The 139,342-nt window shown below is 34.0% G+C and overlaps 2 protein-coding genes across 3 annotated transcripts in view; one reads left to right on the plus strand and one right to left on the minus strand.

Annotated features, from left to right (window-relative positions):
• Positions 1-12,646: 12,646 nt before the first annotated feature.
• On the minus strand, positions 12,647-77,376 carry LOC145243452 (rabenosyn-5-like). 2 transcript variants are annotated; one of them, XM_080106341.1, is made up of 9 exons: positions 76,238-77,376; positions 43,287-43,434; positions 42,167-42,304; positions 37,141-37,284; positions 24,363-24,524; positions 21,342-21,547; positions 19,372-19,442; positions 16,913-16,999; positions 12,647-13,281 (listed from the first exon to the last, which is right to left on the minus strand). In XM_080106341.1, the coding sequence occupies exons 2-9, from the start codon at positions 43,420-43,422 to the stop codon at positions 12,732-12,734; spliced, it is 1,494 nt and encodes a 497-aa protein (XP_079962467.1). In that variant the 5' UTR covers positions 43,423-43,434; positions 76,238-77,376; the 3' UTR covers positions 12,647-12,731. The 2 variants fall into 2 exon arrangements, with proteins under 2 accessions (XP_079962467.1, XP_079962468.1); XM_080106342.1 differs by lacking the exon at positions 76,238-77,376 and adding an exon at positions 73,829-74,166.
• Positions 77,377-103,791: 26,415 nt separating this feature from the next.
• The window catches only part of LOC145243453 (uncharacterized), an 85,547-nt gene continuing 49,996 nt past the window's right edge, over positions 103,792-139,342 (plus strand). The window contains exons 1-3 of the mRNA XM_080106343.1: positions 103,792-103,995; positions 117,794-117,848; positions 127,177-127,676. Of these exons, the coding sequence (XP_079962469.1) occupies positions 103,924-103,995; positions 117,794-117,848; positions 127,177-127,676 (627 nt within the window). The 5' untranslated portion in view covers positions 103,792-103,923. The remainder of the gene's footprint in view (positions 103,996-117,793; positions 117,849-127,176; positions 127,677-139,342) is intronic.

Genomic DNA, 139,342 nt, shown 5'->3' on the forward strand with positions numbered 1-139,342 from the left:
AAACCATTGGTATCTACTTAGGTTTTTATATCAATTTCAACCAAATGCAATGTTATTTACTGAATTGTAATACTGCAATTAGTTAAATATTACTGCATTATTACATAAAACATATTTTGTAAAATAGATGATTGCTTGACAACCGTTATTAATTGTAACAAGACGAACTGAGTTACTTCCCCTGATTTCATGCTGTTTATGTATAAACTTGAAAGTTATTTCAAAAATTATTTTCATTGATAATTAATTTTCTATCTTACCGTTTTTCGTAATTTTTGGACATGTTAAATTCGACATGATAATTAAGTAGATATCATTGGTTTTATGTGAAATTCAATATTTCGAGTTTCGATATTATTACTAGGGCTATGACAACAGCATATTCTTTTCATTGTTTTGACTCTCGAGTATATATCCGACACAGACACAATTAATCAACCGAGAACCACATTACTCTACATAAAAACATAAGATATTAATGGATATATACCTGAGAATCAAAACAAGGAAAAGAATATGCTGTCATCATAGCCCAAATTATTATGAAGAAAGTGCCCAAAACTGTTCTTTTTGTGGAATTCATTTTATCCATCAGAGGACCGGTATTCTTCTAGTTTTAAATGTAATACTTTTTGACATATATTGCCTTGAAACCAAACTTGTATGTACAATATTTATGCTTTTTTTTTTTTTTTTTTTTAAACTATTTTTTAATGGGGGATAAAAAAAAAAAAACAAAGAAAATACAATTTTCGGAAATATGAATTTTACTGAACAAATAAAAAAAAAAAGCAATCTTCAAAAAAAAAAAAAAAAAAAGAAAAAAAAAAAAGAGACTTTATACATTAAGAACGGTGATCCTCATCATTGTTGTGTTCACAAATTACTTTGACTCAAATTCTATGATTTCACGATTTAAAAAGGAGAACCGAATAATACATTGTTACATGATGTTTTCAAAATAATAAATCGACTTGTTCGAAACAGAGGATAATAATAGAATCAGTTCACTGTTTCAAATTCCAAAGAAAAGCAAGAAGACTTCTCTTCCAAACAGTGAGTTTGATAGAAACAGAGTTTATCAAGGCAACAGACTTTATTTTATGTATTACTAACTATACCTACCCAGTGCTGCAGCATATTTTTTGTTGGGTTTAGTATCTAACCTCGAAAAGTTAATAAGGAACGTTTAGAAGAAGAGTTACTCTCCTTAGCTGATTTTTTTTTTTTCAAATCCCTTTTTTATCTCCCTTCCATGGCAGGAAGATGTGATACATGGTCTGGAAAGTGGGATTGAAGAGCCAACACCTTAGGAGAAGAGCAATCTAATCTGCAAAAAAATGGCTGAGCAACCCCATCGCTATTCCCCAACAGAGAAGCCTCACGCGATTAGCAATAAACTAACTCCTCTTCTCAAAAGCAGAAGGCAAAGCCTGGGAAAGTGGGCATCTTAAAACTGCATAGAACCAGCAATATACCGGAGTCAAAAGGAGGGAAAAGCCATTTCAATAATGGCCTAAATTCCGTTGATTTTAGTGCAGAGTAAAACCCCGAAATTTTAGGTGATTATTTAAAAATATATCCATATTAGGAAACTGCTCAAACAGATTAAGTATTTATTTTCTTAAATAAAATTAAAACCAGTCAATGCACCAACTGACACAAAAATAAATTGCAACATTTTTTTTTTTTTAATGGTTTTATGTCAGGTAAAAGTTGGACAAGATTTGAGTATGGAAAAGTTTCAAATTTCAAAGTTGAACATTTTCGACTTACATGTCAGTTTCCATTACATTTTAAAACCCTAACTCGGTCAGTTTTCACAATAAACCAATAAATCTTGCATTTTTACCTATGTTTTCAGGGTCAATCTTTCACATAGATGGGTGCTAATGTTACAATTTTTTTGTGGTTGGGGTACTTTGGCGTTATATTGTCTAGCATAAAATTTAACAAAATACATTAATTAACTGATAACATGGAACAACAATAACAAATGAAAATTGACTAATCAGAATCAAAGTTTTGATGTGTCAGCTAAACTGCTATTTTGGTCTAACTTTTAAAATCTGTCTGATATCTTGTAATATATTGAAAAGAATTATATTGCAAAAGGGAAATGATAACCATGATTTAATAAAAACAAAACTTAATGTTTTCTGCAATCAATTTCAGATATTCCATTGCTTTCCAATTCAACCGACTCCAAGTAATTCTGAAAGAATATCATCATCCATTTTATTGCCTTGCTTCCCTTGATCAGATGTCCGACATATTCTGACAACCTGCAATCTCGGTTTCCAAGCTTGGTAGTCTTGACCAATACTGCCTCTGCCGAATTCTGCGCATTTGCTGGCACCATTTTATCTCCAATATCCAAGTTGGGAAACACTGCAGGATCATCCCCAATCAGCTAACCTCATTTAAAGAGAAAACTTTGATGGTTCCATCACAACTCAGGAGAGTTCATCCACAAAGCAATAGCTCCAGAACCAGTTCAAGGTTGGCAAGGACACCTGGGATGTCAATTGAAGACGTGGTTGCATGCTATCAAAGCAGACATTGAACCTAAATCTGGTCCACAGGTCTACAGTGCTGGTCCCAGAACTGGCTGTCCATCACTAGATCAGACTGTTGTGCATAGTCTGAATTCAATCTGGGACATTGTGTGTTCTACAGGAGGAGCTGGTTCGGCTCATCCAGGGTGAATGTTGGCTCAAATGCAAGTAAAATAAATCTTGTGGATTAATTCTGTTCAAATTCCACTTCTAAAATCCTTGTTGATGGTTTGCATCAAAGTTTTCATCAATCCTCAACTTTTCTCCAACTCTTCCCAGTGAATGCTCTATCTGTGGAAGCCTCATTTAACCAGGCTTCAATCAAGACTATGTTCGTCTGATGACCTTCATCTGCAGATAGAGTTGGAGCACATCTCCCTCCAAATATAACCGTACAAGGTTTGCCACATCATCTATTTGCTGTAGTTTTGCAATGAATTGCATCTTTTTGAGCCAGGCCATCACATCTCTATAGAAGGGCTTTATTATATCACAGCTGAGCTTTACTTTTGCCATGTTAAGCAGCTCAAAAAACATTACCTCGGTGCAAGGTCAGCAGTTAAATGAGAATGCCACCTTCCACACAAAGAAATCAACATTATACCAGTTGTGATAGGAGCAACTGGCCTAATAAAAAAGAATCTTCAGAAATACTTAAAAGCAATACCTGGAACACCAAGCTGTAATGAAATACAAATAGGGTACAGCATCTATTCTTAAAAGAGCCCTCGGATATAAATTCGAATCATAATGAAATCAAGTGTTAGCTCCAGGAGTTAACTCCCTTGATCTTTTGAAACTAACAAAATAAAATAAGAAAGTAAGTTTGATAGAAATTGAGTTTGTCAAGAAAGTTTGACAGATGTTAAGTTGAAAAGCCAGCACACTAAGATTAGCACACTATGGCCCCAAAATATGCCTGAGTAACCCTGTTGGTTTCACGCAATTAGTAATACCCTAATCCCTTCTCAAAGAAAATCCTACTCCTTTCCTGCACACAGCACATGAATATTGACTGAAATCTTTGTAATTTTGTGACATTGATCATCACTTTTGTCTTTGATAAATTAACCTTTTATTGTTCAGGTTCAATACCTCTTTTCTACATTGGTCCATTATATTTACCATGATTATCAAGCTTTCGGCATACACCAACTCTCATTGGTGTTCTGTATAGAAAAATCTTCAAGAACAATGATAAATGAAGTACACTTTTTAACTTGTTAAAAATGAGCAAAAGTTATAGCCTGTTGACTTAGAGTGAATGCTTTATGCTAAATTGACGGTTGAATATTGTTAAATTTCTGTTTATTTTTGCATTAACTATGAATTCCTAACTGTACATCGAACATATAACATAATACTTAGTTTGCTGCACCTTATAAAAAAGGTCCATACAAAATTTCAGCCAGATTGGCTCAGTAGTTTCCAAGAAAAAGTGAAACAGAGAGGCAGACAAAGACACATATAATATAGATAATGCCTGAATACATTTCAATTTGTGAAGGTGAGAATTCATTTATTTAAAACATTAAGAATCCATAAAACACTAACCTGAAGATGATTCAATCAATTAGACAATTATTACTTTTCTTGAAAGTAAAGTAAATCTATATAATCTTCTCATATGTAAAGTTATCTTGTCAGGTTTTCCATGCTAGACCTAAATAGCAATACATCTGACAAATCGATATTTGATTCTAACTAGCCGTTTCTTTCTTTTTATAATTGTAGTATGTGTTTTTTGCAATATAAAGTAATTCATTTCAGTTTCTTTCCAAAAATAATTTTTTTCAGCAAAGAGAATTATTACAATAGAGACAATTTTAAAGTAAGGGAGACAATTCCTATTTTAATTTAAAGGTAAAAATTTGAGTAATTTTTTTTTTTTTTTTACTCCATCTCTTTGTGACTTACACATTTTTAAAAATTCAAACTAAAATGACGTTAATAAATCCTGGACAACACCGGGTAGGTACAGCTAGTATAAAATAGAATAGGTGTATATGACAACCACAATGAGAATAAAAGTACAAAATATACAAATATTTTTTTTTTTTTTATCATTGTAGAATTATGTTTTTATTTTGGATTTTGATATTTTCATTTACTGTGGAGAACCCAGATGGTATCCAGAGAAAAAAAAAAAAATGATACATGTGTTTTAAGAGGTCACAATACTTCTTTGTGTAGGAGAATATTAGCTCCTACTTTCTCTTAGTATCACTAATAAAAAATAGAATATCAATCCGGATTAAGTATGTTTTCAACAAAATTGATTTAAAATACATTTCATTTTTTTTTTTTTTTTTTTTAAAACAATGGTCCAATCCATGCCAGTTTTTCATAGTGAAACATAAATATAAACCTTGTAGAAAGTAGGCTATAATGTTTTCACAGACATACAAGAAAACAAGTCTGCATTACTATATATATATATATATATATATATATACTCGGGTTTTTTTATTCAAAAGTAATGGACTAATGAATTCAACGAGGTTATTAGATAGTGCTCAATAAAAAGAGCTGATAATATTTGTTTATTGTTATATAAACATGGTCACATCCTTTCGAATAGTCAAGTCGCTGCCTGATGATATCTGTTGTTTGATTGAAACAAGTGGCTATTTGTAGCAGCAGGATGTGACCATGTTTATATAACAATAAACAAATATATATATATATATATATATATATATATATATATATATATATTAGATGTAAATCACAGTTACCACCTGATGTCACAAAACTTGTATTAGAAAAATTATCAAATATCTAGTTGATGCATATGCTTTTGCTCATCTGTTGTAGGGATATTATTCAGATACAATTACCAATTCCAATTCTTAATAAATCTCTATGTATTTATTTAACTATAAAGTTGCTATTTTTCCATTCTAATTACTATAAAACATGTTAAATGTACATATATTTTCTCAAACATAAAAACATTACTGACCAAAGATTTTCTGAGGAGAATTTGATTGGGAAATCTTGTTCCATTCTGCATATTCTCCTGACCTAGTTCGCTCAGATTATCACTTATTTCGAAGATTACAAAACCATTTAGATGGCTTTAGGTTAACGTCACGAGAGGAGAATGGACACAAGTTAGATTTGGATTTCACATTAAAACCTAAAATATTTTACAAGCAAGGCATTTATAAGCTTGTTGACAGATGGAATCCAGTTGTAGAGAGAAAAGGTCGTTATTGTTATGAATAAAGATGTCCAAAAACGGATTTTTATTTCAAGATAAGATTTTAATTCAGCAAAAACTTTTGCACTAACCTAATTTTTTTACTGAAATAAATTTAAAAAATATGATGAATTAGATTAAAAAGTGAAATAACTTCCCATTTTTTTTTTTTAAGTTTAAAGTTCTTATTTAGAATTCGACTTAATTAAAAAAAAACAAAAAATACAGAAAAATCTTTAAGATGTACATAGCCATCACAGGACCAAGATGTCCTATTCCAAAAATCATGTGAATTGATCGAGTCTTTTGGGGTTTTTTTTACTAAGAAAATCAGATGAGCAAGACGAGACGTCTGCAATGTTGTTTTAGAATGTATTAAGATTCAAAGGTGACAACTCAATTCGACTACCAAGATTTTACAGGCATTCAAAATAACTTTTTGTATATAAATTTTGACTTTCTTAGTTAACAAAAAACTGCTTGATCAATTCATATGATTTTTGGAATACGATACCTTCATTTTGTGACAAACACATACATCATAAAGACTTTTCTGTATTTTTATTTTTTTTTAGATTAAGTTTAATTCTAAATAAAAACTAAATTTAATTCTACTTGTTAAAATATGCACTACAAACTAACTAGTACATAAAAAAATGGAAGGTAAAAAAGACAATGATAAAAAGATGGCTCTCATATATTCAAACAAAAATTATTACTTATTTAAACAATTTGATGTTTCTGAATTTTTAAGATGAGGTTTGATAATGTGTATTTTTTTTTTATTGTTCAGACTACTGTTCTCGTTTTGAATCAGCAAAAACTTTTGCACTAACCTAATATTTTTACTGCTGATCATATAAACACATCAGCGTAAAGTCTTCCATGAAGAACTTGCATTGCATACAAATGTTTCACCTTGTAAATCCATGCCATCTATGGTCAGTCATTCAAAATGCTCCAAAATGGGTTCCATGTTGATGCTGATTATCGAAAACCATACAGTGGGCTGCATTTAAACATATGGGTGGCCCAAGCGAAATAGCAATAGACAAGACAAGTCGGAAATGTCTAACCTCAGCAGGAGACAAGACGATGAAACATAAATAAAAATAAAACATTAATAGTATGTCCTCAAAGTAATGGTTATAATTAAAACCATTCATTACCTTCCTTCTTCCTAAATTATATTATTCAATTTTCTTTCAGATATTAACAGTTAAACCATTAAGAATTTGTATTGTCCAAGTTGAGCACCACAAAAAGAAACAATTACAAAATTTTATTTAAAAAAAAAAAAAAAAAAAAAAAAAAGTGTCTGCATTTGGAAAGCTTTAATGCTTTAGTATGTTGGTTTGAAGAATCCACCCCTTATGAAATCAGCAATTATCTATATAATACGTCATTTTCAAAAGTACAGGGATCCTTGGTCATTTTTATATATGAGTTGGGTGACCACATTCCATACAAACTCTAGAAGTTAGGGCCCATGTTGAGCAAAGCATTAACCAAGAAGCATTGGTTCATTTAACACCATTTTAGTTTTCAGAAAATCTTGGAAACTACTGTTCAAGCAGAACATTCCCTTAGCTTACACAAGGCGGGATTTATCCTAGGGATACAAGGAATAGATTACCACCCGAAATTGGATTTTAAGTACCAGTTTGGGCTACCCTGTGTGTGTGTATGTATATATATATATATATATATATATATTTATTTATTCAAAAAGGAGATCCAAATATATAGTCTGTCACTTACTTTGTCTTTCATTGATAATCACACAGGTTTCAACGGATTTATATCTAGAAAACACATCTATACAACCATCTATAATATAAATCTCACCTGTCTGTTTAAATGTATGTATATCTGTCTTGTAAAAACTTTCGACAGAGGCGACGGAGTTTCACAAGATTATCGTTTTGAAGCTCGACCCTTCGGATGACAAATATTGCAAAAATTAGCTATAAACATTAATTCCTTTTCCCTCAACTGGGCACTTTTTTTTTGCCATTATTTTCACAAGTCATCCCCTCTTTTCAATTGACTAGCCTTAATTTCGTCTCTTCTGTTTTGGTGATGGCCGCAACAAAGACGTCATGCGTTTTTTTTTACATTCTTTTCCTTCTTCATGGTACGGGTTCGAGCCAGCCTGCCTACTACCACTTATTTTTTTTGCTCGACACACACTTTCAAACACCCAGGCAACACCGGGCACCCAAGCTAGTTATATATAACAAAAATCTATAGTCCAAATTTCATGATGTTGACCATCTTACAATTTATTCCTTTAATCCTGTTGACACTTCCAATTCTTGACAGTCACTGTTTCGGGCTTTGTATTTATGCCCAAATGCCTTTTATGTTCTTTTGGTAGATTGATAGTTGCTACTTCTGACACGTTAAGGGCAAAATAGATTCATTGATTGATATAATAATTAAATTAATGATTTTGCATTACGAAACAGTTACTGTCAAGGATTGTAAGTGTCAACATAATTAAAGGAATAAATTGTAAGATGGTCAAGAGCAATGTTGAGCCTGGCCAGTACCAGATGAGTGACCATTTAGGAATAGCAGACTCTTTAAATAAAAGGACATCGACTCTTCCAGCAGCTCCTGCATCCCACCTTATCTTCAGCTGTTTAGACTACGGATCAGGTGGAATAGGACGAGAGAGTAAGGCTAGCTCTGCACAAACAAGCTCCTAAAGCAGGACATCCATCATCTCAGGGATGATAGGATGGTTTTCGTCATTCTGACAAACAAACTCTTTCATATATAAAATATTAAATCAAAGTTTTTAATTCAAAATTATACAACTCTAATTCAACACTTTATTAATAATAGCATTGTTGTAATTTTTAGAATTTTTTAACTTTCTTTGCTTTGGAAATTGATTTACATTTGAAGCGATCTGAATAATATATAAGTTGTTTTTGTAGTGTTACCTGTTATATATATATATATAGATATGAGGGTTTTTTTTTTTTTTTTATTTTATTTTAAAGAAAAATTTACCAGTGTGCTCGATTATCAGAGTATACAGTATATTTAAATAAAGTACAGACAAAAGTTTTAGAAATAAACCCAAAGTTTCATTGCCATACAACTATAAGGTAACCTTGTAATTTCGGTATCTACGATATTTTGGGAGTATATTACTGTAACCTTAGCTTTCTGTTTTCGGTTGAATTTGTCACTAAGTGTACAGCCTAGAGCTGAGATCGCTTGACCAATCATCATTAAACTTGATGAAAATATTTGCCATGGTCTAACTTAGAACTCGTTCAATTTTGAGATATCTAGGTAAAAGATCAAAGTCATGGAAACGGCAAAAGTCACTCTCTTGGTGATAACTTTGATTCTTTTCCTCAAAGATTCATTTCTTGATGCATATGGTAGCCAATAACGTCCTGCATTTTATATGATCTTGACAATGAAAAGTTTGGTCATGGTTGAAATTTTGATAGAATTTTAACTTCCAATTTTTCCAAATTTAAAGCATGAATCTGATCCGCTTTGATAATAGTCATTTTAGCTTCATCAGTTAAATAGTCTTTGAGTTATCAAAGTTTTGGTGGTATAACTTCATATAATATGGAGAAGTAATTCCCAAGTAAGACCTTTGCCCATAATTACACAGTCTCATGATGGACTCATGCTCTTATGTGCTGTATGAAATTGTTTCTGACACCAGCCCTATTACTTTTCATATATACAGAGTGACCCCTCCCCCCAAAAAAAACTGGCCCCAACTCTAATTAGGCCCCATTTCTTAGTGTTTTGTCCGAATGAAATGAAATTTTGGTCATAACTAGTTTATTATATTCAAAACATCACATCAAAACACTAGGGTCTTTGGCCTTTTTTTTCTCCGTTCTACAGCATATGTTCTAGATGGCCTCCATCTAGCTTTTGTTTATTTTGGGTCACCCTGTATATATATATATATATATATTATTTAAGGATTGCTTTAAAAAAAAAAAAAAAAAAAAAAAGCTTTCAGATAAGATTTCAAAGAAATCTAATGATCTAACTATTAAGAATAGAAGCTTAATGCCGATCATAATATAAATAGAGCCCTCTCTCTCACACACACACACATATATATATATATATATATATATAAATATAATATTTATTTAAAACTGTACATAAGGTCAGAAAAACATTGGTACTGTCGGTTTCAAGCCTAACATAAGGGGGACCAGTTAATGGTAAATAATGCTAGGCTCTCGTCAATGGCTGACGAGAGCCTAACATTATTTACCATTAATTGGTCTCTCTTATGTTAGGCTTGAAACCGACAGTACCAATGTTTTTCTGACCTTCTGTACAGTTTTAAATAAATATTAAGCTCTTATAATGAAATTTTTTTTTTTGTTATTAAGCACTTTGATGGAATTCTTTCCCAAAAACAATGAACAAATACATATATATATATATATACATACACACTTTTAAAGATATCTTTATTTTTTTAGAAAATTCAAAAGAAATTCATATCAAGTCTTTTGTATTAAAATAAAAACTGAATTAGAATTTTATTTGTTATAACATTAGTTTTAAAATAAATTGGGTCGGAAACAATTATAAAAAGGCTTTTGGTATGAATTTCTTTTAAATTAGCTAAAATAAAAATTTAAAAAAACATGAAATACATATGGAAAATTTAGTATATGGAATATTGAATAAGCATGGCAACAGACCAGTAAAAATAAGGACGCATCACTAAAGAACAACCAAAATATTTCAGTTGATTTGTACGATCAATCGTTTAAATGAATGCTTTATACATTGAAACCAGGAATATGTGATACAATGAGAGAGTAAGGGAAAGTTGTATGTGGGGAGGGGGAGTATTGAGTGAAAAATGTAAGGAGATGAAAAAGGAAGTGCCCCCTCCCCGATTTTACTGTATAAAATGCTATTTTCTATGTAATAAAGCTTATCTACACCAAATGATTAAGGTCATCTAAAACCACTGAAATATCTTTTAGATATTTGTTTGCATCCTTGTTTTTACTAGTCTGTTGACATGTTTATCAACTATTCTTATCTACTAAACATTCCATTTCATGTTTTGTACTCCTACCCTCTCTCTCGTATATGTCGTAATATTTTTGTAGATCCCTTAAGTCTTGAATAGTTTACTCCTATTACATATGCATGCGTTTCCTCCCTTACATATGCATCATCACACCATATAAGCAATAAATTAGCGCATAATGTCAAGCAGGTTCTTCTTAGCATAATGGTTAACACAACCAATTACAGTCTTGTCGTTGTGGGTTCGAATCACATCATAGTCACAAAACATGTGTCCATTGATAACTACTTTATCAATCATATATATATATTAGGTTGGTGCAAAGTCAAAAAACGTTATTTTTACACCAACCTTATATATATATATATATATATATATATATATATATATATACACAAGATCATATGAAAGTATATACTATTGACATATCTTTTCTAAAGAATTTCCAATTGTAAGAAGCATTTAAGCTCAATGAAATTTCCAACTTCAGAGAATATATAACATTAATTATCATGCAAAAAAAAAAAAAAGAAAAAAAAAAAAGATGAAATTAATTTACACTCATAAGTTTTTTAACCATTTATTTCTTACAAATGGCTCAATTGAATTCAAAATAAACATTGGTAATGTCTTACATCGTTATATTGGATTTCAAGAACATCCATTTGTTTCTAACGAGTTGTTTAGTGGCATTCTGTTATTCAATGAAACATGTGTAAGATGTACTGTAAGAAAATTCAGGCATTTGACAAAAAAAAAAAAAAAAAAAAAAAACTTATGAGTGTAAATTAATTTCATCTTTTTGGTTTTTGGAATGATAACTAGGACTATGACAACAGAATATTCTTTTCGTTATTTTGACTCTCGAGTATATATGATTTAATATCTTATATATGTTTTTAGATAGAGTAATGAGTCATAAACCTAATGGTAACTAATAATACACACAAACCTGATTCCATTTCAAAATTTCTTAGTCCATCTATGATGAGCAAGTTTCAACTAAATCTGAAGATTTGTGTTTCAAAATCCTAAATTTCTGGATAATTTCTCATGAAATTACTCACATATGTTTGACTGACTTCAGCTGGCTTGCTCATTTGAAAATGCTCTATTGCCTATAGGGTTGAAATAAATTTATAACGAAATATGACTAACTGAATATTTTGGTTGTTTTTCTTCTTTGACATAATCGTAAAACAACCTTCCGGGCGTCCTTCCTTGCCTGCTTACTTTACTTAAATCTTTAAAATAAGGACGACAGGTGAATTTATATTTATATATATGCATATTAGTGTGGCTCAGAGGCAAGGAATCAGGGTGGAGAGTTGTAGGTTTTGGTTTCGATTCTAGCTGGCACCCAAGTCATATATATATTTTTTTTGATCTCGCTACTATATATTAGGTTCAATATAATAATCAATACAGAATTGTCTCTAGCAATAAATATGTAATCTGCATGAATTAAAATATTATATTTAAACATATCTTATGACCAGGCAACGCCAGGCGACATGCTAGTGTCTGTGTGTGTATATATATATATATATATATATATATATATATATATATATATATACACACACACACACACACACATACATACATGCATGTTGTATTCCATTGGCAGAAATAATCATTTCCAGAAACAAAGATATTTGATTTAGTCAAGCAAAATTCTATTACTCTGTTTTCGACATTGCCTTCAGGAAGGAAGAAGGCACTATTTGCTTTCTTTCAAACATTACTGGCACAATCGATTTGAAAATTAACAAATCCAGAATATGAATTCAGGTGAAAAAAAATGTAAAGCATTTTTTTAAATAATTTTTTTTTTTTTTTTTTTTTTTAATTTATTTAAAATGAAATATTTCTTTTCTTGAAACTTATGAACCATTTTTTAAAAATTATTTTAAGACAGATCCTGCTGTCTGCGGTACTCCAGTTGCAGTTCTCTCAAATTCTGCTCCAACATCTCCACCTCGTCCATTTTCTGTGCCTGCTTTGCCTGCTTAATGTAGCCGCGGATAATCTCCATCTGCTGCAACATGGGGTCGCTCGTGTTTTTCACGTATGGTGAGGTCTCAGATGGGGTCCAACCCTTGCCTATGCTGCCGTTAGACTCAGTCCGAGTGTAACCCTCCCTCGATAGGGGCGAAAGCTGTTGTGGGTGTTGAGCTTGTTGCTGCCGATTGTAGCTGAGGGAGTCGACTGAAGCTCGACGTTGCTCTTGCTCTTGGGCCACCATGGCAGCTTGCCGTTCAAGAGCAAACTTTTGCTGCATTTCCAGCGAGTGACATTCCTGCATCTTGTTGTATTCTTCCTCAGATGGTAACTGCTGGATTCCACTCATGTTTTCTTTTAAAAAGTTGCTGGAGAACGTGCGGATTGCTCGTTGTAGATAGAGTTGTCTCGGTGGTGGCGGCACTTCACTATTTAAACCTAACACCATGATTTTTTTACTGAAATAAATTCAAAAAAATATGATGAATTAGATTAAAAAGTGAAATAACTTCCCATTTTTTTTTTTTTTTTAAGTTTAAAGTTCTTATTTAGAATTCGACTTAATTAAAAAAAAAAAAAAAAAAAAAAAAAAAATACAGAAAAATCTTTAAGATGTACATAGCCATCACAGGACCAAGATGTCCTATTCCAAAAATCATATGAATTGATCGAGTATTTTGGGTTTTTTTTTTACTAAGAAAATCAGATGAGCGAGACGAGACGTCTGCAATGTTATTTTAGAATGTATTAAGATTCAAAGGTGACAACTCAATTCGACTACCAAGATTTTACAGGTATTCAAAATAATTAAAACTTTTTGTATATAAATTTTGACTTTCTTAGTTAACAAAAAACTGCTTGATCAATTCATATGATTTTTGGAATATGACACCTTCGTTTTGCGACAAATACGTACATCATAAAGACTTTTCTGTATTTTTATTTTTTTTTAGATTAAGTTTAATTCTAAATAAAAACTAAATTTAATTCTACTTGTTAAAATATGCACTACAAACTAATTAGTACATAAAAAAATGGAAGGTAAAAAAGACAATGATAAAAAGATGGCTCTCATATATTCAAACAAAAATTATTACTTACTTAAACAATTTAATGTTTCTGAATTTTTAAGATGAGGTTTGATAATGTGTATTTTTTTTTATTGTTTAAACTACTGTTCTCGTTTTGATTATTTTCACAAATCTATCTTGCAGTGACTCTTAATGGTGAATATTGGCAAAAATCTTCTTTTTTTTTACAACCACAGTTGTTAGAATAAAAAAAATATGTGACATGTTTATGAAATGAAAAGAGCATAGAGTCATTCCCATTTTTGCATTTAATTTGGGTCCATACCAATTTGATATATTTCTGAAATTTTAAGATTTATAAATAATATGTATTATTTGGATGAAAGTTACATCAGTTGAAATGTATGAATAACAACCAACATAAAAATAGCATGTAAAATGGACGTTAACCCTTTATGACCTGAATTATGATGTAGATGATTAAAAAAAATATTTGTTAATTTTAGATGGCAGCATACTGAATGTAAAAAAAAAAATATACAGTAGCAACCTGGAGGTATCTGTCATCTACCCAGATACTGAACTAATACATACAAGGCATGTTTGAATCAATTCCCACTTTATGCCATTATATTCATTTATGTATGATTGAACGAATTAGTTCAACCAGGCCATAAAGGGTTAAACTGACCATGATGATACAGTAGAAAGAGGTATTAGGTGGATATATAAGCCACCTATAATGGTTTTAAATATTTTCTATTTAAAGGGAAATAATTTTGTACACAAAAGCTACCTCCCTTGTCAAAAGACATTTTGGAAGCATGATGAATCTATTCGGAGTTGTGTGAACCTGCAATTAACCAGACGCCAACAAATTGGAAACAGAAGGTAACAATAAAATCCTCATTTTCATAGTAATTCATTCATTGTAAAATCGTTAACTAAATCTTGGATATTGTTGATTTCCATAGAATCGTTTCCATCCATTTTATTTCTTTATATTTGTGTCTTAACATTCAAACTACTTCACAGCACTTTAATAATACAAAATGCATGTTAAAATATATCTTGGGATTGTAGAAGAGATTTAGAAGGCTATCACAATGCCGGGAATGGAATATAGTTGGTGTTGAGGAAGAAAGACGAAAGCAAGTGACAATTTGCAAATCAATAAGTATATACATATATTTATTTGGTACTTGTACAGTTTAATGAAGACATTAAAAAATGAAAATATTGAAAAAAATTATATCGTACATACTCATTATGGAATAAAGTTTTCAGGCAAAAAAAATCACTTAATTTAATCAAGCAGTTTTTTTTTTTTACAGAGGAAAATCAAATTTTAATGAGATCAATCGGGTAGCGGCCATCTTTTTTTCGCCAGGGGGAGATAAACTTTAAGCGAAGATTGGAGTTATGAAACTTTGACGAGATTATTTTGAAAGACGAGCAGAAAAAATACTTAGATAAATATTTTAGTTTTTTGTTTTTTTTCTCACTTATTTTACAGAGTTTCTGTGTCCTTTTTTAATCCTTTTTTCATTTTGTTAATCAAATTTTCATTTAAAGGCACCTCCCCCCCCCCTCGCGTCCGTAAACAGCCAAATGGCGATGATAGATCGATCTCATTAAAATTTGATTTTTCTCTGTAAAAGAAAACAAAAAAAAAAAAACTACTCGATCAAATTAAGTGAAATCTTTCTACAGAGGACTTCATTCCATAACGAGTACGTACAACGTTTCAATATTTTCATTTTTTAATGTCTTGATTAAACTGTACAAGTACCATTTATTTAAATATAGGTATATACTTATTGATTTGCAAATTGTCACCTGTTTTCATCTTTCTTCCTCAACACTGGCTACACTGATAGCCTTTTAAATCTCTTCTATCCCACACAATGCTTCAAGAAAACTACATCGCATTTTTATCTTGGGATTGAATTATATTTGAAAAAAAAAAAAAAAAAAAAAAAAAAAAGAAATTCTGTTTTAATTGTTCTAATTAGTTGTAATTTATAATTGACTGAACATGTTACCCATCTGGCTTAGTTATCTATGTACTTCTCTAACTCTCTTCTTACTCTGTTGATTCAACCATTCTAATATTTCTTAACATGTCTGAGTATATACATAAAGAACATCTGTTTTTCACCATGGGCATCTGATAAACACACCACAAAATGTAAACACATCACAAAATGTAAAATATATGAAAAACGAGCCGAGCATGCAAGGTCCCTCTCCACAAGTGAAAAATTTACTTTCACCATGACTAATGTTTGTGAAAAATTTTTTAAAAATCCAAGGTGTGGTTATTAAGAAAAGTGTGAACAAACAAACGGGAATGAATTACTAGGTCCAATCCCTCCATTGTTGGGACACAAAAAAAAAAAAAAAAAAAAAAAAAAAACAATGCTGAAAGTCTCTTCTCTTCACTTTTAGAATAAAGAAAAAATAATACTTCTATGCAATAATAAAACAATGATGTAGGATAAGATTATATAGAATATTAGATGTGTAATGTGATTTCGCCGAATGAGATATATCAAAACAACTAAGTTGTTCAGAAATCTACACAGTTTGCTTATAGAGGTGAAAGCTTTGTGCAGAACCAACCATACTTTTTAGTACAACTGCTAATCTCAGTTTGTACAATGGCTGCCACAAGACAGAGCAGACAGAAGACCTCAAGTTTTACGTCAAAATTTTCCTCCTAGATTCATATCTTAAAAACTGAGGATGCATCTCTCCCAGTGGATTAAACATGCCTCCAGATACCAACCTGGGAATTTCTATGTCCCAATGCAGTACATACAGAGTCTAGCATTCCCAAATGGTCACCCATCTGGTACTGGCCAGGCTAATCGTTGCTTAACTTTGGTGATCTGGAGAAGAAAAAGTGTGTCAATGCCATATATAGAACAGATAATATATAAGCAAAGATACTTATTCTCATCCCTATGCAAAGAGATGTGCAAAACAGACGAAAAATCCGATGTTCAAGTCTACTAACCAGCAAGAAGTCAGGGTTTATTTTTATTTGACTCACCTTAAAATATCAATGTATTCATACAGCTTCAAAAGTTGGTTTCGTAAATGACTAGCTTCATTCAGGCTGTAAGTTGACTCACCAATACTATTAAAAAAAAAAAAAAAAAAAAAAAGGAGAAAAACATGTTTTATACATATTATATAAAGGGTACTTGTATTATATAAGGGTCTGTGTGCATGCATCTTTGACTAAAACTTCAAAAAAATTAAAAAAAAAAAAAAAATCACCCACAAAGTTAGCATTTTCTTGATCAGCATTGCCCTGGATGAATAATATCTAAAATTTAGAAAAAATATTAATGTTTTCGCTAAACTGGTGCAGACTTTGTCAAGTGTGTGTGTGTGTGTGTGGGGGGGGGGGGGTGAATCATATGATGTACTAAATGATATTTTTTAAATCAAGGAGTTGATTCTTTTATATGGACTCATTCTTCAAGTAATTTATAAAAACAAGTTGCTTTTCACCTAGATTTCATTTTACTTGAGTCAAAGTTCTTAAAAATTAGCCCCCCCACCCTTCTTAGGTGCTAACACTTGATCTCTAAGAATTTGATATAGTGTCCAAGTGATACTAATATTGAAAAAATCCAATATTAAAAAAAGAAAAAAAGGGGGGGGTGGAGGGTTGGTTGGTTATTTTACGGCATATCAACCCTTTTCGGGTTATTTAATGCCAAATCCAAAGATTTTGAAGAAAAATTTTTTAATAGAATATATTTGTTGTTTGATTGTTTGATTGTTTTTGTTTTACGGCATATCAACCCTTTCTAGGTCATTTAATGCCGATCCAGTGATTTTGAAGAAAAAGTTTTTAATATTTGATTTTTTTTTCAACTCAGTTTCTATTTAACCCATTAACAAGTTATTTAATGCCGAATCTAGTTATTTTGAGAAACGATTTTTAATGGAGTATATTTTGTTTTTTTAAGTCAGATTCTATTTAACCCATAGTTGGGACCCTAACAGGTACTTCCACTCCGGGTCAGAGTGGACCTGGGAGCAATGGCAATTAAAGGGTGGCTCCATGCTCCCTAAAGCCCGCAAACTAGGACCTCACTATCGGATATAGTTTAAGGTCATATCCAGGACCGGTATATTTGTTGTTTTCAAGTCGGTTTCTATCTAACCCATAGTTGGGACCCTAACAGGTACTACCACTCTGGTTCAGAGTGGACCTGGGAGCAATGGTAATTAAAGGGTGGCTCCACACTCCCTAAAGCCCGCAAGCTGGGGCCTCACCACTGGATATAGTTTAAGGTCATATCCAGGACCATGGGGGTGGAGGGAGAAAAACCGGCATGAAATGACTCTTAAAAAACAGCTTTCAAAACATTTATGGGATTTAAATTTCATCATTTTGGAAGGCGTCCTATCAATTTTATCACAAAACAGATTTCTTTTACCTGACACAGATTAATCGAATTATCTTTTTGATCAGGTTCTATCGCATAATTTTGATTCTAGAAAATATCTGAAGCTAAGGATTCAGTTTAAATGGTTTTAAAAAGAAATCAAAATTCAGGAAAGTTTAAGGGGTCTTAAGAAGCAATTGAAATTCATGAAATCTTGCTTAATTGGTGTCTAATTACTGTAGATAAAATTCAATGCAAATCTGAAATATTTGAATTTTCAATTGGAAGGTTGTGCCCATATTATGCCTCCTAAAAAACCTGTTAAAATACTTTAAAGACACATAAATAACATGGGTAAATATTTATTGATGTTCAATATTTATTGATGAATGTTCACAAAAATCAGAGCTATCTGAATTTTCACAGAGCTTCCAATTTGTTCGTTTGCACAGAATTAAACTAAATATAGCCCACATTACCCAATTCTATAATTAGCAGTTGTGTTCCAAAAGTTATAATGATTGGTTAATTAGTTTAAAATCAAGTCTTATACAAATACATAAACATATACACATAGCTTTTATGTTCTGCTATCTCCGATTAGACCAGATTATGCACTGACATGAGCATTCTCATGACAGTTTTCTTAGCCTTATTACTTCCGTGCCTGATCACGGCCAATTGGAAGTAGGTGTTTTGTTTGTGACACTATCATTAGAAGATTGTTCTACAAGCCCAACGGGTTCCTTCTATTTGATCTGAATTTTGAATTGAGCCCCTCCCCACCTTTCCTAAACGTACTGCCTTCACTAGAATATATTGTCCAGATTTAATCTTCCTCAGAGGTCATCAGATCTAAGCCCATCTTAAAGACTTACATTACGCATCCATTGTAAAACTCATGATTTCTTTACATGTAACATGTAAAATAAATAAAAATGGTTTTAGAATCGTGAGACAAAGTCTATTTAAATTTTTTTTTTATTTAGTAAAATGTGCTATTCAAATGCAGTGTCATGCTAAAATCCGTTCCTTTCAGTGCTAGTATAATTATGGATGCTGAAAATACTTTGGGTCTTAAGTTTTTTTTTCAAAATTTACTCACCTCAAAGACTCAACCATTGGAAGAAATTTTGGCAACTGTTCTTCGGCTTGTTCGATGCAAAGTTTTAATTTCTAGAGAATTAAAAAATAAAAAAAAATGTTTAAAAAAATATATTTCAATTTTCAAATTGATCTGACCATTCATGCTACATATTAGCAGTAAAAAAAAGTTGATTCTTGTCCAGAATTTCCCCTACATTAACAAAAAGAAAAAGAAAATCTGTATGATGTATGTATCTTTGATGAAATAAAATCATATTCCAAAATTTATGTAATTTAATCAAGTAGTTTTATTTTTATAAAGAAAATCATTTTTAAGTGATTAATGGGAATTCGTAGGCATTACAGCATAAATCTCTCAAGTTTGGATTATGGAGTTATTCCATTTTTTTTTTTTTTTTTACATTGTTTTCAAAATGACAGACAAGACAGCCACTCTTTTATCCTTCCTAAAATTTTATTTTCTGATTTAAAATTTAAACTACTTGATTAATTTACATGATTTTTGGAATATGATATTTTCGTTTCATCATGGGTCCCTACACCGTACACTGTATGTTACTTTATTTTTGTCTGATTTTTTATTATAGGGGTAATTTTTGACAAGAACAAAATCTGTTGTGTGCGTTGGAGGTACCTATTAAACATTATTAAAGAGAACCTGTTTAATTACACTTTTTAATTAAAAAAAAAAAATGTTCTTATTCATGTTTTTGTTCATTATTAATGATACCTACATATATATATTCCAGTAGAATGAGCAGAGATGGTTAATCGGGCTTATGTGGGTTTCAGAGACAATTGGGTCTTAAGTTGATGGATGGTTTGTGTTTAGTTTGAAGATATGTTTGTCCATGGTACAATAAAGGCTTTTAGTAACAATTAATTCTAAGTGTAGACATACAAAATGATAAATGTTTCGATTGAATATGGATACAAAAATATAAATAAAAATAGGCAAGAAACCATTACGATGTACTTACTTGTGAGGGAAAATATTAAATTTTGTTTACTAAAAATTATGCAAGTTCATCCCGCAGTTTTGTTTTTATTAAATAACTTCAATTTTTAGCTATATACTGAATATGATCGCCATTATCATGGCATTCAAGGGAGATAATTCCTTTTCTTTTGCATTTAAAAAAAAAAGTTGAGTTTTCTCCTAAAATTTTAAATTATTTCCTTTGACTTTCATAATGATGCCGGTAATGGTGGCAGTATTCCACATATAGCTAAATGTTGAATTCATTTCATAAAAGTAAAGCTATTGAATGAATTTCCGTAACTTTTGGTGAACAGCATTTATTTTCCCCTCACAAGTAAGTACATAAAAGGTGTCTGGCTACCTTTTTTGTTTTACACCCATATTCAATCTAGATGCAACAATGAAGAATCATCGTAAATAGAGTTGTTTCTCTCATAACTTTATTTTTTTTACATAGGCATCAACACTTATCAAGGCCCAGGGGCCACTCGAGAATAAGGGTTAAGGAGTGTACAGTAGTTAATTGGACAATATAGTAATTGTCAGTAATGGAAATTCAGTAAATTTGTTAACTTAAGGGGAACGGCTTATCAAGAACTTGTTTACATTGGACTTGAACTAAAATTTTATTTCTTTTTCTGTATAAGTTTAAAAATGTGCAAAGAAATAAAAAGCAACGTCGGGTAGGTACAGCTAGTTCACCAATAAAAATGCACAAAAAAAGAGGAAAAAAAAAATTATTAATCAACCTTGCAACCCATTTCTTCTTTATTGGATTCTTGAAAAGCCTGTTTGGGATCCAAGAGATTCTTTCAGACTTTGCTTGAACAGGATTCTAACTTCCTCCCCACCTTTTTTTTTTTTTTAAATATTTTTTATTATGATTATCTCCTTACATTTAATGGCCTCATGTCCTATTTCAAGCGATTCCATAAAATAATTTTTAAAAGTGTCATTTTTTTTAATAATACGATCACATTCTTTACCTCATAAAGCTGAACTATGGGTGGTTTTGTGTTTCTTTGTTCTACAAGTTCATCCCTCCTCTCAAGGAGACGTCGACAGTCGAGACATGTTCGAATGTGCTGTTCTCCTTCAGCGCTGAACATTGAATTAAGGCTGGTGTCACTGCCCGATCTCTTCAGGAAGCCACTTTCTTTCGAGAAACTATATGCTGGATCCGTCAGTTTTTCTGAAAGAAAAAAGAACATGGAGAAAAAAAAAAAAATGATTAGATATTACTTGGCAGTAATATACTTCATATATGGCATAATCACGTTAATACACTGATCTTCGCTAGATCACCGAAGCTAAGCACCACTGAGCCTGGTCACTGCCATATGGGTGACAATTTAGTACTTTCCAGGCGCTGTCTGTAGAAGGATTATCGATACCTCTCTGCAAGAGCTGCAAAAACCTAATGTCATCATCTTCCCTAATGGGCATATGCATGTAACTGGGGACCACTTGTGAATTTCATATTCCCATGAAACTCACTCCTTTGGAGGAAGCTGACTGAACCCGCCTTGGTATAGTACTGTAGTTTCATTTTATTTCATTTTCAGTAATATACTTCTAAAGTTACATGTTGATATACAGGGTGTTCCAAAAGTTTTTGTCACATTTCAAGTCCTCATATCTGCTTAACTATAAATGGTAGTAAGATGAAAGTGGTGTCATTTTTAAATCTAAGTGCATTAAGTTTTTTTTGTAATTTTGCTTTTGATTTGTTTCATTTCTATTCAGATCCAGTAATGGCGTCCACTCAACCAGAAAAGGCATTTTGCATGCTTGAATTTGCAAAAACTGAATCGTGAACACTTGTTCAACGGGCATTTCACAAAAACTTCAGAAAACAGCCTGCAATTTTTTTTTGTGTGGATTTGTGAAAGGACTGGTCTATGTGACTCCTATTCCAAGAGACATGGAGGAGCTGAAGGCTTGAATAACAGAAGCGGTTGCAACCATTGACAACGCAATGATGGGACACGTTTGGCAAGAATTGGACTTTTGGTTTAACGTGTTGTGACCAATGGGGCTCACACTGAACATCTTTGAATATTCCATGAAAAACTTGAGATTACAAGATTTGTGAATGTACCCGATGTGTTTTTATATCATTAATAGCTCGAGATATTCAATGTTTCCAAGACTTTTGGAACACCCTGCATATTTACCAGATACAAGAAGTTATTAGGTAAAATTGACAGAATATAATGCAGGGGATTAACTTCGACCTCATATGGGAAATAGATTTTTGATCAGGTGACAAACGATTTTAAATTGTATTTCAGTTGCAACCATTTCGTCAAACACTTATCCTGTTGATTCTCTATAGAGAAAAAAATGTGAATGCCTTTGTGTCGCTGGATTGCTATAAACATATTTTCATAATGTCAAAGAATGAGAGTCCATATAGAAACGTTTTAATTTGAATAAAATAAAATACGCATCAAGTGCGCTTGAAAGCCAAATACAACGTAATATTAGGAAAATAAACAAATATTTTACTTGTTTGAAATTTACCACAAGTATATTTCAGAGGTATCCTCCATCTTCAGTGTTGTTTTTTTTTTCTTTTCTTCTTCCTTGCCATGTTGTAAATTTGGAGAAAGAAGCTCTCATATATATATATATATATATATATATATATATATATATGTTTTATAGAGGGAATTAGACCTGGAGTCTAAAGAGCAGTTTGTTTGTTTGTTTTATGGCATGTCAACCCTTTTCAGGTTATTTAATGCCAAATCCAGTGATTTTGAAGAACAATTTTTTTAATAGAGTATATTTGTTTTTTTAAGTTGGTTTCTATTTAACCTATAGTTGGGACCCTAACAGGTACTACCACTCTGGTTCAGAGTGGACCTGAGAGCAATGGCAATTAAAGGGTGGCTCCACTCTCCTCAAAGCCCACAAGCTGGGGCCAGACAATCGGATATAGTTTAAGATCATCTAAAGAGCAGAGTTCATTTTAATGTATTAGTAAATGCATTAATACTTTTAAAAGAAAACAGTGCCCATTGTCCTGTAGATATATAATAAGCTCAATAGGTATAGGAATCCTAGATACATAATTGTGATTACAAATCAGTTTCAAAAGGATTTTGTTTTTTCCTTTTGAAACTGATTTTTAATTCACAATTATGAATCATTTTACTCAATATATATACATAGTCTGTGTGTGTGTATTTATATACACACACACATATATATATATATATATATATATATATACACACACACAGACTTTTTTTTATTTGTTTTACATAAGCAATAATATGTTGCTACACATTCATGAGCATGTTTCAGTCAGCCAGTAACCAGTAAGTATAGAACTCTTCAGGTGATATTACTTACAGAAAAGTTTAGCCCGGACTAAACTTTTGTACAGTAGAACCCAGAGATACGGCATTAAAAATTAGTAAGAGTACAATACAGTATATAATAAACATGTATATAATCAAATAAAATTATAAATAACACTGTAAGGTGGAGCAAATACCGTAACCAAGGGCTGGAAAAACATCATATTCCATATCATGAACTGAAAAACAAAACATATTCTAGGGTCAACGTATCCCAGAGTTCTACTGTATAAGCAATATCACCTGAAGAGGTCTCCACTTACTTGTAACTGGCTGACCGAAATATGCTCATGCATGTGTAGCAATACATTAATGCTTATGTAAAACATAAAAAGTATATCTTGCTCTACTACAGTATTCAGCACTCTTGCATTAACCTTGTTAAAACTTAATTGGTTGCTTTAGCTCTGAAGAACCTGGAATTTATATATATATATATATATATATATATATATATATACATACACACACATAGAGAAAGAGGTAATAGAAAGGAAAAATTACATATTGAAAGTGATTTAAATTTTTACACAATTTTCCGAATAAAAATTAGATATAAAAGCAAAACTGTTTTTTTTTCAAAATGGGATTTAAACAAACAAAAAAAAAAAAAAAACTAAATAAAAGAGAATTTACTTGCGAATGAAAAAGACATGAAGTGTGAACATCTATCACAAACAATTCCTCCACAAAGACGACAGTGGTGGCGTCGACGAGTCACAGTGAACGTCCGAGCACAAGTCGGACACATTGGAACATCCGCATCATTAACCCAAGGTACAACTGTCTTTTCAAATGCTGAAAATAAATAAATAAATAAAAATATTTAAAATTTTCTTGCATTTTATATTTATTTATCGATTGGTTATATGACACAGAACATTTAACATTTTTTTAATTTAATTGAACTAACATTTTCATCGATCAATTTAAAAATAGCATCCAGTTTTCTGCTGGTGTAGGACTACAGTTGACCAATTCTTCAATCCCTGTAGATTATTCAGATAACAGCTCATCACATAGACAATGTGTCTCGCTGTTTTGATAATATGTAGCAGTAGTTCATTTACACGGACAATGGGCTGTTCATATTAGTTCAAGGTATATCCTCGACAATCAGCCCAGAATAAAATCTAGGCTATCACAAAGCTAGCTAGCAATCCTTTAGTTGGGCAGTCGGTTTAGTTCTGTGCAGTTCTAAGAGGTCCAGAGTTTCAGAAAGAGTTTACTTCTAATCGCCTGGGACACCACTACTGGGGAATGCTGATAGAGATGCTCATGTGCAGTGGATTTTCAATCCTCCCATCTTCCGACCTTGTGTCACATCTTCCTGCATTGGGAGGGAGGTAAATACAGGGTGTTGCAGCAAAATCTGACACTTGACAAAAAAAAAAAAAAAAATGAAATAAAAACAGAAATGTCATATGCAGAGACCCAATCGTTTATTTAGCAAGAGATACAGTTACAACATTTTGTTTCACTGTAACTGCTGTCAATAGAGATGATCATTTCAACGCAGGCAAGACATGAAATACTAACAGTGATCTATACTCTTTCCTGTTCCATTATTGTTGTTGTCCTTTTAATAGCGTAAATGTTATTAAATAATGACACCATATGATCATTTGAGGTCTAACAATGCTTTCAATTTTTTGTCCAGTATATATTCCATAATATTTCTGCATATATTCTATAATATTTCTGCATATATTCCATAATATTTCTGCATATATTCCATAATACTTCCGACTTATCCCTAGGGAAGAAAGCAGTGTCTCAAACCCAGCCTATCTCTCAGTTCAGATAAAAAAAAAAAAAAGACTTTCTCAGATTATACAGGGTCAAGGGGAGGCCCTCGATAACTATTCAGGCCTTAAACTTATTGACCAGATAAAGGAACCATTTTAGCATATCTTGTACACTTACATTCACAGAATGATGATTGTCATCAAAATCTAATTCATTTTCTATGAAAATAAAATTATGTCTCTAAAATATAGGTTTGAGACTTTTAAACCAAAAAGAAATATTTTAATATTCCCTTAATTGAACTTTTAATTTTAAAATTTAAATAAAAATATGAAAAAAAAAAAAATGTTATTACCCAGTGTTGTGCATTTTGTTATTAATTCTGATTCTTTATTATTTACTTAGCTTTTACAAATGGCTTACCGACTTCTCAACTTTTAATGCTCTTCCACTAAAAATTATTTGGCCAGCTTCACTAGCATAAATAAATGGCTGGAAAAAAAAATGATACTGTAAAAATTAACAGAGTAAGAAAAATCTTACTTTATTCAAATTAAAAAAAAAAAATATCTTGAGATATTATCTAGTGTCTTTGTTTTTATTTTTTTTTTTTTTTTAAATTTTAATTTGTTTGTTTGTTTTTGTTTTACGGCATATCAACCCTTTTCAGGTTATTTAATGCCGAATCCAAAGATTTAAGAAAAATTTTTGAATAGAATATATTTGTTGTTTTCAAGTCGGTTTCTATTTCTATTTAACCCATAGTTGGGATCCTAACAGGTACTACCACTCGGGGTCAGAATGGACCTGGGAGCAATGGCAATTAAAGGGTGGCTCTACACTCTCCAAAGGTCGCAAGCTGGGGCCTCACCACTGGATATAGTTTAAGGTCATATCCAGGACCGGGAAGTAGGGGAAGATAATTTTAATTTAATTAGCTTCTCCTTATTAACATAAAATTGTGTCAACCATAAAAGTCTGTTAAACTTTCATCCATTTTATTAAGCAGCAGCTGTAAACCTTAGCCCAAAATTCATATTCAAAACATAAGTTATCTTGAGATAGTAATTAAAACATTTAATCAATTGCTTCATCCGATGTGATCTCTAATTCAGAAAGCAAAGGTATTAACCTAATAATTAATTTCTATGTCATACTACCTACACTGACAGACAGCCAATGGTAGCCTTAGCACAGAGGAGGCTAGGTTGCAGACCTCCTCCCCCTCCCTAAGGATAAACCATGTATCACTTCTATCAAAGCTTTGCATTAAACCAAAAATAACAAGATTATAAACATATATATATATATATATATATATATATATAAATAAACACAATACATACATTATATATATATATATATATATATATATATATATATATATATAAATAAACACAATACATACATTATATATATATATATATATATATATATATATATATAAATAATTATGCATATTTTTAAACTGCTCTCTCCCTCCCCATTTTCTGTAGGCTATAGTTGTCACTTGATAGCCAATCAGGTTATTGATCACCAGTGTGTTGTTGTAGAGTCAAAAGTGTATTGATCTCAAACATGATTACTTATATAAATAATACTCGAGCAATACAGGTCTTAAAACGAGCAAAATTATTCCTCTGTACGGAACAATTGGATATCACTTATATCCTGTTACGAAGGTTACAATCAAGATATATCTGTGAATGAACCTTATGTCTGGAACTTTTATTCCAATTTTGATCAAAATCCATTACATGATTTTGAGTCTAGAAAATATCTTAAATTTAAGGCTTAAATTTAAGAGATCTTAAGAAATTGAAATTCAGAGAATCTTGCTTAATTGGTGTTTAATGATTATGGATAAAATTTAATGCAAATCTGCTATACTTGACTTTAAAAATATTATTATTCAAGTATTATGACCATTAAACATTCTTTAAAATACTGCAAAGAAATTGGAATTTGGGAAATATTTATTCATTGAGGTCTAATCGCTAAAATTTCACAAAAATCAGAATTTACAAGAATGGCTTCGAAATCCTTTTTTATAACCAACTTTGCATAAAACTAAATTGAACTAAATATAAACTATGTAACCCCATATGACTAACATCTGTGTCCCAAAATTCATTATTATTGGTTAATTAGTTTAGGGGTGATGCCTGTACATACAAATATATATATATTCAAGCAAATCTGATTGAATACAACAGAGTTCCTCTTTTTTCCTATTTTGTTGGATAACTTTTCAATTTGCTGAGTGGTCTTTTTTATTTCGGTTTGCATGTTGCATATTATATATGATATACAACATGCCAACCGAAATAAGACTGCGCGGCAAATTGAAAAGTTATTCAACAAAATTGGAAAAAAGAACTCAGTCGTGTCCAATCAGACATGCTTGAATAATGATTTCCTGCCAATATATATATATATATATATATATATATATGCATAAAAGATGTGTAATAAAAGATACATATAATTTTATTATAAAATTAGAACAATAAGGAAAAGTAAAAGATAAAGAAGAAAAAAGAAACCTCTTAATGCCATGGCATTTCTAAGTTTAAAATACTTTTATTATTCTGATATTATAAAAAATATTATATTTAACTTCCATTATTCGTCTTTTACTTAATATATTTAATTGTTCCTCTTAACAGTATCGAGTTTTTTTCTATTTTGATAAGTTTTTGTTAAAGATATACTCTTTGATAATATAATTGCATTACAATATATATATATATATATATATATATATATATATATATACTTATATATATATATATATATATATATATAAGAAAAACATTTCATCCAAGGCATGAAAATTGTTAAACAAAATGTTTTTACTATAGGCTTTAAAAATAAAGGTAAAAGATTCAATTTGAAATGTATTTATCTTCAAAGTGCAGTTTTATAAATTTTACAAAGTAAGTTATAAAAATTTAATACCTAACTTTGTAAAATGTATAAAAGTGCATTTTGAAGATAAATATATTTCAAATTAAATCTTGTACCTTTATTTTTAAAGCCTATAGTAAAAACATTTTGTTTAACAATTTTCATGCCTTGGATGAAATGCTTTTCTTACTTGTATCGTATCTTTTTAAGATTATATTTTATTAAATTTATTTGGATTAAAAAAAATGAATGTGGTTTTCTCATACTCTATTTCAGTTTATATTTCTCCTCACACCACAACTCATTTTTGCAACCCCCTCTTTGTATTATTACAGGTCCGAATATTCTCTATGTTTCAGTTTATATTTCTCCTCACACCACAACTCTTTTTTGAAACTCCCTCTTTGTCATACATGTCTGTATGATGAGAATAATATGAGAAAATCTGAATCTTTTTAACAAAAATAACTTTTTTTAGATTAAATTTTTAATTTTAAAATAACTTTTTTTTAGATTAAATTTTTTTAAACTTCTTTTAGAATAGAAAATTTTTACAATTTAATAAGGAACATTTCATATAGGTTGAATTAAAAATATTCAGTACATAACGAGAAAAATAGAGATGAAAATTTCAAAAGGAGTGTATAACTGGTTACGCTCAATAGTAGTCCTCGCTAGCGAAAACCTTTGTTATTGTTATTCTATCATTATTATTATTATTTAAAACATTTTGTCCTGGTCTATCGCGTGAGGACTAATTTATCTACCTATTTATTTATTTACTAGTATACCCATGTCATTAAAAATGGCGGCATACTTTTTTTATTATTGTTTCTGAACTTATCTTCAACTTTTTAACATGTAGAATAAAAAATGTTTAAATCAAAATAAATAAATGCAAAAGTTGAGCCCATTTTTTGCACTAACACTAAAATCAAAACTTTTAGCTTCACACAATAGACACGCCATCTTTATTTTATATACTGACAGATTGTCAATTCTCTTTTACAGTTGCAAATGTTGGACAGTACAAAGGTGGTTGGAAGTCGTTTGGAAGCAGCAGATATATATTTTTACAGGAGAATTCTACAAATCTCATGGACAGAAAGGAAGACAAATAAATCATGTGTAAGGCAGAGTATAGCAGATCGCTACTCAATACCGTCCATGCCAGACAGTTAAAGTTCTTCAGCCATTTAATGAAGGCGGATGGCTTGGAAAAAAGCTTGATGTAAGGAAAAATTGCAGAGGAAGACGATGAACAAAGTTTACTGGCAATCTCAACAGGGTTACTGGAAACGCAACTATAGATTACATCAGAAAGATCGAACGTGAGGACTAATATATATGAGAGAAAATTGTAAATTGCTTTTTGGAGTATTCAGTCGAACAATGAATTTTGATTGTAAAGTTCAACTTACAGTTTTAATTTTCTTTCTCTTATAATAAGCTCTACTCTCTCTTGCATATCGAACTTTTTTAATTGGTTGGGATTAAATTATCTATATATAAATATTGGTATTTATATTAGATTGAAGTGTACCATTGCATATATCAGGTAAACACTACATCCTTTTGATTTCATTAATATATATTTCCCCAAAACCTCTCGCCTTGATGAAGGGGAGACTAAAACTTGTTGCTATGGTTTCAAATGATCTATAATAACAACAAAGGGAGACCTGATTCCAAATATTTCTCATATGTTACATCTCCCCTCTTTTGGAAATAGGTTACGATTATGAATATCTTCAGTATCAAATAATCTTTATCCACTGTGAAATTTACTTTATGTATGAAAATCAAAGAGGGGAGATATAATATATGGGAAATTTTTGGAATCAAGTCTCCCCTTGCTGTTATTTCAGATCATTTGAAACCATAGCAGCAAGTTTTTGTCTCCTCTCCATCAAGGCCAAAGATTGGAGAGGAAAAATGTACACCAGCTGAAAGTTACCGAAATAAAAAAACTTTTGTTGAAAATGAAAAAAATGCTGACTCTGATTTTTATTTATTTTTCTCTTTGTTGTATGTAACAGCAATGTTACAGGTAAATGGCATCAAAAAGTCATACTCTGCTGTACATGTTCAATTTTACAAACCTTCAAAGTTTAAATATCAGCAAACAATTATGTTCGGATAGTGCTAGACGTTTGACAAAACCCATTCAGTCAAAAATGCGCAAGAATAGTTAAATACTGCATATCTCTTTCTTAGCCTCCCTCTTTACAAGTTAAAAACATTAAAAAGTTAAATGTCATTCGGCAATGACCTGACAAATTAAAAATTAAAAATAGAATATCAATTTATTTATTGCAGACTATTATCCTCATCTTTATTAGTTGTTGTTTCACGACGTTTCGGCCAACTATTCCTCTGGCCTTCGTCAGGTGGCAACCGTGACGGGATAGGAACTCCGAATCTCCTAACTGCATTCTCAGCAATTACTGCCATCCATAGTTGTTGTCGACAACAACTAAGAAAAATGAGGATAAAAGTCCGCAATATATAAATTAATAAATAATACTCATTTCAATAATGAATTCCAATTAAATAATATGTGAGAATAGTTATAATGAAAAATTAAAACAATAAAAATAAAAAATAAAAATTAAAAAAATTAAACCCAAAATAAATATTACTTAACAAAAATAACAATGTCTCCATTGGTAAATATCTGGTGTAAAAGTTAATTTTTATAGACTTTATATTGCTTGGATTATTGAGACTAATGTTCTCATCTTAAGTATTATTATCACAAAGTTTTGGCCGATGAAACCTCTGACCTTCCTCAAGCATATATTGTCAAGCTTGGGAATTTTTTTGTCTAACTTGAGAATCCGTACAGAATTTTGGATAGAACCCTTTATATAATCCACGGAGACAACATGTTCTCATTTCATCGGTCATAACCGGGAAGTTGGAAGTAATTTGCAATTGTATTCTCAGTATCGCCTGTACTGAAAATTGAACCTTCAACCGTTAGAAAAGAGTTATTTAATGCCAAATTAAAAGGTTATTTAATGCCAAATCCAGTGATTTTGAAGAAAAATTTTTTAATAGAATATATTTGTTTTTTTCAAGTCGGTTTCTATTTAACCTACAGTTGGGACCCTAACAGGTACTACCACTCTGGGTCAGAGTGGACCTGGGAGCAATAGCAATCAAAGGGTAGCTCCACACTCCCCAAAGCCCGCAAGCTGGGGCCTCACCATCGGATATAGTTTAAAGTCATATCCAGGACCGTAAGATACACTTGAATTAAGCCGGAAGTTACACTGGATGAAATATTGTGGTGATAACACTCAAGATGAGAAAAGTAGTCCAAATAATACAAATTATCAATCCTCATCTCAAAAATTTAAAAACATAATTTTATAGACTTTATATAGTAAAATATGTAGCGCATCAGTTTATTTTAGATAGGATTAGCCGGTAGATGCAAACAAGTCAGCAAAAAATAAACAAGGAATAGTTAGAGAAAATAAAACACTAAGCAATTTGCATCTATAAAAAAAATTGATTACTTTATTATTACTCGGTGAAATGTAAAACGTTTGCAAAGAGTAATCATTTGTTGTAAAAGTTTAATTTACTTTAAAAGTTCAGTTTAGTTTTTTTGATAGTTGCTTGATGAAATTAACTCTGCCAAAAATTAAGTGAGAATAGTTAAATATTTTCCATATCTTTTACAAAATTTTAAGATTTCAGTTGTTTTAGTCTTTATTATTCACTTTTAAGTAACTAGCCATTACTATCTGGCATTGTTTTTACTTCACTGTTTTGTATCCCTGGTTGAAGGCAGGATTTTCTTCTGTTTCTTAAATGTTCCTGGTGAATGCCGGAACACAGGTCTGCTAGTATTTGTGGGTATGTAAATAAAATATTGATTACAAAGAACACGCATACATTACTTCACACAGAACTTTATTTAAGATCAAACAAAAATATAATTATACATGCAGATGTTGTGGCGGCAAGTTACTGCTTCCATTTTTGTTTACAAAAAAAAAAAAAAAAAAATCAAAGAACAAACAAATATCCACCTGGCAGGGACGGACACACCATAAATATATCATAATCATACAGGCTAAAAATAGCAACGACTTTTTCAGCAACAAAGAAAAAAAAAACACATGACATTTCATTTTCCGCAAACTAAATGAAAACAGATTTTAGACCAAGATTAACATATATATATATACAGGCAGTAAAGATTTTTGACTGTAAGAAATCCGGCCTGAAATTAATTATATTCATTTGTTTGTTTAATGAGCCAATTTTGGTAACGTGAACATCTTTTCATGAAGCTAGTGACTTTACAGTAAATCTTTAGCTTAGCGTGAGAGCTAGTCAAGTCGGTGAACCCAGAAGCCATAGGAACCAAGAATAACAGTACCCAAATAATAGCATTAAAAGTTGATTTTTTCTTTTTAGATAATTGTTGTTATCAACTTGCATGAAACGATCTATGTAAAAGATGCTTAAAACCATTTGAATTACGCAAACACCATCAGTAGTTCAAAAGTTATGAGGATTTTAAGTGCCAAAATTTAGGCTTTTCCGTAAACATTTTTCTTTTGAAAAAGTGAGCTAAATTACGGACCTCAACATTTCAAGAAATTCAGTAATTTCACCATCATTTATTTATTTTTCAAGCTATTCTCATGAAACTTGAAACTCTTATGTAAAATTGTGCTCTTTCTGATTATGCAGTCAAATTTGATGTATCACTTTACCATAAGCCATGAATTATAAAATCAGATGTACAAATTTCAATTTTTTTTAAACTGGTGCATGGTATCATACAGTTGGTGTCTATTCATGAACAAAACTAAGTATTATAGTAGTATTTAAATATAGCTTTATTGAGAGCAGTCATTTTCCTGCCTCCTCACCAAAAGAGAGCTTAATCTAGGTGTAGCCATTGAATGCCTAAAGAGCATTCATGGCCGGTATTTACTACTCTCCTCAAAGAAACAAAAAATTGAGTAGATATGAATTAATCTCAGAAATAAAACAAATATCACATTTGAATTTTCTGCAAATAAATAGTTTTCCAGATATTAAGCAATGTCGTTTCTTATGTTATCGCTGGTGGCCATCTTGATACATGCGAGCATGCAAACGTAACCTCGATAAACTATGCACAAACACATGTACCAAGATGGCCACCAACAATAACATAAGAAATGACATTGCTTAATATCTGGAAAGCTACTTATTTGCGGAAAATTTAAATGCCATATTCGTTTTCAGCATACCCAAAAACCTTTAGTCATTTTAAAGATCAATGTGCACCGGTTGTCCAACCTCAAAAGGGTGTTTATTCCGAAAGCTGTTCTTAACATGAGAAGGTTAAGAGGCGTTTATTCCGAAGGGCATTTTCTTATTTTTAATTTCATCTTAAGAACAGCTTTTGAATTAAACACCCTTTGCAGGTTGGACAACCAGTCCATTTGACCCATTGGTTTCATATACAAAATAATATTATGCAGGTAGGTTTTAACGTGCAAAATATTGACTATTAAATCACTTGTTTATTATATATTTATTTTTGCAACACTTAATTTCTGCAGAGTATTTTATTATTTAGAAGATGTGTTGCAGCTAATTTTAGAAAATAATGCTTGCGTTATACCGAGAAGAAAAACACTGGGCAACTTGAAATATACTGTCTTCGATAGAAGGCAGTTGTCCACCCCTGTTTTCGCTAAATCTAAAGAGTTAATAAATGCCTTCTATATAATCACCCAGTACCTGCAGATTATCACCTCAAACCAACACTAATCGCCAGTAACAAACAGTGCTGACAATCACAGTCAGTGGCTTTCACTAACTGCCACTGGAAACTAATGCTCAGCAGCAGATGCCAGATTATTTCATTTGAGCCATAGCCGCCAGTAACGATTCTGTTCTTGATCTGCCATGCTTCTACCAGGCAATGCTAGTTAAAAGGTCCTGCTAGTATTATATATATATATATATATATATATATATATATATATATAGTACAAAACTTTGTTGAAATTCAAAGACTTACATTTTTTCTTTTTTGTAACTTTTGTTTATTTCTTCTGTGATTTCTTCATTACAGCTGTTTCGTTAATGGGATGGCAATTTTATGATTTTATGTGTTCATGAAAATTTCCTGTTCTCACCAACTCACCAGATGTTTCCATTCGATGTTTCCAACAAAAAGTGGATTTTGTACATGATAAACCTGGTGTTTGGGGAAAAGAAATTCCATCCCCACATTGTTACAAGTCGGCCATCTTGGATCAAGGTGGCTGATACAGGGACACTGCACCAGTCCACAACTTCATTCTTGTCACAGACTATTTCATTAAGATGGGCATCAAGACAGCAGTTCCTCACCCTTCTTATAGTCTTGACCTTGCAACCTGTGACTTTTGGTTATTCTCTAAGCTCAATGAAAACCTTAAAGGCTATTGTTATCAGACAATTGAGATGAAAGCAGCTGTAATGAGGGTCATTGACACGCTCACACAAGAGGACTTACATGGGGCCTTCCAGAAGTTGTTAGTACAACAAATGCATTGCAGCCAGAGGAGTTTACTTCAAAGTGGACTAGAGTTTTATGTGTGTACCATCAATAAAAGTGCCCATACGAAAAAAGTCTGGAAACTTATTGAAAGTACCTCGTAATTGTCATTGTCACCTAGATATCATTTATATAAATAATAAGGAATGTCTTGTTCAAAACTGTAGCAATTAAATTCTTTTAAACCGATAAATATTCTGTCGCTTTACTGTAAAACAATTGCCATCTTGATATTCTTCAAATCAATAAACCAAATATCAAGGGTGTGACGCACTGTTCCAACATTATAAAACACAACCACTGAGATACAACACGTGGCTCTTTACAGACTTTTCTTTCTCCAACATTACAACATCGCAAGAAAGAAAGAAAGAAAAGAAAAAAAAAACTTATTGAGGATGGAGTTTAGTTCTGAAATATATTTATGTTATAAATTTAAAAAAAGTAAAATATTTGTTTATTTTCCTAATATTACATTGTGTCTATCTATATAAGAGCCAGGTACGTCCAAGAATGGAATACTGTTGCCACATCTGGGCAGGAGCTGCTATAAAGGACTTGTCCTGCCTAAATAGAGTTCAAAATAGACTTCGAAGCTTCGTAGATGTCCTTTTCTCTTTTCTCTTTTCTCTTCCCTGCAACCTCTATCTCACAGGAGATGTTCCGAGTTTGTCTCTGATGTATCGTTATTTTCATGGAAAGTGTTCGACTAAGCTTCAGTCTATGGTCCCCCCTCGTCAAACTTTCACAAGAAACACTCGTCTAGCAGAAAACACGATCAATAATTCCCCCCACTCTTTATCTGTGCCTAAACCTAAATGTAGATTCCATGAACAAAGCTTCTTTCTTAGAACTGCACGCCTGTGGAATTGTCTTCCGTTTTCCTGCTTTCCGGCTGACTACAATATGGTTGTGTTCAAGTCTAACGTAAATAAGTTCCTGATGAGCCGTTCCATATGTTATCAAATTTACCGAATTTTCATTACTAATGATTACTATATTGTCCAATTTTTACTGTACACTCTTTAACCCTTATCCTTGAGTGGCCTCTTGGCCTTGATAATGTGGTAATGCCTGTGTATATAAAAAAAAAAAAGCGCCCTTGATGCGTATTTTAATTCATATTAAGACACCCATTTTTCTTCTCTTGGAAAAGCACAGAACAGCATTTCATATTCATAAAATACAATTTCAGCTGTCTGCATTACGTGTCTACATGCTTTTTCCTTCTAGCCCAGACGCGTATTTTATTTTATTCAAACCAAATGTCACTTTTTAAGACGTATTTATTTCAAAATTGTATGTTTTTAGTCAACCGGGATGATAGAAATGAATTTTAAAATAATTCATTTTAAAATGAATTTTAAAATAATTCATTTTAAATTGAATTTTAAAATAATTCATTTTAAAATGAATTTTAGAATAATTCATTTTAAAATGAATTTTAGAATAATTCATTTTAAAATGAATTATTCTAAAATTCATTTTAAATTGAATTTTAAAATAATTCATTTTAAAATGAATTTTAAAATAATTCATTTTAAAATGAATTATTCTAAAATTCATTTTAAAATGAATTATTCTAAAATTCATTTTAAAATGAATTATTTTAAAATTCAATTTAAAATGAATTATTTTAAAATGAATTTTAAAATAATTCATTTTAAAATGAGTAAAGTTGAAATTGTTTACTTTCTCCAATCATCATCTTTGCTGATCAAGCGATCTAATTTTTTTTTTATATGTGAAAGGTAATAACATGCTATTTTTTTATTTTTTTTTTTATAGAAATTGCTCCAAGCCAAGACATGAAACTACTTGATGTAAGGAGCTAATAAATAAATACTACTTCACAGTCAAAAACTAGCCAATGATGTGTAGAATGGATAGTTTCAGATCCAGAAAATAGCAATTCTTCCTCCTTTGCTGAAAACATCACTCATGGAATGTGAGGGCTAAAGGACAAAATTAAGGGACGTGAGAGTCACGATACCTTAGCAGATATAATTTAGCACAAAGATATTGTTTTCTTTATATTTTGGTCACTTTTCATCACGTGTCACTTCAGAGTCGGAACCTGTCCCAATTTTTCAATGACTGACTCCTAAAACAATGACTTCACTCCAACTCCACAATCCTGCAATAAACAGCCCATCTGCTCGTTTATTCTTATAAATGCAAAAATCTCACCTTTTCTTTTCGTAGGTTCTGTGGGCACCTCTGGACTAATCAGCTTATCTAATCTAATAAGTAGTTTGTTCGTTTCCACAACAAATCTGTCGACACGGGCATCTCTGATTGATTTGAATGCATCAGTGTGGCTATTTGTTATACCTGAAAATAAAATAAAAAAGATATAGTCATTTAGACAAGAACATTAGTCAGTCATGAGACTGCATATCTTCAACTGACAATGTAAGAATGAGCCAAAGTTTTATCCGTATGAATTCTTCGTATTGTATGAAGTTATCCTATGAAACCGTTGATAATTATCCAATCTGATCAGGTTGAAATTATGCATTTTAGTTACTGTTATCACAGGGCATCAGATCCAGACATCAAATTTGGTCATGTTCGAAATTTCATGAAAATTTCGAACATGACCAAAATTTCAAATGTCAAGGTTGTAAGATGCTGGATTTCATTGCCTATAAGATGTGCTAAGTTTCTAGGATGGACAGAACCGAAGTTATCCAAATATGACCTTTTACATAACCTTGCACTTTGAGCTAGACATCTCAAAACGAAATCAAGTTAGACTAGGACCAATATTTTGAACAAGTTTGATGATTAGTCAAGTGATGTAGACACTAAGCTGTACACAAACAAACACTGACAAATTCGATCGAAAACAATTTCAGCTTTGGTATAGGTAATGAATGATTGAAATTATCTTTATATATAACTAGCAGGACTCATTAACCAGCATTGCCTGGTGGAAGCCTGGCTTCACCCTTGCAAAAAAGTAAACTATGGTTGTTGTTGGTCGCCACTACAATCTCTGAACAATTGCGGACACTGGCAACCATGGCTGAAATGAAGTAATCTGGCTTTCACTGACGAAAAGTGTTGGTATGGGGCGATAACATGCAAGTACTGCTTGAATTTGTAAAAAGCAATTGAGGGAATGCATAAATCAGTATGAATTAATAAAATTACGAAAATAATTAGAATAATAATGGAAAGTAAAAACAGAAGTTTTATAAGTTAGGGATTTTCATATATATATATATATATATATATATATATATATATATATATATGGACTATTTAGAATGATTAAAATCAGTGGTAGCAGTTCAAGCTGTATCCGTTTGGTGGTCAAGTCTTCCTCTTCTTTTCAACTCTTCCACCAATAGTAGTAAAGTAAATTCCAGTCAGAAATTATCAGTTATTCCTAGGAGAGTCACATTCCAAATCATATTCAATGGTGATAGCATGATTTCAACTCACAAATTATTTTCTCTCTCTTCAACGTAACTGCTAATTTTCCTAGATTTGTCACATTTTTTAACACCAGCGCCGTCTGTGTTTACCTTTTTCTTCTAATACATTTCGCATAAGTTCTTTCGTTTACAATGCTTCAAATAAGGACAGCTCCCTGCTCAAGTTCCAGACAATTTCATTGCTGTTTGCATAGGTTCATCAGATTAAAGGAATATCAGAATAAGAGAATTTCTAACGGTTAATAACACATCTCACAACCTAATCAAAATGGCATCATCCAACAACAAACACTCAGATACTTTGAACTTAAGATTGACTTTATTCAACATAAAAATAAATATGGAAAAAACTGCAGTGTCACATTTAAACATTTTAACCTAAGAAAATATTCTTATTCTAACTCTGCAGATTTAATTCGACTACTTTTTTCACATAAATCCATAATTTAATAATGTGTAGATACAAAACATCTATTTACACACTATGCTATTTAACATTATTCTGTACTTTCACCTAAGATTTTAATAATTTCACTATTTTTTTTCATTTTGACCTATCTATTATTATAGATATCACCGGTCTGTTTAAATGTATGTTTGTATGCCTGCCTAAAACTTTCGACGGAGGCAACAGATTTTCACGAGATCAGTATTGTTTTGAAACTCAACCCTTTGGATGACAAATATCGAAAAATTGGCTAAAAACACTCCTTCACCCTCAACCGGGCACTTTTCTCCAGGGAGGGGTCGTTTTTTTTCGCTAATATTTTCAAAAGTCATCCCCTCTTTTCGATCGACTAGCCTTAATTTAAACATTCATCACTTCCGGTTTGGTGATGGGTGCAACAGCAAAGACGTCACATTTTTTTTTTTTTTTTCACATTCTTTTCCGGTTGCCTGCCTTCCTACTACCAGTTTTTTTTTTTTTTTTTTTGGCTCACCACACCTCCAGGCAACGCCAGGCACCCAGGTTAGTTATAAATAATTAGTCTTGCAAACTTTCTTGTTTATACATCAATCCTATTCTATTAAAATGGATTTCCTAACAGTCATTATCAATCCAGGATTGTGTAAAAATTTGAATAGGGTGTGCTCTGCTTTACTCAGGCTTTGAAAAAAAAAAAAACACCCGCTAGGACCTGCTAGTCTCCACCAGGACCCTGAAGTGACAGTAGCCAACTTCAAAGAGCTATAACCACCATGGACGACAGTGCCCGTCACTGTATGACAGTGCCCAACAACTTGAGACAGGTAATTTGCCAGCCAGTGCCTGCCCCTATCAAAAAGGGGCAGTAACTATCTGAAAACCACTGTCAATCACCATCATAATCACCAGTGACTAACAGTGCATGCCACTGGATGCCAGTACCATACAATAGTGACAGTGTATGAATAGTGAAGAGAGGCCATTTCATTTTAGAGCAGTCCAATAGGGCCCTACACTGGTTCTGATTGACAGTGACCGACAATGACCAAATGCAAGTAACCACCTAAAAAGGCCCAATAACCATCAGGACTCACAATTTAATTTCTGGGCAATCCATTAAAGGCTGATACTGGTCACGGCTGACACTGAACACTGAGAACTGGCATGAAAGCCAGCCAGTATTCACCAGTAAATGAAAGTAATTGCCTCAAAACATCACTAACTGCCAGTGACCATCAGTGCCCGCCACAGGCATCCGGTGACAGTTAGTGGATGCCAATGCCCAACAGTTGAAGACATGATTTTAATCCAATGCCGTCGAATGGCTGACACTGGTTATGACTAGTACCCATCAGTATTCGCCCCAATCCAAGACTACTCGTTAGTAATCCTCAGTGCTGGTATTGACAGCTAGTGGCTTCTGCTAGCTGCCACTGCCAGAAAATGCCCGGAAAACCATGATTTTATTTTGGCCACCACTGCCAGTGCTATTTTCCCGGCCTGACAACTGTAGTTTGATTAGACGTAGATATGTGAAAAACGAGCTTCATTAATTAGATGATTGGTTTGATTTAACTATTACACTTAATTCTTTCTATGTATAGTTTCTACATTGTGGATAATTGCGTAGAATTTAAGGCAAAAACATTTTAGCACATGGACATCTTTTTATACATACATGTATATAAAAATGACCATGCCTGTGTGCGTGTGCAAATTTAGACTTCAGGAATACTTTTGATTTGAATTTTTAGCCTGTAAAAAGTAGTTGCTAAAGGCTCATAATTTAAAAAAAAAAAAAAAAAAAAAATTGATCTTGGAAGGTTTAAATCAACCATCTTCCGAGTATGTGTACATATACATTTCTAGTTTAAGTTGCTTAATTTTAAGCTTTTTTGTTTTATCAATCTGCGATAGATCACATAATAACGATGAAAGCTAAAGTGCTGAATGTTTTGGTTTCAATTCCAGGTGATGGCACCAAAGTCATTTTATTTTTAAATTTTTGAAATCATTACTATATATATTATGAACATAGAGAATTTGCTCGATAATAAATATGAAATCTGCATAAATTAAAATTTTATATTCAAGCGTATTTTACGTCTGGGCAATGCTGGGCAGCATGCTAGTATATATATATATATATAAAGCTGAATGTCAGTGTGTGTGTGGTCATGAATAGGCTCCTATATGGTTGACTATTTTAAAAAACTGATTACATATAATGATAGAAGATGTATCGAGACACAGGAATGGGTATGTTTGATCTGGCAGAACGGTGGTTCATTAAAATTCTGGGGTCCGCGTTCGTGCCTGGTCCACAAAGTATGGAAATAAAAAAATTAAAAATTAAAAAAAAAACGTTTACAAGTGTTTTTGATATAGATGTACATAAAACATACTTATCAAAGTATTCTTAACTTAAATAGGGATGGTATAATAAAATTGTGGGGTCTGTGTTCACACCTGGCCTCCATAGAATGGAAATAGGCACAAACTTTAATAAAGACTTTTCATATCTATCTGCGTAAGTATACTTTGATAATTATGTTTCAGTTTGAAGAAATATGGTATAATAAAATTATGGGATGTTCGTTCCCACCTGACCTCCATAGAATGGAAATACGTTACAAAGTTTAACAAGGTTTTTTAATATAGATCCACAGAATATTGTGTAGAGTGTTTCAGTGTGAACAAGTATGGTATAATAAATTATGGGGTTTATCTATTTTATTTTTACTTTCATCATATTTTGCTTTGGTTGTGATACTCCCAAATTCAACCCAAATTCAAAACCCTTCTTTTTCATAGCCTATCATACTTTCATAAATCAGAGTCCATTTTCAGTAGGATGTTTTTGAACCCAGTCAACGACGGGTACTTTTGCTAGCATATATATATAAGCACAACTGTCAACTGGAAAGAAAAAAAACAAAAAAAAACAAAACAGCTTTGATTTAAGGATATATGTAAATAAGATCTGTTTGGTTAATAACTACTTTGCCACCTGGGAAAACAGTGTGCAACACTGCTTAAAAAAAACAAAAACAAGAAAAAAAAAAACAGCAGTTAATCAATAATAGATTGTCGAATATTGAAACCATCTCAGTTTATCAGAGAGAAGCCAAGAGGACAAGGAAGAAGCACAAACAACATTAATATTACTGAAACAAGCCTATGCATGCAACTTTTCACTGAAGCTACAGTTAAAAATGGATGTACTAAGAAAAATGTGATACTGCAAGCTGGTTGGTATTTCTCATTTCCATAATTTGAAGAAATAATAATAGCAGTAAATTATTACAGGGTAGTTTCCATAAAACAACAGTCTGGAACTTACCAACTTCTTGAGGTTCCCAGAAAGTTGGATCTAGTCCAGGGATGTTACTAAATGACGAGGAGTCTTTTTCATCCAGTAAATCATCCTTGTCACCGAGCACGTCACCAAGTAATCGTTTCTTGGCTTTCTCAAACAGACCTGACAAAAAACAAAAATTTGGTTAATAAAATTAACAACATCTGTTTAATTATTTATGAAATGAAAAATGTTACAACAAACGGAAATCGAGCAATTTTTTCCCTAACAAATGAAAGAGGAAGTCTCCCATAACAAATTAAAATGTCCGATTATAGATCAAGAAAGAAGGAAATGTTCCAGAACAGTCTAAGGGGAAGAAAATGGGTCCCAGAACAGTTTGGAGAGGGGGAAGGGGGAGAAAAGGAAGAATCCCAGAACACTATGTGGAGGGGAGGGGAAAGAGAAAGTGTCCGAGAAAACTTCATGTGGGGGAGGGGGGGAATGTCCGGGAAGAAAAAGCGCCCCAGAACACTTCATGTCGGGGGAGGGGGGGGGGAGAAGAAAAAGTGTCCCAGAACACTGCCTGGAGGTGGGAGGGAGAGAAAGTGTCCCAGAATACTTCATGGGGTGGAAGGAAGAGAAAGTGTCCTAGAACACTTCATGTGAGGGGGAGGGGGAAGTGTCCGGGAAGAGAAAATGCCCCAGAACACTTTATGGGGGTGGGTGAAAGAAAAGGTGTCCCAGAAACATTGGGGGGGGGGGGAAGAAAAAGCGTCTCAGAACACTTCATGTGGGGGGAGGGAAAGAGAAAGTGTCCCAGAACATTTCATGTGGTGGTGGGGGGGGGGGGTGTTCAGGAAGAGAAAGTGTCCCAGAACACTTCATAGGGTGGGGTGGGGAGAAGGAAAGTATCCCAGAACTTCATGGGGGAGAAGAGAAAGTGTCCCAGAACACTTCATGGGGGTGGGGAAGTATCCTAGAACACTTCATGGAAAGAAAAAAGTCCCCCTGAACAGTGCAAGGGAAGAAACAAAGTGTCCCATGACAGATCAAAGAGAAAAGAAGTTTCCCATTACAGTGAGATTTACTGATAAAAACAAAATTGTTTAACAGAGAAAAAATACCGGATTCTAAAAAAAAAAGCGTTTCTCAATTGATTTACCTTTCAACTGTTGGGACACGGCTCTTTCTTCAGTTGTGTGCGCATCCTCAAAATGTGACTGAAGAAGGGTGACAGAAGAGAAGTCTTTTAGGCAAATCGGACAAATGAAACCTTCTCGGATATCTGTGCTTGTCATCTTGATAAAATCCTGAAGAGAAAATAGGACCAATTATTTTAGGCATACCATCTTTCATTTTTTTTTTTTTTTTTTTTTTGTTTTTTGTTTAAATCAGGAAAGACATGGTTATACAAAATTCAAGTAATAACATTTGTGGAAGATAAAGACTGGCTTAAAGATATAAAACCATAAAAGATACCCAAGACCAATATTTTATTTATAAAACTTAAATATGTGAACCTAATTTTTTTCAAAACGTAAACAATTATATCAAATTTATTTTGGTACCACAATTAGACATATTAAGAATGTTGAAAGTTAATCAGAAATTGGAAAGTTTGCCGTCTTACATGCTATTGGTCAAGTAACCAATTTCCATGGTATAATACAGGCTTTGAACAAATGAGCAGAATCTTATTACCTTTTTTATTATCTTACAAGGTAGTTACTACATATCAAGGCCCGAAAGCCATTCAAGGGATAAGGGTTAATGAGTATACAGTGGTTACTAAGACAACAATGTAGTAATCGTTAGTCGCTGAAAACGTTATTTTCATGGCAAGTGCTCAGCTGAACTCCACTATGCCCCACCCCCCGCCAGACTTTGACAAGAAACACCCCTCTAGCAGAAAACACTATCACTAATTTCCCCCACTCTTTATCTGTGCCTAAACCTAAACGTAGATTCCATGAACAAAGCTTCTTTCTTAGAACTGCACACCTGTGGAATTATCTTCCGTTTTCCTGCTTTCCAGCTGACTACATTATGGTTGTGTTCAAGTCTAACGTAGACAAGTTTTTGATGAACCCGTTCCATTAGTTAACAAATTTACCGAATTTCCATTATTAACGATTACTATATTGTCCAATTTCTACTGTACACTCTTTAACCCGCATCCTCGAGTGGCCTCTTGGCCTTGATAAGTGGTGATGCCTATGTAAAAAAAAGAAAAAGAAAATTGGACAGAATTTGATTATTTAAGGGGACGGCTCAACAAGAAATTTTTTTTTACATTGGACTTAAAGGCGACAATATTGTAGTCAGCGGGACAATTCCAGGAAATAAGCTCTGCTCATGGACTGTTCATTTAGATTTAAGTACAAAAAATGAGTTGGGGAAATTGTTGATAGTGGCTGTAGCTAGACGAGTGTTTTTGGTAAAAAAAAAAAAAAAACCTGTACAAAATGAGACAGAAGTGCAACTTTTACTTTTCAGATTCATTTAAACAGCTAACACATTGAATCTTTTAAATGATTTAATGGAGCTCAAAATAGATTTTTTTTTTCAAAACAGTAAATCAATAAAAATTAAAAAAATAAAACTCAGATTTGAATGATTGAAAAACAAAAGGAAACACATTTTGATTATAGATTAAAAATTTAATTCACTGCAGTTTTTAACTTTGATTTTTTGTGAAAGACAATTTAAAGCCCTATATTAAGCCTACCATATTGACAAGTGGACTTTTTTCTGTAAGGCAAGATTATTTCTTTTATGCATATAGAGATAGACAATGTCATGGACATTAACTTCAAAAACATCAACATTAAAAATGAATCACTTGTTACTGAAAATAGTGGTCCTGGATATGACCTTAAACTATATCTGATAGTGAGGCCTCAGCTTGCGGGCTTTGGGGAGTGTGGAGCCACCCTTTAATTGCCATTGCTCCCAGGTCCACTCTGATCAAGACTGGTAGTACCTGTTAGGGTCCTAACTATGGGTTAAATAGAAACAGACTTAAAAAAAAACAAAAAAAAAACAAATATACTCTATTAAAAAATTGTTCTCCTAAATCACTGAATTCGGCATTAAATAAACTGAAAAGGGTTGATATGCCCTAAAACAAAAACAACCAACCAACTGAAAATAGTCATTAAATTTTAAGTAAACTTAAAAAAAAAAAAAACTTTATTACATGAGGAAAAGAATTGTATATTTCAGTTATAGTCAGCTAATGTTTTCCTTAATTCTCTGTGAGTTAAAATCAGTTCCTTCGCTTTTTTTTTTTTTTTTTTTGCTATTCAGTATTTGTATTTTGAAACGATTTACTGAAATAAAAATTAAAAAAAGGATGTTACTGAAAAATGTATAATAAAAATTCACAAAATTATAAGATAAAAATAACAATCAGTTTTTTTTTGCATTTTTAATAACAAAATTTAAAAGTTTTTATTTTATTTGAAATTTTATGTTTATGAAAAAAAAAAAAAAAATTTTGAGAAAAGCGTTTTCAATAATATATTGAAGAGATATGAGCGTGTGAGAAAAAAGTAAAGGGACCGATTTGTTTTGTCACCACTTCCAGTAGCGCTCCGCAGAAAATTAGGGAAAAGCATTAGTTGACTATGAACGATATTTATAAAGCAAAGATATTAAATTTTGTTTACATTGGAATTTTGCCGAAATAACTAAAAAATAAATATTTCAAATAGACAACAAAACAGTAAAAAGATTTTATGTTTCTGGGCTCACTGGCTCCAGAATCTTCGTCTGACATTAAAGAATGAGAATTTTTGTATTTAGACAACTAAAACAGCAAGTATAGAGTAGAAATGCCTTTGAAGTTAAAACTTTATAATGTAAAAATAGTTTGTATTACTGCATATGCAAGTGAAACTAGTAGTAAGAACAAGACAAATGTCAATGAATTATCCTTGGAGTAACTTTGTGCGATAGACTTTGAAACATCTTTTATATACATACTAGCATGGGTGCCCGGATGTTTGGAGGTGTGTGTTAAGCAAAAAAAAAAAAAAAAAAAAAAAAAAAAAAAAAAAAAAAAAAAAAGTGGTAGTAGGCAGGCAAGCTCAAACCCATGACGTGAAGGTGGAAAAGAAAGTGAAAAAAAAAAAAAAAATCTGCCGTCTTACCGCTACTCCATGACACGACCGGAAGTTCGGAATGTTAAAATTAGGCAAAGTCAATCCACCCGATACGATGACTTGCAAAAATGGCTCGCAAAAAAATCGACCCCTCCTTGTAGAAAAGTGCCCAGTTGAGGGTGAAGGAATTAAATGTTCTTGGCCAACTTTTTCGATATTTGTCGTCCAAGACGTCGAGATTCAAAATGACACTGATCTTGTGAAAATCTGTCGCCTCTGTCGAAAGTTTTAGGCAGACATTCATACATACATTTAAACAGATAGGTGAGATTTATATTATAGACTAGCAGGGGTACCCGGCGTTGCCCGGGTGTTTCAAGTTGTGTGTGCTCTTAAATAAAAAATAAACACGGGGGGGGAGGTAATTAGGTAGAATCGAACCCAAAGACCTGAGGCGAAGTTGAAAAATAAAATGTGAAAAACGCATGTCATGTTAACCGCTCGGCCAGCAAGAATGAGTTACTGAAAGAAGTTTGAATTTATTTAATTAAGAGAATTGACAGGTGCCTGCAGTAAATAACGTCAATTGGAAGTCGTAGAGTTAACATTTTGTGCGAGCGTTACGCCGACGACGACCTATGCAATAGCTATTCAGCAGTGAACATTTTTTGTGGGATAGTTTTTAATGAGGTCAATAACCCGGTTTGTTTGTTTGTTTTTATCTAAATTTGGGGAAACACACTCCCCCTTTTATTAGGGGAGTGGTTCGTCTTGAAATGAAAGCAACCGTCCGATATGACGACGGTAAGCTGACATTGACCAAACGTTACATCGCTTTCTAGAGACCACTGGCCCTGGGCCAGGATTCGAATTGGGCCAGGATTCGAATTGAGTTTTGCTTTTTTTATACTGAAAAATGAAAGCAAACCTGCGGCGATCTCGAAATGTCAAATATTTAACGTTTCAAAGTCGGGCAAATTAAATAGATAGGCGACCCCCATTGTTAAGTCGTAGATATTATCATTTAGACAGCATATAAAAAGTTTTAAAAATAAGCGATTGCCTCGAGAAGCTGCCGGAAAAAAGCCTTTTGCAGACATACACAAAAAGTGAACATACATACACACTTTTTCGCTTTTATATATATACTAGCGAGGGGTATCCGGCGTTGCCCGGGTGTTTGGAGTTGTATGGGGGGGGGGGTTAAAAAGAAAAGTAAGTATGAGGATCGAACCCGAACTGTTGAGGCAAAGTTGTGAAAAAAAAAAGTGCGACGTTAATCATTGCCCCACCACGACATGCTTACGGAAACACGTTTGAATTTATTTAATTGCTTGGATTTAGCAGGTGCTCGTTTTAATGAGTTAATGAGGTCAAGTTTGACTGCAGGATTTCATTTACTGCTGAACGCCCCCCCCCCAAGATGTTATAGGAAAAAGGCTAACCCACATGTGGCGAGCAACAGATATTGAATATTTATCTTCCCGAAATCGAGCAAATTAAATAGACAGGTGAGCTTTGTTGTTAACTGTGAGATATTACGATTTATATGCGATATAAAAAGTTTTAAAAAGTTGTGAAGCGAGCGACCGCTTCTCTGAAAGAAGCCTTTTGTAGACACACAGAAAAAGCGAACACACATACATACATACATTTTCGCTTTTATATTTATAGACTAGTGGGGGTACCCGGCATTGCCCCCGAGCGTTTGGAGGTGTGTGCTGTTAAATAGAAAAGAAACTGGGGGGGGGGGGTAAAAGTTGGTAAGATCGAACCCGAAGCCCTGAGGCGAAGTTGGAAAATAAAATGTGAAAAAAACATGAACCGTTCGGCCAGCCAGAATGAATTACTGAAAGATGTTTTAATTTATTTAAGTAAGAACCAAATTGACGGGTGCCCGCACGGAAGTCGTAGAGCGTTATGACGACGACGATGTAAACAATAGCTATTCAGCAAATGAGGTCAATAACCAGGTTTGTTTGTTATAAGCGAAGTAAAAAAAGAAAACATAAAAACGAACGTTAAAACTTAAGCGGAGGGGGTAATCAAAACATCGAAAAAAAAAACGCAAAAAAACATAACGAACAATGTTAAATGTAAAAATTGAAAAAACAAAAAAGAAAACACAAAAAGGAACATGTGAAAAATGACTTAAATAAGCCTGTTTCGATATTAAAATTTAAAAAATCGGTGGGTACCTGGGTGTTTTTGGGTGTGTGGTCGGAGGTGAATAAGCGAAGTAAAAATAAAACAGAAAAACAAACGTTACGTGAAAAATGGCTTCAATATTTAAATTTAAAAAATCGAAAAAGAAAAAAAAGACATCTCGTACCACGATTCGAACCCAAAACCTTTAGATAATGAACCAACGCGCTAACCAACTGAGCTAACGCGACGTACATGAAATTTAGTATTTACTATTTAGTAAATCAGGGCAGGATGTCATCTGACGCATGCGTAGAACCGGTCGTCGTCACGAGGACCGTTTTTGTTGACCCCCCCTGTCAAAAATTGTCGATTTCGGGGTGAAAAAATTAACGTTTGTGACCAATTTTTCGATATTTTTCGGGCGAAGGATGGAGCTTCAATATGATACCGAGTTTGTGAATTTTCGTTGTGTCTGTCGAAAGTTTTTAGCGGACACACAAACACACAAACATACATACATAAATACACACATTTTCGCTTTTATATATATACTAGCCTGGGTGCTCGGCGTTGCCCGGGTGTTAGTAGGCAGACAGGCTAGAACCCGTACAGCGAAGGAGGAAAAGAATGTGAAAAAAAAGTGGCGTCTTTGCTGTTGCGTCCATCGCCAAACCGGAAGTAATGTATGTTTAAATTAAAGCTAATCAATCGAAAAAAGGGGATGACTTTCGAAAATATCAGGGAAAAAAGCAACCCCCTTCTTGTAGAAAAGTGCCCAGTTGAGGGTAAAGGAATTAATGGTTTTAACCAATTTTTCGATATTTGTCATCCAAAGTGTCGAGCTTCAAAATGATACCGATCTCATGAAAATCCGTCGCCTCTATCAAAAATTTTAGGCATACATACATACATACATACATACATAAGTACATTTAAACAGACAGGTGACATTTATATTATAGACTAGCAGGGCTACCCGGCGTTGCTCGGGACCGTATAAACAATGAAAAAACAAAAGCAAATATTGAACATATGTTTTATTCCTAGGGGAGAGGAATCTTTTATCTCAAGTTTTAGCGTTACAAACAAACATTTGTCTTTTATATATATAGATAATGACAGGTTTTTTTGGGGCCCCCCTCGAAGATAACTGATCAGTTGACCAACTTCTAGTGGTCCGTTTGACGTGAAATTTCGATATTTGTCATCCGGGTGATGGGGCTTCGATATGATACCAAATTTGTCAAGTTTGGTTCCGTCTTTCAAAAGTTTTAGCGTTACAAACAAACATACATACACACAGACGTTTGGCTTTTATATATATAGAAGATATACTAGCGGGGGGGGGTACCCGGCGTTGCTCGAGTGTTTGGAGGTGTGTGTGCTCGGGCGGGGGGTGGGGGGACTGTTAATAAAAACATAAGAATAAGCAAAGTAAAAAAAAAACTAAACTAAAAAAACAAAAAAAGAAAACAGAAAAACTAACGTTAAAACTTCTTTAAAAAATCTGAAAAATAAAGCGGGGGATACCCGGCGTTGCCCGGGTGTTTAGAGGTGTGTGTGTGCTCGGGCGGTGGGGGGGGTAATCAAAACATAAGAATAAGTGAAGTAAATATTTTTAAATATTAAATAAAAATTAAATATTATATAAAAAAGTTAAAACTTAAAAAAAATCGAAAAAAAAAAAACACAAAGAAACTAACGTAAGACAAACGAACGCTGTTAAATGTAAAAATCAGAAAAACAAAAACAAAAAAGAAAACAGAAAAACGAACGTTAAAACTTCTTTAAAAAATCTGAAAAATAAAAACAAACAAAAAAAGAAAGCATGTGAAAAACGGCTTAAATAAGCTTGTTTCAATATTAAAATTTAAAAAAATCCGTGGGTACCCGGCATTGCTCGGGTGTGCGTGGTCGGTCAGGGGTAGGGGGTGTTAATGAAAACTTAAGAATAAGCAAAGTAAAAAAAAAAACAGAAAAACGAACGTTACGTGAAAAATGGCTTAAATAACCCTGCTTCAATATTAAAATTAAAAAAAAACGGAAAAAAAAAAAAAGATATCTCACACCACGATTTGAACCCAAAACCTTTAGCGCTCTAACCAACTGACCTAAGACAACGTACACAAAATTAGGTCATTTTTTTTTTATCTTTAAACTAAATCAGGTTACGACGTCGTATGACGCATGCGTAGAAGCGACATCATCATGAGAGGACGGTTTTTGCTGACCCCCCCCCTGTAGAAAAGTGCTGATTTCAGAGTGAAAAAATTAACGTTTTTGCCAATTTTTTTATATTTGTCGGGCGAAGGATGGGGCTTTCATAGGAGACCAAATTTGTGAATTTTTGTTCTGTCTGTCGAAAGTTTTTAATAGACATACAAACACACATACATTTTCGCTTTTATATATATACTAGCGAGGGGTACCCGGCATTGCCCGGGGGGGAGGGTATCAAAACATAAAAAAAAAGACACAAAAAATCTAACGTAAAGCAAACGAACACATGAAAAATGGCTTAAATAAGCCTGTTTCGATATTAAAATTTAAAAAATCGGTGGATACCCGGGTGTCGCTAAGAATAAGCGAAGTAAAAAAAAAAAAAAAGAAAAAAAACAGGAAAACGAACGTTACGTGAAAAATGGCTTAAATAATACAGGGTTCAATATTAAAATTTAAAAAATCTAAAAAAACAAAAAAAAAACATCTCACACCACGATTCGAACCCAAAACGTTTAGATAATGAACAAACAGGCTAACCAACTGCGCTAAAGCGACGGAGATGAAATGTGTTTGGTTTTTCAACTATTTAAAGTAAATCTGGTCATGACGTCATCTGACGCATGCGTAGAATCGGGCATCGTTACGAGAAACCCGTTTTTGTTGACCCCCCCCCCTGTGGAAAATTGTCGATTTCGGGGTGAAAAAGTTAACGTTTTTGGCCAATTTTTCGATATTTTTCAAGCGAAGGATACAGAGTTTGCAAATTTTCGTCGCGCGTGTCGAAAGTTTTTAGCAGACACACAAACATTCATACATACAAACACACACACACACACATATTTTCCCTTTTATATATATAGATAGATAGATAACACAGAATTTTTTTTTAGCGGGAGGGGGTATTTTTGATAGGGGATGGACACTCGTTTGTTTTATGTCTTGAAGAAAAAGGGTCAAAGCCCCTTCCTCCATGGAATTAACACTTGATCTCTATATAAGACGTATAGATATTCGAATGTCCCATCAAATTCTACTTCACATCTCAAACATTGAATTAGCAAAGTGAAGAACATTCATTTTCCTTTCACTAATTTACAAGTAAACTGTTAAAGTATATCTTTCTGGTGACTTCTTGATTTCATTGGATTATCAGATCTGTTGCAGACATCGATAATTAAAGCCCACCAGTCACCTCTGCATACAGACTGCTTCATCATGATGTTCTTTGCAGTATCGTACCTATAATAGGTTGCAATTACTTGCTATAAGGACAGTACTCATACAGAGCAGGTGTAACTTAATACACGTTTACACACGCGTTAACATGTAGACACTAACAACTCAGAACGTAGCAGAGTACGTTGTAAGGAACGTAGGACAAGTAATAACTACACCTTTTTTTTTTTTTTTACACAGTGATCACCATTTATCAAGGCCCAGAAGCCACTCAGGGATAAGGGTTATTGCAAGTACATTACGTTAGTGTGGAGATTTGATGAAGTGTCTTACTTAAGGGGGTGGTTCATTAGGAATTTGTTAACATTGGACTTGAAGACATCCAAGTTGTAGTCCGGTGGGAAGCAGGCAGACGGAACAGAGTTCCACAGGCGTGCAGTTCTAAGAAAGAAGCTTTGTTCATGGAATCCGCGTTTTGATTTAGGCACAGATATAGAGTGGGGGAAATTTTTCACAGTGGATTCAGCTAGACGGGCGTTTTTCGTGAAAGATTGGCAAGGGGAGACCAGAGATTGGAGTTCAGACGAGCACCTGCCACGGAAATAACGATAAAACAAGGATAGGCTCGCCACGTCTCTTCTGTGGGAGAGAGGTTGCAGGGTAGAGAAAACGGCATCCCCCACTAAGCCACGAAGTCTATTTTGTACTCTGTCAAGGCAGGATAGGCTGTTTTTAGCAGCTCCTGCCCAGATATGGCAACAGTATTCCATCCTTGGACGTACTTGGCTTTTATATAGATAGAGAATTGCATCAGTAGTGAGATATCTTCTAGAGCGGTAGAAGGATCCCACCATCTTTCCATTTCTGGGTACTTTCCCTGAATAAAACGTGATCATGCGTCTTCTCTCTAACCTTTATCCTTGCGAGCGTCCTTTGATCTGTGCACACGTTCTTTTTACAGTCTTTTTCCTTACGGTGACATCATTTTACATTTCATATGCATTTACATACGTACGTCTGTGTTCTACTACACAGGCAGTCTTAGCCATTGTATCTCATTGTATCTTAATGGCAGTATCATTTACTGAACACAAGAGTTAACCAATTCTGGAAGAAACAATCAAGCTGCTCAACATTTTATCCATCACATGCCTGCTGTCACTTCACATACCCTGATTGGGCAGCTTTTAAGTATTCATTTGCTTCACCACGAAAGCAAATTAGACACAAGGTCGTTTTTTTTAATGTGGAAGGAAAAACTAGCACCCCAAAAAAGGGGGCACTCTGGTAGTGTCCAAATAAATAGCAATTGTCTGATATGAAGTGTTTCCCCCCATATTGACCAAACCTAATTGACTTCAAAATGTCCCGGCCCAGAAGGCCAGGTATTTGCTTTACCTATGCCAGGTACTTGACCTTGCCCAAGAGTCTTCTATTGGCTAGTGGAGGGAAGCAGGTGCCTTACTGCTCCTGTTGGCGGAAGTACTTTCTACCCTGCCACCCTAAATTTCAGTGATCTGATAAGAACCAGTGTGTCAATGTGATTATGCCGTATTACCAAAATTAAAAAAAAATTTCTTATATCTTTTTTCTAGTTGGGGATGGGGCATTCTACTGGATGCCAGACATTCGCCTGCTATCTCAGACATTCCAACCTAGAGATCTTTTTAAAGATTCTAACCGTCCCTTTGAATGCAACCATTTGTATCTTTTTTGCACTTTGTTCACCAGGTATACTTGCCGGGTAGTTTTTGAAATTCTTCTCTATGAGTTTGGTTTCTCCCATACAAGGTGGAACGATAAAATTGTCACCCTAGAAAAGATGACAGGATTCCATTTCTGTTTGATGAAAACCAGTTTTATTTCTTTGTTGCAGACCATCTACTAATTGGCTAGTTGTGCACAAATCCCTAGAGCAATAGAAGCCTTCTATCATGTCAAAGTAACCCAATGTTCAATGAGCAAGATGAGAGATGCGCCACTGTACAACTTATGCTCTCTACCGACAACAGGACCATTGCCAGCACCCTCAAAATGCATCACTGGATTGCCACAAATAACAGAGACGTGCCCAGGATGATGAAAAATTTCTGACCACAGTTATGGTCTTTGGTGTGGTTTTAAGTGAGGGCCATATCATGCCATCTCACATCTTTGAAGTTGACTTGAAAGTCAACAACAAAGTACCTGGATGTGATGAAGAGTGTGGTGATCCCCCGGTGCAATCAGATGGCTACTGGCAAACCCTAGGTGTGGCAGCAGGACTCAGCACCGACCCACAAGTCTAAAGAGACATATGGTCTGGCTTCAGAAGGAATGCTATGACTTCGTATCCTTCTCTCACTGCCCCCCCCTCCTCCCCCAACCTGAATCTGCTGGACTACTTCATTTGGCCATATGTCAAAAACATCACCAACATGACCTCCGCAAGACCAAAGCTAGCCTAATCGCAGTCATCCGCCGAGTATTCACTGAGCTCCCACTGGCACTTGTGGAAAAGGCATGCTCCCAGTTCTGGACCTGTACTGAGGCGGTGATTGAGGCTGAAGGCGGCTACATTGAATAGATGTCAGTTCTACTCCATACTCAAGTTACCCGAATTGATCTTTTTCAATAAGTATTGAAATAAAGTTGTAGTGTTGTTTACTTTAGGATAACACTTATCGTTCCACCCTGTAATTAATGGAATGATGGAGATCTTCCTAAAATTCCAGTTTCTTTTCATGTCCTACATTGGTATTTAGTTATCTTTACTCACTCAGCTCTATTTAACCCAGAATCATTGGGGACACGAACTTCAAAGGTTGCTTCTTTTTCCATTTTTTGTTCCATATCACTATGTTAAGTTTAATGAGTTTTGTATGTAGGCAGCTGTAGGAATTGCTTAGTTATAGTGGATGGTGTATAACTTATTGCCAACTGTTCTTTCTGGTAAACATGTCCACAGGAATTGCTGCTACATTCGATATTCAACTTATTACACATGGTTCGAGATATTTACACATTGTGTTGCATTGTATAGTAGTCGTCCCCTAGCAGAACCTTAGTTAAATGTCAGGTGGCTCAAACTTTCTACTTCTATGGCAGAATCTGCATTTGTTTTTATTGCAGAGACCACTCCTCTTCTTAAAAGCAGTTTACCAAAAATAGATATGGAAGCTAATGTGTGAACCAATGCAAAATTAAATAAACAAATGGAAAAAAAAAAACAAAAAAAACAAAACAATGCGACTAAAGAATAATGAATTTAGAAGATTCACACAAAGATCCACATTCTTTTAGTCAGACATTTGCATTTCAGTTTCTGCTGTTTGAAGAAGCGTTAAATTATTTATTCTGACAATTTTGGGCTAGGCAAGTAGAATTTCAATAATCAATGAATTCCAATCGTCTTTTTTTTGTTTTTTTTTGATTATGGACATATCAATCCTTTTGAAGTTATTTAATGCTGAATACAGCCATGTTCCTTATATTTTCAAATATTTAATAGATTCTATTCATTCTACTTTACAGAGGACAACCAGTTTATATTCAAGAAGTGCAAGATGGAGGTGGATAAGAACTCCAACGTGGACAAAGTTTATCTGGATAATATTGTGGCTTTGCAAGCCAGTAATAATCAAGATAAACACAGTGGTGTAATTTGCACAAATCGTACTAACAAAAGTATGTTATAGAAGTATACGTCATGCTTCTGAAACCACAACTGCCACAAATCGCTATCATAATATTTAGATGTAACTGTAGTTATTGCCTTTGGGTAAGTCTATTTCTGAAATAGGTAAATAAGCTTACCTCGTTATAACAAAGCTATTGAGGTTATCGAGAAGTTTTAACTTAAAACCAATGGAGCATTTTCTTAGTATGATTACAAGAGTTAAGAATGGATGGAGTAATTTCAGGAAACTTCGGTCATTACTAACCAGCAAAGCATTTACCACAAGGGAAGGGTCCATTAGGTATGTGTACATAACATAATGAGGTTGTATGAAAGTGAAACATGGCCAATGAGAGTTGAGGACATGCGTTGCATAGAGAAATATGAATAATGATACGATGGCTGTGTAATGTTATCATTGCCTCTGTTCAGTCTCATAAGACAATGGATACCCCCTGTAAGGGTAGCTGTGTGTGTAATTATGAGGCAAGGGTTGCACAATCACCAACCACACCTCTCCTGAATCGGCTGTTTGAGTTCAGTGGCATGGAGAAGTCTAGTGCAACTGGAATCAATGCCAAGATAAGCGAAGAGCGCATACAGCACCTAGAAGTAAAAAAATGGTCACCCATTTTAGTAGTGACCAAGCTCAACGTTGCTTAACTTTAGTGATCTAATGTAAACTGGTGTCTCAATGTGATTATGCCATTATATAATGTAATGGGAGTTTTAAAGACAGGCTTAGTTCTGATGACCTCAGAGGATGATTAAATCTAGACAATGCAGGGAGATGTGTGCAGAACAGAAGACTTTGATGGTAGGATCAGATTGAAAGAATAGCGAGTAGTTATTCAGTAAAAAGCAGGAGTTGTGGAGATTTCACAATGACTTCATGGAAATAAACTTTTTGGAAAAGTCCAAATACAATGAAAAGTAAGAATGTTAGATCCTAGTTACATTTAAAAAAAAATAAAAATACAAGCAAAATATCAATTTATATAATTACATTTCTGCATCTTTCTTCTATAAATTTTATTCAATAACTTTCAATTATAAACACACCCGGATATGCCATGCAAGATTGTCAATAACCGTGACACACTCCTCCTCTCTTGCCACTGGATTTTTATCCTTGGCCCCCCCTCCTCAAATCAACATAGATTAAAGTATTCTTGTAATGATCTGGTCACTGCCGATTTTGCGGTGAAAGTTTAGTTGTGTGCAGTTCTAGGAGGTCCACCCTCTCAGGCCTTGCCTTCTCTCTGAGATAGGACTTAGCTTATTGCTTAGTTTATACTTGCACCTTGTTTAATGGCAGCTTGTACAGAAATTATATTTTGTTTAAATTTCGGGATTAGAAGAGCTTTTTCTAGAGTACAGAAACATAGTTCACCTTTATTGTTCGTTAGCGAGATTTTAACATCACCTCTTTTCAAAATGATATCATTTACTCAACTGCCGTCAGCAAGTTCTACAAAATGATTTTGCGGCTTAAAGTTGGGATCAAAATTGATAAAATCAGATTCCTTTGTAATCACATGTGCCGTTGAACCGCAATCGATAAGAAAATTATTATTTGTTGAAGTGTTAAACATACATGTAAATAAGAATGTATTTTCGCTAACGGAACTCTCCACATTTTTAATGGAGTCGCCATTTTGAGTCCTGTATCTACATTGGAAACTCTCGTGATTAGGTCGTCCACAATTATAGCAAATAATTTTTGTACTTTTCTAAGAAGAAAAATTGTTTTTGGCAAAGTTGCGGTTTTTATTCCCGGCATGGGTATAATTTAATTTGGGTGTTTTTATGTGTGCATTTTTAAATTTCATGATATTTGTAGATTCGTGTTTTTCTGTGATCATTTTTTCAGTTTCCTCATAACTTCTGAGTTCTACTTTGAATTGACTAAAAGTCATGGGGTTTTCTTTCTGGGTTATCACGGTGGTAAATGGCTTGAAATCACTCGGTAATCCTTTGAGAACCATGGAAATTAACAGATTGTCACTTATAACTTCACCAGACATTTTTAAAGAATTTGCAGTCGTTTCGGCTCTTATAATATAATCTGTAATGGTTTCGGCTTCCATTCGTTTTAGAGAGGTCAATTCAGTATATAAAGAAATAATTTTGGGTTTTCCTTTCAATAAATAATGCTCTCTCAATATGTTTAATGCTTTGCAGCCATCGTCCAGGGCTTCTCTCATTACCAGTGATAGACTTTGCTCATCTAAGCACTGTATTAATTCCGCAAAGACAGTTGCGTTCTTTTCAATGAAGTCGGGGTCTTTTCTGTTTTCAGGTTGTGTTTGAAGTACTTTGTGTAGCTTTTGAATTCGTAGATATCCTAAAAATTTCACCTGCCACAGTTCGAATTTTGATTCAGATCCATCGAAATAAAGATGCACGTTGGGCCCATAACCTCTTAAGTTGTAAGCCATGTTTAGTTTCAGAACAGTTTCCGATGGGTCGTTGTTCTACACAAGTCCTGGGAAGTGACTGGTTCGCAGTAGACAGTTCTTGAGTTGAAATCCACAAAGCAAAAGATTCTGCCCATGTTGACACGAAGAAAACATATACGAAATTGCTAAATTTAATATTTATGGAGCAATTCTGGTTTCTGATTGGTTGGTAGCAGAACGTGAATTAATTTGATTCGTCAGTTCCTAGCAGCATCATTTATAAATAGAATCTCCCGACTGTGCGGGATCATACCCCATTATAGTGCAAAAAATATTGAAACAAAGGAGAGGTGTGGTTAGAGATTGTGCTACCTTTGCCTCACAATTACATGTGCAGCTGCCCCTACAGGGGGTATCCTTTGTCTTTCAGGACTGAATGGAGGCATCGGATGTTTGCACATAATATTACTCAACAAGTGATTTATTTAATCCACTGGGATGGATATAAACATCACTGCCATAGACTACCTAAATCGCTTGTTTGGCAATATTACCCATGTAAATAATAGCATAAAAAAGAATCTAAATTAGTAAAAACGAAAAATACAAACTTTTATTTGTTTTTGTTCAAGAGAATTGATAAACAAGTCGGAGAGTGAGTCATTCATGTCAATTATTTGGGACGTTTGATAAAGTAGGTACTTATTGTATTTAATGACACAAATGTTCGGTATGAAAAATGTTGTTCATGTCAAACGGCAGATGAAAACAAAATTCAGAGTAACATCCTATGTTGACTTCTTCCCAACCTCACCAAAAAATTAGGGGAGATTTATTCACTTATTTTTCTAAGGAGATTATGAACATTTTGAAAAAAGTTTTCAGATAGAAGAGAAAAAATTTTTTTTTTTTTTTTTTAGAATTTAAGATGAGGAATCGGTTTTTCATATAAATTTAACATAAAATAATAAAATGATTCCCCATTTCAGGGAAATTCTTGTGTTTTAGGCCAATTAACCCAAATATTTTTTTCTATGAGAGAAATCTTGTGCATTTTTCTTCTTTATGAGGAGAATGGGAGATCCTTTTTATTTTTTTTATTTTTTAGGGGAGTTTTTTATTTATTTATTTATTTTTTTTTAAGTAGTTATGTGTGGTTTTACGACCTTGCCATAAAAACATTTGGCTAACCACTCTAAAAATCTAGAATGATCTGTAAATGGGGATCATTTTATTTTAAATTCATATACAAAACTGATCTCCACACTGAAAAGTCTAAATTTTTTATTTTTTTTGCTTTTCTTTAAACCAAATTTTCTAAGGTCTTTCTAAAAAAAAAAAAAAAGAAAATTCCTTTTTTTTTTTTTTAGGATGTTAATCTACTACTTTACCCAAAATTAAGATATTACAAGAAAACGGTCAAACAAATAGAAAATAAGAAAAATATATTTTACTTATTTACATATTTAAGACTGTAATTTTAGCATAGTTTTGTTGTTTTGATATATTAACGTTTTTAAGTTTAATGCTACATCCAATCATTTTGGTAAATGTTTTTATGCTTGAAGTTCTAAATATGTTTAGATACTTTTTTTTTCTTTTGTATAAGTTTATGCTTCATTTGATTATTTCAATCAGTTTTAGCAGTTAATCACGAATGACTAAAGACTTCTACTCAATCATCACTTACAAAACGAGAGCAAGCTACCCTGTTCGAAATTTCAGAAAGATTTCAGAGCTTGACATGATGTACCTGAAGATGGTCGGATTACATCGGCCAAAACGTTGTGAGTATAACATCGAATATGAGAATAGTAGTCCGGATAAATTTTGACATTATGCTATTTTCCACTTAGAATAACAGATTTATCGACTTTGAGAAAAGACACTTGAAGACTATAAGAGAGTACACTGGTCGAAACGTTGCGAAAATTAAAACCTAAACATGTAAATACCTAGACATGTTTACAAGAAATCTAACAAATACAACATTCATTTCGTTGAAACCTGAATATGCGCAAAATAACTGTGTGATATAAAAAAAATTAAAAAAAAAAAAATTAAAAAAAAAAACACTCGTACAAGAAAAGTAATTTGCAGAACCCATGGAAATTCCACGGTAGTTGAAAACAAACCCTCATATGAGCAAGAAGCTTCTCATTACATAAGCAATGAAATTGTCCTTCAATAGAATAACCAGTAGAAAATTAGTTCGGATCAGACCGTGAATTTAAACTTTTTTTTAGTCAAATATATAGAAAATTACCTGATTATTATATTGTTACAATAAGTAGAACTACAGAGACGCATTACTTTCTTCTAGACAATTTAATGAAAGTAACTTGTAAATCAATAATAATTATCTTTTAATAATTTGATAATTTGGCATGTAAGTAATAAGATTTTATAAAAGCAGGTTACATGTCAACCTTTTTGCAATTTTTTTCATACTGGTAAGAAAATGCCCATCAATTTGCAATGAGATTTAATGGAGTGAATCAATAAGTAGGGTGATTAGTAGAATTTTGTTTAGAAAAAAAAAAAAAAAAAAGGGGTAGAATTTTAGCAGTTTATATGGCAACACTTGCCAAATCCTATGCTGCAGACCGTGACTGGAGGGTCAAAGTCAAAAAGTGCATCTGGCTGAGCAAGGAGAGAAAAAAATGAACAATGGGAGGACAGCAGCAGCATTGACAGAGCATGACAGAGGGTATCCCTGCAGGAAGTGCAACAAAATCTGTCACTTCCGCATCGGTCTGCTCAGTCACAGCAACAGTTGCCACCACTCATGACAACCTTCAGGTGTGATTCTCCATCGTTTATCTAGACAGAAGGACACCAACAACTTGCCGAAATAGATTTCATAAAATGAAAAAAATCTTAATTATGAAATTGAATGTCTGAATTTGTTAGGGTAGTTTTCCTTATTACCATTATTAAAATTATTTGAATTTCTAATCACATCTTTATTGTTAATTTTACAATAGATATTGATTGTTGGAATTTATTAGATGAGTTTTGATTGTTGTCATTATTCAAATTGTTCTGACCTTACTCTTATTTTGATTGTTATCTTTAAAATGGATATTGCTTGTCTGATTTATAGAATTTGTATTCATAGGATATTGGGGCAGTATCCAGAATTGACCTCACTCTTTCAAATAGTGATATCAAGTCTGAATACTGTAGAGTATATTTGTAAAGATCTAGTAGATTGATTTTTAAAATGCATTGCCTCAACAACCAATAATGATAGAGAAATGAAAATACTTTCATTTTGAATTTTTTGAATAAAAACATTTCAATCAAACTTATAAATTGTAGGAAGGAATATTGCTTGATTATTTAAATTACAATCATACCATAACTAAAAAAATTTCTAATTTTCTAGAAAAAATGTTTTCGATATGAAAAATAATTACTTCTTCATATCTTAATGAAACAGAATCCAATAAAGATCTTCAAATGGAACAGAAATATTTTGTTAATGTTTAATTAATAAAAATGTTTGCATAAAACATAATTTCATTTAATTAATCTATCCAATGAAAATTTCTAAACGCCACCAAAACCATTTTTAAGTATTAAAAAATACTAAAGAGCTTTGCATTCATTGAAAATATTAAAAAAAAAAAAAAAAAACCTTCAATAAAACCATATGCATAGAAAGATTTTTATTCAAATCTAAATCTGTATATATCTAATGAGTCTTTGAAAACCAGGAAAATGTTCTTTCAAATTTCAATCAAAACTCATCAATTGAGTTTTAGAAATATCAAAAATTAATGTTTTTTTTTTCAATTTTAAGAGATATAAGAAAATCTTATATTACATTGAAATAAATATTTAAATTAAAATTCCTGAATATTCATAAAAGTTTAAAATGATAAAATGTTCTGTACATATAAATCATAACACAAAGTATTAATATTAAATTAAAAAATATAAATTTCAATAGAATGAAATGTACAAAGTTTTTCTTTAATTTTAAAAATATATCAAGACACAAAAATGTACCCATCTAAATAGAACAGTAATTTATTCTTGCCTTTGGTTATAGTTATTTGCATATTTGCATATATTATTAACATATTTCTGTTTAAATTAGTCTTATAATTACCAAAATCTCTCGTTCATGCAACTCATAAGAAAAACCATCAGCTCACTTTCCTAGAAAAATTCTTAAAAAGAAAATAAACCTTTTTTATGCATTTCTCATAGAACATGTTTCCTAAAGGAACAAGAAGTTCCATACATACATATATATATATATATATATATATATATATATATTTTAACTGATAATTTAAAAAAGGCTGCCAATGAACTAAAAACACACCCAAATTTAATTATTAGAAAAGGGGATAAAACCAATATGTATGTATTAGTTAATAAAACTGAATATTTTTGTAAACTCCAATCAATTTTGGATGATCCCAGAAAATTTAAGAAAGTCAAAAAAAAAGCTCTGTTAATGATCTTAAAATTCAAGTTAACAAACTTATCACCGCGAATAATGCTGTAATAGATAATTTAAAACTCACCCTAATAATTGGAGATTATAAACCTGGATATTTATATGGCAACATAAAAACACATAAAACTAACTTCCCACTTCGTCCCATAATTTCACAGGTGACAACACCAATATATAACTTAACTAAAAAAATCAACAAACTCATCACACCGTATTTACCTTGTAAATACAGTGTAAAATCTACGGAAGAACTTATGCAGATTCTACAAGTAACTAAAATCGATAATAAAATCACCGCCTCTTCAGATGTTGAAAATCTGTTTACAAATATACCAGTGAACGAAACCATTGAAATTATCATAAAGAACATATAACAATCTGCCTCTTCCTCCACTTAAAATGAGTTCAGTAATCCTAAAAAAATTATTAGTAATGTGTACAACCAAAGTCCCATTCTTCATTATATATATATATATATATATATATATAATGAAGTTCAAATATATTAATAACATGAACCATGACTAATTTTTTTTATATATGCTCAATACAAAGTAGAACTTTTATAAATAAAATTATATAAACAGCTTATGTGAATCAGTTAACGTTTCAATGTTAATACAATTCCTCATGCCTATTAAGTCTTCATGTTCAGAAGGAGATATGTTAATGTTGAATCGTCGGTCGATACACGTAGGCTATTTCTAATATATATATAAGTAAAAAAAATGTTCTTATGACAAGTAAGCTACACAAAACCGTTTGTTTCATTATCAGAGGAAATCATCGAGCTAATTGCTCTACTAAGCTTTACTTGCGTATTGAGCACTACTGAAGTAAATAATGAAATTATATATATATCTGTTGGTAGTCCATCGTGTTTGAAGAAGACCCTTTGCTTTGTCAACTCATCTTTGTTTTCATAGGTGGCTGCACAACCTTAGGCTGGAAGGCACAGGATCTAGCAGAGTAGGGGCATTGAAAGTCCATGGTTTGCGTTACTGTTGCTGATGCAATGTGACGTCGATTTCTGGCAGCAATGAACCTCTGATAATGAGCATCCTCAAAGGTGACAGCTTTGTGGACAGTGACTCGCCAGTTTAAGAGATCACTGGCACAGTCCTCTAATTCTTTTGGTCCAAGTTCACACCATTGTAGATTGGTGAAAAATAATTGTAACTTTTCTTCCAATTTCGGATTTTGTAATCATGCTCATATTCTTTTATTTTATTTTCAAGTTGATAACTTCTTTTTCTTCTGATGAGTTAAGGGCGGAATAAATTCAAAAATTGACATAATTACATGAATAATTCTGCGCATGGAACAGATGCTGTCAGGAATTGTGCATCTCAATGTACTTAAAGAAATAAAAGGTAAGATGGTAAACATCTTGAAATTTGGAAATATAGACTTTTATCATTTATATATGCCCTGTAGTTACATTGAGCTTCATATATATATATATATATATATATATATATACATACATACACACACAAAGTTCTTTTTTTCTTTAAACTTTTATTTTTGCTCTACTATGCATGGAGACGTTATTTTATAAGGATACTAGATGCATCTGGAGTTGCCCCGTATTAAATATGTTAAATTCCTTATATATATATATATATATATATATATATATATATATGAAGAAAATTGAAAGAAACCGAGACGTGCATGTGAGTATTTTTTTTTCTAAACAGTTTACTTCTTGTAAGTAAAAAAAAAAAAGAAAATACTTGAACTGACACTGAAACCAAAACCTAATTCAGTGAGTAAAATACGATAACCATTAGGCCATTATTCTACAAGGGGGTAAACGATCTTTAAAAAGTGTTTTCAAACCCACTTATTCTTAACATAACCTGAATGATTCGTGCATGCACAGCTGTAAAACAGTTGACAAACAGATAAAAATCCAATCGCCTCCTCCCCAAGTATCAATTTTTCAATTTTGATCCCTTTACCAGCTCTTTTTTTTCCGGATGAAAACCCATTAAAAAGTTTTCTACATGTCTGAATACCCTATAAACCAAATTTCAAATATGTAAATCAAAAATTCATTGAGTATATAGGTTGAGAAGTGTTCTCAAACAAACACACATTCTCACTTATAGCTATTATAGATTAGTACAAACACTAGAGAAGCATATTTTTTTTTTTTTAAATCATTTATGACAACGGGTTTACACTATTTTATACATATTGAAAAAAAGGAATGTATATCATTATGGTTGACTATATTTTATTACGTATCATATTTTTAACATAAGCTTTATTATATTTTATTATATCAATCTGTGGTTCCCCTGTAAATCATTCACAGCAAAAACTCGTCTAGCTACAACCACTGTAAATAATTTTCCTTTTCTTCCTCTGCATTTTAAAACTAAATCAGACTTCCATGAACAAAGTTTTTTTTTCCAAGAGCCACCCATTTGTAGAGCACAATACGATGTGACTGCTCTCCAGCTGACTACAATGTGTTCACTTTCCAAGTCTAATGTTGACAAATTCTTCTCGTGCTGTCCTCTTAAATAATCCAATTCTACCCAGCTCTTAAGATGTCTCCCCCATCAACTCGACAAACACACTAACGCTTATCCTTGAGTGCCCTTTGTGCCTTGATAAGTGGTGGCTCATTCATTCATTCCAGTGGTGTTCTGCCTGGAACAAGCATTGACGGCTTTGGTTCTCCATCTATCACTCTCCCTCAAGCTATTCATGAATTCATTGTTGCTCATCAATTTTTTATATTGCCCAGGTGTTAAGACTGTCAACGTATGTTTCTCGCCGTCGTCCTCTGCTTCTTCTACCCACGATCTTTCCCTGTCAAACTAATCTGTTCTATTTCGCTTTTTCTGTAGACATAGCTCATGAATCTTCTTTGTCTTTTTCACACCGTTATCATTAGAGACCTTTTCTGTGTTTGTCATTTCTAATACCTCTTTATTTGTTTTCTTTTCTGTCCAGAATATCTTCAAAATTCTCCTCAAGAACCAAGTTTCAATTGCCTCTAGTCTCTTTCTCGTGCTGTTAGTGGCTGTCCAGCACTCCCAATCGTATTATAGAACAGACCATACATATGTTCGGAGTATTCTGAATTTGGTGTCTATTTTAAGGTTTCCGTTATCTCATGTTTGGAGCTCATTATTACAGCAAAAATGAATAAAGTTGATCATCTATTATATAAAATGACTGTGTGTATGTGCGTTTGCATTGTCTAGACGAAAGTAAAAAACTAAAAACCAAGGACCCATAAAGTTGATATATTTTTTTATCAATATTGCCGGGATGAATAATATCTAAAATTAAGAAAAACACAATTCATTCTTTGGGGGTCAACTAGGATAGGTTTCTTCGAAAGGGGGGGGGAGGGATTTTCGCCATTTTATTTACTAATTTGAAAAGAAAATTCAAACTCATTCCTCGATGAATCTATTATATAAAACAGATTTGTATGTGTGTATATGTGTGAGAGGGGGACCAACTGGACAGAGAAGGGGGGGGGAGAAGAAAATGAGAAACAAAGACGGATAGAAAGAGATGGAGGTTTTAATAAAAGTATTAAACACTTTTACCCAGGCATATCAGGTAGCCCTGCTAGTAATCTATAATATAAATCTCACCTCTCTGTTTAAATGTATGTATGTATGTGTCTGCCTGGCTAAAACTTTCAACAGAGAGGATGAATTTTCATGAGATCGGTATCATTTTGTAGCTTGACCTTTCGGACGACAAATAGAGAAAAATTGGCTAAAAACATTCATTCCTTCACACTCAACTGGGCACTTTTCTACAGGGAGGGGTCGTTTTTTTTTCGCCGATATTTTCGAAAGTCATCCTCTCTTTTCGGTTAAGTAGCGTTAATCTAAACATTTATCACTTCTGGTTTGGCGATGGACGCAACAGCAAAGACATCACTTTTTTTTTTCACATTCTTTTCCTCCTTTGCGGTACAGGTTCAAGCCTGCCTGCTTTCTACCACTTTTTTTTTTTTTTTTTGCTCAACACACACCTCCAAACACTCGGGCAAGACCAGGTACCCGGGCTAGTAACTAATAGAAAAAAAAAACTTCTTACATGAAAGGCAAAATAGTTATTTGCAAGCTATGAAAATACAAAGGAAACTATATTTATCTTTATAATTAGGTAATACGGCCTTCTGGCAGTGATAAAAATGCTTGGAGTGACTATGTTATGACTGGATGCCCATTATTGACAAGTAATTTAATAGCAGGTCAGAAAGAAAGTGTTTTTCTTGTGAGACAGCCACTTAGGAGGATTACCAAGCAAAACTAAAATGTTTCCATTTTATCAAACGGTATTTAAGAAACTGGTGCATAATGATTGGGGACATGTAACCTTTTATGAAATAACATTTTTTTTTTTTTTTCAAAATCGGTCACGACGATATATGGTCAAGTTACAATTGGGCCTATTATAAATTATCCCTTCTCAAACTTGCATAACGTTGTGTTTGTAAACTTAACCTAACATATAAAGTGAGGTTAGTCTTATCTTACTGAATTTTTGAGATGAGGATAAATAATCTATACATCAATAGGAAAGCGTGTGTGCTATTTATGTTGTGTGTCACGCTTACATCCGAGTGTCTGTCGTTTAATTGTTATGGACTTCCATTTCTTGTAAATAATTTTACCAATAATTCTTCATGAGTTTTGGTTGCGGATAGCTGATGACACTTAAAGTTATCTATTCTTATAAATTTTACCAAGAATTCTTCACAAGTTCTGGTTTCAGTTATAGCAGAAGGATCTCCAGTTTATTTATATATATATGAGTTCATTTTATTTATATAGATATATATATATATATATATAAGTTTTGGTTTCGATTCAAGCTGATGCACTCAAGTCATATGGATATTTTTTTTTTTTTTTTTTTTAAATCGTAACTTTATAATATATAAAAACCAGTACTAGCGCACTTATTGATCCGTGCTGAAATAATATCGTTATTATTTAAAAAGCCATTCTTAACATGGGGAGGGGAGGGTGTTTTATAACTATTCTATACTTTAACCTTACAACTGAATAAAAAAACATAAAACTTTAATTAAATTTGGAAATACAATTTAAAAAATAGCATGGATCAGTAAATGCACTAGCACTTAAAAATCAATAGAACATTAACTATAATAATATAAAGGGAATCTGCAAGAATTAAAATATCATATTTAAGCATACTTTATGATCAGGCTACACCGAGGGTTCCTGCTAACTTAGATAAATACTTTTGCAGTTTTAACAAAAGAGCTACAATAATATCAGAGCGTCTATTTACCCTGAACATCTATAGAATACCAACATCAACATATTACATATGAAGGAGCTTCCTGTGGAATTTCCACAGGTCCTGCTAGTTTGTATAATTCGAACTACTGTTCTCATCTCTAATGTTAATACACAGAACATTTCAGTCAACGGAATATCAAATATTCTTCAGATGTGTCTTGTTGAACTTGGGAGTCTTTCTGTTGAACTCGGGAATCTTTCTGTTGATTCTACATAGAATTTAAAATAGAACCCTTTAATTAATCCATGGGAATAGCATGTTCTCATTCACAATTCTTAGTATAGCCTGCACTGAGGATTAAACCTTCAGCCTCCAGAAGAGTTTCACTTAAAACTGAATTTAACTAAATACTTTATCACACTATGGACCCAAGATGAGAATAGGCGTCTGAATAATACAAATAACAAATAAAACTAGTCGGTTTCTCAAAACTTTGTGGCTAATAGTTTTCCTCCTACAAAATCAATATTTGATTCCAAGTCACCATTTTATTTTTGAAAAACATTTATAAAAAAAAAAAAAAAAAAAGAAAATATATATATATATATATATATATTTTGATTTAATTTTTTTCAAAATATAATTTGTCATAAAAGATTTTTAAAAGAACCCATTTTTCAATGATGTCCTAGATAGCAGCAGACTTTTGCTTGAAAAAAAAAAAAAAAACCCAAAAAACAAAAAAAACAAAAAAAAACAAAAACATGTACATCAAATCTGTTGCCAAGGTCACTGGAAAATGGTGGGATCCTTCTACTGCTCCATTAGATATTTCACTGCTGATGCAATTCTCTACATATATAAAAGCCAGATACGTCCAAGGATGGACTACTGTTGCCACATCTGGGCAGGAGCTGCTAGAAAGATCTTATCCTGCCTTGACAGAGTTCAAAATAGACTTCATAGTCTAGTGGGGAATGCCCTTTTCTCTTCCCTGCAACCTCTTTCTCACAGAAGAAACATTGAGAGCCTGTCTCTGCTTTATCGTTATTTACAAGGCAAGTGCTCATCTGAGTTCCAACCTATGGTTCCTTCTTGCCTGACTTTTACGAAAAACACTCGTCCAGATGAAACCATTATCAACAATTTCCCCTATTCTTTATCGGTGCCTAAACATAGATTCCATGAACAAAGCTTCTTTCTTAGAACTGTGTACACCTGGGGAAGTCTCTTCCATTTGCCTGCTTTCCAGCTGACTACAATTTGGTCGTCTTCAAGTCCAATGTAAACAAATTCTTGTTGAACTGTCCGCTTAAGTAATCTAATTTACCAAATTTCCACTATTAACGATTACTACGATATTATCCCATGATTACTGTACACTCATTAACCCTTATCCTCGAGTGGCATCTGGGTCTTGATGAGTGATGACTCCTATGTAAAAAAAAAAAGAAAAAAAAAAAAAGAATCTTTATGTCCTTTTCACTTCCTTTCTCGCCTTTCTTTAAAGAGAGCGAGAGAGGAAGTTTGCTTTATGCATTTAATTAATAGCATTCTGAATGCACTATGTGTGTTTGCTGCACAGGCCATGATTGTTTGCTTGCTGTGCTGGTTAAAAGTGATTGCTCAATCCTGACACATGTCGCAATGTCAATATGGTCTTAGTGTTGCAACAGAATTCTCCCTCCAAATAAAATAGCAACTCTCATTTAAAGCAATCCAGTTTCATTTTTTGGAAGTTATAATGATGCTCATTTTCTTCTTTCGAATAGCAGACTTGCAAATGATAAATTTTAACCTGAACAAATCAAATCACAAATCTTATAACCCAAGAGTTCATCTCTCTCTGCAAAACGCATCAACCGAACTGACTAGAGAGCCAAACTCTTCTCTGCCCATCTACTGGAATATATATACATTTCTGGGACAACACCAAAAAGGACTACTTGAGATAACAGCCAGTCAGCATCTATTTGAAAATGCCAATCTGCTGCCAATCTAATAGCATAAAAATCTATTTGAAAATGCCAATCTGCTGCCAATCTAATAGCATAAAAATCTATTTGAAAATGCCAATCTGCTGCCAATCTAATAGCATAAAAATCTATTTGAAAATGCCAATCTGCTGCCAATCTAATAGCATAAAAATCTATTTGAAAATGCCAATCTGCTGCCAATCTAATAGCATAAAAATCTATTTGAAAATGCCAATCTACTGCCAATCTAATAGCATAAAAATCTATTTGAAAATGCCAATCTACTGCCAATCTAATAGCATAAAAATCTATTTGAAAATGCCAATCTGCTGCCAATCTAATAGCATAAAAATCTATTTGAAAATACCAATCTGCTGCCAATCTAATAGCATAAAAATCTATTTGAAAATGCCAATCTGCTGCCAATCTAATAGCATAAAAATCTATTTGAAAATGCCAATCTGCTGCCAATCTAATAGCATAAAAATCTATTTGAAAATGCCAATCTACTGCCAATCTAATAGCATAAAAATCTATTTGAAAATGCCAATCTGCTGCCAATCTAATAGCATAAAAATCTACAATCTAGGAAGTCCTATATCTATTCATTATTCTTGACTAAAAAAAAATACGTGATAACTCAGGAATAGAACCTTATATTTCAAGTAACATTACTTTTTCAGGGGCTTCATCTCTCAGCATGAACCCCTATTTATAAAGAGATGCTAACCTTTCCTTCCGAATAGAAATCAAATCCTGAATGAACAAAACTCCAGATCAAACATGTTTCCAGTTTCTTGTCTGGTTTCTCTCCCCTTAGTTGAATGTTTCTCACTCACAGCAAGTTTGTCACTTGCATGCACTGCAATATATGGCGTAATCACATTGACACGTTGTTAGATCACTTAAGTTAAGCAACAATGAGCCTGGTCAGTACCAGATGGGTGACCATTCGGAAATACCAGTTGCTGTATGTAGGACGACGTAGACATCTCTCTGCAAGAACCAGAAAAACCTAATGTTTTCATCTGCCCTGACCAGGATATATAAGAGACTAGAGACCACTTGTGAATTTAATATTCCACTTAGAGTGAGTGTCACTTTGGTATGGTACTGCCACCAAATGCATTTTACAGTGTCACCATATCATAATTGCCATATGAGTGACTTGATTAACACACCATTTGTAGAGACAGTGTGGGAGTTTGAACCTCAACCAGGACATATTTATTTTTACTTTGATTTTTGTTCCAAAATGAACTCAAACATTTCAAATTACAATCTCAAGCAGACTGCTTAGTTTTACTTGTATTTATTTCTGTAATCTATGTAATTCATGGAGGTTACAACCCCCGGATCTCTAACAACCATATCTACTATCCCTATCACTCATAACACTGAGGATAACTTTATAATATTAGTCAAATTGTTTAGTTTTACTTTAATTTTTTTTCTTCTGTAATCCACGTAATTCAAATAACTTAGAATAACAGACGACGTTAAGTATTTTTGCTAGTCTAAAATAAATTGATGTTTTAATTACATGTTTTGCTAGACTTTATGAACTCCAATTTATAAAACCTCGGAATTATAAGGTCATCTTCTGAAAACCTATATCATTACAGTAGATTGGATCTGCTAACAACTTTTAGGGCATAAGAACTTGAAATTTTGTAAGGTGATGATTTTCATAAATACTTAACAGAAAAAAAAAAAGAGTGAAAAATCAAAAAAAATAAATAAAAATAAAATAAATAAATAAATAAAATAGCCAACAAATAACTGTTACCCAAAGCGAAACATGTTCCTTTTTTACTTACTATTTTGCTTTAAAAGTATTTTAAAGCGCTTTCATTTACATTTTTTATTGTTGCCTTCCAAGTCTTACAAACCTGATGAATTCAACATGGTGCAGGATTTTACTCAGTGTCAAACTTTGATAATCGCCTAAAAATCGAAAATGCATGAAACACTATTGCCACATCTGGGATGGTGTATCTACCACTAGTCTTCCCCTCAGACAGGGTTAAAAAAAAAGTTTCAAATCTAATTCATCCCACACTATCAATCAAGTTCCAACTTTTGTCCTATCACTGCAGTGTTGCATCCCTGTTTTTTTGCAAGTACTTTAATTGAATATGCTCTGATGAACCCATAACACTTGTGTCCCTTTGACGTAAATACTCACAAGGAACCCAACAAGCAGCAAAATTCAACCTCTTCACTGTAAAAGGTACCTAGATGCCAGAAAGCCTTCTTCCCTCAGATTGTAAAACTTTGGAATTCCCTCCGTTTCATGCTTCCCTGACTGTACTAAGATGCAGAAATTTTAATGTAATGTGAACAGCCATCTCACTGCTCAACTTCCCGTAGTCCCCTGTTAGGCATAATCCCAAATAGTAGCCCCTTATGTTCATGTGGCATTACGCCTTGAAAGGGTAAAAAAAAAAAATAGCAGCTGTATTTGAGTTTAAGCTAAAATTTTTGAGTTGTTAAACATACAACATTGATGCTTCACATCGAGTAAAATCCTGTACTATGCTGAATTTGTTGGGTTTACAAGACTCGGAAAGCAATGGTAAAAAATATACATAAAAAGAAATTGATTAGTTTCTTTGAAAAAAAAAAAAAAGGTGGGGGGTTTAAAGATGAAGATTTGTTAAAAAAGCTGACCACTTGAGATCTCACAGAAGTTATGTCCACTCAGGATAGACACTTTTTTTTTATGTCCCACTCATAAATCTTGAGTAGTTGCAATTGATATATGCATATATTTGGAAAAAAATAGCTGACAAATATACCTAGTGAACAAAGTGCAAAAGAAATCTAACCAAGGGATGATTAGAACCCCCCCCCCAAAAAAAAAAAAAAGCAATCGTAATTTTTGGAATAATATTTTCATTTCATAACGGTTACGTAAAGATTTTGTCTGTATTTTTTTTTTAATTAGGTTGAATTCTGGATAAGCTCCAAAATGGCCGACTTGTTTACTACTATACGTGGCACTTAAAAATTTGAAAATAATTTCCAAACATTTTAACTGACGAATAGAAAATCATTTCCAGTTTTGATACTAGTGCAGTCAGTGAGTGCACTTATTGATCCGTGCTGAAATAATAACGTTATTATTTAAAAAGCCATTCTTAACATGGGGAAGGGAGGGTTTTTTGTACCTAATCTTTAACCTTACAACTGAATTAAAAAAAACAAAAAAACTTTGATTAAACTTGGAAATACGATTAAAAAATAGCGCGGATCAGTCAGTGCATTACTAATACACTGCATTAGCAACCCCAGTTTTAATTAAAGTTTAAAGGCAGACGTTAATTATTGTGACTGTGCTCCTAAGAAAATATGCGCGCTGTCGTATTTTAAAGAATATATATAAGTGTAATGTGTAATCAAATACGCCATGCATGCAATGCACAAAGAAACACACACACACACGCAGTCACGCACATATATATATATGTGTGTGTGTGTGTGTGTGTGTTTTTGTGCATTGCATGCATGGCGTATTTGATTACACATTACACATATATATTCTTTAAAATACGACAGCGCGCATATTTTCTTATATATATATATGTGTGTGTGTGTGTGTAAAACATTTATATTCATTTAATTTAAATACTATTTATTATCCTAATTATGAATGAAAAACAAAACATTAAGAAACAGCTGTTCCTGCTTCTGAAGGGAAATATCACTCAAACTATTTACTAAATGTGAGAACAATACAATAATAATTAAATTTAAGCTGCTTGTTGAGATAGCGTAGACAAAACGACATATTTAAAAAAAATTGATTCAAGCAAAAACAATATTACGTACTTAATTGTAATGTCGAAAATAGTAATACGTCCAAAAATAAATTAATCGAATAGAATTGCTATTGTGTTTATAGTAAAAAAAAAAGTCTAAAATCTATCACTACAAGGCTAAAATGTTGGTTACCATTATAATGTAATCTAAAATTTGCGTTCCAAGTTATGTCCCCTATATATGAACTCTTCGTCGTTTATGACATCTGCGAAAAATATGATTTTACCCAATTTTTCGTAAAAATTACTTTTAACTATAAATAACTAACTCTATACATTTTCAGAATTTTGGAATATATTCGACATGACAATTAAGTACGTAATAATGTTTTTGCGTAAAACATTTTTTAAATGTACCTGTCGACTATCTTAAGCACCAAACCTGTCAAAATCCTATTTAAAATAAATAAATAAATAAATAAAAGTGAAACGAAATAAAAAAAAGTTATCTTTACGTTTACTGCTTCCACTTCACTTCCGTTTGCCAATTCGTTTTTAATCAAATTTTACGATAGATTTTGTTTATTGTTAAGTGAAAGGGTAAATTTTTACGACGTGCCCCTGCCCCAGTGTATTATAAACATCTCAACCTCCCCATGTTAAGAACGGCTTTCGGAATACCCCCCCCCCAAAAAAAAAAAAACATCGAAAGCCGTTCTTCACATGGGGTGGTTGGCGGTTGAGTATGTTTACACACTAAGCTGGGGCATGTCGTAAAAAATACCGGTGAAAGTACAGAATACGTAAAGGAAGCCCCCTTCCTATGTTATGAAAGGCTTTTCAGTGCTTGTTTACATTGGTGCAAAAGAAACGCATTCCAGGTGAAAACATTACATACATGTCATGACGAAATTAGCATGAACAAGCATTTACTATTCTAAATATTATTTAGAAAATACATTCTTAACATGAGAAGAGACAACCGGAAGTGAAGTGGAAGCAGTAACCGTGAAAACAATCCAGTTTTTCATTCGTATACTCTAATAATGTCGTCTGTCGTTTTACATTTTGTTTTTGGATTCAAATTGTAAACAGCTTCGGCGATTTCCGGTATGACCCTCTCTTTTTATTTGGCGCGGCACCAGTTTATGGTGACGAAGAAAAAAAAAAAAAAAAAAAAAACAAGTTGGATGGCGAGGACCAACTTGCAATTATGAAATTATTCAGTTTGAGTTTTCATCATTCCAAGTGGTGTTTCTTTGTGTTTTACCTTTTTAGTAGTTACTGTATTCCCGGCTAGCGCCCACGGGATCATATGTATTAATCTCCGCACTCAAGGGTTTTTTCCTTAATATTTCAGCCGTTTTCGTTATTGTTATCCGTTCTATCTTCTCGGGTATCCCGTTTGATTTCAATCTCGTCTATTCTTTTTTCAAACATTTTTGGTATTGTTCCTAGTGCCCACCCCCACTGGCTGCTGCGGCTGCGCCTATTATTATTGGTGTTATTGTATTGTTTTACTTCTGGTCTTTTTATTTACTGTCCTAAAATTCTCTTTTTTTTAGGCAGTTAATTTTAACTTTTATTCGACATTTTTCTCTTTATTTTGCCAATTTTTCATTGTCGACTAGTCTTGTTTATTTGACGTCTACATTTTAGCTTTTCGGAAAAATCTGTTAGTGCTTCTACAGAACAACAGGAGTACAGGACGCCTATGCGAATGTTTCGATCAGACCTTACCTTCACTGGATGAGCGGGAGGGGGACTGGGACTCTGGGGAGGCTTATTGCCACCCATACCCCAGCGAAAACCAATGGTCGCTACCAATGAGAAATCAATGGCAGACGACTGTTGCGATAACGCAAATTAATTTGCAAAGGTTGTCGAAAGAGGTGGAGAGACCAGAGTACTAGAAATCTGGGGACATTTGTAGTCATTCAGACTCCAGAGAATACTTCAGGCTATTTTCAAAGAGAATTCTCAGATTATGGCCTGTGTGAAAGAAAGCTCCTAGTGAATATTATGATTATTATCATATACACAATTAAAAAAAAAAAAAAAAAAAAAAAAAAGTAAAACAGTGAGGTGAGGTACAAAGTAAAAACATCAAAGTCCAGTTCAAGCATGATACCGTTTCATTAAACAAAAAGTTGGAGGGGGGGGTTAAGTTTTACTCTCACTTTTATCGTCGGGGATCAGTTTTTAATTATAGCGTTCTACTAAATTGAACAGGTACTTTGTGACCATCATCACCATATTGTCGCAATATTTTTCTCGGTGATGGTCACAAAGTACGTGTTCAATTTAGTAGAACGTTATAATTGAAAACTGATCCCCGATGATAAAAGTCATAAAATCATTTTCGGTGCTAATGCAGAGAGTGGGTCCGCCGCGTTATTTTTTAAATCGTATTTCCACGTTTAATTTAAGGTGTGTTTTTTTTTTTTGTTTGTTTGTTTTTTAATTCAATTGTAAGGTTAAAGTACAGAATAGGTACAAAACACCCTCCCCTCCCCATGTTAAGAATGGCTTTTTAAATAATAATGTTATTATTTCAGCACGGATCAATCTCTGCATGCGTACCAAAATTTTTTTAAAGTGTAAATTGTGAAATTTAGAGACGGAAGAGGGGTCAATTTCCTAAACGTCCGCCAGAATTTTCTCTGAGCCTTTTTGCGTTAAACTTTTTACCACTAACCCTAAGTCCGAGTGTCTATCAGTTGCGGAGAAAGAATGTTTAGAAAAGCTATTCTTAACATGAGGGAGAGGATGTTTTGTAACTATTCTCTACTTTCACCTAAAAAAAAAAAAAAAAAAAAAAAAAATCCCTCGTTTCACGATTTAATCTCTTTTGCTGTATCTGTCGCCTTTCTTAGTACAAGCAAAAAAATTCAATACGATTTTAATAAAATTTAATTACCTACCTGCTTCTTAAAATTCTGTAGAAGTAATACATATGTTGGATGTATTCCGCTTTTTTTCTTTTTTTAAATGAAGGTTTCTCAAGCCAAAGTATTTCTTTAACAATATATTTTTGTTGTTGTTGTCACCAGTATTTTTTTTTTTTAATTTATAAAAAGTATCTCCTTATGATTTGAACCCTGTTACAAAAAGTTTTTCTCCGAGAGATCTATTACTTATGGCAAGTGAACTACAGAAACGTTTGTATTTCATTGTAAAGGAATTCGTCAGGCCAACAGCAACATTTGAAATTCTATTAAATATACATATTTATATATGCGTATGTTGAATATTTAAGGTCTTACCTTACCCTTCGACACTTTTCTGTTTTGACGTTTGTTTGTTTGTTGTTTTTTTTGTAAACAAAATAATGAATTTTTTTTCTTCGTCCCCTTTTTTAACTCACGAGTTCAGTTTAAATAAATGTTATTTACTTATATACATAGAAGTAGTTCATTTGAAGTAATTATTTTTAGTAATAATAATAATTAACACTGTCGCCGTCTGTGTTTACTACTATTTTTAATTTTAAGTGTAGCAATTTGTAAGGAATGGTTGCTTTTAGGTTGGCGTGGTTTGAAGGGGTTGCAATTTTAAATAAAAATCAAAAAGGAAAAACAGCTTCTGAATCGAAATTTTTTTTTTTTCTTTTTTTTTTTTAAATGACGATTGGGGTGGATATATTTTTTCTTTGTAATGTATAAATTGAAAATCTACAATTTAAGAATCCAGGATTTTTCACATAAATCCGTAGTTGCAAACATTTTTCCCCCCTTCTGTGTCTTTTTAAAAGTCTCCACGAAAACCGTAATGTTTGGGGGTGTCACCCTCGTTTTGTTGTAATGCCAGCTTCTATGATGAAGAAAGAGTCGACAACACCACAATATAATATGGTCACTTATCTCTCTCTATATATGTTTTTAACTACTACTTTCTTCCGTCAGAAAAAGAAGAGATTACTAGACATCCAGGGACTACATGTCAAGCATTTACCCTTAAAAAAAAAAAAAAATGATTAGCCTTCATATCAAGTTTTCCAACTGATCAATTGCCTGCGAGGGTAAAATTAGATGTTCCTTGGTCGTTTTTCCCAGTTGCAGACGAGGAGAAAGAATTTTCGCACAGAAGAGCTCCACTAAAACAAGGGAGATCACTCCCGTTTCATTGTCACCAGAGAATAAATAAATAAAAAATGATCTACTCATGCTAGCAATTTTAGGCTTGCAGCTGAGGGTTTAGGTAGGTCTTATTCGGTTCTATGAGGTACACATTCCAGGCCTTGCCTCCTCCTCCTCTTCGGAGTAGAGTTAATTTATTGCTGTCTGAGGCGCCTCGACCAGGGAATCTCGATACGGCTGGCTAGACAATTAAAAAAACCAAAAAAACCAGAATGCTGCTTCTAAGTGCTTCTTCAGAAGGGCTCTGTTCTCCTCCCTTCTTACCTGCACTGTGTCAGAATGAGGTACGTTTAGTTCGATCCTATGAAGCTATCGTCCCTCTTCTAAAAGACGGATTGGTTAATTGTTGATAGACTGAGAAACTTCAAACGAGGAATGCTAACAGGGTCGATCAAGACCATTTTTGTATTCATCCAGTGTCCTCGTTTTGGGAAGGAGTTAGATTCCCTATATAAATTGATCTTTTATCTAAACTTGCTAGAGCGAGTGGAGACCAAATATACTCACTCATCATGTTGTTCCTATTTGCCTCCTCACAAGGGCAAAATTAGACACAAGGTTAATTATTATTTGAGGAGTATCTAGCTCCTAAAGGAGCAGCATTCCGGTCTCTTAAAAATTTCCGAGTTTGACATTGTGGGGAAAACTGTAACTTACCTGAATAGCACGAGTTTCGGGCTTTTTTTCCCTCTAAGAAAAAAAGTTAAAATGCTGACGTCGCATTTATATGCATGACGGTCATGCAAATTTACGTGTGAGATATGTAAATTAGAGGTGAGGGAGTTTGTCGAACGGGTATGAAAGAGGAAGGGAAAGAAACCACTGGCGAATGGGAAGACATCGTGTTTGGAGAACGTGTGTCGAAACTATTGAAACTAAATCAGAAAAGACAGAACAACAAATTTGACTTGGTTCAAATACTGTAGAAGCTATTTCGGCCTTTTATATCACCTTTCGGCCATGGAAACTGAGATGTTTGATGTCCGGTTGATTCTTGAATTTAGTGGTGCTGCCGCTGATATGCCTATTATCGAGTGGATTGAAAATGTGGAGCTTGTGTGTGAGCTTTACACCATGAAAAATGTTGAGCGCGTTCTGCCATTGAGATTGTGAGGTGGAGCCCTGTCCATATACAGGCAACTTAGTATGGAGCAGAAAGCAGATACAGAACATATCAAGCAAGCTCTTATAACTGCGTATTCTACTGATGCATTTAATGCATATGACCAGTTTGTCACTCAACAACTTCATCCTAACGAGACGGTAGACGAGTTTGTTACTGAGCTGCGACGCCTAGCCCGGTTGGTTGGGGGACCATTGTCCGAATGTTGGCTAACATGTGCATTCGTGTCTTGACTACTGCAACATGTTAAACATGTATTACGTGCCTCATCCAGGATGGAAACAATGAGTGTGGAACAACTGCTGACCCGAACAAGAGTTATCATGATTGACCATGGTGGCCCTGCAGAATTGGCTGCTGCTATGTCTACCAGACAATCACCTACAGAATCAAATGTGCACTGTGACGATGAAAAATTTGTTTGCTACAGATGTAGTGGTCCCAACCATTTAGCGAGGGACTGCTTACAGAATTGCCAAAAGAGGTTGAACAGTAAGGTGTGCAAAGTCCATCGTGAGATACGTTGCTTCAGATGCAGTGGCCTTGGACATATATCATCACGGTGTCAGGGAAATGCCGAAGGGGGGGGAGGCAGCAGCATTGGTCTCCTCCCAGACAAACTAAACACTGAGACTCTTCCCTTCATGAAAGTACGTGTAGATGGGCAAGAGTGCATGGCGTTAATTGATTTCGGGCGTTCACAGACTTTAGTGAGTAAAGCTGTGTGTTGCTTTTGGAAGTGAAAGTCAGCAGGAGTACTGACAGCCGACGGAAGGACATTGAATTGCCAAGGATACGGCGGAGTAAAAGTAGAGGTTGGCCGAGTTCCTGCTGTCAACATTGAGGCCTTGGTTGTGGATAAACAGCTGTTGGGTTTTGATTTACTGCTGGGAATTGATGCCATCAGAAAATTCGGTGGAGTTCATTTCACAAAATCAGGTGAAGCACGTCTTGGAGGCTTAAATAAATGTGCTGCCATCTCTATCAACGAGCCAGACTTATGATTGCATTAATAAAGAATGGACTGCATCATGGAAATGGATAAATGGTTTCTCTCACAGTAAATTGAATAACAATGTGCAGGAATACACGATGCCTTGTCATGCCATGAGAAAGAAATTCAACGGTGGCAGCAGAATGGATGGCTGGTGTTATATTCAGAAGAAGAACTTGGCTCACTCAAAGGCCTAATTCCCTTAATGGTGGTCGTAATGGAACAGAAGCACAAAGTATTCCAGTTCTTAATTACCAGGAATTGAACGAATTGTGGATGCCTTCACTGCTAATGCAGAAGTGTGCACACAGAAACTAAGAGAGTGGTGGCAACAAGGTGTTAATGTGTCGCTTATGGATCTGCAGAATGCATATCTTCAAATCCATATTGACAAAGCATTATGGCCATTTCAAACAGTTATTTTCAGGGGCCAGCACTTTTGTCGCATGCAGTTGGGATTCGGGCTGAATGTGGCGCCACTTATTATGAAGTCTGTAAGAGATGCGATCATATCTCAGGACCATGCAATCAAAAATTCCACAACAGCATATGTGGATGATATTTTCATTAATGAATGTTCCTGCGTCATGCTTGCAACAACATTTTTTAGACTATGACTTGGTTTCCAAGGATCCGGTGCAACTGAAAGACGGAGCCAGAGTTCTGAGTTTGCAAATCTGGGAGAAACATGGCATATTGCAATGGAAACAAGGAAGTCCAATTCCAGGAATCCCCAATGAATTGACCCATCAACGCGTATTTTCTCTTTATGGGAAACTCATTGGTCATTTTCCTGTATGTAGATGGCTCCGGGTGGCAGTCGCATTTATCAAGTTCCTAGTAACTGCAGTATCGAAAGGCTGGGATGACAGAATCAAAAATTCATCTCTTTATCACATGTTGGCAGAAACTGTGAGCAAAGTATGAGAAGCGGACCCCATTAGTGGAGCCTGGTGCATGGACGGCAAAGAAGTTACAGTCTGGGTGGATGCAAGTTGCATAGCCACTGGAGGCGAATAGAACGGTCATTGAGAATGCATGTTGGCTATGTCCTACTAACGATGCCCAACACATCAATCTAGCTGAACTTGATGCAGCATTCAAAGGAGTCAATTTGGCCCTTCAGTGGAAGGCAACAGTGTTACACTTAATTACCAATTTGGTGTGCATGCACCAATGGATCTCTGACACTTTGACTGGGAAAGCATGTGTGAACATGAATGCAGCTGGTGAAATGCTCATCAGGCGACAGTTAGAAACTTTGAAATCACTGGCAAAAGAATATGAATTGCCCATCGATATAAAACTCATGAAGTCCTATCAGAATCACGCAGATAATCTCACCAGAGTGTCACACAGGTGGATGGATCTACTCAAGGAAGAGAGTTGGTTCTTGGGAGTTGCGCAGCAGTAAGACAACTGGATGGGAACCAGGTGGCTGATATCCATCATCAAAGTGGACATCCAAGAGTAAAACGAACTCTATATTTTGCCAGGAAGTGTCCAAAGAGACTGCTAAATCTGTCAGGAAAGCATGCGAAACATGTTAATCAATAGATCCAGCACCTGTGCGCTGGAAAAAAGGAAAAATTGGTGTAAAGAACAACTGGGACAGACTGGCAATGGACATAACCCACTACAATAGTGATACTTTTTTGACTATTATGGACTGTGGCCCCTCTAGATTTACAATCTGTGGCCACTGCATCGGACAGATATGACCACTGTAATCCGACAGTTGGAGAGTATTTTCCTTGATCGAGATCAATCAATGGAAATACTGATCGACAACGCTACTGCTTTTACCACTAAGGAGTTCCAGTCATTTGCAATAAATTGGGACATACATATGCGATTTCGATGTGTGTACTCACCAAGTGGAAATCGTATTATAGAGCAAAACCATAGAATCATTAAGACCATCGCAGCCAGAAAGAACTGTTCAATACTGGAGGTGGTCTACTGGCACAGCGTCACCCCAAAGGATAACGTTTCATCTTCTACTGCACCAGGGGACGTGCTACATAGATACCATGTACAAATCAAAGGTATCGAAGCTAAGCCACTGCCCAAACCAGAAGTGACTGGAGGGAAGTATGAAAAAAGAGACATCGTTTGGGTTAAAAATCCATGTGGCATGTGCACAACGAAATATAACACTGGTCGGGTTACTGAAGTGATCAGCATGCAGTCTGTGAAAGTTGATGGGTGCCTATGCATGTTAAAGACCTTTGACTAGTAACTCGGACCCACTTGTCAAGTGACAAAAGTAATTCTGAGGACAGTGATTCAGAGAACATGAGCGGCTAATCTATTTTAATTCAGATCTGCTTGAGAATGATGCTGATGCTAGCAACCTCCCAACTGATGATGAGATGTCTATTGAAAGCCCACCCACAGACGAGTGTACTCATGAAAATCAGGGCCATGTTATTCCTCTTCGAAGAAGTACACGACAGAAACGGATACTACCTCACTGCTCTGTGATCATGAGATCAAGGGGGAATGTGTGGAAAACCGTAACTTACCTGAAGAGCACAAGTTTCATGTTTTTTTTCTTCTAAGAAAAAAAAGTTAAAATGCCGTCGCATTTATATGTATGGTGGTCATGCAAATTTACATGTGAGATATGCAAATTAGAGGCGAGGGAGTTTGTTGAATGGGTATAAAAGAGGAAGAGAAAGGAACCGCCGGTGAGTGGGAAGACAGCGTGTTCGGAGAACGCGTATTGAAACAAAACTATTGAAACTAAATCAGAAAGACAAAACAACAAATTTGCCTCGGTTTAAATACTGTAGAGACAAGATACACCCGAAAGGGGCTAGAGCTTACATCAGTCGGAACGTTGTGAGAATAGCACTCAAGATGGAGACAGTAGTTCGAATAATCCAAATAATACAAAATAAACAAGGTGCTAGTAAAAATTCTGCATAAGGTAAAAAAAAAAAAGGTTTGATAATCCGTACTATATAGAGTTAATGTCCTGTTTGTAGGGAATGAAGAAGAATTTAAAGTTGGAGAAGGTTTTTATAAAGTCTAAGACATGTGCATACAAGTATTGTTTTTTTTCTAAACTGTTCACTTCTTGTAAGTACAAAAAAAAATGTTCGAGCTGAGATCGAAACCAGAACTTAAAGACAGTGAGTCAAGTACGATAACCATTAGACCAGCTTGCCATGATCTTTAAAGATTCTTGACATAAGGAAGCTTCACGCGTGTAGTCATGAAACATTTGACAAACAGATAAAAATCTGATGAACCCCCCGCCCCCCGCCCAGTATCAATTTTTTTAATTTGGACCACTTAGCAGCTCATTTTTTCCGGATGATTAAAAAGTTTTTCACATGTCTGAATAGCCTGTATACCAATTTTCAGGTCTTTAGATCAAAAATTCGTTGAGTATATAAATTGAGAAGTGTACCCCAACACATACACACACACACATTCTCACTTTTATAGATATATAGATATGTAGGTAAGTGTGTTTGAATTGTTATTGGAAATCAGTCCACATGCAGTAGGTAACCTTATTGATGCTGAGAGCAAGAGATGAGCAGCAGTTTTTAATTTATGTCACAAGAGAGAGATTTGGTAGTTGAACTCAGCAAAATAAGTTGATTACACAGTTTAAAGAGAAAGAAGCATGCTGAACACTCCCTTAAATAACCTTCAGGACCAGTGCTTTTCTCGCATGAGAGATTGTTTCTGATTGGGCAAATTTGAATCAAAATTAAATGTTTGCCCCAATCAATGCTCAGCTTTCACAGCAAGCAGATATTTCAAACATTGCTAATGGAGGCTGCTGCTGTTGTGGTTTGTCCTACTCGGTTTCGTTTTTTTTATTTTTTTTTTTTTATAATTTAAAATCTAGTTTCCCAATCCCATCCCAATGAGGTGACAGATCTTTCATTTGCTAGAGATGCAGGTCAGCTTTGAAGTCTTCAAAAGTGGTGTATGATTATGAGCATTCAGGCTTCCATCACCTTCTAACTTGCAAATCAACATACTTGCCACAGTAATGGGCAGAGTTGTCTTTTTACTAACTACGGGTTTTGCATTGTAAATAATTTCATGATTCATTCTATCTATAACATTTTTAATTCCCCAAAACCCTTGTGACATATTTTACAGTATCATTACTTTTGGTGACTAAAGAAGGATGTATGGCATAAATGTGGTATTTTGGTAATTGAAGAGTGAATGTAAAAAAATAGCAAGGTTAGATCGTTTGGATATAGTTTGTCATGACTCGCCTTTTCCCCTCCCCTTTTATGGCGTTGGGGCACATTGTTTTTAATAAAATTCTTGTAAAATGAAATATGTATGTTATAAAGCAAATACAACGCAAAGATTTTGTAAAACAAACATTTTTCAGATTTTTCCTTTTTTTTTTTTTTTTTTTTACAAAAGAATCACCACTTAACAAGGCCAGAAGGCCACTTGAGAATAAATGTTAATGAATGTACAGTAGTCAGTGGGAAAATATTGTAGTAATCGTTAGTAGTGGAAATTTGGTAAATTGGATTACTTAAACGGACGGCTCATCAAGAACTTATTCACGTTGAACATGAAGATGACCATATTGTAGTCAGTTGGAAAGCAGAAAGACGGAACAGAGTTCCACAGGCATGCAGTTCTAAGAAAGAAGCTTTGTTTATGGAACCTATGTTCAGGTTTAGGCACAGATGAAGAATGGGGGAAATTATTGATAGTGGAAACCATAACTGGACGAGTGTTTTTCATGAAAGTCCGGCAAGAGTGGGGGGGGGCATAGATTGGAGCTCAGACGAGCACTTGCCATGAAAATAACGATAAAGCAGAGACAGGCTCACAACATCTCTTCTGTGAGAAAGAGGTTGCAGGGAAGAGAAAAGGGCATCTCCCACTAGGCTACAAAGTCTATTTTGAACTCTGCCAAGGCAGGATAAGCTGCTTCTAGCAGCTCCTGCCCAGATGTGGCAACAGTACTTCATCCTTGAAGGTACTTAGCTCTTATACAGGTAGAGAATTGCATCAGCAGTGAGATATCTACTGGAGCAGTAGAACGATCCCACCATTTTTCCAGCAACCTTGGCAACAGATTTGATGTATGTGTTCCATCTCAGATCGTGACAGAACCTCCCCTCATCATCTGTGTTGTTTAAGTGGGCTAACCATTCCACATTGTGAACGTTGAAGTCTCCACAGGCGTGAATGTTAGCTTAAGGATGAGCAGACAGGATGTAGTTAATTTTCCCAGATCTGCTCTTTAAGATAGTAACTCCGCTGTTGTGAGAGGCAATAGAAGGCAAATATAAATGCAGTAGTGTGAGTAAGTGCAACCCGGAAGTAGATATAGGGTAATTTAGGATCTTCTCTGGAGATGTCCCTACCACATGGAAAGTCATCTCTAATGCACATATCTCATGCGCATGGTAATTTTAGGGGTCAAATTTAAATGTTAAATTAGAATATCCTTTAATTATGAACTCATCTAGGGAAATTGTCAGGCCAATGCCAGTTTTGCTAAGGAATAATAGGTCTGGTTTAGTCTCCTGTAATTGGATTTCAACCTCTGGAAGGTTGGAACATAGACCTTTGATGTTGGAGAAGGAGACATGGTAGTGGGGGTCTATGTTGGAAGTTGGAGTTCTGGGTTTAATCTTGTATTCTTTCTGGAGACTTTTCATGATGAAGTTTTGGGATTTGTGGAACAGGTCGACAGACTTACAGCAGGGCAGAGAGGGAAAGTAAGGGAGAGAAAGGAGCAAAGAAGTATTTCTTTTTATAATGCAAAGCCGTAACAAATACCCACTAATATGAAATCGAGAAGCCCTACCAGAAGCTTCTGCATGGTCCAGAATCCATTCACGAAATGGCAATACAGCAGCTCCAGTATTTTGCACCTGCTGATAAGATGGCCTCCTTAATGGTTAATCCAAGGTTTGGATCTCTGACTATCAGGCGGATAATGTCAGCCCAGTAAAACATTTACCTCCAACACCCTTATTAGTAACATGGCTACAGGGATAGAAATAGGAACAGAAAATTTCTGATGTCGCAGGCAACTGCTCACACAAAAATACTGCCGACCGAGAATACAGCTTTTTCTTCTCATTTTTTCCAAAAAATCACTCATTCTAAATGAGGACTAAGGGATAAATTTGGAGAAGCGAGAGTTGCAGAAGCTGCCGACAACGCATCCACAATGCATTGTCTACTCGTCATTAAAAAAAAAAATGATAATAATAAGTATTCTACTTAATATAAGTTCAATTGGCATGTTTAGGGAAAAGTATGGCGATAGGTTCCCCTCTCACTAACTGAAATATAGAAAGAATTCAGTTAATAAACTTTACACATGTAATTCTTGAGTAATTCGGCTTTTTACCTCGAGTCATTCCCCGACTTGATTTGAATGGAAATTGTCTAACCCTTTTGCTATAATAAATATTGCTATTTATTAAAAATAAAATTGAATTTTTCTTTTCAAATTTTCAAATAATAAAATATTCATCTTCAGGAAATTGGACAGTTTGTTCTTTTGTTTTTCTTTTTCTTCCTTTTATATGCCATGCTGGTGGTGGTGGTTGTGGTAGTTACTACTGGCATGACTTGAGATGTTTTTTATTACATACGCATTCGACAGACGCCAAAAACTGTAATAGAACATATAAACATCATTTTGACTTAACTCCAAACATCTGTAGAGAATCTATTGTTGATTTTATAAAATTATTTTTTATATATAATGGCTTGAATTAAAGTTTAAAATGCAAATGTCTAGTATCATACTTCATTTTGAACGCACCCCTGTCATATTAAAGAATCTACTGTTGATTTTGTATCCCTGACCTTACTGCGTGTACAATGATAATAGCTTGAATTTAAGTTTCAAATGAAAAATTCAAATATCATAGAGCAATTATGCTTTTTTTGATTTTATATGTTGGGCCTTTCTGCTTGTATGGTAATAAAACTTCTCAAATGTACTTGTGGTGTTAGGCTGTGTAAGGTGTTAACTTTGGTCAAAATCGCCTGTTCCTTCTTTCATCGGATTATTTCGATTATCGATAATTATCGAAGACATTCTGATACAAAACCTACCTAAGAACACTGCCAGGCACATAAAGTATCTTTGTGTGAAATTTTATAAAAATTAGCCCAGCAGTTTTCGAGTCCATAGGGAATGATCTCTCACACACACAGACAAAATTCCTCTTATATAATAGTAAAGATAGAGATTCTTTCTAGAAGGATATCGGGTACTTCTGGGAGGGACCACATCAAAGTTACCAACGTTCCTAAGTGTTAGTGTTTTTGTAGAACAAACTGGGTTCGAACTTGGCACACCCAGGTTGTCAGAATGCATCGTTAACTACTGAACAACTATCACCTCAGTCCTGTTGCTGTTTGTAATACTACTGCTACAGATCCTTCTCTTTTATGTATATTACAAAATAATAAAACAATGAGGTTGCATGTTCATATCACGTTGGAGTCACCATTTTATGATGGGTATGATCATCCTCCATTGTAATTAATGTAATTGTAGGCTGTAATAGAAAGTTTATCCGACTTTAACAGTTAATTAACAAACGGAATAACTTTTATTGGTTAGTGCCCCCCCCAAAAAGAAGAGATTAAACAACTACACAGTCAGTCTTTGTAAAGTCTGGCATGCGAGTTGAAGCCAATTAACTGTGGTCAGTGAACTAGCTTTAACTGCCACCAGAGTGAACAAAATTGTGGATTAATTAAAGGGATCCATTCAAAATTTTGTGCAGATTCCCAAGTTTGACAGAAAGATTCCTGAGTTCAATTAGATACTACTAAAGAAGGCCGGAGGTTACATAAATTGAAACGTTGTGTGAATAACACTCAAGATGAGAACAGTCGTCTGAATTCGTATTATTTAGATTAACGTTTTGGTCAATATAACCTCTGACCTTCTTCAGGTCTATCTTGTCGAACAGTCGTCTGAATTCGTATTATTTAGATTATTTGGACTATTGTTCTCATCTCAAGTGTCATTTTTAACAACGTTTTGGTCAATATAACCTCTGACCTTCTTCAGGTCTATCTTATCGAACTCAGGAATGTTTCTATCAGACTTGGGAAACTGGATGGAATTTTAAACAGAACCCTTTATTTAATTCACAGGAGTAGCATGACAGAAATAAAATTGATTTAAGGCTTCTGAAATCCGTGCTAGCACTGTCCACAAGGACCCGTGGTGCAGTGATTAGAGTAGTTAGAAAAAAATCAATTGTTAAAAATAATATTCTCCTGAAAGTTGAAGGTTCAGTTCTCAGTGGATGACTGAAAAATACAATTGCGAATTACATAGGACCTCTATCCAGTCATGGTTGATGGAACGAAAGCATGCTACCCTCCATATAGTAAATAAAGGGTTTCCTCGAATTTGACCGAACCATTCTCAAGTTCGACATGATACACCTGGAGAAGAAGGTTGGAGGTTACATCAACCGAAACGTTGTGAAAATGACACTAAGATGAGAACAGTAGTCCGATGAGTCCAAAAAATACAAACGACCAATCCACATCTAAAAAATTCAGAAACATAAAATCGTATGGTTGCTTTGTGTTCATATGATAGAGTTTCTGATTGACGTAGAGGGGATAGCTCTAATGGTATGCATGTCCATTTAGTTCAAAGCAAAGTAATACATAATACAATTATGGCACTTCTTTAGTTCACGCTCATGTAAGGGAGATAACTCAGCTTGATTTTATGCTTGTGTTTTGTAACAAATCTTTTTCAACAATATTAAACGTTTTATTCTAGTATCGGGCCAGTGGAAAATTTTTTTTGCCGGTTTGTATAAGGAACGTTTTAAACCATTGTAATTTTTTTTATGCATATTGTTATTACTTGAAAGTAACACCATAATTAACTTATAACTTTTTCTTTCAGATCACTAAAACATTATTCGCATTTTGCTACAATATTCTCACGCATGTTAACTCCAAAAAAGATCTTCTTTAGTCAACAGAAAGAGTTATTCCCATCATGTTACAATATTTTTGCACTATAACGGGTATGATCCCACACAGTCGGGAGATTCTATTTATAAACGATGCTGCTAGGAACTGACAAATCAAATTAATTCACGTTCTGCTACCAACCAATCAGAAACCAGAATTGCTCCATAAATATTAAACCTTTCTGTAGCAATTTTGCATATGTTTCCTTCGTGTCAACACGGGACGCATCTTTTGCTCTGTGGATTCCAACTCGAGAACTGTCTACTGCGAACCAGTCACCTCCCAGGACTTGTGTAGAACAATGAACCATCGGAAACTGTTCTGAAACTAAACATGGCTTACACTTCTAGAGTCATCTGTACACAGCACTACTGACCAAAGATCTTCTAGGAGAATTTGGTTGGTCTACTACTAACAGTTACTACAGTTACTATACTATCCCACTGACTACTGTACACACATTAACCCTTATCCTCGAGTGGCCTCCAGGCCTTGATAAGTTGTGGCTCCTTTGTAAAAGGAAATCTTGCCTCATCCTGCATATTCTCCTGACCTAGCTCCCTCAGATTATCATTTATTTTGATGATTACAAAAACCATTTAGATGGCCTTAGGTTAACATCACGAGAGGAGATTGGGCATGAATTAGTTTCATATTTCACGTGAAAACCTAAGAATTTTCTCATTGAAAGATGGAATCAAGTTATAGCGAGCAAAGGTGGTTATTGTTATGAAGAAAGATTTGAAATATTTAATGCATTTGGTGCTTGTCCAGAACTCAATCATCCCATGAAAAAACAAAAATAAAGGAAAAATTTTTATGCTGTACCTACCTGTGATAAAAAAAAAAATATTGTATACCAAAAACTATGTAAATTGATTAAGTAGTTTTATTTTTATCCAGAAAATAATTTTTAAGTGAATTTGTATTTTTCCAATGTTCCACTTTCACCATGTTAAGAATGGCTTCCTAAAATCTTGCAAGTTTGAATTATTTGGAGTTATTTCCCTTGTTCTTTCAGACTGTTTTCAAGATGGCATTGTAAGACAGTAACTCCTCATGATAACTCCTAGTTAATAATAATAATAATAATAATAATAATAATAATAATAATAATAGTAGTACTGACGTCACACCAGATGATTGAGGAGGCTGGAAAGAACACAGATGGAAGGGAGAGCACTAACCAGACCACCACTGGAAGAGTGCAGAGAACACTTGGACCTTGGAGAGGCTTTTTGTCATCCACATCCCATACTAGCAAGAAATTGATGGTAAACAGCTCTTCTGATAATGTGAAGTCATTTGCAATGGTTATTGAAAAAGGTGGAGAACACAGAAAATCTGGGAAACTTGTCACTCGGACTCCAGGGAATACTACACGTTTTTACAGTGAGTGATTGCTGGTGATGACTGGGTTGAAAACTCCTAGTGAGTAAAAAAAAAAAGAAAATAATAATAATAAGCGGAGCGAATACATGGGACTGGCCAGAGAGCTCAAAGGGATCTGGAGAATGAAGAAAGTAAAAATAACACTACTAATAGTAGGAGCGCTAGGAACGATACCAAAGAACTTTGAAAAAAAAAAAAAAAAAAAATGGGAGAGATAGGAATCAGAGGGATGGCTGAGAAAATACAACGAATTTCAATAATAAAAACTGCAGAAATATTAAGGAAAACCCTTGAATGTGGAGACTAATACCACACATAAACTACACACAAACTGGACACAGAAACGGCTACAGATGCAAAACACAAATTAGCATCACATAAAATCATGAAAACTGAAACTGTACAAATGAAGAAACCGTCCCCACCTTTTTCCCTGTGAGTGTCATCATAAATAGGCACCACACCAAATAATGAGGGTCAAGGAGGAAGGGAAGACCGAGGAGAAAAAGCACTAGCTAGACCTCCACTGAAGATGTGCAAAGAAGACAGGGAATTTTGGGAGGCTTACTGCCACCCAAATTCTAGTGAAGACCAATGGTCGCCGCCAACGAGAAATCAATGGTAAGCAGCTGTTGTGATAACGCAATTTTATTTGCAAAGGTTGTCGAAATTGTTGGAGAATACTGAAAATCTTGGAAGATTTGTTGTCACTCAGACTCCAGGGAACACCACAAGTTGTTCTCAAAGAACAATCTTTGACGATGGCTTGTGTGAACACTCCTAGTGTGTAAATAATAATAATAATAATAATAATAAACCTGTTCAAGCTAGGAAACCAGATGTGATAATAGTTAACAAGAAGGAAAAATCCTGCCAGATCATTGATTTCACCGTTCCAGCAGACCACATGGTGAATATCAAGGTGACAGAGAAGTGAAACAAATACACTGAATTGGCCAGAGAACTGAAATGCATATGAAGGATAAAGAAAGTCAAGATAACACCAATAATCGTAGAAACACCAAGAACAATCCCCAAAAATTCTGAATAAAGAATGGGAGAAATTGGAATCAGGGAGATAACTGAAAAGATACAACAGAAAACGCTGAAATATTAAGGAAAACCCTTAGTACTACTTCTGCATTTAGTGACTCGCGGTTTCCACAGAGTTTCTCGGGTGTGCTTGGCCGTTGACTGGAATAACTGGAAGTAGCCAATTGCGAAACGTTAAACCACTACAAGAAGATTAGTATGCTAAGTAGGAAGAACATGGAAATACAATAAATGAATTGAGATTGTCGGACTGACTTCCTCATCTTGGTTGTTATCATCACAACGTTTCGGCCGTTTTGCCCTCCGGCTTTCATCAGGTGTTTTGTATCGAACTGGGGAACCGTTTATTAGGAGTCTCGAACCCAACCCTTTATTATTATTACGGGGGTACCATGTTCGGACTCCAGCTAGGCTCTGGGACATAGTTGCTGATTCTCTGTTTTGAATGTTACTTTTCACTGCCTTCGTTCAGGATTGAACTCAGCACCTTTGGGTAATTGTAAACTTTGATACAACGTGATGAAGGCTGGAGGGCAAAACGGCCGAAACGTTGTGACGATAACAACCAAGATGAGGAAGTCAGTCCGACAATCTCAGTCAATGAAAACACCTCATCTCAAAAATACAGACAAATACAATAAATAAAATCACAAACATCTATCTAATTCAACTCTAACCCTAAACCCTAAGCGCTAACCCTAACCTGTGTGATTGAAATTAATTTTTACAAAAAAGTAGCCTTCACAGATTCGTATTAGCTAAAAGCAGACAGTGGGTTCATGAAAAATTGAGGAACACTCGGGCGACCTTTTCGAGTTATTTCCATCAACCATCTTTGTGGAAATTGCAAGTTGGTAAATGCAGAAGCACCAAATCCTTGAATGCAGAGACTGATACACATGAGCTATAAATGTCAGCCAGCTACATGGGAACAGCAATGGAAGTGGAACAGAAAGATGAAGAAACATCACATTAACCAATAAAATTGAAACTGTATAATTGTAAATTAAAATCCCTTGCCCCCACCCCCACCCAAATATAAGAACACCATACAATACGATATTATTGTAGCCCTTTTCTTAAAACTGTAAATGTATTTATCTACGTAATCTGGTGAATGTAGTGTCAGAATATATCTGGTTATTACGGTTTATTTCCAATATCTTTATAAGAGTCTGTGACATATTTCCATTGTATGGAATCTCCCCCCCCCCCCCTCCGGCGTGAACAAAAAACCAACGATAGAATTATACCGTATTTACACAAAACAGATACTACCCTTATCATTTTTATTTGAATTTTTGAAGAAACTATTTAGAACACCATGAGTACCATTTTATTTGATAAAATTAAACAGTTCCTCTAAAAATTGAACATTAATGGGTTATTTGCTTTTTAAAGTTTTTTTTTTCTGAAAATTTGGCGCTTAATAATTGATAATAATGACTTTAAAAAAATATTTTAGAAAAGGCTGGCATGCATAATATACAAAATTGAGCTTTTAAGAATCTCTAAATTGTTAGACGGTCCAGATGACCAATCCATAATGCACACACACACACACAGTACACACACACACACAGTACACACACACACACACACACACACACACACACACACACACACACACACACATTACATGCATACATACAAACAATGAAAGATTTTTTTTGTATTGCCACCGAGACTTAGGGTTAATGATAGGATTATGGAAACGTGTATTAAACTTAATTTTAACTTAAACGTCATAAAAAAACACATCTCGTTACTTTGTAGGACTCATAGAGGAGTCACCGATTTGTAAAGGTATAAGTCGGTGTCTACCAATTCATAATAGGGATCTATCAATTTTTAGGTCCGAGATTGCAGATGCTGAAATTTCTTGGACTCGAAAGTAGGAAGGTATCCACAGGACCATTAAAATTAATAGAAGGTTTTCACCAAAGCATAACTTAACATAAAGTAGAATAAAAATATAGAAATACCTCCGGAAAATAACGACACTTGACAAAAAACTTGGAAAAACTGTATTAATATGAAATAAACAACATTTATTTATGTGTCAAAAATATTAGTTTAAATTGCTCCAACATAAGTGTTTTCTTGCGTGGAGTGTTTGTAATGCAGGATTAGCAAGGGGCAGATTTTATGAGAGTAGCACGAGGTTTGAAATTACTGATTTTTATGTCCAGAGTGTCACGCATGGCTTGGAATTAATGTGATTATTTTTAAAACTCCATAATTATAAGAGTGAAAGCATGCACTTGTGTTCATCTCGTAAGGACAATAGTTTAAAATAAAATTGTTTGAAAAGGAGATTTAAATTCTCGCTCGACGTGGTAACTTTCCATGATGAGAATTAAAGTTCATGTGCATGATGCGCGCAAAATTGGATGATTTAACGTCTCAAGGACGGAGTTCCCTTCAGCACGTGCTGTGGTTGAGAGTTTGGAGGGAAAAACTGCTTTGATTTTTTGCAGCAAATCTTTATATAGAGATGTTCTCAAATGTTCCAGCCAGTTTGCTATATCTCTACGCAAGGAAATGTAACATAATTCCTTTGTTCAATGTGTGCGGGTGGTCACATCATGACTTTGTGTGTTTGCGCATTCTTCATATGCGTGGGCATTGTAAACGGTGATTGCTATGAAAATGTTCCTGCCGGAGATTTGTTCAGGCCGCATGTAGCTAACCCAGACATGTAGCAATACGAAAAATAAATGAAAAAAAACTAAAAATCATTGTAAAATGTGCATGTGACCAAACCATCAAAAGTCGCCCTCACTTTTTTCTTTTTATTTTAAAATAGCAAAGTAAGGGAGATAACTTATCTCAAATAACTTTTAAATGTTCTTTTTTTTGTAAAACAATTTATTTTAACAAAATTTTTTCATATTTCATTTACGTTTGTTAGTTTTTTGGCACTTGGAGTTTGTATTACTATACACTTAGATTCGAAAAAATTGTCAAAAAACAAGTATATACCAAATAAATGTTATCAAAGGCAAGATAAGTTACTTTTTCTACCTAACTGGATTTAAAACACTGTAACATGTTTATTCAGCTCGAAAACCATACAGTGTTTACCGATGTATTGAAAAATTAAAAATGGCGCCGAACTCTTTGTTGAACTCGGTAAGTTTGGGAAAATGAGTTAAAAATAAAAAAACTATGCAAAATACTGCTAGAAACTCACTCAATATATGTTACTATGACATAGGCTGACATATATTCGATTGGTTTTTAACATTATTTTGTATAGTTTTTATTTTCAACTCATTTTCCCAAACTTACCGTGTTCCACAGAGAGTTAGGCGACATTTTTAATTTCCCAATACATCGGTAAACACTATGTTTTTGGAGCTGATTAGACATGTTACATTAAATAAAACCACTAAAAATTATTCAGTTAGAAAAGTAACTTATCTTGCCTTTGATAACATTTATTTGTTATATATTTGTTTTTTGACAATTTTTCGAATCTATGTTTATAGTAAAACAAACCCGGTACTTGTTAAGATATAGTTGACAGCTCGATTTTTTTTTTTTTGTTAATATATCGTTTTAAACAAAAACGATATTACTTACTTAATTATCACGTTGTAAATAGTAACATAATCAAAAATTACAAAACTACATCGAGTAGAAAATTATTTATAGTTAAAAGTAATTTAGGAGAAAAATTGGGGGTAATCGTATTTTTCTTAGATGTTATAAAGTAGATGATGAAAAGTTCATACATAGGGGGACATAACTCGAATGAATATTTTAGATTACTTGTTCATGGTGACCAACATGGCCTTAGCGATAGACTTTTTTATTTACTAAAAATATAATATCCATTGTTCTATGCAATGAATTTGTGTAATTTTTAGCTATATTACTATTTTTGACATAGCAATTAAGTACAAACTATTGTTTTTGCTTAAAACGACATATTTCAAAAATCGATTTTTAAAAATTATCTCAACCTAGTTTTTACATTTTTGTCTACAATTTATTTTAAAAATTACCCACAATTTATTTTATCTACAAAAACACAAATAAAAAATGGGTTTGAAATGGAAATGGAGAAATCCATTTTCATTGGCTAGTAACAGAATTTTGGGTTCGTTACCAAAATCCGTTTTCCATGGTAACAAAAATGAAAGAAAAAAAAGGAAAAAAAACAAACATTTAAAGCAAATTTGTTGGGAATAGGAAACTAATAGAAATGAGCAAAAGAAATACAGACCCGAATGTGTTTAAAATGATCCAAATTTATTAAAACAAAACGTTATCAATTGCCTTTATTTCCCAAAGCTAGGGTTTAAAAAAAAAACCCTTAAGAAAAATTTCAAATAAATAAAAAAACATAATACAAAAAGATGACAATTCCTACTTGTAAGAAAGGCTGAAAGAAAAGAACATAAAAAACAGAAAACAGTTTTTTAAGTCCTTGTTTTAAGTCCTGTCCTTCTTTCAACAAAATGTTTTTTTTTCTTTTCCAAAAAAGAATCACAAACAAATAAAGTCTCTTTAACCTAAAATGGGAGAAAGAGGTAAAATATTGTTCCTTTGTGTAAGCTTAGATACTGTGGAGGGGGGGGGGTTGCAGTTGGGTGTTGTGCTCCCAATTAAATATGTGTTCGTAAACGACAAACTTGTCGCATGCAGTGAGACAGAATAACTAAAACTAACAAATAGAGTAAAGTTTAAAGAGATGTTTTATTTCTCGCGTGCGCCTGTGAGAATAAAAATGTTATTGTGTACGTGTGTGTGTGTGTGTGTGTGTGTGTGTGCGTGTGAGGAGTGGAATTCAGTCCGCGTACGTATGCGTGTCTGACGGTAGAGCTAATGTCTCTTGAAGGAAAAGGCTGGAAAAGTGTTCATTTGCTAAAACTCTTACCGGGTTGATGTTGACCGGTGGGCGCGTTGTCTCACCGTTTCGTTGCGAGACTGATTCCCAGAAGGAGCGAGAAAGAGAGAGAGAATTATCCGGGCATCCCCTTTTATATCTCTCCCAAGGGCAGATAACCAGGTCGCTTTTTGCGACACCTACTGGTTGGTGCAGTTATCGCTGGAAAGGAGCAGATAACTGCTACAAAAACTCCCTCCCCCCCCCAGATTGAAAAATATTGAAAATATTATTCAATATGTATAGTTGAAGGGGATAGTTTTTAATTTGTGTGTTTTTAGTAATATATGTATGTTTTAAAATTTTGTGGAAATGTTACTTTCCGACCAGATCTTTTTTTGTTCTGGTGGAGCAGAGTCACATGGAGTATGTGATTCCTCTGTGGTGTCAGAGTCTGTATGAGAGTTGTGTGTCTCTCGGCTTGACTGTGGGCCTTCCACTAGAGCTGGTTTCAGTCTGTCAATGGAAACAGTGTCCGTGTTGCCGTTTTTTGTGATTGTGAAATGTTTTTCTGCCCGACTAACTACTTTGTAAGGTCCTTGGTAGCGTGGTGATAATGGTTTCCTGACAGCATCGTCGCGGACAAATATATACTCACTGTCAAATAGTGTCTCGGGTATGTGTACTTGTCTCGATACCTGTTGTGTAGGCGTGAAATGTATTTTTCGACATCCTTGCCTTTAGGTCCTGTACAAATGTAGTTGTAGGATGTGCATCAACTTCGTTATGAAAATATTGTCCAGGCAAAGATAATGTGGTGCCAAAAACTATTTCAGCCGGCGTGCAACCCAACTCCTGCTTTACGATGTTCCTCATCGACAATAGGACCAAAGGTAAATTATCAACCCAGTTGGTTGTGTTTGGCCTCATTGCGAGAGATGCTTTCAAGTGTCTGTGGAATCGCTAGACAAGGCCGTTGGAACAGGGGTGATATGCTGTCGTCTGTATGTGTTTGGTGCCCAGGAGTAGGTTGAATTCTGCAAAAAGCTTAGACTGGAACTGTGTTCCTCTGTCAGTCATGATAACTGCGGGTACACCGTATGTGGCTATCCAGTCCTTCAGGATCATCTTTGCTATTGTGTCTGCTGAGATGTCCTTTAGTGGGATTGCTGTAGACCAGCGGGAAAATCGATCGATGATTGTCAGCAAATAGGAATAATTTTGGCAAAGTGGTAGGGGTCCAACGATGTCTATATGCAGGTGAGAGAACCTGGCATCGGGATTAGTGAAAGTTCCAATTGGGGACTTGGTGTGTTGGTAGACCTTGCAACGCTGGCAGTTCATGCAGTTGCCAGCCCAAAGTCTGACATCTTTGTTCATTCCAGGCCATACAAATCTGTCGCTGATCATTTTCAGTGTGGCTCTTTTGCTAGGGTGAGAGAGTGAGTGAAAATGATCGAATATGCGTCGCCGCAGTGAAGGTGGGACGTACGGTCTGGGTGTGGGTGTTGTTGTATCACAGTAAACCACTTTATCGCTAAAAGGAGTTGGGACAGGAGTGAGTTTCAAAGAAGTGCTTTGAAGAGTTTGTTGCAATGTGGTGTCTGATGCTTGTTCCTGCGCCAGCAAATCGTGACTAAGAAAGTCTTGAGTCATGGAGTTTGTGTCTGGCCAAGAAAGTGCATCAGCCACAATGTTTTGGTCACCTTTAATATATTGGATTTCAGTGGAAAACTGTGATATATAGTCCAGGTGACGAGATTCCCTTGGCGAGTACTTGTCCGGACGTGAAGATAAAGCGTATGTCAATGGCTTATGGTCCGTGTAGATAACAAATTGTCTACCTTCCAGTACATGTTTAAAATGTTTGACTGCAAGGTAGATTGCTAGGAGTTCCCTAGAAAATGCGCCGTATCTGGATTGTGTTCGGCTGAGCTTGGCGGAGAAGAAATATATGGGTACCTTGCCATTATCCATCTCCTGGTGTAGTACCGCACATACAGCTGATGAGCTAGCATCTGTTGTTAGGGTCAATGTAGCCTGAACATTGTCAGTAAGATAGTTGAGTTTGGTGCAGTTCGTCAATGCGGATTTGGCTGTGTTGAATGCCTGAAGTGCTTCCACAGTGAGTGCGAGTGCTTGTTTCTGCCTTTTTCCTTTGTTCTGCAGGATATTCGTCAAAGGAGACAGGATCGTAGAACAATCTGGGATGAAACGTCGGTAATAATTAACGATTCCTATGAATCGTCGCAGCTGACGGAGTGAGGTTGGAGGTTGGAATTGTTCTATAGCTACTACTTTCTCAGGTAGGGGTGTAATTCCGCCTTCATCGATCTGGTGTCCCAAAAACTGGAGTTGCTTGGTGCCGAATATACACTTGTCTGCATTGATCTTAAGACCATTTTGTTGTAGTCTCTGCAGAACTTGGTGTAAGTGTTGCTCATGTGATGCTTCATCCGGGCTTGCTATTAGGACGTCATCTATGTAAGCGTATACACAGGGTAGTCCTCTTAGGACGTTGTCAATGAGGCGTTGAAAGGTTTGGGCAGCGTTTCTCAGTCCAAAAGGCATGCGTTTGAACTGGAAGAGTCCAAAAGGTGTTGTTATAGCTGTTTTCGGGATGTCTTCCTCTGCCACTGTGATCTGGTAGAAAGCTTTCGTCAGGTCGAGTTTGGAGAAGACTGTTGCACCCTGGAGTCCTAAAGTGAAGTCATGTATGTGCGGTACGGGATAGCGGTCTGGAACAGTTTGCGCGTTGAGTCGCCGGTAATCGACACATACACGATGAGTTCTGGTCTGGTTTAGGGACAAGGTGGAGAGGTGAAGCATACGGGCTTTCTGAAGGCTCGATAATTCCATCCTCGATCATCTATTGAAATTCCTGCTTGGCATATTTATATTTCTCAGGTAACAGACGTCGAGGGTTTGAGTAAACTGGAGGTCTGGTTGTTTTAATGTGGTGTTGTGTGGTGTGTTTAATTTGGTCGTCAATGTTGAAAGGTTTGGTTATGTCCGGGTATTGATCCAAAACATTGACATATTCCTTGGTGTGGTGGGTTGCTGCGCAGATTCCTGTTGGGCCGAACTCTGTTAGCGTTCCCTTCACTTTAATGTCTGTCATGTCGTCGTGAGTGTTTGGTTGTGCATGTGGACAGACAGACCGTAGTGTGAAAGGAAGTCAGCCCCTATGATGACCATCCTGACGTTGGCTTTGTAGCGGACCAGAGTATAATACCCTAGCTCGCCACAAGAAAATAATGAAACGAATGGAATTGAAGGAAACAAAGACTCAATTGATGGATAAGATAAACGTTGTTTATTTGCTGTTGAAAGAAATGAACGTTTTAGTTATAACATGTCCGCGCGTATGTAACCAATGTTCGTTGCAGGACTGGTGTTGTAGCAAGAAAAGGAAAAGTGTTTTCATCTCAAGTTCGGGTCACTATCGTTTGTTCGCGCGTGGGAAGAGAAATATAAGTGTTGTAGTGAAAATTGAGAATGATAGTCCAGCGTGTAGACAAAAGAGTGGATATGAGAGTTGACATCAGTTAGTAGTCAGCTACGCGAAGGTGTTATCAGGGAACAGTAGTAGATAGAGAGAGAAAGAGTGAGAATGTGTACAAACAGTCTGTAGGCTCGTGCCCCATACATAGTCGCAGGGGTGTTGACGCGCGCGAGCGTGCACCTCCCAAAGAGGAGGCGGTTTGTTAGCCCAACGTCTCTCATCGAGAGCTAGTCCTAAAAGGATTAGAAACATCTTGTCTCTTTGTTTTATACTCTCTTCCGGTGGTGTTTTGCGCATGTATATTTCCTTAGAAAGCGGAAGTGACGTCGTCCATGTGTGCGTTCGTGTGCCCGTGTGTGAGTACGTATGTGTGCGTATATACACATGAATGTGAGTGTATGTATGCGAACGTGAATATGTGTACATGTGTGGACGTGGGCGCGTATGTTTGTGTGCGCATATGTATATGACAGCTTGAAATATGAATGTGTGTTTTGTGCGAGGCTTGAAAAAGGCTCGTATAGCTTGTACAAATTTCCAGACAAAATTACGACAAAGTCCTAGGTGTAAGGTAAGTTCTTTAGTGCCGTATGTCTGGATTTGTGAACCGTTTGCTGCTTGTAACTTAAACGTCGATGGAGCTGGTCTTTGTCCGGGTCGTGGCAGGATAATGCTTATCTCAGCATCAGTATCCACTAGGAAGGAATAACCACTGTTGCGGTCCTTAATGTGAAACAAGCGACCTCTTTGTCTCCCTCCAGCCGCAGTCGTTGCTATTACTGGCTGGGATTGGAGTTTCCCTGTAGCCTGTAATTACAGGGGCTGTTGCACTTTCTGGTGTTGTTGCCAAATTTGTAGTGGTAAAAGCAAATACCACCCAGGGGTTGGCTGTAAGGGGACCTCTCTCTACTACGACTCCCACGGCGTCTGCTTCAGGATTGTGGACGACCACTTGGCTCCCGGCTTTGAGTTTGGAAAGTCTGTAGCATGGCTTCTTTGGAGCGACCCATTCTTTGGATTATTGCGTCTTTCAGAGCATCATAGGGGTTGACTGATGGGACGTCATCCAATAGGTCGGTGACTTCGTCTACCACCTCTGGGGGCAAGGCTTCCACCACGCTGGCGAATTTGTTTTTTGTGAGGTTATTCTTCTAACTGAGAATAATGCCTGTAATTGAGTGAATCAGTTTTTCACATTGCTTGAGTTGAAGGGAGGCAGACGGTAATTCGCAGAAACTTCAGGAACATCGTTTATATCTGCGCTGGTCATAGTGAAAGCTGAGGTTGGTTGTTGGTTGGTTGGTTGTTTTACGGCATATCAACCCTTTTTGGGTTATTTAATGCCGAATCCAAAGATTTAAGAAAAAATTTTTTGATAGAATATATTTGTTGTTTTCACGTCGGTTTCTATTTAACCCATAGTTGGGATCCTAACAGGTACTACCACTCCGGGTCAGAGTGGACCTGGGAGCAATGGCAATTAAGGGGTAGCTCCACACTCCCCAAAGCCCACAAGCTGGGGCCTCACCATCGGATATAGTTTAAAGTCATATCCAGGACCGTGAAAGCTGAGGGTGAAGGATGAAAGAACTTTTTTTTTCTTTTTTTTTTTTAGATGTAACACGTGTTTTGTGTTTGGAAAATGCGGTTCATTTACTTGTTCAAAACACTTTTTCTTTTTTTTTTTTTTGTCAATGTATGGAGAAATACGCATGCTTTTTTTTGTTTTGTTTTTGTAATTCACGTGGTCTTACATGAAAAGCGTTTCGAAGAAAAAAAAAAAGGGTAGAGAAATTTTTTTTTTTTTTTGTGTGTGTGTTTCACGGGGTTTAAAGTTTCTTGAGAAAAAGAAATGGACAAATTGTTCGTTTTGGTTTGTTTTTGTGTTTGTTTTTTTTTGTATTTTTCCGACTCGGGGGTAGATAGAGAGGAGAAAAAAAAGGAAAAAAAAAGATTATACGTTTGTTACGCACACGCAGAGAAAAACCGAGAAATGTTTGTTTGTGCTTTTGTTTTCGTGTTAATTCCCCCGTGGGCAGGAAAAAAGAAAAATGGCGGCTTCTTTTTGGTTTGTATAAAGCTACCACGTGGGTAGATAAAACAAAAGACGCATAATTCGAAAAGAAACGAGAAATATTTGTGTTTGTTTGTACGAAATTAATAACTCTGTTCCATACGACAAAGCTTGCGTCGTCGGGTCACCAAATGTTGAGGGGGGGTTGCAGTTGGGTGTTGTGCTCCCAATTAAATACGTGTTCGTAAACGACAAACTTGTCGCATGCAGTGAGACAGAATAACCAAAACTAACAAATAGAGTAAAGTTTAAAGAGATGTTTTATTTCTCGCGTGCGCGCGCCTGTGAGAATAAAAATGTTATTGTGTACGTGTGTGCGTGTGAGGAGTGGAATTCAGTCCGCGTACATATGCATGTCTGATGGTAGAGCTAATGTCTCTTGAAGGAAAAGGCTGGAAAAGTGTTCATTTGCTAAAACTCTTACCGGGTTGATGTTGACCGGCGGACGCGTTGTCTCACCGTTTCGTTGCGAGACTGATTCCCAGAAGGAGTGAGAAAGAGAGAGAGAATTATCCGGGCATCCCCTTTTATATCTCTCCCAAGGGCAGATAACCAGGTTGCTTTTTGCGACACCTACCGGCTGGTTGGTGCAGTTATCGCTGGAAAGGAGCAGATAACTGCTACAATACCTTTAAATTCAAAGGAAAGAAAAGAAAACAATAAAGCCGCTTTGGTAGGCTTTATGTGTACAAATAAAATAATTCATGGGATAAATTCTGGTATTAACGGAATATTTGTTTTGTGAAGGAGACTTCGGTTGAATAATCTTTCCTGGAGGTCACATGTGCCGATAATCTGCTCGTCTTGACGGCAAAATTAATTTCTGTTCTTTACAGAAAAGAAATCCTCAAAACACAACCAGTTTCTTCTGTTAATCCTTTAGAGACTAATTTCCCAGTTGATAAAACCTTGTTGCTTTTTAATAACTGGGACTAATTTTCCAGTCGATAAAACCTTATTGCTTTTTAATAACTGGGACTAATTTTCCAGTAGATAAAACCTTGTTGCTTTTTAATAACTACAAACAAAATTATGGTGAAAGTTTAGTAAATCTTTTTCTAAAGGAAAAAAAAAAACCCATGATGAATTTAACATCAAATCTCTTTGATTGAGCACGAAATAAAACCTCCTCCTCGCAGGCAGGGGCTCTTTGAACTGATGAAAATGGGGAAAAAAGGTTCTTTCTTCTTCACCCCCCCCCCCTGTCCAGATGGTGGGAGAGTAGCAGACTGCTGGAAGGGAATTATAATGATGATGATGATGGAAGTGACCTGCCAAGGTCGGTCAAAGAGTGCGTTTCTTGTTGAATATGTGTATATAATATAAAATAAATAAAAATTATTTCCTTATCAAAATTTCAACACTAATTAAAAGGAAAATAATATTTACAATAAAAACAAACAAACAAAAAAGAACATTAACAATACACGTTAACAACAGTTCTTGTTATCACCTGGACTTAGGGTTAGTGTTAAATATTTGGTTAACTACTCTGAAAAATCAGAATAGTCCGGAAATCGAAACCATTTTCCCTGAAATTTATATGTGAAGCCACTCTTTTTCTAAATGGTTGTGTTCATGCAGGGCACTAATTGTACCAATCTAGGACCATACAGCAAATATTTATCAGAGCTTCAGCTTCAGTCTATGGTCCCCCCTTGCCAAACTTTCACAAGAAACTCGTCTAGCTGAAAACACCATAAAAAATTCACCTCACTCTTTATCTGTGCCAAAACCTAAATGTAGATTCCATGAACAAAGCTTACGCCTGTGGAACTTTCTTCCGTTTTCCTACTTTCCAGCTGACCACAATATGGTTGTCTTCGAGTCCAACGTAAACAAGTTCTTGATGAGCCGTTTCACTTAAGTTAACACATTTACCGAATTTCCATTACTAACGATTACTATATTGTCCAATTAAGTATTGTACACTTTTTAAACCCTTATCCTCGAGTGGCCTCTAAGCCTTGATAAGTGGTGATGCCTATGTAAATGTATTTATATATATATATACATATATATAAAAAGATAAAAATAAAATATAAATATATATATATATATATATATATATATATATATATATGTATATATATATATATATATATATATGTTTGTTATATTGTTTCTTAATTAAAATCAATTGTTGAAACGTTGTTGAGTTATCTCCCTTGGTTTGCCACCTTAAAGTAAAGAAAAAAAGGTCTCAAATTTAATTTCGTCTACCGTGCCAAACTTGGTGATAATTAGAAAATTTGTAGAATCTCAAACAGAAGTTTTAATTAGAAAGAGTTGAGTTATATATTTTTTTAAGAATCGGGTTAATGTTAGATTTCTTGAAAACATGTCAAGTCGACACGAACCGGTGTAGAGTGAAAAAATCCCTTGTGATTAAATTGCGTCCATGTCGACGTTGTCCTATCTCGTCGTCTCTCTCTCTCCTTCGTGGTTTGTGTGAGCCTCTCAAGGTCAGCAGCCGGTTTTTCAAGACGGCTGGAAAGGAAAAATATGGGCGCTACCAACAGTACCCGACGAATAATAGTCGAGGAAGATGAGAAACATGGAGCTTTCCTTGTTCAAGTAAGTCCCAGCTTTTACTTATTCTTCCAAGACACGCGGTGAGGGCGAAAGAGAAAAAAAAAATCCCAAGACGCGAAAAATGTTAAGCATGCACTCGAATGGTTACAAAGTGGGGGATTTGTTTTGTACAGACTTTCGATTACCAATGGATCCCCGTCTTTAGAGCCACTTCTCTTATGGAGGGTGACATTAAAAGTCTTTTCATTTATTGTAAGATTCGTTTTCGTGGTTGTTTTGTTTTATGATTTATGGTTCAAAAATCCTTATATTTTATTTTAATATTTGAATTATTTTTTTTTAAGTTATTGTTAAAAAATATTTTTAATATTGAAAAAAAAAACAAAAAAAAACCCATCGAGAATGAATGTTAATTTGATCTTTTTATCCTTTCGTTTTATTTATATATGAGAAAAAAAAAAAACTTAAAAAACTTGTCTTTTGCTAAATAATCTAAAATAATTTCGCCATTGATAAATGAAAGTTTTCAAAACTTTATGATTAAATTGTAAACTCCAAATTGTGATAGATTTAAAAAAAAATATTTAAAGCTATTCAGCTTATTTTTTCTTCGAATTGATCGTTGAAGGTTAAGAACTTCGAGCTTTTCATGCAACCAATCTACCGGCTTTGCAATTGATAAAACACCCTTTTCGTTTAATACTTATTAATTTTAGATAGGATCGTTGATCAAGGTATAGTATCTGTTCTGTTTTCAGTTAGAGGAAGAGAATTAATCTGTAGAATAACAAACACTATTAAATCTACTCCAACAAAAACAATGAGATTCTACTTTTTGAAGGCGATTACGTTTTAAAACTGCAAAATTATCTGAATAAAATCAAAACAATTATTTTAGAATTTAAGAGGGAAGGCGTCAGTTACGTATATAAATTACACTTAAAACGATAACTCATTTCCGGGCCATTCTAACTTTTTAGAGCAGTTATTTGTCACTAACCCTACGTCCGAGGAGCAAGGTCGTAAAGCAACATTTAATCACAAAAAACGGTCCATGTTTAAATGTGGTTTTAAGCAAAAACAACAGTACTTACTTGTCATGTCGAAAATAGTAATATATCCCCAACCAAATTATCAAAATTCATCGAGTAGAAAGTTATATATAATTAAAAGTAATTTTTACGGATAATTGGGTGAAATTGCGTTTTCCCTAGATATAAACACCTTGAAGATTGCGATAACAGGGGAATACTTATCTCCCTTTTCGCGACTTTAATGACCGTAGCAATGGACTTTTCTTTCCAGATGTGGCAACAGTACTCCATCCTTGGACGTACTTGGCTCTTATACAGGTAGAGAATTGTATCAGCAGTGAGATATCTACTGGAGTGGTAGAAATATCCCACCATTTTTCCAGCAGCCTTGCCAACATATTTGATATACATGTTCCATCTCAGATCAGGAGTAAAGGTTAGATCCAGAAGCTTGTCAAAACATGAAGCCTCCTCAAGATGATAGCCATTCATTTCAATTGATGCCAGACAGGGATCAGAGCTTGGTTTTAGATGCATAAAAATTAACCAGTTACCTCTTTCCCCATTGCACCACATGTTCAAGATCAGAGGAGAGAGAATCAGAGGGAACTTGGTCATTTATGGCCTTTGAAGTGTTGCCATAGGTTGTAGTGTGGTCAGCATAAATGTCTGCAAATGATCTTAGGATGTGATTTGAGAGATCATTGATCTAGATCAGGAAGAGAATTGGGCTCAGGATGAGACCCTGAGGCACTGCAGCATTAATACTGTGAGCTTCTGATTTCTGCCCATCAACCACTACTCATATGAGCCTATCAGAGAGAAATGATTTAATAATTGAAAAGACATTTCCAGTTATGCTGTAGCTGGAGATTTTGTGGAGTAGGCATTTATGCCATACTCCATCAAAGGCCTTTGATATGTTAAGAGCAATTGCCTTAGAAAGAAAGCCTCCATCAAGAGATTCATAATTCTATGCGATATAACTGTTAGCACATCGGCTGTAGATCTAACAGAACGGAAACCATATTGCATGTCACTAAGAAGGTTATTTTTGCTGAGGTGGTTGACTATTTAACACAGATTCCAGCAACTTACTCATGATGCACAGGAGACTGATTGGTCTGTATTGAGAGGGAGATAAGCGATCACCTGAATTTTTAAATACAGGACATACTGATGAGGTTTTCAAGGGTGCTGGGAAGCAATTCTCCTTAAGATAACGCTAAAAACAGCTTTGTAAGTATGGGAGCTAGTTCTGGTTGAAGCTTTTTCAGCATTATAATTGGAATGCCATCAAAGCCAGTTCTTTTACTGGGAGGTTTTTGATTAGCTTGGCAACATCACGCACAGATATTTGTATGTCACATAGCATGTTTTCAGACACAGGAGGAAATATGGGGGTGTTGGCAGCCCAGATTGCATAAGATACAATTAGCTGCAAAATTCTTGGCAAAGAGTTTGGCTTTGTCCGGTACTGACGAGATTACCTAAGATCTATTGATGATGATTGGAATAGAGCACACACTTCTATTCAGGACTCTGTTTGTTATTTGCCAAAATTGGTGAGAACCAATCTACTGCTCGGCTACTTTGGACTTGACGGACTGAGCATACAACTCTTGTATTCTTTATTATTCTTTTACAGGGGTTGCTGGCAGTCCTATAGGCTGCTTTAGTCTAAGTAGATCTATTATGTTGGAAGCAATGAAAATAGTGATTTCTGTGTGCAATGGGAGCAGTACATTCTGGAGAGAACCATGGCTGGCTGTTCAGTTTTTGCTGGAACTTTTGGAGGGTATGAAGCAGTCTATACTTACAATTAACCATTCCGTCAGGTCTGATACTATAGAGGATATGTTCTTTTTAAAGATGGAATATACAGGTAGATCTGATATAACTGTACGAAAGCTATCCCAGTCAGCCATAGAGTATCGATATACTGTATGATGGAGAGGTATATCGAAGGACTTATTACATTTTGTTTTTAGTTTAACTGAGACAACTGAGTGGTCGGAAGATCTCAGTGGAGACAGAATGGAAGATGAACATAGTCTGAGTCTAGGAGACTTGCATACTGACCGTCAATGTCAGGCACACGGGTGGGTTCGTGAATAATCTGAGTTAAGTCATAAACAATGGAAAAATCGTAACAGAACCTCCCTTTTATCATCTGTGTTGTTTAAGTGGACTAACCATTCCACATTATGTACATTGAATTCTCCACAAACGTGAATGTTAGCAGAAGAATGAGCAGATAGGATGTGGTCAATTTTCTCAGATATGCTCTTAAAGATAGTAACTCTGTTATTATGGAGGCAACAGAGGGCAAATATAAACGCAACTTGGAAACACTTATATAGGGCAATTTAGGATCTTCTCTGGAGATGTCCCTACCACATGAAAAGCCATCTCTAATGTAGGCATATATTCCATGCCCATGGAAATCTTGGGAGTCAAATTTGGATGTTAAGTTAGAATATTCTTTAATTATGAACTCATCTAGGGAAATAGTCGGTCCAATGTCAGTTTTGCTGAGGAAGAATAGGTCTTGTTTAGTCTCCTGTAATTGGATTTCAACATCTGGAAGGTTGTGAAATTGATCTTGCACTCTAAATTCTAAAATATATTTAAAAAGTTTTCTTTTTTTTTCCAACAAGTTTTTCCGAGTGTTTAGACATAATCGCCTAAAAAGTACAATCTTTGTTGATCATGTTTTGAGTGATGTAACCTCTGACCTTCTCGAGGTGTAGCTTTTTGAACTTGGAGAATCTTTGTACTAACTTTAAAACCTTGACAGACGGAATTTTGAATTGAACCTTTTATTTAATTCACTCCATTCGACTTCTAGGTTGACGCACCTGAAGGTTTAAGTTTACATCGACCAAAATGTTGCGAAATGTAAAAACAAAGATGAGAATAGAAGAATAATTAAAATTTGACGATATAAACTTTTATCAGAAATTCTGAAAGACAACCAACGTCATGTCCTACCAGAGGAATCTTGCCCCCCCCCCCATCATCTTTTTCAATTTTTTCAGCAGATTATCGAATGGACAGTAGTCTACCAGATTATTAAGATTTTTTTTTAAAATTAATATTTAAATATTTGTAGGGGGGGGTGCTCAGTTTCTAATGCAATGTTTTAGTAAATCGATCATCCATTTTAGAATAACTCAACGTTTTTAGGCCAAATTTTGTGAATTTAGCCTTTTTTAAAAGTAGTTTAGCCCTTTCTTTTTGTATTTTTTTTTTTTAGATTATTTTGATAAGCCAAATTGAAAAAAGGCTAAGCTACTTAAAAAGGCTAAATTCCAAAAGTTTGGCCTAAAAATATAGAGTGGTTCTAAAATGGGTAATCAGTCTACTAGAACATTGCATTAAAAATTGAGCACCCCTACAAATATTTAAATATTGGCAGTTTTTTTTTTTTTTTTTTTTTATAATCTGGTAAACTAGTGTCTGGTGGATAATAATCCACTGAAAAACATGAAAAAAAAAGACGAAAATAAAAAATAGAGACAGGAGCAAGATTCTTCAGGTCAGCCCCTATTTATTTTTACATCATTTTTGAACCTCAAATTTCTTGGAAAATGCTTCGTAAAATATCAGTAAGCCTCATAACCGTCACTTCCCTTATTTTATCTAGCAAAGCCACTAAATCACTGCGTGACTTTATTGCTGGAGAACAAGATTCTGTGTAGCCATTAAAAATGTTTATTATTACATGAGGAATGGTTTTGAATAGAAAAATCTTTCCTTTTTATGGAAATCGCTCAAGAAAAGGCATGAAGCCACTTAATGGCTAAAAAGTACAATCTTATTATTAAATTATACAAACGAAAAAAAAAAGTACAATCTTATTATTAAATTATACAAACGAAAAAAATATTGAATTTCAAGTGAAGGAAACGGTACCTGCATAATTATCAAGTCTTTAATAGTAACATATCCAAAAATTACGAAAAACGATAAGATAGAAAAATAATTATTAATGAAAAAAGAAATTTGATATTTGCAACTAGAAATAAAAAGTAGGTTTAAGGCTCCTAAAAATCGTACTAGAATTGTCCGCAAGGACCCATGGCAGTGGTTAGAGTACTGAGAAAAATCAATTGTAAAAGTGGTATTCTCCTGAAGGTTGAGGGTTCAATCCTCAGTGTGGGCGACCGAAATATACATTTGCGAATTACTTAGGACCTGGCTGACGGCACACTACCCCTGTGAAGTAAATAAAGGGTGCCGCTCGAAATTCCATCCAAATTCCCGAGTTCGACAGAAACAAGATATACCTGAAGAAGGTTGGAGGTTATATCGACTGAAACGTTGTAAAAATCACACTCAAGATGAGAACAGTAGTCCGATGAATAATAATGCAAATAACCAATCCTCATCTCAAAAATTCAGAAACGTCAGATTTAAATGTCTTCATTATTATTGTAATAAAAAATAAAAAATGTTTTAGTCAACACACAAAACCAAAAACAACACACATATTATTGCTTACTACTTTACGCAGATATTTACACATGGTAAATGATTTATCATTCTATTCATTGAATTTTACTACTTTTTAAATAAAAAATTAATAAAAAAAATTTGTTGTTCATTTGCGCATGTAGATTAAAAATTGCTGGTAAAAGTGATAAATTATCAACAAATAGTTTAGTCACTTTTCTTAATATTCTTTAAAAAAAAAAGTTTATAAACCAACATAAGTAAATAAATGAAAAATGTTATCCGTGCATGCGTTAGCCTTTGTAGGGGAGCGGCTATTAAATAAATAAGCTTGCTGCCATGGAACTCAATGCCCCAGGTGTACCGAAAACTGTTTTTCATTAATAATTATTTTTCTACCTCATCATTTCCAATAATTTTTAGATATGTTACTATTATGTAAGTACCATTTGTTTTACTTAAAATTCAATATTTTTTTCGTTATTATAATAGAGAAGCACCCAAGGAGCTAATAAAAACGAAAGCTGATTATTGCAAAAACAGGAAATACCTCTTGACCATAGTCTTGAAAAGACCAAGGCTGTAGGTAGAAGGCGAACGATGAGCAGAGAGGGAGTTCCACAACCTTGCCGTCCTTGGAAATAAGCTACTGGGATAGGAAGCTATATAACCATGAAGTATTATTACAGCGACTTAATGGAGACCTATATATAGACTAACGAGTTAAATAAGCTGGAACAAAGGAAACAGGGAACAGATCAGACAATTCTGAGGAACACATGGCACAATAGTATTTGTAAAAAAGACTGAGACTAGCAACATCACGTCTGTGTGAGAGAGATTGCAGTGAAGAAGAAGAATGTGTGTGGCCAATCAAATGACAGATACGTTTCTGCAATTTATCAAAAATCTTCAAATGGGACACAAATTCACTATTGCAAGATTCATGGGGAAGACTTTCTGCCTCGTTATCGGAAATGAAATTCAATACCTAATCATAAACACAACCTAAAAATTAAATGAAAATAATAAAATGATATGGAAAATACTGTTAGAACACATTTGACCTTTTATGTGAAATGTGGACATCAAAATTGGAAACATGTCCGAAATAAATCAAGGGAGATAACTCAGACTTGTTTCTTTCAAAGTATTTTTCTTTTTTTAATAAAATGGATAACATTTTTAATTAGAGACAGGTTTAACACTAAAAAAAAACTCGTAGGTTAAGTAAAAAAATAAAACATGAGGCTTATATGCTTCTGCTCACTGGCAGGATAAATGGGAAGGGTCCAGTAAGTGAATTCGCATCTTGTATTCAGCCAGAAAATTCTCACTGAAATTAGTTTCACTGTTGATAAAATTCTTGTGTGAGCAAGTTCTTGCAAGAAAGAATAGAGTTTTGCAATTAATTTTGGGAACAACCGGGTGAGTTGAATTCAAAGTGGTTTAGCATTTAGCTATTCATCCGCAAACAAAACAACCAAACTGTTGTAGGGATGAGAATGTAGTTCCTATTTACTTGCCTCCCCAGAGTTAGACACAAGGTCTGTTTTTAATCTGGGGGGGAAATCCAGCTCCCCAAAAGGGGGGGGGGCATGCTGGATAGAAACGAAAATAAAAATTGTCTCGGTCATGAAGGATTTCTCCTCCACTAACCGAGGACAGAAAAAGGTGAAGTGTAGCATCAGAGCAGATACTACACTGTAATCTTGGCCTGAAGGCCAAAATTTGCAGGTAGCAAATTCTGGTGCTGACAGATTAAAAATATTCATTGATTGCTTGCCGAAAGCCATTTGACAAAGATTAGAAGTTGTACTAAAATGCATTGAACAAGGTTTTGCATTCTGACATGGCATCACTGCAAATCCTAAAATATAAGATGGAAATGTACCAATTGCTTAGAATGTGAATTTATAAAATTGTGTTTACACCAAAGAAACGGTTAAGATGTTAGCAACATTGAATATTAGGTATGGGAGAGTGGTTCGAAGACCAAAGTGAAAGTCTGAAGTTTATTTTATTTTTATTTTATTAAATAAAACAATAAAATGGATTTCAGTCGAAACTTGTGAACAAATATATTTCTAGATTCCACCGGACTACAACTTGGATGTCTTCAAGTCCAATGTTAACAAATTCCTAATGAACTGCCCCCTTAAGTAAACGCTTCATCAAATCTCCACACTAACGTAATGTACTTGCAATAACCCTTATCCCTGGGTGGCTTCCGGGCCTTGATAAGTGGTGATCACTGTGTAAAAAAAAAAAAAAGAATATAAAAAGTATTTTCAAAAAATAAATTATTTTTTAACATATTCTGTCTTAAGGCAGATAATAAATAGATATATACGTATTTATTTACATAATGAACTCCTTAAAAACTGAAACAATTAATTTTTTTCCAATTCTATGTGCCCCCATTTTTTTTTTTTTTTTTTTTTTTTTTAAATCTTTGTAAAAAAAAAAAACAAAACAAATTTATATTTTAGGTTCGTCGTGACTTTACTAATTATGCACAACTAAAAAATAAACACAATTTTATGTAATGAAATTTGAAAAGACTGAGACAATTATTTGGCACACTGTATTGGAAAAAAAATAATTATCAATCGTTAAGGGTTTTATTTGTCAAAGCAACTTTGACAGTTTCAAGTTTAATTTAAACAAACAGACGAAAAACAAGCGATAGTTCATAATTATAAGGATTTTTTCTACTTTTTACAAAGATTTTCTAGTGCTACATTGTTATTGTATTACAAAATTCAAATTTTAAAGAAAAATGTCACTTGTAAAACTTAATTTGCCAAAAAAACGAAAAACTTTTCGCTGAAAGTTGTGACTGTGACTAAATTTGTTTTGCTTTTTATTTCAATAATAAAAAATAAATTTTATTTTTATTTTATTTGTGATTAAAAAATAGAAATAAAAAAGTAGCACACAGGGTTGAAAAAAAAGTCAGTCTATAAGAATTTGCCAAAAATAATTGCGACTAAGTTGTTTCATTGTTTATTTTAACAACATTTTTTTGCTCTAATGGACTCAGTAGATCGCTCGTGTAAGAGGGAATATTTAATAAAAATTGCGAGTTTTCTTTCAGTAAATTATCTTTTTAGGTATGGACTTAAAAAGATATTTGCCAAAAAATAAACTTCTCGAAACTTCCGAGTAAATTAGTTTTATTGTTTTATATTTTACGCTGACAAACCCAGCCAATCGCCTGTGTCGAAGTTGCTTTAATTAGCAGTAATTTATAGTCATACACTTTTAGTAAAACCGGAAATTATACTTAACTCGGTAATGCTACAGAATAGGAAATCGACTGGAGGCAAGAAAAAACTATATTTATTGAAAACCTGATTGTTAGATTATAAAAAAAGCAGAAAGATAATGAAAAAATTACTGTTTAATTTTTAGAAGGGGTTGCTTCTTTTACTATGTAAATTTGACATAAAATGATTGCTCTGCTCTAAATTCCAAAAATTTGTAAATGGTTATTTTAGCTTAAATATGATTAAAAAAAACCCAAAGATCTAGGGACCATTTTAAGTGAAATTTGCATCAAGAAACTGAACCCTGTCCACTGCTAAAAATGAATAAGTGATTTTTTTTTGGATGGACATGTTCCTTAACCCTCTGGGGTCATGAGGGCGCTATATTATTTCATGCAGCGTGTCTTGGGCAAGAATAGCCTGGCATCCCTCTCCAGGCTCTGAGCACCTGCAGCACTTGGTATTACCAAATGGTCACCCATTTTAGTATTGGCCAGGCTCAACATTGCTTAACTTCAGTGATCTAACGGAAAGTGGTATGTCAACACGATTATGCCATATATATATATATATATATATTTAATAATCTTAAAATTTGCTGCTTGATGACTTTTTTACTTTTTCTAAGAAAATAATTTTTTGTGAAGGTTACTCATATACGTTTGCCTCCTTATGTAGTTTTAAAGTATTCGTTAGAAAAAGATCATTTTGTGGGTCAGATTAAAAAAGAAAAAAGAAAGCATCGCAATCATTCATATTACGAATGCTATTTTCTGGTTATCTTTTGCTCTCCTTTCTTTAGAAGATCATTGATAAGCGGTTTTTCTTGCTGGCAGCCTTACTATCTCTTATAAAAAAAAAAAAATTGCTGGCAGTATTTGTGTGGTTATAAATATGCAGAGGTTGTGCACATAAAATTGCCCATGCGGAAAAATTGCTAGTGGGTAATATTCCATGTTTTTTTGTTTTTTTAATGTGATACTTTGCATTATTATCATTATCTTTAAAATCTTTCAAGCTGTTCTGGTTGGACAGCAGAGGGCAGACAAGGCAGTACTGTATCGTATGGTCCTTCTCTCCACAGTCGCTGATGGTTGGGTCATTTTTGTAGTATTATATTTAGCATTACAAGCGTATGCTGTATTTTCGTAGACATTGGCATTATTACATACCTAATGTGCTTCAACAAGTCATATCTTTTTTATTTGTTGGTCAATTTTTAAAAGAATTACATTGATGGAAAGAGAATAGAATAAGAATTCCAGTGATGTTACTTTATTTTTCTTTTATGCGTTCAATGTTTTTATGCTCCAAGTTAAAAATGAAAAAAAATAGTAAAAAATGATGACAGCAAAAAAGGGGAACTGTTTTTTCAATGTTTACATTTCATACGTTATGTTTGGATACAAATGCATGGAGTCAAATTTGATTGGATATGGCTGAAATTTTACAGGCTATATAAGCATAGAAGTCCATCTCTACTGGACTTTGATTTTGACTTTTACGACCACAGAAAGCAAAGTTACGAACGAGCAAAGTTGAATTTCAAAATTGATAGGATAAATCGGTATGCATCATCCATTTTCATATAGATAATAGTTTCAGAATTATTTTCATGTATAATATGTGAATATTTGATAATTATTAATTGTGCAGAAATTTCTTTAAAATGTTATCTTTTATAGAAATTCAAATCCGCTTAAAGAGAAACGGTTTGCTATGTGCTGACCATCGCTGTCAGCGTATTAACGAGTTTGTATTTCTTAAAAATAGAAAACTGTTTTTTTTTGCTTTCAAAATGAAAGCAAAAAAAGTTTCATTTTTTTTATCCTGAGTTTGCCAATTTAAAAAAAAATATCAATTTTTTCAAATTTGATTTCCAAACAATACTATTTTGTTGTTTTTTAACGGTTTTAGTACACAAAGCATTAAAAAACAACAAAATGTTACTAAGTACATGCGTTTGTTTTTTAGTGGTAAAAAAAAAACAAAAAAACACAAATATATGACAAGTAAAAAGTACTTCTGCACTTATGCTACCGTGCTGAAATAATATCATTATTTAGAAACCCATTCTTAACATGGGGAAGGAAGGGTGGTTTCTTAACTATTCTGTAATTTTACCTAACAATTACATAAAATATATCGTGAAACTTGAATTTATTTTTAACTCATTGTCAAGACCATTTTTTCGAATCTGTAATCCGTTTTTTTTTTTTAACTGAAGATATCTAAGTAATAATAATAATAATAATAATTCTGATTTCATTTATCAATGTCTCCCTGGAAAGGGATGGGATTCATTTCCAGAGGATTTCCCTCAATCCTAGCTCCAAACCAGGAGCTTCAAAGATTAAGGGTTTTTCTAAGGATGTTGGTGGTACCTACAATAGCAGAAGTCTGAAGGCTGCCTAAAGCATTGAGGATTCGGAGTTTTTTCAATTGTCCTTCCAGACGAATTGATACTACTCCTGGTGTACCTACTATGATTGGGATTATTTGTGTTTTAACCCCGTGTATATGCCTTATCTCCAAGGCCAATGGAGCATAATTGCTCCACTTCTCATTCTCCTTCTCTCTTACACTCCTGTCCCAGGGTACTGAAAAGTCTACAATCTGTCAGTTTTTTGAGACCTTGTCAATGACGACCAAATCCGGACAATTATGTTCCAATTGCTTGATCGTTATGACACTTTTGTACCACCATACCTCTACATTTCCATCCTCACTTGTTCTCACTTCATCAGGCACCTCCTCAAACCACTTTCCAACACACTTCACCCCATCCTTCTTACAAACCTCCCAATATATCCGGAGTCCCATGTGATCGTGTCTTTTGCAGTACTGTCTGAGCTAATCCACTACATCCTGCTGCAAAGTGCGCAATTGACTCTGAGGTCTTACCACAAATCTGGCATTCTGCAATAACTTCCTCTCCTAGAACCACTTTTTTGAACAATTGTGTTCCTAATGCCTGCTCTTGTGCTGCACAAACAAAAGCTTCAGTACTCTTAGCCAGATACCCAGCTCTAAGCCATTGCCATGATATTTCATCAGCCACTTCTGCTATATCCTGGAAGAACCTTCCATGCATTTTCTTCCTAGCCAGTTCCTCTGCCCTTTCTCTATCCATACGTTTCACATACCTCCACTTCATTTGCCACAACCTTAAGCATCCACTCCTCACTTCTAACCACATGCTCCTTCAACAACATCTCTTCAGTTCTAACACAATCTTTTACACTTTTCAATCCTCTCCCACCGTCTTTCCTTTTTTGATATAGCCTCGCTACGCTACTTCGAATGTGGAATATACCAAACATTGCTAAAACTTTTCTTGTTTTGATATCCATGGCATGCAACTCCTTGTCAGACCATTCTAAAATTCCCACACTGTATCTCAAAACACTGAGTGCCCATGTATCACCACTTTCATTAGGTTTCCTCCATACAATTTCGACTTTGCAATTAGTTTCACTCTTCTAAGATACTCCTTCCTGACTTTTTCCTTCATTTCTCTGTTCATGATGCCTACACACTCCAACACTCCCAAATACTTATATCCTGTATCTTCTATTTCTTTCATAATTTCTCCATTTGGCAGCACTATTCCATTCAAATGAACTTTTATTCTCCTTTTCATTACCAGCACTGCACATTTACTAATCCCAAACTCCATCCCGACGTCTTCCGAGTATGTCCCTACGAGCTCTACCAGTCTCTCCATTTCCTTTTCATTTCTACTGAATATCTTCAAATCATCCATAAACAGTAGATGGTTGAGGCATCTATTTTTCTAACATTTTGCCATTTATTGACCCATCCATCTAGCACTGCAACAAGGAATTTGCATCTCAAACAAAACAAGCAAGTCCAATTTATAAACAAACTAGCAGGTCGCCTGACATTGGCCGGTCATAAAATATGCATAAATATTGTAATTAATGTAGAATTATAAGCTGAAATACTGTAGGTCTTAAACCTAACATTAAATTCCTTTTAAAAAAAATGAAATACAAAAAAAAACAAAAAAAATAAGACATGTGTATGAAAGTATTGTTTTTTTTTCTAAACAGTTCACTTTGAGATCAAAACAAAAAACTAAAGACAGTCAAGTATGATAACCCTTAGGCCAGCTTGACAATCTTTAAACAGTGTTTTCAAACCTACTTCTGTTTAACATGTCATGTGAACGATTCACGCATGTGCATTCGTGAAACGGTTGACAGTAAAAATTGACGACCCCTCCCCCACGTACCAATTTTATAATTTTGACCCCCTTAGCAGCTCTTTTTTTCTTGATGAAAAACCTGAAAAAGTTTTCCACGTGTCTGAATATCTTATATACCAAATTTCAAATCTGTAGATCCAAAATTTGTTGAGAAGTGTCCTCGCGCCCACACACACACACACACACACACGTTCTCACTTTTATAGTTAGATGTTAGAATAGAATCCTTGATAGAAGTCGGAAGAAACCAAACATACAACAAAACACTTTGAATTGCAGAGAGTACATATTGCCAATCCTAAGAGTTTAAGCCAGCAACATTTATCTTAGCTGGGTTGAACTAACTTTCTCTAAAGGAGGAAGTTACAAGTGAATATCAAATTCACAAGCGGTTTCGAGTTGCATGTACAATCCAAAATATAAACTCGTTTTCTTATTAGTTACATTCAATGATCTGAAATGGAACACATACATTAAATCCGTTCCCAAGGCCGCTGGAAAAATGGTGGGATCCTTCTATTGATCCAGTAGATATCTCACTGCTGATGTAATTCTCTATCTATATAAGAGCCAGTTACGTCCAAGGATGGAATACTGTTGCCACATCTGGGCAGGAGCTGCTAGAAAGGACTTATCCTGCCTTAAGAGTTCAAAATAGACTTCATAGCGTCATAGGGGATGTTTTTTTCTCTTCCCTGCAGCCTCTTTTTCACAGAAGAGATGTTGCGAGTTTGTCTCTGCTTTACTGTTATTTTCATGGCAAGTGCTCGACTGAGCTCCAATCTATGCCTCCCCCCTCGCTAAACTTTCACAAGAATTTGAATTTGTTTTTTTTTCTTTTGCAGGTATCTGATTCGGTTACAAAACAAATTTTTGGATCTAAAGAACCTGGAGGCAAAGGTTTGTTGAAATATTTTTTTTTTTATTTAGAAAATCTGGGAACTTATGCAGTTTTACAAAGATATTCAAAAATGAAAATAAAGAAATTATGTGCGGGGCCTATTATGGAATGAAGTTCTCATAAAATAATCACAAAATCACTTAATTTGATCAAGTAATTTTTTTTTACAAAGGAAAATCAAATTGTAAGACCCATTGTGATACAGCCGTCTTAGCAATTTCAGCTACGAAAAAGGAGGTGGGGGTGGGGGGTTTCGTTCCAGGGGAAATAACTCCATCTAATTCTTGAAGTTTGCCAAAATTTAACTAAATTATTTTTGCAGTTTGGAATAATTTTAGGTATTCCTTTTTATTTATTTTTTTTTTGTTTTTTAAATGGTTTCAAAATTTATTGATAAAATTATTAGAACTTCATGTGAGTTTTGATAAACTTCAAGAATTGGAGTTATCTCGCCCACCCCTCCCTCTTTATAGCTGAAATTACCAAGATGGCTGCATCGCGATCGGTTTGACTGTAATTTGATTTTCCTCTGTAAACAAGACAAAAAAAAAAAAATTACTTGATCAATTCTTTTTTTTAAGAGAACTTCATTCCATAACCGGTGCTTACATCATTTTTTCTTTATCTTCGTTTTTTAATATCTTTGCTAAACTGCATAAGCACCAAAATCCGTTATAAGGAGAAAAGGATGTTCTGTAGACTTTAAGTTTGTTGCTACTAACAAACAAACCTCTGGTTAAATAAATCTGACGTACACACATCTTAGTTGAGGATAACCAAGGAAACAACCGGCCTAATGCGACTTAGATTGACTCTGCAAAATGTGACTTCAAACATGAAATGTCGTGAATGATAGAATTGCATTGAGAAAAATCATTTTGTGTCCCTAAAATCTATGTGCAATTCCTGTTATTTATCTCCCTACTATGCCGGAATGATGTGACACAGGGTCGAGAAGTGGGGTTGAAGAGCTAGCACCCTAGAGGAAAAGCTCTCTGATCTGCAAAAAATGCCTGGACAGCCCCGTTGGCATTCCCTGGTAAGGAAGCCTCAGGTGATTAGCTATAAACTAAGCCCTTCTTAAAGGTAGACGGCAAAGGCTGGGCGAATGGATCGCCTACAAAGGCACAGGATCAAAGCCATACCTCAGTCAACAGGTAACAAGATATCTCAACAACGGCCTAGACTCTGTTGGCTTTGATGCCGAGGGTGCAACATTTAGCGTATGATTTCCCATTTCTTCTTGCCTTTTAGACGAGTTAGCACAACAAATTCCCACCTGACTACAACCTGGATGTCTTCAAGTTCAACATAAACAAATTCCTGATGAACCGCCTCCTTAAGTAAGACACTTTATCAAATCTCCAATACTAACGATTACTACGATACTATCCCATTGATTACTGTATACGCAATAACCCTTATCCCCGAGTGGTTTCTGGGCCTTGATAAATGGTGACTACCTTGTAAAAAAAAAAAAAAAAAATTCTGTTGATATTTTTTTGAAACTGAATAGTGTATAAAAAGAATTATCCTACCACTAAATCAAGGTGTGAGTGAACAAACCCACTTTCTAAAAATGCGTTCCCGTAAATGTGTTTTACCATTAATCCTAGATCTAAATGACAAGAACCCCCTCCTCTGGGAGAAAACTTCCTTAACTCAAAGTTTGAATAGCACCACTCCAAAACAAAAACCCTTCCTTAATCCTACCACTAACCCTAAGTCTGATTGGCAGTTTTCTGTTGTATAAACTGTCTTAAAACTGCACATAATCGTATAAAATGAATAAAAAAAAGAAAAAACTAAGAAATAATGCACAGAATTTATTTAGTATAGAAAATAAATTGGTTAACTGCCCTAAAATGCTAGAATGGTCTGGAAATGATGGATTATTTTACATTAAATTCATATGTGAAACTAACCTTCCATTCTAAAATTATTTTTTTCTGAAAAATTTTCAGTGTTTACATGCAATTGCCTCTAACCCTACCACTAACTTTAACTCTGCGTGGCAAGCACCCCTCCTCATACAAAAATCCTCTTAAAACCACACATAATTGTCTAAAAAAAAAAAAATGAACACACATACCCCTACAAAAAAAAAAAAAACACAAAAAAATCATAGTAAAATGAGAACTGTCATTAAATAAGAAAATAATAGAAAGAAAAGTTAATTGAGGAGATGACTTTTGCAAAGCAATATGCAAATTAATTAACATTCAGACTTCAATCACATCCATATAACCCTGATACCTGTTGCAGTATTCACCCTAGTTGGGTTGAGTCAGCTTCCTGCAATGGAGGAAATTTCTAGGAAATGTTGAATACACAAGTGGTCCTCAGTTGCATGTGTATTTCAGTTGTGAGATGACTTTATTGCAGGGAGGTGGGTGTCCTGTCATATACAATGCCTGATATTCCCTAACAGTTACCCATCTAGTACTGAGCAGGCTCAATATTGCTTAACTTCCGTAATCTAACAAGAACCAGTGTATCAATGTAGGTATGGCCTGTGTAAGAATAAGAACGGAGCTGTAAAGATTTACAAAAAGTTTTTATTATTCGACAGAATACTCTAAAGCTGTTAGCTAGGTGCTCCTTAATGTGCGGAGTTTCAAAGAATGCTAATTCTTCTCATCAGAGGAAAAACTGTCAGCAAAATGTTAGAAAAAACTGTTAACAAAATAATCAGATAGTCGTGCTAAAATTATATATATATATATATATATATATATATATATATATATATATATATATATATATGAGCAAACAGTTAATAAAACATGTTAAAAAACACTTTGAAATGAGTTAAAAACATATTTAATCTGAAAAGGAAACACTAGATAAGTGGATAGTCCTTAATCCGCGGAGTTTCGAAGAAATACTTTCCTTCTCATCAGAGGGTAGGAATTAGCAAAATGTGGGATCGGATTTTGCATGCAAAAGTATTTGATGAAACAACAAGTAAGTCAAAGATCTTACTTGAAAACAAAAAAAGTGAAGTAGAGGGAATATGGTAAAGAAAAAAGTGATTACACATGAATGGATAGTCTGGTGGAAGATAAATAATCCAGTGACGGTAAAATCCAAGTATATAATTTATTTTTATTTATATATATATATATATATATATATATATATATATATATATATATGATGTATTAAAAAGCTATTTTATTTTGAATTAGAATCGGTATTTTAATCTCACTGCCAGTGTGATAAAGGACCCAGCTTTATAAACAGATAGCTTTTTTCTATTCTCACTATCAAGGGATATAACAACAAAAATAAGCATTTAGAGGAGTCTCCCTTATTTTTTATTTTGTTTAAATGCAGTCCTTGAAGTTGATAATCCTGCACTTGATTATAAAGAATATTTATTTGTGTATTTGATGATAATTATGGAATTTAATAATCCAATGTAATGAAAAAAAATGGAAAGTCAAAAGTTATTTGTTCGTTAATGTTTCCTGTTTATTCCAAGACTAGCGGAGAGGGGGTGCTGGCGTTATCTGGTCATAAAGTATGCTTAAATATAATATTTTAATTTGTCCAGACTTTGTATATAGTATTATAGAGTCGTTATTTCAAAAGTAAAAAAAAAAAAGTATTTGCATGCCATTAGCTAGAATCGAGACCGAAAGCAAAACTGCAGCATTCAAAGCTGGTGACGTTACCACTGTACCAACGTGATAGGCATATGAACTGATTAAAAATTGAACATAATTAAGATAAATGTACAAAATGTATAACGATTTTTAAAATTTTCACCCATTTTTGACCCCTTAAAACTATTTTAATTGGCTAAAGCCAAAAAAAAAACAAAAGAATGGTCTATAAAAAATCCAATCATTTGATTTCTATATTGGTCTCCCCAACAAAAGGAGGGTGGGCCTGTAAATATACCCTTGTCCGTTCGCACGTTTCTCAATAACTATGCCTTGGAATTTAAAAAATTTTACACAAACATTAAACATGATATGAGTAAAAATGTAACAGAATGAATTTTCCGAGAAAACTTTGGTTTCCCCCCACTTTGTGCTTATTAAAAAAAAAGTTGTAGCTAACTGATTTCTATATGATTTTGTTTGTCTATGCTTCGCGATAACTCTTGGGTGTGCCCCAGGGGCTCTTTTGTGGCTAATAAAAACACTCCGTTTTTGGGACCATGTTACCATATTTGTCCAAAATTTTCTGTGTATGTCTATTTAGCAGTTTTGTATGGTGCTGAATTCACCTTTTAATATGTTAAGGCCTTGGGAATTTTTGGGGCTAAATGGGAGGGGGGTGCAAATGATGGACTTAGTCATTTCATTTTTTGCATGGTGCAGAACTCAAATTTACATATGTTAAAGCCTAAAACTGCACCATTTGTTCATTTTTACCAGGATTTGACATTCCTTGGGAACTTTGGAGGCTAAATGTGGTGGGGGTCAAATGCTGAACTTAGTCATTTTTTTTATGCCTCATTCACTGTGCACTCACGGGGGACCATGCATGCTTCACTTGTTTTTCTTCAAATTAATTATCTTAAAGTTTTGAAATAAAAACGAAACGTTGATGAACATGTAAACAGTTTTCGGTCATCATTTTCTATATATAGGACTTGGAATTAAGCTTTTTCTTTTTTTTTTTTGTACATATAGTATAAGGTTATAAAAGCTTACAAGACTATATATATAGAGGAAACTTCACATGCCTATATAAAGTAGTTGAATGTTTTGTTTAATAAAAATTTTTATTAAACAAAATATTCAACTATTTTAAATTAAGAAGAGAAAAAAAAATCAGCATAATACAATAGTAAAGGCAAGGAAAACAACACCGGTTTTTATATACATTTAAGGTTAGAAATGAGAAAGTTCAGGAGAAGTAATGAAAGGGTTGGTCGGGTAGAGCTTTATCTATCCAGACAGGTTAGCCATTTCTCTCCGAATGTTCTTTATGTAATAGACTAGTGTGGGTGCCCAGCATTGCCCAGGTGTTTTGGAGCAAAAAAAAAAAAAGTGTTAATAGGCAAGCAGGCTAGACCCTGCAACGCGAAGGCAGAAAAGAAAGTGAAAGAAAACCCGACATCTTACCACTATGCTACGACACGAGAGGAAAATTTATCGATGTCAATCAAAAAGTTGACTTACAGTTAATAAGTTAAGAATCACACAGGCGCAGAAATGAATGTTGGCTGAAGGCCAGGTAAGCTTTCAGCTTTCTGCCGTATTTTGCTTCCCCACGATGTTAGGGAGAACCAGCTCCCCCCAAAAAAGGGGGAGCTCTCCAAATGAATAGCAGTTGTCTGATATGAAGGGTTTCCCTCACATTGATCAAAGCTAATTGCCTTTCTGGACGTCTTGGCTGGAAAATCTGGGGATCCACTTTGCTTCGATTAGTTTCACTTTGTTTATACGAAAAAGACAAACAAACATGCGAAAGGACAGAACAGAGGGAATTTTATAAAAGTCTATCAAAATAAATGTAGAGACGACATCCGTTCACAAATTGTAGATATTATAATCTAGGGAGTATAAAGAAACTTCTAAATTAATGTAACGTTGTCGATACCCCCCTCCCCTCCCAAAAGAAGCCTTTCTTGGACATACAAAAACCGCACGTAGCCGTTTTGCCTTTTTATATATATATATATATATATATATATATATATAGATGGCATAATTTGAGATTTGTACAGAACTAACCAATTAGTAGATGGTCTGCAACAAAAAAAAAAGAAAACCGGTTTTCATGAAACGGAAATGGAATCCTGTCTTTTCTAGAGTGACAATTTTACAGTTACCCCCCCCCCCTGTAAATAAATATGATCTGCACAAACCAAAGACCATGCAAATGAAGAAAAGAGAATTTGATGAGTCATGGATTGTTTATTAGAAAAGCAATGTGTGTAATATTTCATTGTCATTTCTAAATATGGTGGAGATAAACACTATCCAGGATCACAGGTAAAATAAACCTGGGTCTGTTGTTACCACGTAGGTAAAAAGTACAATTAAAAATGACCCCAAACAAATATAAAAGAAGTGAAGTTCAGAAGAATGACTTTATCGTCATGATCGACAATGCCACCTTTGATAGCCGATATGCGGAGCCAGGCAAACGTTCAACTAATGTTGTTCCTTCTTGTTTACGGTAACAGTTAATAAATACGATCAGCTCAAAATAAAAACCGTGCAAAGGACTGGATGGATCACAAAGGAAATTAGACTAGTAAGTACGAAAGCAACTTCACACAAAGAGCTTTCTTCACTCGTATAGAACAGGGTTCGTACAGACTTAAAAATTCCTTGACTTTTGCCTTGAAAAGGCCATATCTTGATTATTACCTTGAAAAAACCTTGAAAATATGGAAAATGTTTTGAAAGGCCTTGAAAATTGTATTCTTTACGTCTAGTAAAAATTTGTGTCGAAATCTTAAAAATAAAATCTAAACAAATACTATTAAATGACTTTTTAAGTATTAATAAAAATACCATTAAACTATGTTTTTAAATATTGAAAATAAAATCGAAATACATCGTTTTGAAATTGCATAATAGTATTGTGGATACAAGAGTTATGCCCCTTTATCACAAAACTATCTCAGGTCGTTTTTCCGATGAAAGGGACATAACACCATTTTTTTTTTTTTTTCAGCCTGGCTGGCCTAGCTTTCAGTTATCACATTTTTTTCCGCACTTTTTTTGGGGAGGGGAGGATTCAAATCTCCCTCTATTTTTGCTTTTAGAAAAAACTTTCCTTGTGTTGTTGAGACTCTCTAATGGCGACCCCCCCCCCTCAAATTGTTATAATCTAAAATGAGGCTGGCCGGATCAAAAAAATGGACAAGATGGTAACCCACTCAGTTGGAAATTTAAAAGCCGTAAAGAGAGTTAATATTTGAGATGGAAAACTACTTAAAAACACCAAAAAATGAGGCTACTAGCGGGGGTACCTGACATTGCTCGGGTGTGTGGAGGTGTGTGTGCTCTTAAATCCCCCAAAAAAAAAGTTTTGGTAGGTAGTTAGGATCGAACCTGAAGCCCTGAGGTGAAGTTGAAAATAAAAAAAAAATGAGACATTAACTGCTCGGCCAGCAAGAAAGTGCAAGTGAAAGACGTTTGAATTTATTTAAGTAGAATTGACAGGTGCCCGCTTAATGAAGTCAAATAGAAGTCGCAGAGTTAAGATTTCTGACGATGTAAGCAATGGCTATTCAGCAGTTAACATGTTCTGCGGGACAGTTTTTAACGAAGTAAAAACCCAACTTTCGGAAGAAAAAGCAGCTCCCCCGTTTATTGGGGGAGTGTTGTCCAAATGAAAACAATCGTCTGATATGACGGTGAAAAGCCGACGTTGACCAAATGTTTACATCGCTTTCTGGAGACCACCCGGCCAATCCGAATAGCAAAAGAAACACGCGGCGATCTAAAAATCTGGAAAAAATAACGTTTAAAAGTCAGGCAAATTAAATACACGCATGACCCCCGTTGTTAAGTCGTGCATATTATCATCTAGACAGCATATAAAAAGTTTTAAGAATGAGTGAGCCGACCGAGCGCTCCCCTGAAAAAAGCCTTTTGCAGACATACAGAAAAAGTGCATACACATACACACGTTTTCGCTTTTATATTTATAGAAGACTAGCGGGGGTACCCGGCGTTGCCCGAGTGTTTGTAGGTGTGTGTGGTGTTAAATAAAAAAGAACCCGGGGGGGGGGGGGTAGGATCGAACTCGAAGCCCTGAGGCGAAGTTTGAAAATAAAATCGGCCAGCCAGAATGAGTTAATGAAAGATGTTTGAATTTATTTAAGTAAAAATCAAATTGACAGATGCGCGACATAGGTTTGTTTGTTATAAGCGAAGTAAAAAAGAAAACAACGTTAACACTTAAGTGAAAAAAAAAACACAAAAAACTAACGTAAGGCAAACGAACGATGAAAACAAAAACGAACACATGAAAAATGGTTTAAATAAGCCTGTTTCGATATTAAAATTTAAAAAATCGGTGGGTACCTGGGTGTTTTTGGTTGTCGCTAAGAATAAGAAAAGTAAAAAAAACAAAAAGACAGAAAAACGAACATTACGTGAAAAATAGCTTAAATAACACTGATTCAATATTTAAATTTAAAAAATAAAAAAAAAACAACTCGCACCACAATTTGAACCCAAAACGTTTAGATAATGAACCAAGGCCTTAATCAACTGAGCTTAAGCGACGTACATTAAGTTTGTTCGGTTTTTCAACTATTTAAAGTAAATCAGGTCACGACGTCATATGACGCATGCGTAGAATCGGTCATTGTCACGAGAGGACCGTTTTTGTTGACCCCCCCCCCCCTCTGTCGAAAATTGTCGATTTCGGGGTGAAAAAGTTAACGTTTTTGGCCAATTTTTCGATATTTTTCGAGCAAAGGATGGAGCTTCGATGTGATACCGAGTTTGTGAATTTTCGTCGCGTCTGTCAAAAGTTTTTAGCAGACATCCAAACATACACACAAACATACATACATATATACATTTTCGCTTTTATATATATAGACTAGTTTTTTTTAGGGGGGTACCCGGCGTTGCCCGGGTGTTTGGAGGTGTGTGTTAAAAAAAATGTTAAAAAAAAACAAAAAAACGTTTTAGTAGGAAGGTAGGATTGAACCCCGAAGCCTTGACGCGAAGGTGGAAACGAAAGAGAAAAAAAGCCAGACATGTAACCATCTCAGCCACGAGGAGAGAGGAACTGATAAGGACTTTATGTGAAGGTTTATAAAGGGAAATAAACAGGTGCGAGGAAGTGACGTGATGTCTGACTTAGTTTTGCACTGCAAGTCAGATCATTCGCTTTTCGAAGACGCGGTGAGCTGGTAAAAGTCGGGCAAATTAATTACACACACAACCCCTGTTGTTAAGTCGTAGTTATGATTTAGACGCGATATGAAAAGTTTTAAGAAAGAGCAAGCCAACCGAGAATCATGGCGAAAAAAGCATTTTGCAGACATACACAAAAAGCGGACACACATACATACATACATACATACACACACATTTTCGCTTTTATATTTATAGAAGATGGTAACATTTGTTGTGTATTTGATTTTTTACTACTTTTTTGAATCACTGTGTATTTTTTAAAAAAAAAACAAGTTTTGTTTTGAAAACTTGATTATTGTCTAAAGAAGGCTTTGAAAATTTGAAAATGAAAATCTGTACAAACCATGTAGAACATAATCCTGAAGTTATGCCATCAATGTTTTTCTGAACAACCTGTATATGGTCCGTACATATATATTGATTCCTTTGAGAAATGCTACAATATTTTTTTGTTGGATTTGCTTTTTTTCAGTTGCCAAAAAACACGAACCAATACATGAAGCAGTAGAGGCTCTTCCGACCGTAAAACCTGCCTTACCTATCCAGGCCTTCCCGACGCTTCCCTTGGGTCCGCCGTCACCCCCGCTTGCCTCACCCAAGAGAAAAATAGCAACTCCTCCAGAATCCACTGCAAAAGTTGAGGAGAAGAAGGAGAAGCCAACAATTGCCGAAACGGCAGATAGTGTAATAGAATTAGCCAAAGGCAAAACGCCGGAAGATCATGTAGCACCAGAGGCTGCCGCTGCTGCTGCCAAAGAACCAACACCTACTGCCAAAAAAGCAGCACCCACTGCCAAAGAATCAACACCTATTGCCGAAGCTGTGCTAGAAGAAAAGAAACCTGCCGAAGTACCTCCGGAGCCAGCCGCAGATGTTCCAGTGGAACAAGCCCCACTAGCCCCTCCCAAAATACCCCGATCTGCTATTTTGCAACTCTTATCCCCATCACGTACCCCACCCAGTGAGCCAGAGGTAAGAAGTTTTTGTGTTTGCTTTGTCAATAACTGTTGTTTATTTTTTAATTTTTTTATTTGTATTTTAAACTTATTTTTCAATCTGTTTATATTTTGTTTTTGTTTTCTGTTCATATGCTCATATTTTATTTTTTAATGACCCATTAAATCATTGTTTTTATTTTTAATAAACCATTAAAATACAATTTTTTATTTTTAATGAATCATTAAATAAAATAATTGTTTTTATTTTTAATAAACCATTAAAATAAAATGCTTCTTTTTTTTTTTTTAATTCTATAGCAAATTTCTTTAATGTCAGTATGCAAAGTATTACCCCCCTCCTCCCCCTTAAAAATGAGTATTTAATTTATTGCTCCTGGTAGTATTCAAGCTACATGTGATATTTTAGTTAGATACTTGTAAGCTTGCTCTGTCAATAATGAGTGTATCCAAAAAAATAAATAAAATAAACTAAAAATGTTTTAAAAGGTCTCTCTATCTATCTATCTATCTATATATATATATATGTCATCAACATACAGTACTGTTTCGCTGTATCACAGCTCATCAGTGCGGCTAGACAGGTAACTACCTCAAGCCCGGATCGAAACCCGACCACCCAAACGAATCAAGGCTTCTCACCACTACACTATTCGGCTACTGCTGTGCAGGTAGTGAATTAACAATGTTTTTACATCGTCCAAATGCCTAAGCTCGATTTGTTTACACAAAGAGCATCGCTTAATACGCTAATGGCAGTTTGTATATCACTTCCCAATATGTTCAACCCAGGATAGGGAACATTATATATATATATATATATATATATATATATATATATATATGACTTTCGCTACACCGATGAAGACTGAAGGATCGGTCGAAAATTATGTACTTGTAAAAAAAGTATTTTAATTTTTTTTCATATTATTATTTTGTATTCCTGCACGTCACCAATTGAAAACCAATAAAGAAAAGTTATAAGCTTTTATACATTTTGTATTCTTTTTTATACATTTCCATTCATATATATATATATATGAGGTTTTTCTTTCCATTCAGCATAAAACAATTTAATTATTGTTTTTATTCTTTTTTAAATTAAACATTTTCAGACTCCCTACCCCTAGAAAAAGAACCCAAAGACTATGAAACATAAATATTTAAAAGATGTCACATATAAAGAACTAGTTTTACCTACCCAATGTTACTGGGATTGCAATGGAGTAATTTTAGTTCTTAATTTTTATTTATTTACATATTTTTAAACTTATTCAGAAAAAATCGTAAATTTTAGTTGTAAGGTACGCAACTGTGTATACTTTCGAATTAAAAAAAATATGATTTATCCTTCTTGGTAATTTTTTATTTGTATGTGATTATTTAAAATGTTTCCGATCACCGATCGTCTGGACCAGATTAACTAATTAAAAAAAAAATTGTATTGAAATATGTTAGCATAGTACACCAATAACAAATACAAACTTGGTTAATCCGAAGCCAACCCTGATTTGCCAACTTAAATGCTATTTACATTTACACTAAGTAGAAGTTGAACGGCAAGAAGTCTGTTCACATTACATTTAAATTTCTGCTTGTTACTACAGTCAGGGAAGCCGAAATCAGGGAGGAAATTTCCAAAGTTTATCAGTTCAAAGAAAGAAACTGTTAGGCTTTCTAGCATCTGGGAACCTCTACGGAAAAGGAAGAAACAATTTTTTTTTTTTTTTTTTTTTTATGCAACTTTACCATAGTGTGTCATCCGACCCAATTGTGTATTTTTGAACAAAGGCGTTTCAGGAAAAAACATTACGTACTTAAGTTTTCATGTCAAAATTAGTATAAATTCAAAAAAATTATGAAAAATGGTCCAGTAGAAGATGTGCTAGAACTGATTTTCAGAAAAAGTGCAGTAGATCAAGAAAAAGCAAGATGGCTGACCTGAAAGATAGTGTCATCGGATTCTGCGCAAAGCAACTTAAACGGTAAAATGCAGTTATCTCCCTCTGTTTTTGATTTTCTAAAGGGTTAATTTACAGTGAAAAATATTTATTATTTTTCTACTGGTCCATTTTTCGTAATTTCTGGAATTTATACTAATTCTGGCATAACGCATAAGTATGTGATAATGTTTTTCTCTGAAATGCATTTTTCCGAAGACACACTAAAGTAAAGTGGCACCTTTTTTTTTTATTTTCTTACTGATGTTAAACCTTATGTACATGTATTATTTGAAAAAAAAAATATTAAGATTAAATTATTCAAGTAGATGTGGAGAGCAACCATTGAATTTTTTACAAACCTCCACTAGTATTCAAATATTATTACAGAAAATCGATAAATCCTTGATGTAAATTTCAAAGATATCTAATTTTTAGCTAAGATTATTTTTTAAGATGACGTTAAAAAAAAAAAAAAAAAAATTCCCAACAAAAACATTTCAAGCTGCTTTGATCTGTAACAAATTATACTTTCAGTTTTAAATACTTGAATTTTTCATTAAATTTTTAATCAAGTTTATTCCGATTTATGGTACACTCAAATGTTGGCACCCTAGATTATCGAGAGCAAAGTTTGTTTTGGTTGCTTCTGCATTGACAATAAAGAAATATTGGTTCTTATTCTGAATTCGACTTAATCAAAAAACAAACTACAGACAAATCTTTATGATATACATACCTGTCCTGAAACGAAAATGTCATATTCCAAAAATCAGGTAAATTGATCATGTAGATCTAAACCATTTTTTTCTTTTTTAACCAAATTATATTATGAAGTGAGACACTAATTTTTTTATATTACGTTTCTGAATTTTTTAGAGGATTAGTTATTCATATTACTTGGATTCTTTGGACTACTGTTCTCATCTTGAGTATCATTTTCACAGCGTTTCGGTCGATGTAACCTCTGACCTTCTTCAGGTGTATCTTGTTGGACTTTGGAATGTTTCTATAGAACTCGTGAATTTAGGTGGAATTTTAAACGGAACCCTTTATTTATTTCACGGGGGTAGCATGCTTTTGTTCCATCAGCCGTGACTGGATAGAAGTCCTAAGTAATTTGCAATTTTTATTTTTCGATCGCCGATACTAAGAATTGAATCTTCAACTTTAAGGAGAATATCACTTATACAATGGATTTTTTTTTTTAAGTACTCTAACAACTGCGCTATGAGTCCTTACGTCCAAATTCCTGAGTTTGACAGAAACCTTCTAGAGTCTGGCAAGATACACCTGAAGAAGGTCGGAGGTTACATCAAGCGAAACGTGAAAATGACAAGATGAGAACAGTAGGCTGAAGAATCCAAATATGTATTTAAAAAAAAAAAAATTTTTTTATACAAATTTTGTAAAGATGAGACAACTCAATTCGACCTATCTAGATCAAAATCAGCCTTGTAATGGATACAATTTAGTCTTAAAATCGTAAAAAATGATTTTCTACATAACAAAAAAAAATTACTGGATCAATTTACATGATTTTTTTTTTTAATATGATATCTTCATTCCGTGACGAATAAATACATCATAAAATATTTTTCTGTATTTTTGTGTAATTAAGTCAAATTCTAAATAAGAAACTGAAATATTTGTTTAATTATTCGTAGTTGGCTTCATTTCAATCACTCCACCATGAAGGTGGTGCTGCCTCACTTTTTAAAATGGCCCGATTTTGGAGGTGGATAACTTCCAATTGCAGTAAAGGCTTAGAATATTAAATTTTAATAACAAAGAAGGTTTTTTTTTTTTTTTTTTTTACTTTAAACTTTTACTTATGAAATAATAGTTTAATGTGTATCGCCATCTTGCTTGCTTCTGTATAAGACTACGATAATTAAAAGTTTTGATCAATTTTGATGTTTTCTGAACATCATATGCGATCTTTCTTGCATTCAAACATAAAAATAGTTAACGTTTTCTATTACTCTAATCCTATACTGACATCTGACCAAACTGTACACATTAAACTGGTGGATTTGTTGAAACCACTACATTTACATCTAGCATAGAGGTTATCCTATGATGGTCATGTATAGCATCCTTCTGAATAAGCAAAAAGCACCAATGTTTTGAATTGTGGAAAGCTTGACAGGCCGTGGGAAATTTGAAAGCAAGTGATTTACACGATAAAATGAAATTTAGAGACACTTGACATACTAAACTGTGAAGACTGGCATGTGAGTTTGCGAACTATCAAAAATTGTCTGACATTCGGATAAGGGAAAAGTGACTTTAAATGAAATCTATATATATTCATGTGCTTTAAGGAAGGTGATGTTCGATCAACACTGCTGGGGAGCTATGATTAAATATAGTGTCTTGTTTTTAAATCCCTGAAACAGTTTTTTATGGTAAATAACTGTTGATCCCTTTAAGAACACGGGTACTATTTTTTGTTCATGGAAGTAAAACGATTCAGTGATGCAAGAAATTGACTTACTGATAAAATAAGTTTCCAGTGAACGACATTTTTTTTTCTATAGTTTTAAAGAAACTTTCAAGACTCTGTGTGTGTGTGCGTGTATATATATATATATATATATATATATATATATATATATAATTGATGTGCTTTAAGGAAAGTGCTGTTTGATCAGCACTGCTGGGGAACCATATATACTGTTTTGTTTTTAAATTCATCAAACAGTGTTTTATAGTAAACAACTGATGATCCTTATATATATATATATATATATATATATATATATATATATATATATATATATATATATAAGTATTGCATAAGTTATAAACGGATTTAGTAATACATATAGCAAAATGGTCAGTTATAAAATAGATTGTAGTTTGTAAACCTGTACATTTTTTTAATCAACTCTGAATCTACAGATTAAAAAAAAAAATTGTTTTTTACTGGTTTTTAGAATGTGAAATATTTTAGAAGAGACCATACCATCGGTTAAATCGGCAGTCAAAGTTGATTTGGTTTTCTTTTTTTTTTTTTTAAATGCCTTTTTTGTTTTTATTTTTTATTTTTTTGTCATTTAGTAAATGTTTTTTTTTTTAGTTTGAAAATGATTGCTTGTTTTCTCACTGCTTCTTCTCAATAATATTTATAAAGTCATGGTTTGTTCCTGTTTAAGTTATATACCTCTTTATTCTGATTCTGCTTATTGTCAATAATATATATTTATAGCCATGACTTGTTTTCTGTTTAAATTGCTGTATATTTTTATTTTTAAATGCACGTGTTTAGTAGAGGTTGATTAACACATTGCTCTTTTATTCTTTTTTTTTTTTTTAATATAAAATTTGTTTTTCTTTTGTTTTTTTGCTCATATTTATTGTTGGATTTTTTAAATTAAAAAAAATATTAAAAACAGAAAATAAATTTCTTATTTGATTCATTGTACACAATATTTTTACACACATGAATGTGAAAATAATGATAATACATAATATGGGGAGACTTGCTGGCACTCAGATACCATGAAAAAAAAAATGATCTGCTTTTTACCAATGAGAGATCTGTTACACTTCATATGAAGAAGAGAAGTGGGAGGTACACACTTACGGTTTTAGATTTAGTAGGGAAAGGAGTGAATTTTGTATGAAGAAGTAGGAGGAGATGAAACTGAAAAACACAAGCTCATAATAACAATTTAAAAATCAACGTAAATCTTTCTTGAAATCTTGAAGACATGCTGTGTCATCTGATCAACAGTTATCTAAGTAAATAGAATACAAAATAAATAAATAAAAGAATACAAAATGGAGATTATTTCCACAGAACTTCAGTTTGAGTTTACACTACATTGTTGAAAAAATAATTTGTGTGGATTTGTTTCAAATGAAAGAAGTAAAAAAAATGGAGAAAAATGAATAAACGAAAATGTTATGAGGTGCCTTAAATAAGTTTCCAGACTTTTTTCATATGCCCACTTTTATTTACACACATGAAACTCTAGTCCTCTTTGAAGTAATCTCCTCCAGCTGCGATGCACTTGTTTGACTGTTCCAACAACTTCTGGAAGTCCTCTTGTGTGTGCATGTCAATGACCCTCATCTCAGCTTCTTTCATCTCCTCAATTGTTTCATAATGACAGCCTCTGAGGTTTTCCTTGAACTTAGGAAATAACCAAAAGTTACAGAGAGAAAGGTCTAGACTATTAGGAGAGTGAGGAACTGTCTTGATGCCCATCTTGGTCAAATAGTCTGTGACAATGACAGAGTTGTGGAGTACGCCCTTCAGACAAACTTTATGCAAATCTTCCGCATCTTCAGTTCCTCGCGAATAATTGTATGTTCAGTTCCCACACTAACATCAAACTGCACTTATTGTCTCCATAGAAAACATGATGAAATTCTTTATTTGACCAATCAACTCTAGTTTTCTGACTTCATTACTCTTCCCACACTTCTCATCATCCTTCACAGATTCCCTGCTTTCTTGAATCTCTTATGCCACTCAAAAACCGATGCTCAATTCATGCAAAAGCAATCTGAAGCATTTCTGTCGCATTTTTTCCAAGTTTAAAACAGAATTTTATTTCATATTGTTCTTCTAAAGTGTCCCCATATCCAGATTGCATTTTTGAAATTCATCAGTTGTAACAATCAGGGTTTAGTAGAGTGTATTCCAATTCTTGCTGTTGCTGTTTATTTGAACCTGAAATCATAAAAACAGGTCAGTCATCTCATAAGATGTATAGCAATAACATACTGAATTTTCAAGAGTCTATGACAAAAAAAAAAGCTGGAAACTTATTGAAGGCACCTCATATCACTTGTTATATCTCCAGAATATAATTCCTATAAATCGTGCAAAACTGATGAAGAATGATATACTTGTTTACATTAGTGATCTTTTAAATCAAGGCATTTCAGATGAAAACATTATTTCATATTTATATGCCATGTTGAAATTAGTATAAATTCCCAAAATTACGAAAAATGATCCTATAGTAGAATAATTAAAAACAAAAATAGAATTTATCATATGTTTTTAATGTGGAATAGTTACGCAACCAATCCAGTATGACAAACAAGGGAGATAACCTTTAAATTGACAAATTTAGGGTTTGCCAGTTTTAATCGAACACATTTTAGAATGAATTGTGGATGTTTTTTTTTTTTTTTTTTTTTTTTTTGGTAAAACTGCATCTATCATATGATAGTGGATAATTTTTCATATTTGGAATTTATACTAATTTTGCTATGATGCATAAGTATATAATGTTTTCACCTGAAATGCATTGGTGTAAATTTTAGACCAAACTCTGTCTGCACATTTGATCGGCCTAAGGGATATTATTATAGACTATGGGATTCACTCTAAACCTTTAAACAAACCATCTCATTATTTTTTTTTAAATCGATGTTTGTCCAGAATTCATCCATATTAAAAAATAAAGAAAAAAATCTGTATGATGTATATATACCAGTGACAGAATGAAAATATCATATTCCAAAAATTATGTAAATTGAGCAAATTTTTAAGCAATAATGGGAATTTGTAGGCATTAAAACAAAAATCTCACAAGTTTTAATTATCTCCCTTGAATTTTGAAGCTGTTTTCAAAACAGTGCCACGAGAGAGTTGCTTCTCAATGAGCTATAAAATTTGATTTTCTTATTTAAAAATAAAACTATTTGATCAATTTATGTGAATTTTTGGAATACAATATTTCCTTTCTGTCACGGGTATATACGTTATACAGTTGTTTTTTTTGTTTTGTTTTTTTTTTTAATTTATTTTTGCTTTTTAATATGGTGGCGAATTCTGAATTAGACACAAAAAATAATGAAACTTTAGGATCGATGATTGCTGGTTATTGTCATTTTTTTTTTTTTTTCTGCAAAAATAAAAAAATTGTAATTCTATATCTACATCAGGGGTAGTGACAGGCAGTGATACGTCTCTTGTAACAAAATAGTGCAAGTAGAGAGTTGTGATGCAAAAATCTCAGAAGGCCAACTTAAAAAAATTAAATTTTCCAACAATGAATCAACTTTTTTTTTTTATGCAATTTTACTTTATCTTACATATTTTTTATTTTATTTTAAAATTTGGTTCTTATTGAGAATTCGACTTAATTAAAAAATAAAAATACAGAATTTTTTTATGTATGTACCTATTACGGAACAAAGATGTCATATTCCAAAAATCACATAAATTGATCAAGTATTTTTTTTTTTTTTTTTTTTTTTAATGAAGAAAATCAAAATTTACGATTTTTAGCATTTAAAAGGTTTTAATTATTTTGAATACAAACAAGATCTCGGTAGTTTAATTGAGTTGTCACCCTTGAATTTTAGCACATTCTAAAACAATATAGTGACTCCTGGCTCCCTTGTCATGAAATTTGATTTTTATAGCGAAAAAATAAAATACCTCATCAGATTACGTGATTTTTGAAATATGACATCTTTGTTCCGTGACAGGGTATGTACTGCATAAAAATTTTTCTGTATTTTTTTATTTTTATTTTTTTTATAAACTCTGAATTCCAAATAAGAACCCTAAATTTTTGTTCAAACATTTATTGGATTTTCATTTCTAGTGAAATCGTTAACAGTTTCTCTTTTTAAATTGTTCAATGGAATCCACGAGTTATAATCAGAAATAATTTTATGAATCTGCTTTTGTTATTAAAATCCTTCGATCCAAATACATTGTTTTAAAAAATACATAAAATATCATCAATTATAACTGGAGGGGGGGGGTTGAATAAAGGAAATTAAAATTTCCAACAAAAAATTAAATAATGTATGGAATGAGTTAATTAAGTATGAGAACAAACTAGTTTAAAATGTAGACACAAGAATATGTTTAAAACTTTAATCATCTCTGATAATCCGATCTTTATGAACATATCTTTGTCATGGCAGGAGGAGGTACTACAAATCAATAGCAGATAATGCCAAACCTTTATTAATGATATCTCTTTTAAGAATGAATTTCAAATTCAATTAATTTATAGTGGACATATTTGTAATTAGTTCAAGAAGAAAATGTTAGGATAGATGGGTTAAATGAAAAGAATTCATACTTTTGTTGAACATTGTACAATAGCTGCATAGAATTTGAATAGACTTTTGTTGAACATTGTACAATAACTGCATAGAATTTGAATAGACTTTTGTTGAACATTGTATAATAACTGCATAGAATTTGAATAGACTTTTGTTGAACATTGTACAATAACTACATAGAATTTGAATAGACTTTTGTTGAACATTGTACAATAGCTGCATAGAATTTGAATAGACTTTTGTTGAACATTGTACAATAGCTGCATAGAATTTGAATAGACTTTTGTTGAACATTGTATAATAACTGCATAGAATTTGAATAGACTTTTGTTGAACATTGTACAATAGCTGCATAGAATTTGAATAGACTTTTGTTGAACATAGTAAAATAGCTGCATAGAATTTGAATAGACTTTTGTTGAACATTGTACAATAGCTGCATAGAATTTGAATAGACTTTTGTTGAACATTGTACAATAGCTGCATAGAATTTGAATAGACTTTTGTTGAACATAGTAAAATAGCTGCATAGAATTTGAATAGACTTTTGTTGAACATTGTACAATAGCTGCATAGAATTTGAATAGACTTTTGTTGAACATTGTATAATAACTGCATAGAATTTGAATAGACTTTTGTTGAACATAGTAAAATAGCTGCATAGAATTTGAATAGACTTTTGTTGAACATAGTAAAATAGCTGCATAGAATTTGAATAGACTTTTGTTGAACATTGTATAATAACTGCATAGAATTTGAATAGACTTTTGTTGAACATTGTATAATAACTGCATAGAATTTTAATAGACTTTTGTTGAACATTGTATAATAACTGCATAGAATTTGAATAGACTTTTGTTGAACATTGTACAATAGCTGCATAGAATTTGAATAGACTTTTGTTGAACATTGTACAATAACTACATAGAATTTGAATACAACACATTGAATACACATGCCGCACCGGCAGCCAAACTCTTCTAAAAGGAGAGATAGTTCATACCTTTCCCGATAATAACCAGTTTGTATGCAAGAAGTGTAAGAATGGAGGCAAATGAGAACTCAGATGTGGAGAAAATACGAGGGTCGTTCCAAAAGTAAAGCTTCCTATTTTTTATTCCATTTTCACTCCAAAATGAGGCACGGTGCCACTTTGATGTATGAGGCTACTATCGGGAACATAAGTTGCAGAGATATGATGTAGAGAGTTGAGCAGTGATATGTCTGTTCACATTACACTTGAACTTCTGCATGTCAGTGCAGTTGGGAAAGCAGAATCCTGGAAGAGAGTTCCAAAGTCTAGCAGTTCTGGAGAAGAAACTATTAGAGTAAAAGGCTTGTTTTACATCTAGGGATCTCTACTGTGTAGGGGTGGGATTTTGCTGCTTGTCAGGTTTATTTATGTCGAAGGGGTACAAGGGCTTTTAGTACGTCGGAGTATTCACCATTAAAGTACTTGTAGAACAGGCAGAGAGATATAAAAAAAATTTCTGTTTATTAACACAAAAAGTCGAATTATGAAAACAGAAGTGGTACCATTAAAACGATTGCCCTTTTGTGCTGCAGAATGTATTTTTGCTACATAGTCGTCACTATTTTTCAATGCACTTTTGCCAGAAATTCAATGACACGTTTCTGCTTCTCACGCACGTTCACGACCAAGGTTGCTTCTCACACCCTCAATATCTGCAACAGAGAGATGAAACCTTCAGGTTCTGAAAACATAAGTTCAGTCATCATAACAATGCAATTTGTAGTACCCTCTGATCCATTAGGGCGGAATTAAAAAAATGATGCATCGCTTCTGGGACCTCTCTCCCATATATTTCGATGACGAGGCTATTGAAGTTGTGTATTTATTTATTTTTTGGACTGTTGTCCTCATCTTCATAGTTGTTGTTTTACCGAACTTGTCCTTTGACCGCCCTCTATGTGGTTAACCGCAATGGGATGGGAATGCTGAGTCTTGTAATTGTATCCCCAGTAATTCCATAGTTATTCCGTAGTATTGTCTCACCATGTTTTGGCCAACTTGTCCTCTTGCCTGCTTTGGGTAGGATTGAAACTGCTTCCTTCAGACATTGCTCACCTTGAACCATAGAGACTCAACGCCTCTATCCACTACACCATGGACCCTAAAGGGCATTTAAGGTTGGATTTTATGGTCTTATAAATCCAAGTTTTGTTTTTGTCTGGCCTTTCATTGTCAGATCCGTAACGAATGGCATTATTATTTATTATTTTTATTTTTTTTAATCTGTTGAGATGAGGCTTTATAATTTGTGTATTAAAAACAAATTTTTTTTTGTGTGTGTGTGTGTGTGGTGAAACCATAACAATTATGAATTTTGAAAAAAAACCCATAATACTCACATGCACATGTTTTAGTTTATTTCTGTTTTTTACTTCATTTTTTAAAAGGAATTTAATGTTATGTTTAATACTTACAGTATTTCTGTTTATAATAAATAAGAATTCTGCATTAATTAAAATATAATATTCATGTGTATTTTACAACCGGGCAACGTCTGGCAGCCTGCTAGTATCTAATAATATCATACATATATATATATATATATATATATATATATATATAATATAATAATGAAATCAAAGGGGTGTAGTGTTTACCTGACATACGCAATAGTAAACTTCAATCTAATATAAATACCAGTATTTATATATAGAT

Source organism: Euprymna scolopes, chromosome 22 (genome assembly GCF_053919585.1).
Source record: "Euprymna scolopes isolate OS-2025 chromosome 22, ASM5391958v1, whole genome shotgun sequence".
Taxonomy (NCBI): Eukaryota; Metazoa; Mollusca; class Cephalopoda; order Sepiida; family Sepiolidae; genus Euprymna; species Euprymna scolopes.

Excerpts from the sequence above, each read along its gene's own strand:
- LOC145243452 (XM_080106341.1), bottom strand. The coding sequence starts at position 43,422 with ATGACAAGCACAGATATCCGAGAAGGTTTCATTTGTCCGATTTGCCTA. Across the intron at positions 37,285-42,166 it reads CTGGGAACCTCAAGAAGTTG|GTATAACAAATAGCCACACT; the intron begins GTAAGTTCCAGA and ends TTTTATTTTCAG. Across the intron at positions 21,548-24,362 it reads CATGTCTTTTTCATTCGCAA|AAAAACTGACGGATCCAGCA; the intron begins GTAAATTCTCTT and ends TTTTTCTTTCAG.